The sequence below is a fragment of the Perna viridis genome, chromosome 6 (assembly GCF_037379345.1).
Source record: "Perna viridis isolate PV_CMFRI_1.1 ecotype Kerala chromosome 6, ASM3737934v1, whole genome shotgun sequence".
Lineage (NCBI taxonomy): Eukaryota > Metazoa > Mollusca > Bivalvia > Mytilida > Mytilidae > Perna > Perna viridis.
In genome coordinates, this window is record NC_142450.1 from 14,228,077 (window position 1) to 14,372,255 (window position 144,179).

General features: G+C 32.6%; 1 protein-coding gene and 5 long non-coding RNA genes across 9 annotated transcripts; 2 read left to right on the forward strand and 4 right to left on the reverse strand.

Annotated features, from left to right (window-relative positions):
• Positions 1–7,873: 7,873 nt before the first annotated feature.
• LOC148613756 (uncharacterized) lies at positions 7,874–9,507 on the reverse strand. Its single transcript, XR_015923156.1, has 2 exons — positions 9,339–9,507; positions 7,874–8,142 (listed from the first exon to the last, which is right to left on the reverse strand). It is a non-coding gene; the product is annotated as an uncharacterized LOC148613756 (long non-coding RNA).
• A 91-nt stretch (positions 9,508–9,598) lies between these two features.
• On the forward strand, positions 9,599–12,488 carry LOC148613757 (uncharacterized). The gene is made up of 3 exons (XR_015923438.1): positions 9,599–9,716; positions 10,901–11,060; positions 12,185–12,488. It is a non-coding gene; the product is annotated as an uncharacterized LOC148613757 (long non-coding RNA).
• A 2,550-nt stretch (positions 12,489–15,038) lies between these two features.
• Positions 15,039–18,906, reverse strand: LOC148613758 (uncharacterized). Its single transcript, XR_015923439.1, has 2 exons — positions 17,114–18,906; positions 15,039–15,175 (listed from the first exon to the last, which is right to left on the reverse strand). It is a non-coding gene; the product is annotated as an uncharacterized LOC148613758 (long non-coding RNA).
• Positions 18,907–26,520: 7,614 nt separating this feature from the next.
• On the forward strand, positions 26,521–28,183 carry LOC148613759 (uncharacterized). The gene is made up of 3 exons (XR_015923157.1): positions 26,521–26,755; positions 27,365–27,514; positions 28,034–28,183. It is a non-coding gene; the product is annotated as an uncharacterized LOC148613759 (long non-coding RNA).
• An 11,342-nt stretch (positions 28,184–39,525) lies between these two features.
• LOC148613760 (uncharacterized) lies at positions 39,526–45,341 on the reverse strand. The gene is made up of 3 exons (XR_015923440.1): positions 42,319–45,341; positions 40,419–40,599; positions 39,526–39,690 (listed from the first exon to the last, which is right to left on the reverse strand). It is a non-coding gene; the product is annotated as an uncharacterized LOC148613760 (long non-coding RNA).
• Positions 45,342–45,466: 125 nt separating this feature from the next.
• Positions 45,467–103,274, reverse strand: LOC148613761 (protein mono-ADP-ribosyltransferase PARP14-like). Of its 4 annotated transcripts, XM_088587333.1 has the most exons (27): positions 102,996–103,257; positions 100,477–100,506; positions 99,891–99,994; positions 97,955–98,516; positions 96,134–96,313; positions 93,153–93,422; positions 91,938–92,204; positions 91,238–91,516; positions 90,495–90,734; positions 87,892–88,128; positions 83,952–85,676; positions 82,268–82,717; positions 81,133–81,212; positions 80,289–80,519; positions 77,397–77,618; positions 75,609–75,693; positions 66,347–66,391; positions 62,990–63,181; positions 62,525–62,590; positions 62,020–62,199; positions 57,407–57,637; positions 55,314–55,531; positions 54,398–54,641; positions 52,102–52,278; positions 50,954–51,105; positions 49,186–49,363; positions 45,467–47,711 (listed from the first exon to the last, which is right to left on the reverse strand). In XM_088587333.1, the coding sequence occupies exons 1-27, from the start codon at positions 103,162–103,164 to the stop codon at positions 47,416–47,418; spliced, it is 7,110 nt and encodes a 2,369-aa protein (XP_088443459.1). In that variant the 5' UTR covers positions 103,165–103,257; the 3' UTR covers positions 45,467–47,415. The 4 variants fall into 4 exon arrangements, with proteins under 4 accessions (XP_088443459.1, XP_088443460.1, XP_088443461.1 ...); XM_088587334.1 differs by lacking the exon at positions 100,477–100,506 and having other exon boundaries at positions 102,996–103,274; XM_088587335.1 differs by lacking the exon at positions 66,347–66,391.
• Between the last annotated feature and the right edge of the window lie 40,905 nt (positions 103,275–144,179).

Here is a 144,179-nt window from a genome sequence, read left to right on the forward strand (position 1 = left end):
TTCACAGTTCTAACATCGTTGGGAATTTTTCAGACCTTTCTATAAGTTTACATTATCTTCCCTGTATCAATATGATCTGATGGGGCAGTGTAACGAATAGAGTTGTCACATTCTGAAACCTTTGTATAATATCGGTTTGTTGTGACATGAATAATTTGATTCTCTATCCTACATAATAATAGCCAGATGAGCTGTCCCGTGCTACCATACATCGTGTACTAAGTTAGAGCCCTAGATAAATTGCACATTTCTGACATCGTTGGGAATTTTTCAGACCCTTATATATATATATTAAAGCATTTATAAAAGATAAGACTGATTACTTCCAGAATATCTAAGCCCAACTTGACTTGAGGCGAGAGTCGCCCCTGTGGTGACAAAAGGTGCAAATGTTGAAACCAAATGCACCACTCGTCATCATTGACCAGCACATTCACAAGGAATTGCTACAAAATATTTTGTAACGTGCACTGCAAGAGTGCTTATGTAAGATATTTGGTCCACTGTCCCATCTGTGGCTTTCAATATGTTGATGAATCTAAACAGCCTTTTCACAAGCGCTTGGACGGACACAGGAGTGACCTAACAAAAACAAGCCTTTACTCCCAGAGAGTCAACACTTGTGTTCACAAACCATTTACTTTGATACTCACTCAGTTTATTTAAGGCACTGGAGAAGGTCATTAGTTGACTGAAAAATGTGCACACTATACATTTAATTATAGTGTATGAACATCTTTATCGGTATCGTACAATCCTTAAGACTTATATAATTTTTGTTTGTTTGTGCTGCATCGTCATGACTCGACGATTCGATACCCATCAAGTTTGCTGGTTGGCAGATATATATACAATAATTTGATAAATATTATTACTTTTTGTATTAAAAAATTCTGATATGCCTGTTAGACTCAGTAATACTATTTTTAACATATATTTAATACGACTTCAGAACACGTACAGAAAGATAATCGTTTAATTTTTCTTTCAAAATTCAAAATTAGTCAGTTAGGGAAAATGTGTAAAGAGAAAAACGGTTTACATATTACAACATTTACAGTATAAGACATGCATTAATATATGGTAGTAAAGGGGAAGTACACATATTATGATCAATGAAGGGATGTTTTTTTATACAAATAACCTGTACTATCTTATCTAAAGTATTGACGTTTAGTCAATGGATTTTAATAAATATTACAGGAAATTTTCTAGGATATCTAAAAATTAGTTAATCAGAGAAAATGGTGAATTTAATCAAAAGAATTTAAAAAAAACAATTTTATTTCCTGTAATTTGTTTTCTGTAGATGTTTTTTAAAAGATCCACTTATAAATTACTTAATGGTCATTTAGAAATTAAAAAAAAAAACATTTTTGTAAATTTTGAGACCTTTTTCATTGCATTTTATTGTTACCATAACAACACATTTTAGAGAAATTGAATTACAAAAAATGTACTTAATATATTAACATGACGGTACTGTGTATCATTGTCTATAATTATTTTGTTGTTATTTGAGTGGTCAACATGACTAATTGCGGTTAAAAGCATGTCAGTTCCTTAAAAAAAATCAAGTATTTTCTGGACATTACCATGGCAGCATTTTTTTAAGGAATTATTTCAGTTTTATTTTTATTTTTTTTCAAAATCATCATGAAAATTCGTTTTATAGGTTATTTGAACTAACCTTATACAACATACTGAGGATTCTTCCATATGCTTGATGCTTACTGATATACTATCTTAAACACTTTTCAGAATCGTCTGAAGTAAATCTCCTTCATTCACTTTCCTGAGGTCATGTTGAACAGTTAAATGGGCAATTTAGTTACATTCTCACAAATGATATACAAATGTACTTTGAAGACGTTTACTCATTGACCATGTATATCAATTATGAATAAATTTCTGCAATAGATTTGCATTTGCACTCATTATTGGTTCTAAAAACTAATATAAACTCAGGTTGTAAGTAACATAATACAATGAAATAAGAATCGAAGATCGTGATTTGTTTACTTTTTGAGAATAATAAAAGGAACATAATCATTAAGAAATTAATTCAAATGAGTAATCATGAAAACCACGATTATAGCGGAAAGTAAACAAGTCATCCAAGGAAGAAAGTCTCATACAACAAAGAATATAAACTAACCAAAATATTACGCACAAAGCAACACAAGTAATTGAGCATTTTGGACTCCACTAAAAATTTGGAGCATTAGCCAGGTACACCTGTAAGGTAAGCGTTCTCTGCTTTTTAGAAACAGAAACGAAACAGAAACTTTATTCAAGAAAACACTCAGGCGCTTGATAAGCGCTACAGGAGCGAAAATGAAATAATGAATTCACACATATTTACAATACAATAAAGTACATGATTGATTAGTATGATATATATATCAGATTAGAAGTCCTATAGTATTTTAGTCAAGGAAGCGAAATGAGTACAACACGCCGATTACAAAAAATAAAAAAAAGTAAAAAAAAATTTAACTACTTTTTAATTTATCAATTACTGATCCATCAGTCATGCAACCTAGAGGGTTATGATGGGCGGTACCACACCTTTTATGGATGAATTAATCAATGAGCTTTATTACCGTACGTTATACAGGTACATGCGTACGTACCACAGAAAGAAGTGTAGAACAGTGAAATTAACGGAATTCATGAAATTTAATATTATGATGTGCATTGTATATATATGTATGGGTTTACATAAAAAAGGATAATATTCTCGAAAATTTATTTGTGTAACATTTTGTCAGTGTTTTGGAACAAACAGTGTATTCATGAAAATTACCTGGATGTGGACAATATCTTTTCAACCTTTCGCAAAAAGATAGAAAGGTGAGTCAAAACTTTAATGTTACAATACTTCAACATACCGTAGAACTTATGTGGGGTAGGATTCGTTCTGTAATGGGGGGTATATACTCATTTCGTATTTCAGTGACTGAGTTGTTTGAGCAATGAGCAATGTAATGGAGTTCATTTCCAATATCAGAGCCACAGAGTGTACATATTCGTTCATTTTCTGGAATTCTATTCCATCTCCCTGTCTCAAAAGGGATTTTTAAATTACAAGTTCTTGCCTTACACATATATAATCTACTTGCTTCTTTAAGACGTATAAGGTATGGCTCAAAACAAAATTCCGTCTTGAAATTGGAATAATATTTTCCTCTCGAGGAATTATCAGTATCAGAGAACCACTTCTGAATAAACTGGTCTTGAAGACGCTGTTTTACAATATCTTTTAAAGCATTCAATGTATAAAAGATTACATTATCCCATATCTCACTCATGCCAATATTGTCAAAAATAGATTTTACGAAGCTAATCCACTTCAAAGAACGATTATTGTTTGCGTATAAACTATATAATAGGTCACATAATTTTCCAGAAAGCTTATTTTTATTGATCATAAGCTTATACCAAAAACAAACCATCGCACCTTGATATTAGTTTCTGGAGGGTATCTTCCAAGTTCTCCATATATCATAATATTTGGCGTTGAAGACCGCACGCCAAGTATCTTTTTGCAAAATTGCAAATGGATTTTCTCAATGCTTGAAAGATTTTCGAAGCCCCATACTTCCGAAGAATACGTAAGAATAGGGGTAACTAGAGCATCAAATAATCTAAGTTGAAGGTCTATTGGAATGTGCAAGTTGCGTATTTTATGGTATAAAGCATACATCGCCTTTTGAGCTTGATTAATAAGTTTATCCCGGGCTTTACAAAAACGACCATTAAAATTGAATAATAGCCCAAGATAAGTGTACGAATCACACTTTTCTACATTATCATTAAATAAGGTAAAATGAAAATTACATTGACATCTTCTATTACAAAAAATTACAATTTTAGTTTTATTAGTATTAACCTTAAGTTTCCAGGAAGTACAATAGGATTCAAACACTCGAAGTGAGTTTTGTAATTCTTCTTCCGTATCAGCAAAAATAACTGTATCGTCTGCATAAAGTAAAATGAAAAGTTTCAAATATTCACCAAGTCTATCAAAAAATACAGAATCTATGAATTGTAAATTGAACAAAAATTTTCATCTAGATAACTTTCTAAGTCGTTGAGATAAACGGAAAAAAGAAAGGGAGATAATTTCTCCCCTTGCCGTACACCAATTTCACATGTAAAATAATCAGTTTTTGATTCTCCATAGTGAACACATGACTTAATATCTGAGTACATATTATATATCAATCTGAACATCTTCCCATCTATACCCGATTTTAATAGTTTTTGATATAACCCTACCCTCCAAACTGTATCAAAAGCCTTCTTGAAATCTATGAAGGCACAAAAAAGTTTTCTGCCAGAAGAAAGATATAAGAGAGTGTAAAACAAAAGTGTTGTCTTGAACAGAGAATCCCTTTCGAAATCCACCTTGTGCTTGAGTTATAAGTTCTAACTCATCAGCAAATGTATTAAGTCTAGTGTTCATAATAGAGGTAAAAACTTTACCAAGGTTTGACGTTAAACAAATTGCTCTATAATTATCTAGGTCATTCTTATCACCCTTGTTTTTATAGACAGGTTTAATAATTCCTGTGAGCCAGGCATCAGGAATTGTACCACTATCAAATACATAGTTAAAAAGCTTTTTGTAAGTCGGTAACATCAAATTTAACGTACTCTTAATGTATTCATTAACAATGCCATCTTTAGCAGCTGCTTTAGAATTTTTCAAACTTTTTACAGCAGAAATAATCTCGTCATCAGTTATATCAAAATCTAACATATTTACAATACTTGGATCGATCATTTGATCAATGTCAAACTCATCATCATCATTTGGATTTTCATTTAACGATTTAAAATAATTGTACAAAATATCAACTGAAATATTAGCCTCGTCTGATGTTTTGTTATGCTTTAATTTATTCAATATTTTCCACAGACCTTTAGGATTTGTTTTGGAGGTTTTTCTAAGTTCAGCCTCCATTTTATGTTTGTAGTTATTGTATGCTTTATTCATGTTTTGCTTGTATTCCTTGCTCGCTTTTTTAAGCTCATTTCTGTTGTGTAGGTTTTTGATGAAGCTGTAGCGATTGCGAGCCTTGTGAAATTTTTGACGTGATTCATGACATTCTCCATTGAACCAAACCTGAAATGTTTTGTGTGGTGCATATTTTTTGTGGTTGTGTTTCTTGCTAAATGCATGAGTCGCTGCCTTTTTGAACAGGCCACCAATGGAGTTAACAATATCATTGACTATGTTTTTCCATCTTGACCAGCGTTATTCAGGTCATTTATTTTTTTATTGATTTCGTTGATTGTCTCAATGTCATCTTGCACTACTTCAACAAACCGGTTCTCTTTGTTTGTGTTCCACCTAGGAATTCGTGTAGCTTGTTCGTGGTGTGTATCGTTGGAATGTGTAGTAAAATTATTCATTGTTGCGTGGAAAGTAAATTGTAAAGCATTGTGTACATCAGAGAAAAGGGGGTTGAACTCTAATACATTAAACATTTTTACAATTGGAATAGCACTTGAGGACAATAAAATATAATCAATTAAAGACACATTTTTACATGTTTTTTGACCAATCATATAGTCATTACCCATTAATCTACCATTACCAATATAGAGGTTGTTTCTCTTACAAAAATCAATTAGCTTGCAACCATAATTATTAGCAGGTGAAATATCCTCTGAGAATCTCGAAAGAGGAAAATATAATTTTTTCAATTCTTCAAAATCATAGATATATGATCTAAAATCATCATCATCTCCTATGTCATCCAAAATATCAAAGAGAGAATCATCAGGAATTACTACTTCATTCAAATGTCTAGTTTTTGCATTAAAATCACCAACCGTACAAACACAGCAACTATTTTTGCTTAAGATGTCAAGCATCTCATCCTCAATTTCATTAAATGCTTCACTAGATGCATATTTGGAATTTTCCGGTGGTAAATATATACAACCAAGAAGAAGATCTTTATCTAACTTGATAATATCAGATGAAAAAATTACCCATTGAACAAAATTAGAACTAGTCTTAATGAATTTCAAAAAATGTTTGAGATATTCTCGATAAATCACCACAATTCCACCTAATTTTCTTTTACAATTTGTTCTTATTTTTGAATTACATAAATAGCCATTTGGCAAATTTAAAACATCAAGTTCGTCTGTTTTTGACTCTACAAAAATGTTTACATCATGAGACTTAACTAGTTCGATAAACTCTGGACAATTGAGTTTGGACTTCAGTCCACATACGTTCAGGAACAAAATATTAATATCATTCTTTTCTTCAGAGGGGGGAACAGCTCGTCTCCTGTGAGCGCCATCCTATCTACCATTTTGAGGACGCAGAGGCCGGTTATTTGGTCCGTTAGGAGTGTTAAATTGTGGTACGAATTTCGGCGGTCCACGGAAAGGTGGAATATTTTGCTGTCCGTTGTTGACAGGCCCATGATATCTTGGGGGATCAAAGCGTGATGGTGGAGGTCCAGCGAACCGAGGCCCATTACCCGACCCAAAGAACTGTTGATCATTAGGATTTGCAAAGTCGGACGGTTCAGCTAATCGGTTACCAACGTACAGTTTGTCAAGCACAATTCGAGCATTCTTGTGACCAGATCTTTTTAGACTCGCTAACTTTGGGATTAATTCTTTCCTGCGATCATTTATTTCAGTCGGATATTGCTGATAGACTGAAACATCACGTCGCTCTTTGAGCTTTTCGATAGCTGCTGATCTGACCTTTTCATGATCCTCATATTTGACAAATTTTGCTATAATATTGCGAGGCTTTCCATTGTTTCTTGGTCTTAGCCTATGAACATTACAGAATTGCAGTTCTTGAGTGTCAATGTTCAGCTCTTTGGAAATGAAACCTTTAACCATATGCTCAGTATTTTCAACTGGGTTATCAGGATCCTCTGCAATGCCACTAAAGATCAGGTTGTACTTCATTGATTGGGCTTGCATTTCTAAAAGTTTTTGTTTCAATTGATCATTCTCAAAAAGTAACTTGTCTTTTTCAGACTCAACATTTGTAACTCTCTCATCAATAATATTGTATTGGAATTCTTCTATTGATAATTCTCTGATTGTTGTTTAAGATCATGTCTTATTTCTTTTATTTCATCTGTTATTTCAGTGAAATTATTTTCTATAGTCGACATTCTACCATTCAGTTCATCCAACATATCTAGTTTGTTCAACCTTGTATTCATATTGTTTATTGTTTCTAGTATTATTTGAAGGGTACCACTATCACAAACTGCTTGAGGTCTAATTTGCATTGGTTGAGGCAGCTGTGGGGGTTTATCTGGTAGAATTACACCATTATGTTGAGGTTGGACTGGTGTCATATGTATGGATGGTTGACCATTTAACATTAGAGAGTTCATTGTCATTGGAGTACTTTGATGAAATTGTTGAGGATTTTGATATTGAGGGTTTAAGAATTTAGGTTGTGTTTGGCTTCCATAAATGGAATCATTGGTATTTGCTCAAACTTGTGAAAGTTCATTTGAGCTGTTGTTTACATCAAGTATCATGGGGGCGGCCATATTGGGTGGTGTCTGTGTTGTTATTGATTTTCGTTTTCGTTTCCTTCTTGCCATTCAAAACACATTTTTTACAGTTCTGTCTCACACTTTAGGTTCAATGTATTTTTCCGAGCTCCAGTAACAATCTAGAGTTCTGGACTCCATTTAAAAACACATCTATTTACATTTTTTCTTCAGAGCTCTTACGTGTGTGCGTACTCAATCCGCCTCCATTACCTCCCTCATACAGAGTATTAGGAAACACCCGAAACTTTCAACATAAAAATCAATTACGGGGTTAGCAAAAGGGGAATGTAATTAATGTAAATGAGTGATAAGAATTTATTTTTTATTTGATTGTTAAACAAATCAAGGTAGACATGAAACAAGCAAACAATAAAATCAAATTAAACAAACATAAAGAAAAACAAAATATAAAAAACAAAAAACAAAAAAACTGTTGTAAGATTTTTAGTGCTTATTCTGCTTCACTTGAAAATGGTTCCAAATCAGTGAAGTCAATATAAATGTCAGCTATGATTTGTTTAAAGTTCACGTCGGCTTGATTTAAGCATCAAACACATCGAAGTAGGAAAGGCGTTGCCTAAAAGAAAAACATAAATATACTTGTAAATATTGATAAAAACATGGTAATAAATATCAATAATAATAATATTAATAATAATATTATTTGGTCATTCTACTAACTGAATAGATAACATTTTCAGGAATCAAACAACTGTTTTAAATGTCCAGACATGGATATAAAATATGCAATATTAACACGAATATGCAAAATATATCGAACGTACGATTTTCTCCGACGATTGAAAATTGCAAAATGCCAATGATTACAAAATGAAAACCATGATTTGTCGAACCACAATTGCATGGTCTGCAAATATAACAGGTCATTTGCTGTTTGTTTTCTATGACGATATTTCAGATGTTTTTAGAATTGAAAAGAAATGTTGGTTTAAAATTAAACAAAATCCTATTTAAACATTCAATTGAATACATATATACATTCATTCATACATACATGCAAACACACATACATATAAGCAATTCTATTTATGTCTATAAACTAATGTTCTGGCAGTACGATGGCAGACTTCCCACATCACATTTGAACTTTTAATATATATTACTTTACCACGTGGCTTTTGTTCGTTTTGGTCACCAATTCCTTAACTCACATGGACTTGAGGTCATTAGATCGATCTATCAAGTGCTAAATGCTAAAGTAATGTACTAAAACCATCTTTTATATTTTACTATTCATTGTAATACAATAAAAACCACAAGGGAAACAGGCTGCCATCATGGATTTCACAACCTATGGATCTATCGTATGACCTCAATTCCCTGTGCGTTAACTCCCTTCTCAAATTGATGTATTTATTTGAACTTTGATTCGTTAATGCAATTGCTTTTTGTGATATCCTTCATCTGACTACATTGTATTTATCAAATGTCTTTGTCATTTTTCATTACACAGATATATTGATATGGCAAAGCAAGTCATGGACACTTACAAACATGAACTTTATTATGATATGGATGGGTATTCTATGTTGTATTATGACATGCTACTGGAAACAAAACACTCTACATCTACTTCATATGGATCAAATTTCTTAATTGACATTGAAGATGAGAATGATGTAATTATTATACTTATATGAAACTGCATTTGACAAGATCCAAAGAATTGTAACAATGATAAAAGTCCTTGATATTAAGATAATTATAAGTACTCGTTCATCATCAACTAAAGTGCAAATACTTTATAATTACCACATTGTTCCTCGTCTCTTTTATAAAATCAGGACTCAAAATGAAAGAAATATCCAAGATAAAAAAATCATAGTTATAGTTCAAGCACGCGTTGTTCACATCATAAATCTGTATTTGATTTGAAGAAAGAATAACTATTGAAATATTTACTTTTGCTTTGTTTATACGTTTCTTTGTTTTCGGAAATCCATATTGTTTACCTGCGTGGTGTCATATACTTGCATGATGCAATCATCCTTTTAAGTAATGGATATCAAGGATATGCCTTAATGATAAAGGCTACGGTTTCGAAATACACACGAAATAATGAATATAAAATGAAATTCCACTGTTGTAGGTATTACTTTTTCTATATTCTGCTCAACGGAAAACACCTTGGTACGTAACATATATTGATAAGTATTTTGTGTTTTGTTTTTGTTTTGTTTTTAATTCTTTTTACGTTCGTTCATTTGGTTATGTTTTCAAATATAAGTAAATATCAATTTTATTTTAAAATAACTCATCAATATAGAGAAAGCAATAAATTGAAATTCAACCCTTTTAAATCAGTATGTTTCTTCTCTAAGCAGGAACACTTACAAAATAAGCGTTAGGAGAGTCAGTTCATACAGATTCTTTAGAAACATGAATCATGATATAAACGTTCTTATATTAGTAGTAACAAAGTGTTTAGTGTCATAAAATCATACTTCTAAAATAAATGAAATAGAAAAAAAAAAAAAAAAAAAAAAAACGAAAAGAAACTCAGAAGTTAATTTTTATTTAAAAAAAATGTGATTTTTTCCAACATTTTTCTAAAAACAAACAAAGACGCTTTCAAATATCTGTAGAGAAAAAGTTCCGGTGTTAAAGTGATTTTATACAAACTATTGTTAAAAGGTTGCAAGTTAAACTTTTCATGTGGTTTCAATTGTAAGTTATGTGTCCGTTTGTAAACAGAGATGCAGGGTCCATTTTGTCCACGATAAAAATTTTAATTTACGTTCATTTTGACTAGTACGATTGCTACAACAGGGTTTTACCTACCCTACTCTGTTATTTTATTAAGCCACTTCCAAAGGCAAAGTGTCAGGCACTGTATTTGTTGTTTGCATGCTAACTTTCTTTTGTTCTTAATTGATTTTACATTTTAATTATTTCGCTGGGTCGATGCAGCTGCCCAAAGGGTATTCACTAACCCAATGTTCAGAGTAGTCTGACCTCGAACTATATCAGATTTTATTTATTTGTATAAATATTGTTTTTCAGTATTACAAATCTAAAATTGTTAAAACACTACGGCCTCTGGTTATGTTTTTGTGATAAATGTTGAAGTCCTGGTATTTTTGTTTCACTTCCGATAAGTGTACTCTAGTGTATTATTATAATTTTATTGTCCTTTCGTGAAAGATCTTGTAAACACAATTTAGATCAATGTATTGTAATAATACTTTATATTTCTATTGTCAAATACCAAAAAATATATACAAAATCCTAAGTTAAAATCAGAATGAAATCCACTTAAGGTACTATACGAATCAAGAAGATTTATTTTTTTATTTGTGTTATTTTTTTTTCAGAACTTAACACCATGCAGTTGTTTACTGTTTTAAAGATTATGTTACTTGTAATGATGGTTCTAGTTATCGGACAAACGTTGGGTTACGAATACAACAGGAAATTTTTGAACAGCATTGAAACCGGATCCACAAAAGTGCCATATTTTTGTAATCATAGATCGTAAGTTTGTTTCTTACTAAAAGAAGATTTTAATGTTTGGTTTACCATTTTGTTTATATGATATATGATAAAGAAAACAAAATATTTGTACTGAATATTGTTCATAGGAAACTTAATAACCCTGTAGATGCGAAATTACTTTGAAAATAAAATTGGCGGGGAAAATAGAAGGAAAAAAATATGTTTTTTTTAATTACCTTTAATATCAATTAAGTCTACATTTGTTTTATGTCATATGATAAAGCTGCAACATTACAACATAAATATAATCATTATGATAATAAAATTGGCGAGGAAAATAGAAGGAAAAATTATTTTTTTTTATTACCATTAATATCAATTTAGTCTACATTTGTTTTATGTCATATGATAAAGCTGCAACATTACAACATAAATATGAATGAGTAATCAAGGGAACCAATGTTATAGCGGTAATCAAAGGAATGCAATCCAGCGACAAAGACCAGACATGGAAAACAGACATACACAACAAAGAACATGAAGTAACTAAAATCATACATACAAAGTAATAAAAGCAAAGGACTCAAAGACTGGGAGCATGGACCAGGTGCACCGGTAGGGTAAGCGTTCTCTGCTTTTATAGAAACAGAAATATTAGGATATGTATGTTTTCCTATACGTGTTTGTTTTGTTTTCACCTTTACTGTTTTTTTCTGTATGTAACGTGAGTACATAGGGGCAACTATTTTGCTGCACTTTAGTATATGATGTTTTGGGGCCGACTGCAGCCTGACCCGCTGACTAGGGGTTTACTCGACGTTCATTGAAGACCAATGGGTGGTCATGGGCTGACATTTTTACCCCCGGTTGTTGTCTTTTTTACATTAACATCATACCTGTTCTAGTAATACGGTATAGATATGATCAATCCCAACAAATGTATATGAAGATTAAAGGTTGCTTACATAAGGGCTGATTTGATTCATTTTTTTTTGAATATCTATTTCACTGGCAATAGTAATTCTCTTTGAATAATATACTTTGTATTTGCTATGTATTTATGTGCTTACCAGTCCTTTATTTCACCTTTGCATATTACATGTATATTTGGTTTTCAACATTTTACATTTAAAATTTTGTATAATTGACGTTTCTAATTTCAGGTGCTAAATGTTACATGCCGTGACACCAGAGATACACAAGTTTTGGTTGATTTTCATGTAAAATGTGGTCAAATTTTTTACAAAACTATATTGATGCATGAATATTTAATTCAAAATTAAAATATTTTTACTTTCACTGAAAATATTTGTATGATTATTGTAAAAATTAATATGTTGCCAGTTTAAATATCTGTACACGTTTAGCTAAAATTAAATATGAAAGAGATGCATCAAAAATCTAAGTAAATAAAATCCTAAAATTGATTATAATTATAACAGGGCATTCAATATCATATTAAATTAATAGTATGTCTTATGATACTCAACGACGTAAGAATTCTTTACAAACTTACAAAGCAAACTCTGCGTGAAATTGATAAAAACACTGTCTGTACTAAGCCCAAAACCGAAGACCAGTCGGTCAGTTCTCCCTTTACAATGTAGCTTTAGGTAATTGGCTAAAACGATCTTTTTGTTATAATCCAAGGTATATTGTAATCCATGACGGCGCATTTTTTCTTGGATCTTATTCACGTTAGGCATATTGTGCTCCAATTATGCGACGCAATTGTTGTATTTTTTTGCATGTTAAAAGTGAATGTCAACCATTTAGTGGTGTGCAAACCGTGCACGCTACATGTTTTTTTTTTTTTTTTTTTTTTTTTTTTGGGGGGGGAATCTTTTGATTTCTTTCTTTACCAATCATTAGTATCTAACCCTTAAACAGAGAAAAATTTGCTGAATTTATGGGAATTTGCAAATTTCGAGGAAAAAACAAAAAGTTACAATACCCATTTAAATAAAGCTAAGCTGTATGCTTTGTTTTGTTTTGTTTCGTTTCGTTTGTTTGATTTGTTTTGTTTTGTTTTGATTTTTTTTTTTGGGTTATTCTGTTTTCTATTGTTTGTTTTTTTTACATTAGAGAAAATGAAACCAATAGTGTGCCACATTTAAGAAAACATCTTGAAGGGAACACTATGTACCAAAATCGCGTATGTTCCTTTCAATCCTTATGCCAAATCATGATCATTGTTATTCAGAAATGAAATCGCACAGCATTAATTTTATTTGGGTTTCTATGCATATTTATTGATACAAAACAGTGCATTGTCATTTTAAGATTGGTTGGTATAATTATCGTGAAATGTGGTCAACTGTACTTGACACGATTACTTTTCAACACGGTCATTTCTCATTTAAAATATAGCTGAGAATGTGTGCTTTAAAATCATATTTGTAATTTACTACAAAAGGGTATGAATATTGTTGACATGTATGAGTAATTTCCCACCATGATGTCAGTAAGCAGAAAAGGTAAAAATGAGGATTTTCATTATTATTTATTCAAGTCATTTTTGTGAAGAATTTCTACGATCATCGTACTTTAGCATAAAAATGAGTTTGAAAGGCTCATATTCCAAGTATCACAACTTTAAGATGTCATTTGTTCTGGGAATTCAGTGAAACTATGAAAAGTACTTTTTTAACATGTAGAGTAATGGAAACGTTAGACGTTTTGGTGAGACAGTAAAACAAATCATGGCATATTCCAGAGGAATACATAATTTGGTGCCTTTCCTGCAACTAGTCATTTTTTTCTATTTCCACATATTATCTGGATAGTGGCGTTGGTGATATAGCTTTAGTATCAGAGGTGTATTGTGCAAGACATTGTTAAAAATAACAAAAACAAAAAAAAAACAACATAAACAAAACAAAAACAAAACAAAAAACAAAAAAACATAACAAAACATAGCAACAATTATTCGAGATGCAAAATACATTTTTCCAACATTCCAAAGCGAGATTAAAATCATTGTAAACAGAGATATATTTGTACCTCAATGTGGCAAAATCGTAGATATTTGATGTAAATAAACAGGTTGATTCTTTCTTAAACTTAATCAAAATTGTTAATATTTCATTTAATTTTCACTTTTGTTCCAAAATGCATACTATACTGTTTATTTCATATTCATTTTTGTGTATGTTCTCTTTTCCTATACTCGTTGTCACATACAGCACATTTTAAAATTAAAGCTCCACTTTTTAAAACGTCGGGACTTACCGCTAGAGTTGTCCCTCTTTCATTTAATCTAAAGATAGTTCGCATATATGCATGACGTGTTAGTACCAACGAGTCGCTTATTGGCTTAAATCGTGCGTAACAAATCCTTACGGGAAAATCCCATACTAATATCCGCCATGTTGGTTTCTACGGGACGATTTGTTTACAAACGAAGTTCGTAAGTTCCCGTCGAACTCTGGTGACAATCGTCTGCTGGATCAACTTCTCAATATTGTACGTTGTTCGCGCAAAATAAATCCGAGATATCCGAACTTACGCCGAAACGCATTTTGGGTTCTTCGGTTTTTGGACAAACCAATTAAACGTAAACAACATCTCATAGCAACCCGATCACTGTAAACATGGCCGACTTTTAACAATGAAATTGGCTAAACGAATGAGCAAATCATTTAATGCAATTTAAACGAAGATAATTTAAACTAGGTGTCAATAAAGTCGTAGAAAATATTTTTATTCAAATTTTAACAGTATCTTATTTATGTGACGCCGAGTACAGTAGTTATCCTTGCGTTATTTACTTTTTTTGATTACCGTTTGAAAGAGTATTTACTTTATTTCCATTAAACTCTCAAATTGTTTTCAATGTACATGTATATTAGTTTGAACATTTTGATCTTTTAGTTTTTTTTTTTAGAAAAAAAATTGTTAACGATACTGTTCTTTTCTTGATTCAAAGCTTTAAAATATTTGCTTGCGTTCTTTCTTTTTTTAATATTCATGCTTTGTCACCTTTGTGTTTTATTTAGAAATAAGATAAATAAAAAATGCTATTGGATTGGTTTATTTAAAACAAATGCCATTTGATGAAGACGATACTAAATAAGTGCTGTTAAATTTAAGCCAATGTAGGGTAACAGCACATACTAGTCTCTCTCCAAATGATCAGTGTCTACGTGTAAGTTCTGTAAAAAAACAATCAATTCCTTTTATTCATCAAGATACATGCACACATACTTAAACATATCTGTGTTCTCATGGGAAACAACATATTTGTCAAAAAAAAAAAAAAAATATGGTTATGTTTTTAAGAATTAAGTTGAAACCAAAATATAGTTTATCACCTTTTTCTCGTAGTTAAAATATATATATATATATATATATATAACGTATCAGAATGTGACGACTCTATTCGCTACACTGCTCCATCGGATCAAATTGATACAGGGAAGATACGTAAACGTATAGAAAGGTCTGAAAAATTCACAACGATGTTAGAAAGAGTAATCAAGGGAACCAAGGCCATAGAGGCAATCAAAAGAATGCAATCCAGGGACAAAGACCAGACATGGAAAACAGACATAAACAACAAAGAACATAAAGCAACCAAAATCATACATACAAAGCAACAAAATTAAATGAGCAACTCGGACTCCACTAAAAACTGGGAGTATGGACCAGGTGCACCGGTAGGACAAGCGTCCTCTGTTTTTCTAGAAACACCCGAGTTGCTCATAAAAAGTCAAGTCCAGGATAGACAAACGAGGGAAGGAAAACTATGACCCGTTGAATAAATCAGTTCTCAAGGTGCTAATGGATACGCCATAACGATCCACGAGTTCATGATAACGACCATAAAACTTCTGTAGTGATGACGTCAATCTTGTAGCAACATAACCTTGTTCCAGAAGTCTATTTGTTAGAGTTCTAGCACGATACAAAAAGTCTGCGTAGTTTCGGCAAGATCTGGCATAACGTTTGAGTTGTGATATGAACACTCCATACGCAGGAGCCGGAGGAATGTTGCCACAGATGAAAGGAAATTTGACAATTCTGAATGAAAAGTCATCACGTTTGTCGTAAAGTTTGGTCAATAGTTTTCCTTTCCCATCGATTTCTAAGTGTTTAGAAATGTTGAATTTGCGATGCAAATTTTAGTCGTTTCCTCCGCGGGGCTCAAACTTGTACCGCTGTGACATCTATGGAACACCGCCTGCACAAAGTCCAGATTGTGGTCTAGAGCGCTGGACTTTGTGTAGCGAATAGAGTCGTCACATTCTGCGACGTTGTATAATATTGATTTGTTGTGACATGCATCATTAATTTGATCCTATATCCTACATAATAACATCTAAATGAACTGTCCCGTACTTCCATACATCGTGTACTAAGTTACAGCCCTAGATTATTCCTACGAGGAGGAATGATCTGGCCAGCGAAGGCTATATTTTATGGGCTAGCTGGCCGAGTTGTCTAGGGCTATGGACTTTGTGCAGGCAGTGTTGCCACAGATGTCACAGGTACAAGTTCGAGTCCCGCAGAGGGAACGACCAAAAATTTACATCGCAAATTCGACAGTTCTAACATCGTTGGAAATTTTTCAGATCTTTCTATACGTTTACATGTCTTCCCTGTATCAATTTGATCCGATGGAGCAGTGTAGCGAATAGAGTCGTCACATTCTGAGACGTTGTATAATATTGATTTGTTGTGACATGCATCATTAATTTGATTCTCTATCCTACATAATAACACCTAAATGAACTGTCTCGTACTACCATACATCGTGTACCAAGTTACAGCCCTAGATTAATCCTACGAGGAGGAATGACTCGGCCATCGAAAGCTATATTTTTATATAGCCGAGCTGGCCGAGTGGTCCAGGGCGCTGGACTTTGTGCAGGCGGTGTTGCCACAGATGTCACAGCGGTACGAGTTCGAGTCCTGCGGAGGGAACGACCAAAAATTTGCATTGCAAATTTGAAAAGTTCTAATATCGTTGGGAATTTTTCAGACCTTTCTGAAATATATATATTTGCGTGTGTGTGCTTACTTTATTGATTGTATAGTTTAATTTTTTGTTAAAACTATATATTAGTTATTGAAATACATTAGAAACATACTAAACCACTGAGCTGGGAATTCCATAAAACGATTTCCTTTCGACATCCTCCTGTTATAACTTTCTCCATTCGTTTTTCCGACAATTAGTACCATGGCAACCACTATAACAATCTGTATTATTTTGAACATCTCCATTGATTTGATTTCTGAAAATATCGATTCGTCCCTGAATGACCTTTTACGAACATTTTTGAAATTGATACAATACTAATTAAGTAATATTTATCACAAAATAAAAACATTTTGCCAATGGCAAAACTGAGTTATACAAATGTGGAAAATTATATTAGAGCACCCCTCAAAAATAATCCAAAACAGTCATACATACCCAACAGTGAACAGCCAATCGAACTACCAAACACCAGCCATTAAATTAATCAATAATACATTGCTTAATTTTACACAATGTAAGAAATTCCTGTAATACTAGGCTCTCATTACACTCTTTTATCAGTGCTGTATTTGTCGTTTACCGCTTCTAATAATAAGCGTCGAGTCGTTTGAAAAAAAAAGACATGATATATTAGTTCACCTTTTGCTTTTGAAAAGCGACTAGAATTAGCAATATATTTAACGAAGTGTTAGCATGGAACAGTTTACAATACATATTCCTAAGCTGCTCCGAGTGAAATATAACCTCAAAACAATTTTCAAAACAAGTGTATTACAAGTTTTAGCTTTTGATATACAATAAAAGAGTAATCAAATGAACCAAGATACAAGCAGAAGTCAAAACGAGATAATTAATTGACAACAAGCAAAACTTACACCACAAAGAACGTAGAATAACATGGAATAACGTAGAAACAAAAGTAAATGAGCAACCAACTCGAATCATTGACCTGGTTGCGTAAGTAGGGTAAGGGTAGTTTGTTTGCTTTTCTAGAGAAACTTGCTGAGGTTTTCATAGAATGTTTAACCCCGTGTAGACGAGAGACGAAGGAAAACGTATACACAATACACAATATATGAATCGGTTTTTATGTTGTAGATGAATTTACCGTAACGATTGACGAGTTCACTATGTCAACAATAATACTTTTGTACTGATGACTTCAATCTTATAGTATATAACCCTGTTCCAGAAGCCTGAAGGAATGCATGTTGAACAGATCAACGGAATGTTGGCGATACGGAAGAGAAGTCGTCGCTCTTGTAGTATAATTGATTACCATCAATATCTAATTTTATTGTCTTATATAAAACAAATTGTAAAATTTGATAAATACAATTTGTACTCCACAACCTCATATTTTAAGCTTTATATTGCAGAATGTTCATGCAAAAACTTTGCATTAATGACGACTTTTAATACATTACTGGTCAGAAAGTAGATCTTGTAATTTTCGAGACCAAAACAATTCTGTTTACCAGAAATGTTATTCCTGAATGGAATTGTTTGATAGCTCATTTCTGTAAATAAAATATCAGCATTCTATTTGACATTTTTCCTTAAATTTTGGACATCAACTTGTTTCACAGGAGGGGTAAAAAAATTTGTTAGCCAAAAATTACTTGCCGGCGAGAACTATTCTTGATCAGTAATCATATAAACAATAAGAAATAGATTCACAATGATTATATGTAAACTCACAAACATTCAATAGAGCTAACAGTGTCTTAAGTAACTTCTCACATGTGTACCAGCTATAGCTAAATAATGTGATTAAATATTTTTGGTGTTTGACTTATTGCTGCCTGTATAATACACACCAACAAACAACAAACAAACAAACAAAAAGTCATCTTCATACTCAAATGAAGAAATAATTAAGCAACAGCAAACGTAGAATAAATTTTCAATGTTGCTTTAATGTTTACATTTTGAATATATACCATAAACAGGTCTAGATTATAAAAATAGGATATGTGATGTGAACGCAAGATAGACAGTTATCCAATGACAAAATTCGACCTAATCTAAAGAGAAGATAAAACAAACAGGGACGGACGAAGGATTTTAGATGGGGGGGGGGAGGGGTTCGCATAGTTAAAATTTGGCTAGCAGAGCGTGGCAAAATATATATTTTAGCTTAAATTTTTGAAATGTTCTTCTAGAATGGATGCAATGTAGATATATATTGTGGTAAAATTTGAGAGAAATTAATGTCTCTACCCAAAACCATCTAAATCTATTCCTGACAACTCATGCTTTGCGAATTTTAGAGGGGCGCACGCCCACCTCACCCTCGCCTGAATCCACTCCTGACAAACAACATTAAAGATAAAGAAACAACGTCTAACAGGTTCCAAGTTGTATTTGTACATGTAATAAAATACTATAAAAATTGTAAAGGGCCTACCGAAATGGTCGGGGAAAAGTTCCACTAACTAAGCAGCTTGTTTGGCGTTTGAGAATAAATATTTTCATATTTATTCGAAATTGTTTTTGTCAGATTAATACATTATTTAAAAAAAATAAATAAATAAAAATAAACGATACTGTAGATGAAATTGCCAGATTAAAACTATTTATTTACCATTCTGAAACGTAATGCAAGAGTGACACGTGTAATTCTATACAATATTGATTCAAATTTTCCGTGTAACCAGGGTATATGTACAATATTGGCATTTTACAAATAAAAAAAAAGCATATTCTATTATATTTTTAATCCAATAAAAAGGTATTGCATCAACCCAAAATGTTATATTAGAAAACCATACCAACACCTGTTGAAATTTTGATATATTGATTCTCCTGAAACAAGGAAAATGTGTTCCCAATAATCCATAGACAATAGCATATGGACATTTGCAACATAAAAATTACATACGTTTCATATCTAGGCTATTAGCAATAAGATGGTCACGCCCTAGCCATAAATACTTGGTTATCTAAATATTTGAGTATATTTTACTAAAAGTTTATAAAATTGCAATAATTTTATACTTTCTCAGACCAATGAAAATGTTTTTGCAATGTACCATGTATGATAATTTATATTTTTCATCACAAAAATGCAATATTTTCTTTTTTAGACAAAGAAGATGGTATCGCATAAGTTACAAGAGCTATATTATTTCAAAGTAGAGTACTTTTAGCACTAGTTTATGAAATTTTGTATTTTTATTCACCTGGAACAAAAGAAATGTAATTCCATTAATTCATATACAACAAATATGGATTTTACACGAATAGAACTTTCTTTTTACATTCAGAGTAATTATATGGTATAGCATCAGTACAAATACTTTGTTATATAAAAATATAGTATATTGTACCCCAATATTATAAAATTTTAATATTATTATACTCCTAGACCACAAAATGTTTCTGCATTTTACTATATAAAGTAAATATGGATTTTTTTTTCATATCAAAATGCAACGCTTACATTTTTTAAGAAATAAGTTGGTATTGCTTTGGAGAGAAATAGCTTATTTACTTCAAAATAGAGTATTTTTTACCATATTCAGAGTAATTAGATGGTATGGCATAAATCAAAGTACTTTATTAATTAAAACGTATGTATATTTTAACCCAGTTTGATTAAATTTCAATATTTGTATTCTCCAAGACCAATAGAAATGGTTTTGCAATGTATCAAGTATAATAAAATGGACATTTATCGTATCAAAAAAGCAACTTTTACTTTTTTAGAGCTAAACTACTTCAAAATTTAGTATCTTTTACCAATACCTTATGAAAGTTTGATATTTTATTTTCCTGGAACAAGGAAGCTATTTCCTAATGTTCCATATACTTCAAATTGGACATTTTTCACACGAAAATAACACTTTTTTCATATTACAAGCAATATGATATCGGAATGGGAAAAGTTTCCAGCATCATGCAAGACGACATGAGATCCTCATCTTTCCAAGTAACAGATACACTTGACATGTCCATGACATGTTTTGCTTGAAACAAATTAGCACTAAATTTGTTCTTGTTTTCATTTAACTACTCTGTAGAAAGATCTGGGATATCATTCAGTCGACTGCACGAAAAGGTTTAGTATATAGTAGTCCAAAATTGATACTAAATAACATTGTTCAATAATGGGGATTAAAAGTATCATACAATTGTGTTTTAAGTAATATAAGGGAGCACCGTGAGCTGCAGCTTGCTTTCAATTATAATGTTTACCTCAAGTGCAACTCCAGAAAATACTTTTTAGTTAAGCGGGTCCGTTTTATGGATTGTCAGGGGATTATAAAGGTGTACACACAGCTCTTTAATGTATTAACTTCCAAGTTATACCCTATACCATCCCCCATTCGTCATGGAAAAAGCCCCATCCTTAATACAATTCACATTACATTTTTATTGAATAACTAAATCATGAAATTAAATTTTATATTTTTATTTTTTTTCTACATTTTAGCTGTAACTTTTAATTAATTTAATACATTTTTTTCATATGAATAAATATTTTAAAAGTAATCCGCTTCCTCTGTATTCAAATTCGCAATCTGCCATTACCCATTCTCCATCCCCTATTTACCATAGAATGTGAAGCTTTCCCCATACAAGTATTGTTTAAGTGCCGATGATGTTTGGCAGCCTGGCCGAATGCGATTCATTCACACATAACAAGGAAATCTTACTGTAAATAAAAACAAAATGTGTAAATTATGTGAAATCAGGGGAAACATTGATTTGGTAACAGAATTCCTTGACATTGTCTTCCAAATCTTCAATTCCAACAAAACAAGCCTATTGTAATAAGACAACTCTCACATTATGTTTGACATGTCGCCACATGTGGCCCAAATCTCAGGTTGAAAATTATTTGCAAAACTCCTAGTTTCTAATAAATTAATCAACGTTTCATAGAAACGATATGTTGTGATGTAAATTTGATCAGTTAATGTTGTAAGATCACATTTCATTTGGATAACCGGAAGTGCTTGTTTGGCCCAAGTGTGCTCCACTTTAAACAGGGACATTCGACGACGTCGGAAATATTATATCTCCTATACTGACCAGAAAAAAGGACATGAGAAAACACCGTGTTGAAAAGTGGAAAAAATTACCAAATTGCACGATAATTTTACTACCCAATTTTAAAATTACAATGCATTGTTTAATATATATATATATATATATATATATATATATATATATATGCATTCATACAATATCGAATTGAAACAAACACATATGAACATACACACAAACACAAAAAATACTTAAACAAACTCATTCCCATACCAAGAAATCCGTTATCTTTGTAAACGTTATGTAAAATGAATCAATTGAAAACAATTTTAACATTTACATACGTTTTTAATCTATAATTAGTTATTTTACCAAAAAAAGTCCGAAAGAAATCCAAAAAAAAGTTAAATTTGACAGAGCACCTTATAACCAGTTATTCATACCGATCAATCACATATCGACATTTTCAGTGGCATACCGTCACCATTCGACACAGACAATGTTCCTTTGGATCAAATATCAATTATACAAGTAATACATAAACCATATATAAAATTTATAAAATTTAGCCTGTTTAAAGTTCATTCCGTATGTAAAGGCTGCAATCTACACATTTCTCAAGTAATGAGAGAGACGTTTAAGGCAGTAGTCTATTGAAAAATTTTGATATCTCTATTGCATCAGTTAAGGTCTTAAGGTTGTGTGAAATGATGACCAACATTATTATTTTTAAAACTTTTAATTTGCATGTATGAGACAGTTAATTTCTTTCACTATAATATCCACGATCCCAATCTTGCATACAAAATATTTTGTAAACTTGAAAGTCGTTGCCTTTGGCGTATATGACATACAGTCGGAGTAGGAAAAATATCTTTGAGCGGAGACACTTTATTGTTGGATTAATATTTCGGACCTATATAAACATGGTTTCTTCAATTGACACAAATTTTCGACCTGGAATTCATGAATTATATGTGATCGGACTTAACACTATAATCAATCACTGTTCGTACGATAAAATGATTACTAGAGTCTCTCCTTTCAGAAATTTAGATCTTAATTCAAGGTCTCATTCATATGCATTGGTATTTCACAATTTGAATGGGTTAACGAGAGATCCGCCCTTGGCATCTGTGATGTACATAAATAGTTGTCAGTATATTAAAAATATAATTGTGTTCGTTTGATCACCATTGTTCTAAATAAAACTGGTTTGTGGTGATTCAATGAACCTTCACGATATAGTATAATGTCATGTTCTATATTGAACCATCAGTTAAACCTTTTTGAAGTATTATAAACCCCAACAGAGTTGCATAAACATATACATTTGGTTATGTATGACTAATTGTGTAGAATTTGAAACAATGGAGATGATCAGGACTATCCTACTTGTAATAATTACACTTAATGCGGGAAGACGAAAAGAGAACAATTTTAACCATTGTAACCGTTATGATTGAATTCAGATGAAAAATATCAGATTAAAGCCAGTCTTGCTCGACAAAATCCGTTACAATTAAACTGTTGAATAGTTTTATGTGTTACATAAAAGTTATGGCATATGGAGTTTACATATCACAACTCATACGTTGTGCCAGAGCTTTCCGTAACCACGCACACTTTTTGAATCGCGCTAGACTTCTTACAATAAGGCTTCTGGAACAAGGTTATGTTGCTACGAGATTGAAGTAATCAATTGGTCATTATTAAAAAATCCTACGTTATTAATACACGGAGACGTAACATTTGTTATTATTATTTATCCCTTTCAGATTGAAGTCATCACTACAGACGTTTTATGGTCGTCATCATGAACTCGTGGATCTTTACGGTGTATCCATCTCAGGGGTCGCGCTGGGCTTCGCGAATGTCGCAATTTGCGGTTTTTAATTTTATTTGGCGACTTAAAAATAAACAGTTGGCGATTTTCTTGGCGCCCAGGTTTTGTATATTAAAATTGAAGATATTCTCTCTAATTAAACAATTGTGTTGACACCTGGTCAGAGTAAATTGATCACGACCAATTTACGACAGAAGGCAATTAAAGGTAATTAGACTAGGCGACCGTGTCTCACAATATCATCATGGGAAATGTCAATCAAATGTAAATATATTATTGAAACTCTCATCATCTGGTCAAAGGTAAACACAATGAAGGCCGTATGCACGTGGCTACATACATGCTTTACAGCCCTGTGATACAGTCAGAAACAGACTTATCTAATAACTTAACTTAAATTAAATCCATTTAACTATGATTATTCCACCAGGAAGTGTCTAAACATTTCGAAATGAAGGAATTGATAACAAAAATGGATGACATTTGTTTATACTTTTGTCATGTGAAAATCGGTAAACAAATAGAATGGGGATTTCCCAAATCTAATTCAGAGATCAAGACAATTGAACAGGGACACAATAAATGGTCCATGGTACAAAATGTAGTTTACCAGAAATTTTATCAATTGAGAGAAAAAAAAGAAACAAGTTTGTTAAAAATAACTAAAAAACTAAATTATATTGTAAGATATGTAAGACCATAAAGGACGAAGGTTAACATGTTTAAAATCAGGGATTATATGAGAATAGTATAGAATATATAAAGTCTTTGATAGAAATAAAGTACCTCATTCTGGAGTAGTATTTACTGTTTTATGCATATGACAGAGTAATCAAGGGAACCAAGATTATAGCGGTAACCAAAAGAATGTAATCCAGGAACAAAGACCAGACAAATGAAAGTGACAGCCTAGAGCTAAAAACCTGCCTTATACATGCATCAAGAGTGAATCTTGGGTACATGTATGTCATAAATGGAGAGCTAATTTTGATGAATTGGCAAAGATAATTCATCAGTGGACTTTATACTGTCATATTTTCTTTTTTCAAAAAGTACATTTTTTTGGTACCCTTTTGCTCTAACTTCTGAAAATTGGAGACAAAAAAAAATGCAGCTGGCGATTTTTCTGGCGACAGAATTTTTAGAAGCCAGGGCAGCCCCTGCATCTGCACTTTGAAAACTGATTTGTTCGACGTGTCATACGTCTACCTTGGATTGGACGTTTTATGGGCAACTCGGCGGGTATTTCTAGAAAAGCAGAGGACGCTTACACTACTGGTGCACCTGGTCCCTGCTCCCAGTTTTTAGTGGGGTCCGAGTTGCTTATTTACTTTTGTTACTCTGTACATGCTGTATGTATCATGTCGGTTACTTTATGTACTTAGTTGTGTTTATTAGTTTTCAGTGTCTGGTCTTTGTCCCTGGATTATATTATTTTGATTTCCGCCAGAATTGTGGTTCTCTTGAATACTCTTCCATGAAAATGGAGGGTACTCATGTTTTCAAGCTTGTTTTATTTTTTTTCGATTTTCTTGTTATACAAAATATATCGAATTAAGTCTTTATTATTGTAACAGTGATTTGGAATATAGTCATACAGACTTAACACCCAGCAATGATGCTTAATCATTAAAACTTAAAAACAACTGCCGAAATGTCGCCACATTTATTTATATACCTTATTCAGCACACGTAAAAACAATATGAATAGGATGTGAACACACACACACAGAAAACAAAAACCTTGCACCTTTTGAGCAATAGTAATATTATGTTAGTATTTATTTTCATATATAAGAAAATAATAGGAGAAAAGTTTAAATAGATAATGATAAAAAAGACATACATTACATGATTATTTTTCTTTATCTTTGTCACATTAATTTAAAGCACTTCACTTATTCACCATAAAACGTCAGGTATTGTGTTCATTTTTCAAATGTTAAAATGAATTTCATTTTTGTTAACACATACTTTTGTTTGAAAGATTATATTTTTCCTATTTTTTAAACTTCAATCATCATCCTCGACAAATCATAACATTAAAACATGTAGGATGCAAAAATAAAATAAAAAATGGATTAATATATAAACACTCTATATGAATATATGAATTTTATTTTTTAAGTGCAACAGCCAATTGAAAACACTACCTGGTTATGTGTCCAGTAAGTCTTTCTGACCAGGAAATAAGAGGAGTTCGGTGTGTTTTAAAAATGAATGACTCACTTCTTGTCTGACGTTTATAAAGACTGATACTTTGAATCATTTATATTCTTTTTCCTTTTTACACAACATTCTGTATGGCAGTGCATTTTAACCAGATAATATAATGATATGATATATTTGACATTTTCATGGCTTCCTTTGCTACATGAATTTTTTCGCGTTGTCTCAGGTCACACATATCATTTCCTGTTCCATCTCATGTTGTTTTCATTTCTTGCAACATACGTAGGTGATACATTGTAGATATCACGGAGGACGTTTGGTTGCACGAAAGTGCCAAGGTGATACATTGTAGATATCACGGAACACGTTTGGTTGCACGAAAGTGTCAAGGTGATACATTGTAGATATCATGGAGCACGTTTGATTGCACGAAAATGTCAAGGTGATGCATTGCAGATATCACGGAGGACGTTTGATTGCACGAAAGCGTCAAGGTGATACCTTGTAGATATCACGGAGGTTGTTTGATTGCACGAAAGTGTCAAAGTTAATGTGACCCTTATATGTAAAAGTATTCAAGGACAGTATTAAGGAATTAATCCTCAAATAACTAACGCTGTAAATCAAATACTTAAAGAGAGTGCGGCACGGATATTTTTAAATATAAAGGATGAGAAACATTCAGAGAACAATCAATTTTAGATTGTTTCCGTAATTGAACGAGGAATTTGAGAGGTAAGATATTCAAATACTTATAGTACTTTTATATGGATTTTTTTTCTTTATCGTATTAAGCTTTTCATCTAATTATGAAACGTAAAATTTTCCCCACAAGTTTAATTAATCTCTGCCACAAGAATTATGTGGACTGCCTTCAACACGTATACATTTGCAAATATTAGACACCAAATTCATTATTACACAATTTGTTTTCCTATTTTATTGCTTCAAATTCAACGAGTTTGTAATTGACAATATTTATTCATGTTTTTGGTGTTAAGAAGTTGTAACTTTTTCTTTACAGAAAATCAGTTATGTCTTACAATCAAAAACATATACCGATAGCATATATGTTTGTTTTTGATATCTGTTTTCGCTTATTTGTTTTAATTTGCTTTTGTTTTGCATTGCAATACTTCAGCACAAAATTTAATATGGATTGCAAAAAGCTCACGAATACCTATGATTTCTATTTGTAATGGCTAATATATACAATGTTCTTTTTCTTCTGTTTTTTGTATATAACATAGAGGTCATAAATAGAAGAGGTCTTAATCCTATCAAATAAGCATATCAAAGTTAGATAAACGTTTACATTTAGCTAGGTATTAATCAATCTTACAGGGATTGAAACGATGGAGATGTTCAAGATGGTAAGGATAATGTTACTTCTTGTCATGGCATTTGCTGTAGGACAAACTAGTGCAGGACGGTTTAATAGAAGAATGTCAGAAAGAAGTCACTTTGTGGAAAGGCCTCCATTCCGCCCATTTAGTATGTCTTAATGATAAATACATTAATAGTAATTGTAAAAATGCGTTTTTCGGTGAACGCACACATGTTAACATTTTAACCACCTACGCCAATTTCGGAAGTTAAAAATATTCTCTGTATCATTTTTAGTCGAGTATTATACAGTCGCTCATTCAAGGACACTTACATAATGTTTATAAAATATTTCTATACACTCTATTTCTTTTTTTTTTCCTTTTATTAGGAAAAAAACAATATTTTTTTTTTATTTCTACCGTAATGACCGAGTTCAGGAGAACTTTCTGTGTATTATTAATTTTGAAGTCAGCTGCTAAAGACGTGTCAATGTTATTAACGGCAACATGATCAAACATGCATCATATCATTATTATCGTAACACAGACATTGACATCGTTAATAAACATAATAAGGTACGTTGATGTACTGATTTTTGATCTTTTATTTTTATTATATTTTGTGTGCACATATCTATTTATCTAAAGAAATTCAAATAATAATTGTTCACTATTCTAATTTCAGATACGAGATTGTAAAAAGAGATTTGACTGAAAATCTTCTGCTTAAAAACAACTAATAATGATTTCTAAAGATTAAAACAGGACTGTTCGGTATACAATATGGCTAAAATTATGGATATTTAATTTTTATCTTAATAAATCTGATATAAAGCTAAAATAGCTGTTTTTGGTCGTTTGGTTCCATAGAATTTGATACTACTTTCATATTTAAGACAAATGGGGGGGGGATGTCATGTGGTATATTTCAAGTGGACATGTTCATGAAATCTGCTAAACTTACAAAGATAGAAATCAAGTTAGAGTTTAATGTTAATAACATATATAAAAACATTCAAAAATACAAACAAAAACACATGAGCATACACAAACATACAAAAATACCCAAACAATCTCATGCACACATAAAAAAAAATCCCTTATCCATGTAAACATTATGTAAAATGACTTTTTTAAGAATTTCAAGACTTTTAACATTACAATTTGGTTACCAACCCTACCTACATTCAATGTGTATAGCTAGTCACTAGGTATTTTTGCCAATTATTTGTTTTTGACCATCTTGCTTTACATTGCAAAATATTGCGCCCTTTTCAGTGGCAAAACAATATCGTTTGACCCAGATATTTGAATCGATTATCAATACTACACCTTATGTAAAACATGTACAAGATTTATAAAATTTAGCCTGTTTAAATTAATTCCATGTCGTATACAAAAGCTTCAAGCCACACAATCATGAGTTAACGAGAGGGACTTTTGAGATAGTTGACTCTTTTCTGTGTCTGAGATTTTCTTACGGAATGCTTATGCCTTCATCGACTTTGCTTTTTGGTAAGCCAAATCAGTTGGTTTGCGTTAGCATGCTTGTCTCGTGAACTATCTGTTTTCAAACACATATTTCAATAAATCAATCTTCGAGCCAATACGCAAAGGGTAATATCAGTGCGATTGTATCTGCTTTCAGTAATTAAGTTTTAAATTTGAAGTTTATTCCGATGCAACGGTGTTGCACTATCCAAATTGGCTGAAGAGCGTTCAGGTTTGTGAAATATTACAAAGCCCAAACAAAGCTGAATAAACATATACATTTGGTTATATGTATGAATCAATTTAGCAGATATTAAAAAAAGATATGACAAAGATAATGTTACGAAACTTTCATGTAAATAGCATTTGTAAACTTAATTTCTATACTCTTTGTCACTCACTAATAACATTTCATAACCGCATTGAAAAAAAATATATACAATTGCAACCGTTATGATTGAGCGCAGATGGAAATATCAAACAACACGTTGAAGTTCAATAATTGAATAGTATTATATGTTATCTGTTTTAAAAACCACCTATTTTGATTTTGGTCCAGGACAGCGCTTGCATTAGTTTATGCAATCGTGTATTTATTTTCCTTATTTCGTGTAAAATTCAAATTAGCATATCTGTCGTGCAATTAAATTACTGGTCAGTCATTTGAAAAGCAAGACGGGTTCAAATGAATTTAATAATCAATTTCACATGTCCTTGAATATTATTGAATGGAAAACAATATTTGCATTCCTGATTAGATAGTCTGTTTAAAAGAAGTATTTACAAGTTGATTAAAACTAATAAAAGAAGATCATGTACACAGACATTTGCTAGTATCAATTTTTCAAATTTGCTATTGGGTTGTGATATATTTATCATTTCATACACATTTCGCCAGATGAAGATTTCTGAAACTCTGATCGTGACAGTTGCTCGATGTATGTTAGTAGGTCAGTGATGAATGAACCCCGGCCCAGCCGGTCCCGCATATAGTTACATCTGTCTTTTACCAAAAAAGCGAATTTAAGGTACAACTTACCCAAACTTAGAGCATTGTTTTACTGGTAACATGTATGACTTCAGAATTCATCGATGATTGTAGTGTTAGGTCTCGGTAAATGCAAACATGACGTCTCATTTGTTTATCACAGGTGCTCTGACGTTTCAAGCTTCTCTGTGACGTCAAAATCGATGAAAAAAAAATGCTACCAGTTTTGTTATGTTGTGTTTCTTTATTAAGATGAGGGTTTATTCAATCGTTAATTGCATAGCTTAAAACAACCTAGGACTTCATTTGACACTAAAAATATTCTTATGTGTTATTTACAAAAAGTTTGGTTACTTCCGGAAAAAAATTCTTCCAACATAAAACGTCACTTATTGTGTGACAACAACAAAACAACAACTTCATCTTTCATTTTTCTAGGGCAACGACTCTAACATGGAGCCGTCTGATAGCTTGGTTATAAGTCATATAATAAGGATAATATCGATTATAACTGAAAAAATAAGCCAAAAGCCTAACGGTTTTGGAGATTTCCGAAAACAACTTTTGTTCTGACCCCTTTGATTTATTCTTAGCGGTCATAGTTTTCAACAGATCAAAAATCTTCACATCAGTTTTATGCAGAATAAGCTAAATAATTTTCAACAAAATGTGATCCAGAGAAATGGACCAGACATTGGAAACATACAGCAAAGAACATAAAATGGTTAAAAGTGGAACAAAACATGCATTTCTCGAAATGTACGGATGGACACGCAATTGTCCGCAAAATATTTCTGAGGGTATCACATAATACATACCTCGTCACTACGTGTGATGGGATATAAAAACAGAAGATAAGGAAAGCACAATATTAAAAAAAGGTCATGAACCCTTGATACATGTATTTGAACTCCCACAACAAATCGGGAGTGGTCCTTGTTGTGGTTTTATGGTTGATACAAACAGCGTACGATCCAATTACATCTACATAATTGTCTATATACAGACTGTTCTGTATACATGCAGTATATGTAAACTTAAAATTGTCTGTAGGGTTCAAATTGCATTACCCAAATAAGCGAGTTTAACTCAGTAATTGTATGAGGGTCGGTGTATTTGCTTTTTTCTTCTTCTCATTTTAAATAAATCTTCCAACGTAGAAGATGTCACATAAGCTATTACATGTATAAGTTCTCAAATATTAATTTATGTCTGTTTTGGCTCTTTCATAATGGATAATTTATTCTATTTAATGCAAACTTAGTGCAAATAGGCATTTGATAGGAAACAAAAAACAATCTGCTTCTACGGTATGACTTCTTTGGATATGTTTTATGGACTTGATTACGCTTGATTGGGCTTGCAATGAGCGCCCCTTCCTGGGATTTGGGGTAAAAGATGTTGGCGGAGTCAAGCCTCTGTGATATCTGACAGAAGAACTCAGACTAATTATTTTCTACTACATGTTGTGACTAAGCTGCTGTGTTGACGCCCTGGCCTACTCCCATACCCCAATTCGGTCTGAGAACATTTTCACACGCTGTGTTGATGTAAGTCAACCAAAGAGTGAAATAAATCAGTATTGAGCTCCTTTTTAATGTCATATGACAATCACCAGATTTTGCATTGCTTTAAATAAATTATATAATTCACAAATATGACCAATTTATTATGTAGACATTTCTTTCCAATAATTTTGTGAAATTGTTCTTCATTTCAGGCTTTTGTTTAGAAAAATGTTAAGAATTTACATGATGGCTAATTATAAACCATGTACTTTGGTTCTGCATGCTCGCCAAGGGAACACCTTTCTTACAACTTTAAATGTGTTTTATAGTACGTGAAACATGTGAGTGCAAAGAATAAGCAAAGCCGATGTATTAATACGCTATTGATAAATTAATTGAAATTGATAGTTTAGTCAACGTCTTGTTTCGATAGGGTTCGATTGGTGTGGTAGCACCTGCGGCTTCTTTTATTTTTTTAACGGTGCCGGATAGCGACTTTCATAATCTGCAAACACGTTTTGCAGTTTGCAATCTTTTATATGATGATTTTTTTTTATAAAATATTCCAACAACAGCAAGTACACAACATCATAGAATATGGACATTGTTAATGAGTGTTTACGGAAGCTTTTAATTCTACGGCAAATTTCTTTTGCAATGATTTGAAATATAACCTTTTAAATATTTAGAATGCAAATGAACAATAAACGTAAGACAGAGGTAGTTTAGCAAATATGGTAACGTTGACGTTTTATTACAATTACCCGATAAATTGACCACATGTATTCAAAATCATCTGTATGAGAAATACATTCGTTATTTAAAATCAAACAGGGGGATTTTGAATAAACTCATAATAGATAAAAAATTTAAAATAATAAAATTATTTTTAATCAATGTTTTTCATATATATGTAAATGATATTCATAATCAAAATGAACCATTAATTACATTTATAAAGAATTGTAACAGCTTATTATGAACGTGTTCTCTCTAAGGGCATAATTCAAATTAAAAAATGTCTGGACTTTACAAGTCTAGACGCGATCTTACAATATCTTAACACAGAATTTTAATACAATCTCAAATGATCCAAGAAAGTCTGAACTAGTCTAAACAGAAAACAAAACAGTCAATCTTGTTTATTTAAACAAAAGCTCATGTGTCAAACTGAAAACAATCTTACAGTCTTAAACGGTCTGAACATTTCCATCTGGAATCGGTCTTTCTCTTATTGAATGTCTTGACGGTTTTTTTGTTAAGATTTCAGTATATTTTAAGACGATCTAAGATTGAGTTAAGGTCAATATGGCTGTTGAATACTTCAATCTGGTCAGATTTTTGCCTGATTTAACGGTTAGGAGATCAATGCAAAAAACTGCTGTCTTACTCCTTTGTTCTATATTAAGCAATTCCCTTAGGAATGTTAATACCAAATGTATTCCTATTGGTCAAGTAGTGTCCATTTGAAAATCGAAATGGGGCAATAATTTCTGCATGTCTCAACAGATTAAAACAAAAACAAAAAAGACTTTTGGCAACTTGTTCTATTCCACGTAGTTTTTGCGATTATTATGGAGCTCTTTTACAAAATGGCGTTTTGGTAGCTATTCCGAGAAAAGCGCACTAATGATAAGACAACATTACTCTAAGCTAGAATCATCATTTAAAAAAATATATTTAACAATTTTATTATGATTTTAATGATGTGTTACTAAGAAATTGAAACAATACAAAAACATAACTTTTTGTAGGTTTAAACTGGTCTGGAACTGGCATGTCAGTTAACTGCTAGAAGTCATTTGTTTGTGTATATGTGCAACGTATAATCAATTTCTTTATGTATCTTTTTTACAAATGGCTTCAACTTTTTTAACTGATTTTAGGTATGTTTAATTGCGTAATATTTTTTTTCAAAGTTGCCAGATTTAAAAGTGAGATGGAGGCATTCACGCCATAGTACTTTAACACCGACTCATTTTTTACACTTGTCCTAAGTAAGGATTTCTGGCCTCTGTATGTCTTGTCTTATTTTCACTTTCAGTTCACGTTTTGTTGCAGGAGTATAAAGAGGCAAACGATACGTTGTAACTACTACAAAACTATTTTCGGGCTAGCTGCAACTTGCCTAGGTGTTTGATGGCTTCCTTGTCGTTAATTGAAGACCTTGGGGACCTTGAGCTTACATTTTTCATCCCGGTGGGGTTGTTGTCTCTTTGAAATATACACCATATCTATTCTCCTTATAAGTATGTGCACTTTTGGTAGGCTATGAATGATCATATTCTTTGAGACAACAGAATGAAGTACATGATTTTCAGACGTAGGTTTTTTTTTTCTTCGACACATTTACCATATCCATTCGCCTAACATATAAGCTTAAATAAACGTATAGTACATAAACAAACGCCAATTTATAATAATAAAAAAAAATTCCCAATTGCCAATTTATGTCTCTATTTACCTTCTGTCTTCTCAGGGTAGATAATACAGTATCTATCATCCTTATTCATTCCAATGCCCTTCACATCTTCTCCCGATTTCCTCTTGTTGTCAAAGTAACGTTCCTGAGTAGTGCTGGACGTTTCTTTACTGTATCCCGTCACAATAATACCATTGGTGATCTTCACAGATTGGATGAACAGGTGACTACCATCAAGTGATCTTTTCTTATAAATTGATTGTACAGTTTATATGTCTGGTGAATAAGGACACGATTGGTATTACAAATGAAGCAGGCAATTTTCATGACAGCATGATATTAGTTGAGAACTACGTGTATATGAAAAAAATCCATCGCATCCCGTACATTAATACGACAAGAAAAACTTGGAATTAATTTTCTTGTCTGAAAATAGGAGTATTTGACCAGTGTTTATCGTCCAATATATGATAATACTTTTGCTAATAGTTCTTTTGTCACTAATCCGTGAATGAAATATATTTTTAGAATTATTATTAAATGTTTAAGGGAACCAAGGTTCTGGCGGAAATCAAAAGAAAGTATTTTTTTCTAAAATTGTGCAATTCTAAAAGATCTCAAATAAGAGACTCCTGGGAGCCAAATTGCTCACCCAGTTTATTTGTTTTGCCTTTAAAAGCAAATAACTGTAACAATGATTCACCTTACAACTACACCCGGTAGTGATATATCTTTATGATCATTTCATTAACTGAAAATATCTTTTCGATCTGTTAAGGTTTTCAATATATTGGTTTTAAAACTGCATTTATAAATCATTGTGTGTCTTTCAAGGGCAACATCGTAGAATTAAATGACCCTTCCAAAAGCCTTATCACAAATATGATTTAAACGATGAAAAAATATTTTGCAATTCATTATGGTTTTCAGAGATTTGAAAACTGTAAAAACGTCATGCACAATGATAATAACTCCAACATGGAGTCTAATAACTTCGACCAAAGTGACAAAAAAATGTTTATCTTGTCATCTACATTTGTAGCGTGCGTTCAAATTCTCTTCAATTTTTTAAGACATAATCGAAGTAAAAAATCAAATTATCCCCATGCCTTATTTAGTGCTATTTTAATCGGATTATGATAATGTCGAATACAATGTTGAAACTACATACAATAAGAAAGATAATGGCAAAAAAAATCATCTTCATCAAAATTGTTGTTTAACAGGAATGTTTTTAAGTTCTTTTAAAAATAAACACACACCAGACGCCAAGCGGAGACGGATACCATGTAATAGTATAAGCTCAATTAGACCTGTGTTTCAAATGAGCTAATATAGAATTGAAAGAAATCATGTAAAAGGGATTGATTACACCCATCTAATAACAGTTTGGTAGAGAAGGGAAATGTATTTATCCTGGGGATAGATTAGTGCAATGTTTGTGGGATAAACGTTTCATTTTTCACATTCCCAGTTGCCAAATTTACCCATACCACATTGCCCTATAACTAATCACATAATGCCTAATTTTTTATGTCCAATTCCACATTCGTATCCAACGTTATGAACACGAATTGTGAATTTAACGAAATTATTTGATTCTAACTATTTATTATATGCAATATTTTATGCCAGAGCTTGCCAAAACTACGCAGACTTTTTGTATCGCGCTAGAACTCTAACAAATAGGCTTCTGGAACAGGGTTATGTTGCTACAAGATTGAAGTCATCACTACAGAAGTCATCATGAACTCGTGGATCGTTATGGTGTATCCATCTGCACCATGAAAACTGATTTATTCAACGGGTCATAGTTTTCCCTTTCCTCGTTTGTCTACCCCGGACTTGACTTTTTATGAGAAACTCGGTCGGTGTTTTAGAAAAGCAGAGGACGTTTACCATACCGGTGCACCTGGTCCATGCTCCCAGTTTTAGTGGAGTTCTAGTTGTTCATTTGTTTTTGTTGCTTTGTATGTATGATTTTAGTTACTTTATGTTCTTTGTTGTGTGTGTCTGTTTTCCATGTCTGGTCTTTGTCCCTGGATTACATTCTTTTGATTACCGCTATAACCTTGATTCCCTTGCTTACTCTTACAATAATTATTAAGTAGCAGTCTTTCTAAAAATCAGAGAGGAGGCGATTTCATACATGTCAAAAATCAAGTAAAAATTCAGTAATATTTCTGGATCAGAAACAATTACTGATCACATTTGATTGTTGCACTTTTTAGATAAAAGATATATAGATTGAACATGAAACAGGCATTTTGCCAGAGTTATTTTTCTTGATTTGGTATTCTTTGGTTGATTTAAATGGGAGATGAATGTTGATTTTCTTAAAAAAAGGGCGGACCTGGATATAGAAATGATTATCGTTATGTTAAAGTATAACAAATGTAGCCTGAAAAAGCATCGTTTGTTTGGTGGGTTTATCTCTAGAGAGTTAATAAGTATGTCTTTAGATATTGAAGGGCTAGGACCATCAACTAAAGCTTTGTTTCGGTACTTCTTTGGTGAAATGTGTTTCCGTACTTGAAGTTCAGCACCATCTAGTGTATGTGATGCTTTACTGAATATTGTTTCTGCAGCTGTAAGTACGATATTAAAACTCATTTTTAACATCTCTAGCATTCATTAATTAGTCTTTAGCCTTGCTGTTTTTTTTAATCTATGGCTTATGCCGCCATATCGAATCGACTCACGTTGCAGATACGGGAATGAAAGCACGTTTTAACGACTTAATATCGGACTTGCTGTGTCTCGAAGTTATTCCGTATATCACTTTAGTTAGGTTTTGATTTAAACGGATAATACATATACATATATACGATTTCAATTTATCTTATTCAGGTTGCAAGGTTTTGTTTGTTTGTTTGTTTGTTTGTCGGGGTTTAACGTCCGAGCAGCAATATTTCAGCTAAAAATTGATGATAAAATGAACATGAAATGATGATGAAATGAAAAAGGGATGGGACATAAGGACAATGAGGTCGACAAATTTTGATTGCCACTGGAAATAGGGAGAGGTGGGTAGGGTCGGGCAATTTAGCCTCCTCTGGCGGAGCCTTATGGTTCCTACTCCGGGAGATTACCACAGTAGGGTTCTTTAACGTGCGAGGAACGTGGCATCTTTCCCAACACGGTGTACTACTATGGTTTGCGGTCAGGTTCTCCGTATTATATCCTGACAACCCCAGCATGTAATACGCCAGGGGTACCCCATTCAACCACCTAGGGCATGCATTCCAGTTGCTCTGTGGGCAAAGCTCCCTAGCCCCCGACAAGGGTTCTGAGCACTATTTAGTCGCCTTTTACGACAAGCTTAGCGCTGCTACAGGCCTATTCTTTTAACATCCGGACCTGCACGGGGCGCAAAGTTTTGTAGAGTGGAAAAGCTTGTAAAATTAAGACTTCCCTCTTTTAAATAGTGATTTTTTTTTTGTTTTACTTTTATCATCTAAGTTATTACTCATTTCAGTTAAAACATTAAGTTCAGTACGATAGTGGATAATAAGGTTCCTGGAAAAAAAACTTGGCAATACGCTTACTCGTACATTGATTTCTTTTAATCATAAACAAGCTATAATTTAATGATTGACTTAGTTTCATACAAGGACTAAATATGCTTCAAGTATAACATGTATAATGGAAATCATTTCTGGCTTAAATAATTTAGTCAGCATTCCAATCACGTGTACGATTCGAGATGTACAAGTGTTTGTGTATCTTGCAACTTATAGGTTTCGTTAGACTTTGTGATTAATACACCGCCGTCTTATCTTATCACGGCCGTTCATATAAGCTTTTTCTCATACATTAGTTTAGATATTAGATATCACTTATCGTCCGATTTTTAAATTAATTATCCAATATTAGAAAGAAACCTTTTGTCATAGGTGTTTAACATTTTCACCAGACATAGCCTTTAACAAGCTGCACAAAGATATTTTTTGCAAGACGAAAAATATTCCTTACCCTTCATCATGTTCATTGCACACCCAAAGTAATTTTCTTTGTTTGAAACAGTATGTCTACTTATTGTCATAAAGAATTATTATATAACTATAATAATAACGATTGATTGGTTCAAATGGTACTTTGCAAATTATGGCGAAGTATTCCACCATTTCCGAAAGTTTCAGTATGTTCCCAAATATAGTATCAGTTTATTTTAAATCGTTATTTATGATTGATTGATATATTAACACGGCTTTTTTGCTGATTTATCCTTAATGTATCTGGTCGTTCAACAGTGATGGCTGAGCCAGCTTGTCCAAGCGGTAGCAACGGACAGAAAAGGTTTGTTACCTTATACGACGATGACATACAATGCATCTTGACGCAAAAAGTACCAACCAAGCCACTTACTCCCCTGGACAAACTTTAAAAGAATATATGAGTTCTAACATTGTAAATCATGGGAAACACCGAACGCAAAACGAAAACAAACACGAACACACAACAAGAAAAGAACGAATAACTTTTCGGGCTTATCATTAATAAGGAATGAAGCGAATTCTTGTATTTTATTCTCATCTTTGTGCATGTCAGTTTTCTTCAGGAAATGTGGATGAGATCGATGTTGGATAAATTATTATTGGAATTATAATGATTATGGAGATCTATAACCTATATCTTACAAGTGTCATAATGATATGTTTGAAATTCATAAAGGTCGGACAGTGGGCCATAGTTCAGAAAGAAAAGTAGGTATTACCAAACCATTTTTCTTACAATACTTAAAAAAAATATTTCAAATTTTCATTGAAGTGTTACAGAACAAGTTCTCGCCAATTATTTCCCATTAAAAGAGGCTTTATACAATTAATGTTTGAAATTTTGCCATACAATTTTTTATGTTAAAATTTCTTCTCAAATGATTTAAACATATAAATTTAACATCATTTTAAACATACGTAATCCATTGAAAAAAAACCACACACACACACACACATATATATATATACAACGTCTCAGAATGTGACAACTGTTCGCTACACTGTTCCATCGGATCAAATTGAAACATGGAAGACAACTAAACTCACACCCAGGAGGATTTCCACAATATTGTTGTATGTATAATGAAGTCTAAACTACACCCAAACTCTAGAATTGATGCGAAGTTGCAAATGTGGTCGCTCCCTCAGCAGGATTCGAATCCCTTCTCTTCTCTGACATCTATGGCAACACAGCCTGTCCTAAGTCCAACATTACAGACCACTCGGCCAACTAGGCTATAAAACAATAGCTTTCTTTAACCAAGTGATACTTATCCGTAAGTAAATCTAGAACCCAAACATAAGTAGATGATGTAACTGAATAGGACAACCTCTGATGGTATCGAATAAGACAATAGATGATCTGTAACAGTATACAAATACAGCCACACCAAGTATCTAATACATATAACAAGTCTAATGGAGTGAGGCAACACATATATTTATTTATCTAATCGTCTAAGTAATAGTCAACAATCACTCTTACGGGGTGATGGGTCGTTGAAAATGATGCGGAACATAACAATAAATTAAATAAACGTCAACATATGTTTAACATCTCCAAATGATGATAAAATTTACATTTAATATATCGGATTACCGACATTCTTCTGCAACATAAAAACTAATCACTCTTCACCATTAAATGTGACAATGTATATATTTGTTTCATATCTGGTATATTCAATATTTTTAACATCTGCCTTTGCACCTTACTGAGATTCGAAAAAGACAATTATGGTATTTTCAGATATATAATTTTATTCATACCCGTGACTACGATGGTACAGCCAGATGTTTTAGACGACTCAATCGACTTCAAGGTGGCTTCTTCGTGTTGAGCATCCGTATCATTCTTGCATGGGCTATAAACACTAACTTCAATTAAGTTCTGATGAAAGACTACTGGTATTTTGCTCAAACAAACGCCAAGACCTAAAACAATAGGTAACAATATGAACTTAAAATTTAAAGTATCAAAAGAATAACAAAAACTTCGAACCTAATCCAAAATTTGAATATCGTTCACTATGCACACAATTAAAAAATCGGTTACAATGAGAAAAAAAATGATATGTCGGATAAATTTAAAAGCATTACATTGAAATGTGATTTTACTAAACAAATACATCATTTTCAAGTCCCTCAAACATGTAATCCTTGAAAATACAATGACCATGTTTCTATTCAGATAAAAAAAATAGGAAAGGAGATCAAATGTGATATATTCAAAAGGGGCGATAAGCTCGATAATTGCAACATGAAATGAAGTACCGTTTATGTTCGCGAAATCAGAGATGCATGCGGTTGATTTATATTCATACATATACTCAGGCTGATGCTGAGGTTTGTAGAAATAAAGACGTTCTATTTTAATATGAGTCATGTATAACTTGTAAGAGGACGAAGTAAGAGATATTTTAAATAATATTGTCTTTTTCAGTTAAATATTAACTAGGATTTATTTTATCTTGTATTTTAGCAAAACATTAAGACGCGAGCATTATGCATTTAATTTTGTTAAAGATAGGAAACTAAAGATCCTAGCTATATATTACATTTGGTATTACACGTAAATTACTGTTAGACTGAAATCAGACTGCAGCTGCAGTAATATTTGTATGTGTTTATATAATGTGTATTTAAAACATTGAAATGAATACCTTCAACATCAGCAAAAACGATGATTATTGAATTAGTTTTTTTCGTCTACTTCGACGTCTTTTAATTCTACACCGCAAAAACATTCTGTGTTTTCAAGGAAAAAGAATAAATCATCCTCTGATGTCCCTGCTGGAAGATTTGTTAATGTTAACTTGTTTGATGTAGCCGATGGAGGCTGTCCTGTAATTAAACTGAATAATTTGATTGGGAAAATCTTCAATCCGAACACTAAACCTCATAACTAAATTAATTATGAAAATTTATTCCTTATCTAATTCCGTGAAGTCTTCCTTACAGAAGACTTTCAATATAATTAAAAGAATGATTTATGAGATGCATTTACTTGTCTGTTTAAGGTTTTTTTACAATAAATAAAAATCATATTCATTTATAGATAAAGACAAATTTAACCTAAATATATTTTAAATAGTTCATCCTGCAATCGCTAATTTGTCTATTTGAGCTACTGATAGCATTATCAGTACTTTTATATGATGAAATACGGTCTCTAATACTTTATTTAAGGGATAACTGTTATATGTTTCCGGTCTATGAAGAAATAACCTCAATCATGTGTTATTTTTAAGTGTGCATCACGTGCATTGAAGTTATTTCATATAGACCGAAAACAATGTAACAGTCAACCCTTTTACTTTAATCTTAGTATCAAAATTTATGGAATAAATCAGCAAAATATGTTTATGATTTCACAGTCACGTTTCAAACTTGGGTTTATCATATAATGGAATTTTTTTTTATCCCATTAGAAAGCGTGTTACTTATGAAATTAAATTACAACAATTTGACTTCGTCTCCTCTTATATCGAAGAGTCACTAACAAGAACCACAAGTTCAAATGCAAATTACACATCGTACAAAAATTGAACTTGTTTTTAAAAATGCTAAACATTGCTGTATAAAGAAAATAACAGAACATTGGCTTGAATCAAATGCGATATACGAATTTGACACGAATGAAAGAAACACCGACAAAAAAAGTTTAGCAGACCCTTGTATTTTACCACAATGCTAATTTAAGCCTCAAATCTTTATCAACATTTTCTTTAAGTTCAGTTATTTCAGGACTGGTAAGTTTCGAAGGACTTTGAACAAACAACATATTGTGAAGAAGGGAAATCAGCTTGACAAATTGGTTGGTTCGGAATAAATCCATGTGGATAGCAACCATATGGAACATGGACAGTGTAAGGCCATTCCAATGATAAAGTTGGTGACTGGAGTGTCTCGTGTGGAGTGTCATCTTTTCCTTGCTGATTTTGAAAGTCCCAAGTTTGATATGATCTTTGTGGTGGTAAAAAGCCCTAGCTGGTCATGCTCTAGTGGACGTATACTACCGTATGGCAAAAGTGGATCTTGTAGACCAATGTACTGTTGATAGCACTCATTGTCAGAGACAGCAGTTCCGTTCCTTTTGCTCACTTAATTTTGTTACTTTGTATGTATTGGTTTGTTTTCTTTTATTTTTTTTTTGTTGTGTGTGTATTTTTTCCATGTCTGGTCTTGGTCCCTGGATTACATTCTTTTGATTTCCGTTTGAATTTTGGTTCTTTTGATTACTCTTACACAGTACCGCATTATTTTTATAGTAGCGCTGAATGGTTAGTATTGCTGAAAACAATGTACTACTATTCCTCTTATAACCCCTGTTATTGCAATCGTGGTGTCGTGTTGGTAACAATTTTACAGGGGTTTTTCAGTGTTTCAAATGAGAAATATTCGGAAAACTTAATAGAAAATACAATAGTAGAAAAGCTAAATATTCATACATGTATTATAAATCACTTGTGCATATATGTCAATCAATTAAAATTGTACAATACTTAAAGAATCAATACCTCAATCAAGTGCGTACCGTTTCCAAATATAGTCATATTTTACCTTGAGCATCGTCCATGCTAGGCCCTTCTCCAACATTGCCATTATTTAGATAATCCATTTTAATTTCTGCTTGTGTAACGTGAAACGAGAGTTTGTCTGAAAAAATGTTCTTATTCTTATGAATTTTGAACAAATTAAGATATCAATTAGTTAAACGTACTGATCACAGATATGTAAATATTTTCAATAAATGAGGGAGCGAAATATTAATAAATAGCAATTCTATATGAAAAGTACACTTAAAAATAAAAATAAATTTGATTGTGTTGAGTAGTTGAGTAGGGAAAACTGCACCAGGTACTTTATGAGTATTTGAAACATTTTAGTAATGTATCTGTTAAGGTTTCTTTCTTTTTATTCTGATTTTTGTTGTGCTAGTTTGGATTCATTTTTATCATAGATAAATCCTGATGTCTCCGGTTTATTGAACCATTATGTATTATTAGAACTAAAGTGTATTATCTCATTTTTTATGATGGAGAACAAGTAATGAACTACAAATGGTTTTAAGTTGTTAATTATCATATGTCACAACCAACAAGAATTTTTCATATCACAAAATTATTCGAACGTATTCTCCCTGGGCATCCTGCTGACGAGACCAATAAAAAACCCTCTCGCTCAAAATATGTACTCCGAATCCGGAGTCGTACCCGATTGCACGTAGAAATGATTATCTAGTACCGGAAACCAAATGTTAAAAAAATAGGTATATAACAGTTTATTGACTTACCGACTTTTATTCCAATATCCCGAAGAGCTTTTGTCACATTCTGCTTTCAGAAATTAAGAAAATAAATGCCCACAATGCAATAGCAAGACATTTGTATAATATGTAAAGGCAAACTCAGCGAAACACAACAAAAACAAATCAGTAGATAAAGCGTATCTTCATTACAAAAATGTAAGGAGCCTGAATCACCAGGATAATACAAAAAGTATTTTATCGTATCATTTGGAAAACAAGTTCATCAAAAAAGTTCTCTTTACTTCCATCACTCTTGCTATATGTAACAGCTGAGTCAAAGAGCGTGTTGACCAACACACATTTATGTTTTCAAAGTCAGAATTTGTCTGTTTTTTGAAAATTTGCAATACTAAAAAGATTGTGAATGGATACAAAATTTTCATAAATCATGTTATTTATTTCGCTAAGTCAATGTTTAGTTTATCTTTGGAAAATAAAATAATAATAATAATAAATAAATAACAAACACCAATGATAAATAAACCCAAACTAAATATGTTAACGGTTCCCCGGAAGAGTAATCAAGGGACCCAAAATTCTAGCGGAAATCAAAAGAATTTAATCCAAGGACACGAAAAACAGATATGCACAACTAAAAACTTCAAATAACCAAAATAATTCATACAAATTTAAAAAAAGTAAATGAGCAACCCGGACTCCACAAAAAAATGGGAGCATGGACCAGGTGCACCGGTAGGGTAAGTGTCGTCTACTTTTCTAGAAAACACCCGCCGAGTTGCTCATAAAAAGGCAAGTCCGGGTAGACGAAAAAGGAAATGAAAGGAAAACTTCTGTAATGGTGACTTCAATCTTGAAGCTACATAACTCTGCTCTAGAAGCTTAATTGTAAGAAGTCTAGCGCGATACAACAAGAGGCTTCCAGGAGCCTCAATCGCTCACCTGTTTAAAGTTTGTCTTTCAAGGGCAATAAATTTAAAAAGGAGGTGTCCATCAATCTTGACCCAAGAAGACTTTGGTAGGACTATGACAAGGATCATTTCATCGATAGAAAGTTTTTTTCTATCTATTATAGTTTTCAAGATATTGGCTGAAAACTGTAAAATTTCACTTTTCAGGAGTAATAACTCTTACAAGGAGTCACCTGACAACTTTGATCCCTGAAGACTTTGAAAGACCTTATAATAAGGGTAATTTCAGCTACAGAAATAATTTTGCTAAACTTATGGTTTTGGAGATATATGTGAAAAAACTACTGTCTGACACCTATGTTCTAGTTTTAGTAACGCAGCCAATTTGATACCCCAAGGAACATTCATACCCAGTTTGGTTCCTATTGGTCACGTAGTGTCAGAGGAGAAGATTTGTGAAAGAAATAACATTAAAAATAGAAAAATAAAGTAGAAAAAAAGGCAATAACTACAACATGGCTTAACAAACTGAAATGAAAATTTGACCACAGATAGATAGATCTCATCATACTGAACACTTGTATCACAGGTCAGAAATTGGCTGAACCTAACGGTTTTTTGAGATATATGTTAAAAACTACTGCCTGACTCCTATGTTCTATTTTTAGTAACGGCGGCCATGTTTTACGACGGATCAAAAATTCCCAAATCGGTTCTATGCACAATACCCCAAGAAACATTCATACCAAGTTTGGTTCCAATTGGTCAAGTAGTGTCAGAGGAGAAGAGATCTGAAAAAAAAATTGTGAACGACGACGGGCGACGACCACGGACGCCAAGTAATGGATATAGCTCACAGGTGAGCTAGAAAGTTTGCGTTATTACGGCAAGCCCTGGCATAACGTATTAAATGTGATCTGAAAACTCCATACTCAGGTACTGAAGGGATATTGCGACAGATGAAAGGTATGTTGACAAAACGGAATGAAAAGTCATCGCATTTGTCGTATAGTTTGGTCACTAGTTTTCCTTTACTATCGATCTCGAAGTGTAGGTCAAGATATAAGGCTAACTTAACAGTGTCTGTAGTATCCTTTATCTCCAGTTATTCGGAGTAGATGCTATGTAACACATCCCCAAAAGTAGGATTGTTTAATGATAATTCGTCATGTATATAGCGGAAACTGATATTAAAGGATCTAGCTAAACGATGTTCCTTCCTCTGGATCAGATCAGCTATAAAGTCAGCCTCATAAGAGTGAAGAAATAGGTCAGCAAGGAGATGGGCACAGTTTGGTCTCATTGGAATGCCGAGCATTTCTTCGGTATATTTGGAAGATGATTTGGAATTAGATATTATGATGAATCGTTCGGTTCAAAACAACATAAAAACAAGTAAGCTCAATAATGCATTTTCAGGGTTTAGTTAAAACACAACAAGGGTATTTTATTATCCACTAAGTGTTTAGTATAAATTGTAAAATTAAAAAGAGAGTCAAACGATTAAAGAAAATATAACGTAACAAAAAAACTTTGTTAATTTTTAATCTAAAATTATCCAATATTCGACATCAAAAAAAGTTTTTGACCCTCTGACGAGGGTGTGTATTTATCACTGATTGAAATAAACAAAGGATGCTCTGATTACCTGGTCACTAAAAACACTATCAGTGTTCAAGAGTTGTTAAATACAATAAAAAAACAGGCAATAGCTAGGTCAACAAATAGCCAAATATTTTAATGGTTGAATAACGTGAAGTTAGATTGATTGGTACAAATTGTCTGGCTACGGTTTCCCTCTAAATAAAACGATTTCTGCAATAGAGTTTGAAGTTTGATAGAAATCAGATAACATTACATAAGAAGCAATAACAAAGTGTTCATTGTGTTAAAGAGTAATCAAGGGAACCAAGATTATTGCAGTAATCAAAGAGTAATCAACGGAACCAAGGTTATAGCAGTAATCAAAAGAATGTAATCCAGGGACAAAGGCCAGACATGGAAAACGGACATGCACAACAAAGAAAATAAAATAACTAAAATCATACATACAACGTAACAAAAGCAAATGAGCAACTCGGACTCCACTAAAACTGGGAGCATGAACCAGGTGCACCGGTAGGATAAACGTCCTCTGCTTTTCTAGAAACACCGGCCGAGTTGCTCATAAAAAGTCAAGTCCGGGGTAGACAAACGAGGAAAGGGAAAAACTATGACCAAAAATAAAGGGAAAATCATTTTTTACACAATAAGGGCTATAAATTCTACGATAAATCCTATCAGACCCATTAATTTATAAAAGCCATTATTTTGGCTAAACCAAACACCTATCAGACTTCAACAATGGTTTGGTTTCGAGAGGTGTTTGGATTACCAAGGTTCAAAATACATTCAAATTGATGTAAAGGGACCTTTAAGGGTATCTGATTTAAATAGATTTTCTGATTATTAAAGGTTCGACTAAAGTTTCAGCATCTACATGTTAACAATTTCCTTCTACCTTTAATAAGCCAAGTGTGGAAATAAACTTTTGCAATGAGCTAACATACCAAATCAACTAAATAAGAACAATCGTACCTAATGAAACAATGCATGAGCAAAAACATGCATTTTTATAAATATTGTATGTGTAGCAATGTGTACCATTTAGTTTCAACTACAATTTATACATAAAGCTGCACATGCCAATGATGATTGCAACAAAAATTTGAATTCCACTGGACATGACAAAATCACTGCAACATGTGTAAAAGACAAAAATAACAATATGAGGACTGACATGACAAAATCACTGCAACGTGTGTAAAAGACAAAGATAACAATATGAGGACTATGGACGCCAACAGATGACATCAGCCCTAAGTTAATTTGAGATAAACATTTGCACTAAACAAATAGAGTAAAATGAATTGAAATAAAGCCATACAAACACACACACATACATAACTGGAATTCAAATAAAAAAGACATTGTTATAAATACTCAATCCATATGGTGAACTTACAAAACTTTCAAAAGAACAAAAATAACTCAATAAATGAATAACATGACAACAGAACCTTTCAGCACATTTGGATTACATTGAATATGCATTAAATGCATAACACTGTAAACACATCAGCTTCTTTAAAAAGAAAATGCACTTCAAATTAAATATGTCAATCAATATTATGGAGTGGTAAATAACAATCAGGCTAAGTTTATATTATTCATTAGCTTGACTGTACAATACATACAATGCCAGAATGCTGAATTGTTATTTTCATAATTGATGCAAGAACATCATATGATTGTACATACATATGTTTGCTTAGGGTATCATTCTTTCCATTTTCATATTTACAATGCATTTATTTCAAATATCATTATTTTATATTTTTCAAAATGTAATAATGTACACAGGATGACGATCATGTAACTTGAAATGTCAAATAATCTTGTACAAATTTGTGTCCATTTCCACTCCATTGCATTATGTTATTATTTGCGCTTAAATGTAATCATATACTCTGGATATGCTTGTGAATCATGAAATATAATAAACATTATTGGATTGTTAGAATCATTTGTAACAGTGTCATACAAGATGTGACTTCCAGCTGCTGAAGGCTTTTGCGGAGGTACTCTCATGTTTCCATTCCCATTACAAAATTCTCCAGTGAGGACTCTACAGAGAAACATTCTCTTAATCCCTAAACTATCTGGTCTTGAGTAAGTATCCTGAATGGAATAAGCTACATTCACAGCAAAATAAACTCCTTTTCCAAAAGCAGTAGCTGAAAATACATTTAATATTCACCAGGTCATGTGCGTCATAAAAATCTTCATAAAAATAATTTTCCTCGAATGACTGATTTTTCTGTTCAATCTCTATCATGTGTAAAGAAATCATACAGATTGGCAGATCAGTAATAAGAATGAAATCCTAACATAAAAAATGAACTTATAGGAAAATATCATCTAAATTAGGTTCAATTATTTCCTCTTGTTATTAAGGATTATTTTACATGATAGATATATGCAGAAAATAAAATGATATTGAGAAAGAGATTGTCACCCAATCTTTTCTATTTAAATATCTTTCCACAATAAAATTCTTCTCTTTTTGGGGTAGGTTTTCTCTCCTAGCACAATTTTATGGAGGCCCATTAGTGCCAGGTGTTCACTTATTTCTAAGTCATTCTAACGACTTTGTATCTTGTTATAATGACTCAGTATTTCATTTAAAGGACTTAGCAAACTCGTTTAAACTACTTAGTAAACTCTTTTAAACGACTTCATATCTCGTTTAAACAACATAGCTAACTTGTTTTAACAACATAGCGAACTTGTTTAAACGAATTGGCATTTCGTTATAACGAAATAGCTAACTCATTTAACTACTTAATATCTCGTTTTAATGAAATAGCTAACAATGCCAGTTATGTCGTTATAACGAGATACTAAGTCGTTAAAACGAGATACAAAGTCATTTAAACAAGATAGCTATGTCACTACATCGAAATACTGTGATGTTTAAACAAGCAAGATACTAAGTTGCTTAAATGAGTTAGCTATGTTGATAAAACGAGATATCAAGTCCTTTAAACAACATGTTAAGTCATTTACAAGAGTTAGCAATGTTGTTTAAACAAGATACAAAGTTATTTAAAGAGTTAGGTATGTCGTTAAAATGAGATACTATGTTGTTTAAACGAGATACTAAGCCATTTAAACAAGTTAGCTATATTGTTAAAACAAGATACTAAGTCGTTTAAACGAGATACTAAGCCGTTTAAATGAGATACGAAGTTGTTACAACTTGTAAGTAGGTAAGTATATTTTTAATTTACAAGTTGCAACCATAATTAAGCTATTTACTAATGTTAACATGGCCATGATTACCAAATTGATTCATGGAAGTTCAAAGTGTATATGTGTAAAGTGGGTTATTTTGGGGAGGAGGGGGTGTAAAATTTTGGGATTTTGAGAAAAAAAAATGTTGGCATTTTTAATTTTAGAGGACGCCTAGTGGTGCAATAAATACCTTAGCCCAAAGTAAATATTTCGTAGGCCTTATATTTTTGTGTGTTCAGACAGATTGCTAGAAAGAACTTAATAAGCACCCTGGAAATTTACCTGATTTGCAGTATAGCAATCAATAGTCTAGCTGAGCTAATCAGGTTTCAAACTTATCTATATGAGTTGACATGGATGTTCAACTGCTAATGCACTACAGAAAATACAATGAATGTATGATTTAATTCTTACCATTTTTTCCACAATAACTTCGATTAAAGCCATATGAACAAATACTATTTTTTGCATCTTCTGAAAATCCATGCCACAATGGTCTTTCATTTTTCATTCCAGGAGGATTAGTATCATCCATTAATTTCTTCTTAGCAATAAACTGCTGGTACAATGTTTTGTTCTGCACCCTTTCTATCTGCAAGTTAAAACAAATAAAAAAAAAAAAAAAAAAAGACATTATTATACTATTCTATAACCATTATATCATGTTTGAGGAGATGGTGTTTTATGACTTATAATGATACAAGCAGATTTTTAACCACTAAAAGTTTTCAATTACATGTAAAGTGTTAAAATTGGACAGTACAACACATTTCACTTCATTTAAAAACCTGAAAATTTAGATTCTTTATATTGAATCATTTTTCGCATGGTTTATTGACAGATGATTTGTCAAGATCAACAGTTCAAGAGTTAAGTAAAAGATGAATCTGGAACTTCATTTGAATAGTTCTTTCATATATTATTTTTTACCATGTTCATACAGAATGAAATTTGATCAATTGAATGATATTGCCCATGTAAAAATCACACATGGAGTGGCCCCTTTTTTGTTGGTTTGACCTCTCTGCGACTGTGCATTGACAGAGTGTGTCAGGAAGCTATATCATTGTAGCTAGACACTTATGAAATTATACTAACTTGAAATGAGATGAGTGCCACTAGCAGAGTAGAACATGCATACACTTCAAGAGAACTTGTGGACATTCTTGGTTTTTTTGTGCGAGTTCAACTGCTAGTGCTTTAGATTTATGTGATGTCTTGTTTTCCATTTTCACTTATTTTCAGTCTCTATACAAAATTGTATTTTATTCTGTTCCCTACATTGTATATGAAGATCGTCTCCGTTTCCCCTTTTCACATTTAGTGCATCTACTTGAATTTCGATGTATATGAATTTGTTATTTCTTTGTCGATATTATACACTTTACTGACTGTAGTAGAGGGTGTTACGCTGTAGTATCACATGAGATGAAGTAGAGGGTGATATATTTACAGAGTGTGATACGATGTCTAACACACTCTACTACACAAATGCTACAGGCAGTATGTGTTATATTATACTGAATACGAGAGTGTGATATATTATGACGTCGGGTGATATATCCTAGAAGAGGGTGATATAGTGTGACATCAGAGGGTGATATATCATGTGATATATTATTGACATTGGGGCGATATATCGATCCACCAATCACTGTTCAATGGGGGCGGGGCAAGTAAAGATGATCAGGGAATTAGACTAAAATAACTCATTACTCAGTACCCAATCAGAATTTAAGATTTTTGTATAAAGTATAATCACATGATTCTTGGTTGTTATAAATGTAATGTTATGTTTTCTACTTTTAGACTTTACTGTTAAAGAAATATATAATTTTTTTTTTTTTTAAATAACAAATTTTAATTCATATTAATTTTAAAAAAGCTTTTGTAAGTGAAATGATAAACCTGAGCAATAATTTTTATTTAAGTATAGGTTAAATTAAATGACTAAATATTTAACAGACTTTCTGTTGAAATGTCTGAATTCTTAAAAAAATGGATACTTAGTCTTTTTACATAACAAAGTCAAAATTAGATGTCGGTTAACCATTTGGTACTGATTAATCAGTTACCTGTCATCCATCATTCAATTGGTTGCCCTGATGGATTCCAGGACTTTATGTCGTGGATAAGAAGCCTAAGCAGAGAATGATAATCATGAAATTTTAGCTGATTTTACCTTAAGAAAGTCCACCTTTGCTCCACCTATAGTAGATTGAAATTTACTTGTAACATCAGTAAATTCATTATCAGTAGGTTTTAATTCAACAATTTTGAGGTTTTCAGCTTCATCCATTGAGTCCCATGTTACAGGAGGTACAAATGTTTGATCTATAACCAAAAAAAATTTGGTAAAAAGACATGCATTTGTTAATTTCAATGTTTATGTTTCATCAAAAATTTCACTAGTATGTAATAAGTTTTTACATCCATTGATTTCATTATCAGTTTTCAACAAAATTTGAAATCTTGTTACAAATAAGATTTTGTAGATTGACAAAACCACAAAAACAAAAGGCTCCCAGGAGCCTTAATTGCTCACCTGGTTGAATTTTCCCTTTCAAAGGCAATACTAAGTTTAACAAGAAGATGTCCAACAATTTTGACTCAAGAAGACTATGGGAAGACTTTTCATAAGGTTCATTTCAGCAATTGAAAGTTTCTTTCTATCTATCATAGTTTTCAAGATACTGAACTTTTATCCCTGAAGATTTTTGTAGGTATAATCAGGATCATTTCAGCTATAGAAAGAATTTGGCCAATCCTAACAGTTTTTGAAATAATTGCAAAAAAAACTACTGTCTGACCCCTATGTTCTATTTTTAGTAATGGCAGCCATGATTTTAAACATATAAAAAATCCCCATATCAGTTCTATGCAGGATACCGCAATGAACAATCATGCTAAGTTTTGTTCCAATTGGTCAAATAATGTCAGAGAAGAAGAGTTTTGAAAAACTGTTAACAACAGATGATGACCATGGACGACAAGTGATGGCAATTGCTCACATGGCCTTTGGCAAGGTGAGCTAGCAGAACCCCCTAAAAAATAATTTGTCCACCAATACATGTTTATAAATTTGCATTTAGTTATGAAAACTTTAACTTGTTACTTGCGCTAGTTAGGAAGCTGTAAAACTCCCCTGTTAAACATATATATATAAAAAAAAAACCTGTCATTCTTCATCTTAACATTTGCATGTCCTCATCATTTTTACAAAGGGTATAATCATATTGCTACAGTCAATAAACTTCATTTCTCCTGAATAAAATTGCCAACATGTTTACAAATAAAAAAATAATACTTCTATCCATTTAAGATACAAACCAACAAGTTTGGATTTCCTGAGTACTTTAACTTTATCTGTTGGATCATCAGCAGGGAATTCAACATAGTCGTCTAGATCTATGATATATTCAAAGCCATCTGCATCATTGAAAGACACATTTTTCTTTTGATCTTTCACAGCTGATTCCAAGATTAAATTAACATCACTAGGATACTCTACAAAATAGGAGAGAGAATATACATGCAATTGTACTCAAAAGATTCAATAGATATAGCCAGAAAAGTAGTTGGATGGATTCAATATTGATAAAAAAGACTGATAATATGTCTAAATTGAATAAACCATTAGATATTGGTCTAAAAAGTAAAAAGACTTTGTCTAAGCAAAGCATTTATGTTCAACACTGTTCACTTGGACGATTGTGGACACAATATTAGTTTTTAGCATATTTAACTATAGTAACCTACAATTTTTTTTTTGATATCACAACTGGTTTGGACACATTACTGCACAAAATTTGAATTTCAATTAAAGATACAAAACATATAATACTCTGCTTTAAGGAGGTAGACCTAGGGTATGGGACCAATCAGAACATCTCAGCCTTTCCAGTTACACAACAGAAAAACCTCCGAGGCACTAGGTGGATGGATCTGTCCAGATTTTGACCGATCCGATTCTAAAACTATAGTTAATCTGGATGAATTTTTTACCATTACTTTTTTTTTCTTAGCTCCTAACTTTGTTTCAAAATTCTTGGAAGATTTGTTCTTCATTTCTAGTGTATTAAACTAAAAATTTTTGTCACCTGGTGAATAGAACTACTTTGATTCGCATTTGACTGCAATTTTTTCAATAAGAAATTCTCCATTCTGCATCCGAGGTTATTTTTTAGGGTAGCAGAAATGGCCAAGTAGTTCTGACTGGGTATGGGAAATAACTCTTAAAAATCAGCGATAAATTTGTATTATATTTAATTTCACCAAAGCATATCAAGCTTCCATTTGAAACGGAATGAAATCATTCCAAGTTACTTAAATGCTTACATAACTGCATAAGATTGATGTAAAATGCTGAATACAAACATTCCAATGATTTGAAAGAATTGTGTCCCTTACCCTAGATCTACCTCCTTAAACATGTTCATTAGAAGCTTTTGCGACTGAAGGCGGAAATTTCCCTAAGAAATCTAATATAAGAATCAAAATTGGACCAATAGTTTTTCAAAAGTTTGAAATTCGTTTTTTTTTTTTTTTTTTTTTTTTTGAAGGGAGGTTGCACATTATTATTTCATGAAAACAATAATAGACTACCAAAATTTAATTGAAGAAAACAGCAGGAATTCATTTATAAATCTTATGACTAAAATTTCGAAATTTTACCCCAAAAAATAGTTTTTTTTTACAAAAGGTCCAATTTTGAACCCTTTCACAAAGATAAGTACATTCTGTAAACAAAATTAAAAACAGAATTTCAAAAGGAGCATTGGCAAAGGAATCAACCATAAACAATATTGTAACATTTTCCCCCTTACTTTAAATGGAGTGGGGCCAATATCAGCAAATACTGTAGGGCCTCCTGTCATGTCCCTAGGAACAATAATGAAATTTCCGAAAGATTTGATTAATTCTACTCAAGTTATTGTAAATAAATGAAAATTAATGGATCCCAATGAAAACAACAACTACAGAATGATTCCATTACACATCAGCAAAATTTGTTGAAGTCATATTAGTGTAGCATGATGTATAAACTATGGCAAGTACGGTGCAATTAACAAATTAAGTATTACAATATATGATATCATATACTGCAAAATTTGGCTTAGTTCAACAGCTAAACATTCACATCAAATATTTGTCAAATTTAACAATAATACATGAAAAAATGTGAGCAATGCTCACTTACTTGGTACCCCCACTCCCCCATTTATTAACTTGCCCCTTTTGACCTCCATATTGATTTGGATCCAAATATAAAATAGAAGTTGCACAATGGGAACATGTAATAAAGATTCTGTGAAAGTGTCAGTAAATTCCATTTAGTGGTGTAGTAGGTGTAATAGACAAGAGATTGGTCCCTTTTCCCCATATGCACAAATGCCAAAGTCCATGAATGAATGAAGGATGGAGGGACCCCTGTCAATATACATCCCATTGCAAGTGAGGCGTGTAAAAACGTGTACATCTTCAATTAGTGCTATAAATAAAAAATATGCAAAATTTGAATTAAATTGATACAGATTACACAAAGTACGTAACTCAGAGTGAGACGGACAAGTGGATAGACCAATTTATAACATAAATTTTAAAGACAAGACTTTAAAACACTCACCTACAAGTTTGTCATTTCCTTTATCATCCTTATCCATGTAATACCACTGGACTATATCAGTAACAAGTTTTGCCCTCTGTCTCATCTGCTTCTCACGTTCTACATCACTGATAATTTCATTGACTAATCCTACAGCATCTGACACATAATGTTTCATACCTTTTACTCTGATTTCACCTACATTAGTGTCAACTTGGAACTCTACTCTACCACCCTCATTCAACTTCTTCTGAACGTCTTTCAACTAGAAAGTCAAAACTAGCTCATTAACTTGTTAAATAATAAAAGGTATAGCACATAAACGTTCATTTTCTGACTTTTTTTTCTCCTTGTAAGATTTGGACATTGTTGGTTATTCAAACCCTGTACATTTAGATCCAGACATCAAATATGTTCAAATACACTGTGCATTACACATCTGCCTTAACTTGACAATTTCCAATGTATTATCTTGGTTATTTTATGTTCTTTGTTGTGTATGTCTGATTTCAATGTCTGGTCTTTGTCCCAGGATTAAATTCTTTTGATTTCTGCTACCAATCTTGGTTCCCTTGATTACACCTTCAGTCATAAACAGGGTTAATGGTTAACATTGGAATCAGCTATACTTTAATACTATTTCCATAGTTTTGGTTAGGTGAACTTCTGGATTTAGATTTGTAGTTGATTCTAATGCTGCTATAGAGAACAACTGTGTACAGTATATTGAAATTCGCAAAAAAAATGATTAGTATATTGGTATACATGCAGTGAGGTTTTAGTGCGCTAGTAAGGCTTGTTAATGTGTGTTCTTTTTTGTTTTGCTGCATGACTTATGCCTCATCTCCTTAAATTTTGTTGTAACTGGAAATGTTCTGCAAATGTCCCTTGTTTGAACCATGATATATCTTCTTATTTTTCCAATATTATAATGTACCTGGTCAACATTAAACTCCTTTATAATCTTTGCACCCACAGTCTTCTCAATGAATACATCATCAACCATTTTATCCAGCAATACAATAGCCTGATCAGCAGCTTGTTTATCAGACGCATAAATAGTAAAATCTACCCTGAATGAGGGTTTCTTGTCTACTGGTACCTGAGCTTTGCTTAAAGAACGGTTCTTCCTTGATGCCTTAACAGACTTTCCATCTAAAAGTAAAAAAAAAGGTAACTGTTTCACTCTAACACAAGAATTACTCATTTGCTACTATATTCTAAAGACTAAATACTGTGAAAGTACTTTTATTCGTGGATACCAATTTTGGTGGATTGGGGAAGAAACACATGTTTGTGGATTCTTGATTTCATGGTTTTTAGGTTTTTAGTATATACGTCAATAGAAATTTTCTTTTCGTTAGTAACCAAACTTCGCTGTTTGGCCTACCCACGAAAACCACGAAAAATTGGTACCCCACGAACAACCAAAATCTAAATGTTCCTTCAATGTTTATAAATAATTATTTCAAAACTAGATGTGTCGTCATAACACAAACGCCAATGTCTGCTGTAAATTCAAATGAAGGTAATCCATTAAACAGAGCATTGAAGATTTTTTAGAAGTTATAGAAGTTATAATCAACAAACCGCAACAGAACTCGTGCACAAAAAATGTTACAGATCAATATAAACCTGCATATTATAAGTTCAACATTTCAAGGCATTTAAAACAAAGTTCTGGGAAACAAAAATAAACAGGTTCTTTTTAAGTTCATGGGGCATTTCTGCATGTTGTCTGAATATAGCTGAAATATTGCTGCTCGGACGTTAAACTCCAACAAACAAACAAACAAACATTTCTGCATGAAAAATCAACGAATTGTAACAAAACTCAAACTTTATCTGTAGCTCAATATACAACTGCATTCAAGAAATCAAAGTCCTGAAAACTAGTTGTTGTCAAAATGACAAACAAGGTTAAAATTATATTCCCTGATCATTTTGCTGCAGGGGTGTAAAACTACAAGGTTTTTGACCATTTTATTATCATGAATATGCACCTTCAGTTTGGACAATATTATCTTTGCCAAACAAAAAGGAATCTTACTTTTGGAATTTAATCAGAAGACAATTCTTTAGTTCAGATTAATTGTAGGACCATGTGACAAGGTGAAAACGACAATATAGAAGGCAAAGTTGATTATTTGCTACGAAAAAAGTTACAGAATGAGCCATTTTACAGTCACTACATGTTGTATTTTTTTTTCTTTTAAAGGTAATTTGCCAACATGATCAATTAAGTTCTTCGTTCCAAATAGTGGAAGTACCAAAATTATATAGCAGGGAAATTGATTTAGCATCGTTTTAACATATATAATGTAAAGTTAAAGGTCTCAAACCAACATTAAACAAAAGTTCTATAAAAAACCTTAACAAAACAAAACCTACTAGTCTTAACAAAAAAGTGTTTTTATTATACACTTAAGGCAACTTTAAAATTAAAACAATATCTCTCATTATTTTAGTAACTTTTTAACATTATTTAAGTACTAAGCTTATATATATAAATAATCTGAACTTTAACAATCAAGAATAGAAAAACCGTCCACATACAGTTCCTTAACAGATCTGCGCAACGATTTTGATCGATAACCAATGACCGGTAACCAATCTGATTGCAGTTTTGCTATGTAAAATGATGGATAATCGGTTCATGTAAATTTAGGAATTTCCACTGGAACAAATCCAATATACTACCATATTGAATTTACCTTAAATCTAAGAAATTAAATCCACATACATATTGTATTTTATTAAAAATAAACCAAATGTGGAATAAAAAAAATAAATGATGACTAAATCTATTATGTAATAATGTAAATATATGGAAAAATTTACAAAAGAAACAATGGATCTGTAAAATACATTGACCGGTCTGTGGTCATGTGATTTGATCACCAGTTGAATGGATCAGTTTGAAGGATCGATGTCCGATCGGTGATTGATGACCGATCACAATTTTAGTTGTGGATTGGTTCAGGTACTGTACCTAACAGCAAATGTATATACATATAATTAAAACCTTACCTGTTGCCCCACTAAGACCAGCAGCCCATCCTAAAAATTGTTGAAAATAACTTTTCTCCATTTTGGTACAATCCTGAATTGCCCCTACAAAATTCTTTAACATATCGTTCTGAAATATAACTACATGGACTTCTTTTAAGTTGCCTGTTTTGTTCTTGTTAAATTTCTCAACCTCTTTGAACATTTCCTCAGCTGACCGTTTAACTGGAATATTGGCAGCTGCTGATGTTCCTAAAAAAATTGATTACAAAAGAAAGTTGAACTATAAACCAATATGTATGATCACAAATGACGATTTAAAATTCTGTACGTATAAAAGGGTTTCAATCTCCAGAATGGTAGTTAGGTAATGCCAATTAGACTTGACCTGAACAGATATCAAACTATATCTTAAAGCCAGTAAAACAGAAAACAATAGTTAAGGTATTACCTTCACTGAATGACCTTTATCTGACCTTATGTACTGTTGTAGGTAGTTAACAATTGAGAAACAGATTTAAACCTTAAGTGGCAGTCCCTGTAAGAATCAGGCAACAGGTGAAACATGGTATGGAAAAAACCCATCATTTTGATAGTGTAATTTGACTATTTGCACCATCAGAATCAAGGAAAACAGACAAGATTTTCCATATCATGCTGGATCACTGAGGTGCAATTTCACTAAAATGCATTAAAAATGAACATTTCAAGGGCAGATAACTCTGCCAAAAACCTCATATTTCTAAGATTCTATTGAAAAATATTTGAGCAAAGACAGTGATACTGAGATCAAATACTGATCTTTTCAAATAGAGAAAGCATCCTTGAGTGATATTTTATTGTCATATCAGTGGGGTTTTGACATGCATGTTTCTGATTTTTCATTTTGCCTGATTCTTACAAAAGTCAACACTTAAAAGATTCAAATATGTGTATCTGTGGCACACTAAAAATATAAATCTTTTTGTAGATTGATTGTCCAGTTACAAATTTTTAGTTACAGTGGATATATCACAGAAGAGGTAACAACTTGCCTGGGCTAAAGAACACTGACAGCCCTAAACACTAGTCCTAAGGAAAAGAAGACATCACACAACAAAACTAAAGCACTAGCAATATTAATTGTTAAAATAAAATGCTTCACAGGGTGGAGCTTGATACAACCCCAAAAGTTGAATCCTGAATCAGTGCTCCAGCTAGAAATTGAAAGGGGCAGGGTGCTGTTGAGCAGAGGGGCACCTTTGTAGTCAGAGAAGGGCACTTTTTTTTGGTTCGCATGTTTACCATGTCAAGTTGATTGTTTCATTTTCTATGTATGCAATTTTCTTTGTTTCTTTGTTTGTTTTTTTTATCTGAATTCTTCTTTCTGACAACTAGCTGCTGAACCCCACATCTTATGGTTTATATGAAAATTTTTTGATAGTTACTATATGCAAATATCAAAAAATTGTCATATTTACAATAAGAGCTACAGTTCTACAGCTATGACATTATGTTTTTTATTATTCGTCCACATTTTTGTAACTGTATATATGGTAGCAATAAAGATGTAAACATGTTTTGATTATTTATTACAATATGAAAACTATATCAAATAAAACATTTATATAATTTCCAAATTCATAGCATCACACACTACATTCATACTTCACATTCATTGCTTACAGGCTCAAAAAACACATATACACATTCACCCATACAAACAGCAGTTCATGAAAGTTACCAATATTGCTTACAACAAAATCTATCTCACATTCTTCAGAGAACAAACTTCTGAAACACTCACACACTTTCACAATACAAACTGCAGAAATGTACTACCTCTCAAATACACACCAAAATATACAAAAAAAGTACAAAAATAAGTTAAGGCTATTACATGTTTTTGATAACAACAATAAATTCATTACATCTATCTATGAAAATTTGAATGTAGCACACAAGAAAATGTTCATTTGAATAAATGTTTTAGTACAATGAGTTGATTCTTCTGTCTCTAACTGTGAAACTCTGGTGACTGTTGGCTGAATGATGTCTGCAAACATAGTCTTATCACAGTTCAGTTTGATATTCAGGAGATGGTTTAGAGTGCTGGTCTTTAGACTATTTCTGTGGCTGGTCATGATGAGTTTGACTTGAGAGAATACCCTTTCTACTTCTGCTGTAGAGGAAGAGTGGTGGCAATCAGTCTATAAACCAACGGGTAGATGTCCTTCAACCCTGTGGTTGGGTTATGCAGTAGTAGTTGAGTCAGTGACTTGTCTTGTAGGTTCATGGCATTGGGTAGCTGTATGAAGTCTTGCCATTGGGTCTACAGTTCTTCTGCGTCCACTGAAAAGTGGTCTGCAAGGCTGAACATCTCACTGAACCCATTAAGTGATAGAAGGTCTTCTGGTATACCACTAAGATCCAGGACTGAAAGCTGGTCAATGATGTCTGTGTCAACAAACCAGTCTTGGATATTGGTAATCAGTTTGGTGAGGAATGGTTCTTTGACTTTTGTGTTGAAGTCAGAACTTGGAGTAGTTGTCAATTGTAGATCAGATGACATCTGGGAGTATTTCAGCTGCCAGGGTCCATCTTGGGTTTGTCTGGTTTCTAACATTGTGATGGTTTTGTCTATTGTTGATTTTATCATGCTGAGGTTAACATCTCTATGTTGGAAGACCAGTGATAAAGTGGATATGTGTGGTAGTGTATCTGCCAGCAACAAGAGTGATCTAAGTGTAGTTGGGTCTTTAAGACTCTTCAGGATACCATTACCAACTGGGTCACTGCTCATACCTGATGTCTCTAGGTCAAATCGGCTTCCAATCTCCGAATGAATACACGTTATTCGTCTATCTTGTAATTAATTTTGTTTGCACCATGTTCGAAACTTTTTCATAAATATTTAATCCAATAAATAATAACTAAATCTTTTAAAATCTCACGAGCAGCGAGTTTTTATAAGTTATTTTAAGAAATCTATTTTTAGTCATGTCATAGGTCACGATAAAATCATGTTTGCTGCCGTACTGGTTCATACAAGCAATCAAATTTTTAAAATTATGTATTTTTTAAAACTTCTGTTCAACAATTTAATGTCATCAGTACATGTATGTCATAACATAAATATTCTATTTGAAAAAAAAAAATAAAATGACTTGAGTTGAGTCTGTGTTGAAGAACGATCTGATAGAGGCGTTCGTCTTTGCAACTTTCTGCTTGTCGCTGGCAAGTTGAGCTAAACATCGTTTCTGCGAAGGTATAGTGGTTTATGAATAACTAAAAATTGACTCAAAATGCATGTTATATACATTTATCAGCTGTGAAATTGAGTAGTCTTGTTGAGATCAATCATACCGCCCAAGCGGTGGGCATGCTCTGAGGTTTTCATTACCGACTTCAAACTAATTATGTAAATCCATTACACAAAACAAAGGGTAAATTGTAACTGATATCTGGTAATTAACACCTTTGAAGTTTAATCTACACTAATTGATTTTAATGACATGATTGTATTCTCCAGGTAAACTTCAGGTACGTGTCATGACTGTAGCTGTAATATTTATGACAGGAAAACGATCGATCATGCAAAAAACCACCTGTTCAGAACTTACCATTGCAAAAAAAAAGGCACAAGGGCGTATCAGAAAAGTCGTAAGGGCAGAAGGGCGCATGTAAGGGCACCAAGGGTGTGGTGCCCTTCTATTTCGGGCTATTATTCAGAATAGCCAGGGCAAGTATGGACACACTATTCAAACTTAACACAGATTTGAATTTTGATAACAATTAAATATTTGACATAAGATAAATATTTGACCAGAATTAAAGTGGTCATTTTTTACCCTTATTCCTACATGGTTCCAGTCAAAACCCCAAATCAATCCTAACCTTCCTTTAGGGATATGGCCTTTCTGGCTCCTTATTCTTACTTAGCTCTACTCACAACCTAACATAATATTTCCAGTTTTCGTTTAGTCCTATGGCACCTTGTAGTAAAATTTATATGAAATCCATTCACTTTTACTCAATTTATTGTCCAAATATAAGGAAAATGCTTGTTTTAAGCCCCTTTTTGGTCCCTAATTCAAAAAGGTTTAATTAAGTCTTCACCCTCAAAGCCAACCTCAGTCTTCTTTTGGTGGTATGGTACCTTGTATTAAAATTTTAAGATAATAAATTCACTTCTAGTAAAGTTATTGTCTAGACATCAGGTTTGTTTCAGTTCTCCCCAAAGTTTGAATTCCAGACCATTATGGTTCAGAATATTGTGAGACAATATCGTAGACATTCCTATGATATAACTGGAGTTATATAGTCAGATTCTATGAAATACTTGTTTTTGATCCCTTTTGATTCAAAAATGGTTGGGACACAAGCCTCACAAGTCAATACAACCTTACTTTTGAGGTTTTGAACCATGTCATAACATTCCATAAAGATCATCCAACCAATATGCAAGTGTCTGCAGGCCGCAATGGCAACAGAGCTATATCATTATACTACCTCCAGAAAGGTAAGCATGTCATGCTCAGCCAAGGGCACAAGTAACAGTGCAAGTGAGTAAATTCTAGTAGATAACAACCTCTTACTTAAAGAATGAAAGAATGATTTGCCTTCTAAATGTTGGATTGCCTAAAGAAAATTACCTAAAGCAGGGAATGCAACAGAAGGTATCTTTAATTCTTCAGCTTTATCTAGGACCAGTTTAACTTTATCCTTGACTTTATTGGCATCAGCTCCCTCCATATTGATATGGAAGACAGTCTTACACAATAGTCCAGTCTTATGTGTGGTCACTGCTATACCATTCTTCTTAATTTCTGCCTCTAGGAAAACACAGATAAATATATTATAAACATCTTATCCATGCATGCCAACCTTAAAATATGCTGAGGTGGGTCATTACCGTATGTAAAGAAAAAATAAGTGAATAATGATGCTTGACATGGCTGTCTCTAACAAAATTATGCATTCTACACATTACATTTACATTGTCATATTGCTCAACAAATTGTGTTGATCTCCATCTCTACCTTACACTTGCACAAACACAGACACACACATACATGGTAATGTCAACTTTAATTCTTGTTTTTCTTGTCTCTGGTTTATGTTTCAATCCTATATCATAAAGAAAAAGGGTCCACCTACTTTCTTTTGATAGTTGTGCTTCCAGCTCTTTCCCACCTTTTCTTTGTATAGCTCTGGCAACTGCTCCTGGATGGTAAAATAAAGATTAGGTCACCACATGTTTTTTTTTTTTTTATTATTATTATTATTATTTTTCACACTGTATTTTGCCAGTTAAAATCTGCCATGCAAATTTTTTTTAAAGAAGTTAAGTATGTAAGGATTCAATTTGCACTAAAATGACATGCCAGTATGAGTCTTCAAAATAAGGTACTACAAGGAAACTGCAAATTAAAAAACAACAAGTTACATTACTTAGAGAAGTAATGCTCTATGCACGAAACAAATTCAACCATCTTTTGAAAGCTTAACCCTTCTGCCTAATGTGCATTATACTTAGAAAACATGCCTCCTTTCAAAGACTAAGGCAGTAATGGTATACAGATACAGTACAATATAATAAATTAAGCTTTTTATATATTCTACCCCTAGAAAAGTCAAGGTCTTCATTAGTGCCATTGACAATTGCATCAACTTTGATTGCAGTTAGGTCCCCTTGATAAACTTTGAACTCCAGATGGCCTAAGTTTACACTGTATTCATTTTTGTCATATGAAGCATCAGCTGCTGGTTTCTTGTCTAAGTTAACTGCCTGATTTGCTTTTTTGTTTTCCTTGCCTAAAATATAGAATCAAAAATGCAATCATCAATAAAAATACATTTTTGCAATTTACTGCACTTTTAACAGTGAATTATCAGCATTAGAGATAGGCAAATAATCTTTAAAATTCAATAAACAAATCTGTTTCTCAATTATAGCCTTCAATAATGATTTTATCCATTTTCAACATGATAAGTGTGTGGCTTGATTTGATATTAATTGAAAATATACAAACCCACTACAAGTATGAACCACCTTTACTTTACAACAAATTATGTGAAAAATCCACCTCAAACTTGAGAAGGTTGATACGGTCATCACTAACATGTTCTGATGCAGCATTTATTGTAACCGGGAATTTCTTTGGATAACCTTATAAATTTCAGAGAATCAATTCCACAATAGTTTGAATATTCAACTTCTTCAAGTACACATAAGTTTGGTTTTTGTTTTTATAAGATTCTTAATTGTTAGTTTCACAGATATGTTTGATAGTTGAATTAGAAAAGAGATCAATGTATAATGTATTCGAAGATTTAGTGGCCAAGATCTAGAAAAAGACAAGGACAGATACCCATTTATTATTTTCCCTGTCACATGACCAGTAGACTGAATCAAAGTCATGATTAATGTCTTAGATCTATAAAAGCAATACACAAGATACAGTTACAGTCCTCGAACCGATTCGTGCAACGATTTGACGGATCGATGACCACTGACTGATTGATCGCTGACAGATCGATGACCGATGGCCAGTGACCGATCTGATCACAGTTTTGTTATGTAAAATGAGGTAAGATCTGTTTTAAATTAAAGATATGTAATAAAAAAAGTATTAATTGATGATTAAATATATTACATTATGTAAATATGTGTAAAATTAATATAGAAAACAACAAAAACCATAAAATACATTGACCGCTCTGTGGTCATGTGATGTGATCACCAGTTAAATGGATCGGTTTGATGGATTGATGACCGATCGGAAACTGATCGGTGATCGATGACCGATCACAATTTTTGTTGCATGGATCGGTTCAGGTACTGTATCTCTTAAGTGTTCCTGACACCATGTCGCCATTAACAATCTTTGCCTTTTATTATGGTCCAAAAGTATTGTGGCCAGTTTGAAAAAATCTTAATAATCATCTTGACACAGCCATTCATGTATAGACATTCAGACAGACAGACAACCGCACTAAAATGCAAATTGAGAGGCCTACAGCAAGACCACTATATACTTCTGCACAACTTATTGAGAAGGGGATTGAAAAACATTTTACTTTCTAAATATGAACTTGACATTATTACCAAAGATCTCGGCCTTGCATATGAATCTAATTCCTTAGTTGTTCTTGGATAATTATAAACTAAGTGTCCATGACTCTATCTACATTTTCAAGCAAATTTACTTTTTATAATTTCTTTTTTATATAAACCCATAGTACAAAAGAAAGGGTCATTGTAAACTTTGAAACCAATCAATTTGGTTAAAACAAATGAAGGGGTACACATGAGGACTGCTACATATTAAGCAAGACATGTTGGAAAGCATTGCGTGTGTGAAGTCATGCTTGCGCTACATTTTTCGTGAATTGATGTCCCTCTTTAAGGAGTCAGATAGAGTAATACCAGTTACATGTTATCTGAAGGCATTATACAACAAATTCTTGTATTAAAATGAATACATTGAATTTGGTTTTAACTGAATCCTGAATAAACCAGACTTCTTCTTTGGTTCTTTTAACATGTTAAATGCACTTCCAAACTGTGTAACATGACCACCATTTGATACTGAAGGGGGAAATATTTTTTTGCACCATGATAACAGCTAAAATATTTATTATATTTCCACCAAACAAAGTTTGGGGGTATATAGTCTATCTGTATGTCTGTGTATCTCTCTGCTTCTGTCTGTCTGTTTGACTGTCTGTCCATCTGTCCACATTCCTTGTAAACACGACTCATCCTAAATGCCTCAAGTCATTTTGATTGAATTTAATTATTTTATGTAGACATGCATGAAAAAATATACAGACACCAAAGTGAGATAATCCAAATTAAAGGTAATACATGTTGAAACCTTGTAAACGTAACACCAACCAAACTGCAAAAGGGATTTTGATGGAATGTGTTTGGAAGGTTGGATATGACATGTGCATGAGATGTGCATGAACGAATATAATTACTGTTGAAGGATTTCTAAGGGAGATTATTCAAATTATGGATTTTACTTGTTACAACCTTGAAAGCACAACTCCTCCTAAACCACTTAAGGGATTGTGATGAAATTTAAAAGGAACGTTGAATATATCATGTAGAAGTGCATGAAGTCATATAAAAACTGTCAGCGGACTCAAAAAGGAGATAATCAAAATTATAGGCTTTAAATGTAAAAACCTTGTAAGTGCAACTCCTCCTAAACCGCTCAAGGGATTGTGATGAAATTTCATAGGAAGGTTGGATATTATATCATGTATATGTAGATGTACATCAAGGAGTATAATTACTATTGGGTCCAAAGGGAAATAATCTAAATCATGGGTCTAAAAGCAGAGGATGCTTACCCTACCGGTGCACCTGGTCCATGCTCCCAATTTTTAGTGGAGTCCGTGTTGCTCATTTGCTTTTGGTACTTTGTATGTATGATTTTAGTTACTTTATGTTCTTTGTTGTGTATGTCCGTTTTTCATGTCTGGTCTTTGTCCCTGGATTACATTCTATAACCTTGGTTTCCTTGATAACTCTTTTATATATTAAAACCTTTCATAAGCAACTGTTCCTTCAACACACAAGGAGTTTTTATGTAATTTTATATAACATGTATAATATAGGTTTGACATCATATGAAGATGTGCATGAATGAACACAAATATTACCAGAAGACTCCAAAGGGAGATAATTCATATTAATGGCTATACATGTTTAAACTTAATAAACACAACTGCTCCTAAAATGCTCAATAAATGCTCATGCTATTTTTTTAAGGTTGGGTATCATATGTAGATGTGCATGAAGAAATATAATAACTGTTGGATGACTCCAAAGAGAGATAATCCAAATTAAAGGTTTAACAATCACTTCCATTTGAAGCAAGGGTGTTATTTTTGTGAGCTTGCTCAGGTGTAGAACATAAAGGAAAAAAATGCAGTGGTTTTAATGCATAAACAAACTAATTATACCTGATAACCACCAGCCATAACTATTGGAGTGTCTGTAAGTTTTGCCTTTTTAAGATATTGATAGGTAAAATTTAGTTGTGATGAACTACAGAAAAAATGGCTGGAAAAGTTTGCTCATAGTATTTCTAGTTTTCCACATCAATCAGATCGAAGAATTTCATTTTCATATATGGAAAGCTGAATGTCAGGGTGATTTGAAAGGATTTAAATATGTTTTTTTTCCCTTTTCAAAATTAAGATATTTATTTTCAAGAAAAAAAAAGTATTCAATATATTTGTTTTAAATTTTTTCCAAGCCCCCCCCTCCCCTACCCTCAAAGTCAGAAGGTCCTCCTCCAAACCAAATACATTTCTAAATTGAATATATCATTCAAGCAGTAAGATATTTGGTTTAGACAGGTATTATCATGTATCGGAAAAACTTCTCCGTCTAAGAATTGGGCAAAATGTATATTAAGGTGTAGCACGTGAAGGAAAAAATTCAGAGGTTTTATTGCATTAACCAACTAATTATACCCGATAACCATCAGAAATAAGCACCAGAGTGTTTGTAAAATCTGCCTTTTTAAGATACTGATAGGTCAAATTTAGTTGTAATGAACTACAGAAAAAAATGGCTGGAAAAGTTTCCTGTACTCTTTCCCTATATAAGCAGTAAAAAAATACCTACAACACAGATGCTTCAGAATAAACTTAAATAGCTTTTTGTTTTTTTTCTAAATGTACTGAATATATTTTAAGCAAAAATGACTAAATTGGAGAAAATGATGTGCCACCCATTGCCTGATTCTTTTACAGAATGGTACTTAAATCTACTTTTACCAAGAAGACCCTATAATTTGATATCAATTTATTGGTCACCTTAAATACACATTAATAATAACAACAGTAATCGCAGATTGAAAATAAATAGCACTTCAATCAAGATATGAGTATTTAAAGCTTGACAATGCACCACAGAATTATGATAATCATTCTCTATAAACATTAAAGGGCAGATAGAAAAAGAAAAATAGTAATGTATGGCACTTCATGAAAAATTGTCTTCTCAATCACAGACCAACTAAACATAAAATCTCAGTTCTAAGAGCCCATCAAATTTCATAATAATTTTATAAAAAATCTCAAATGAATTTCAGCCTACTATGAGCTAGCTTGAAATTAAAAGTCCAAGTCTTAAGATACTCTATTTGAGATTTGTTTATGAAACTGGACCCCATAATCAATATTAATTCTCAATATCAAAGTCATATAAAGAAAATATCAAAATAATCCATATGGCACAGCCAGGCTGGTATAACTGTCATTGTTTAATACTAAATAATTGGAGCAAACATATAAACTATATAAAAGATAAACTATAACATGTTTAACACTTCTGAATACTCAAAAGTCCTTAACTAAGTCACCTCGACAAAATAAAGAACCTTAGTGAGCATGCCTACAATATCCTTACATGCAAACTTTTGCACTCTGTAGAAAAAACTTCACACCATATACACTGTTCCCAAATAAAAAGTGGTCCCTTTAACTAATATATGTAATAAACAATCCCATTCAAAATTTTATTAAAACTAACCATTCATCAAAGCTTGGATAAATCCATAAAAAACAGAGGAGCTATTTAGGTGACAATCTGAACCTAAGATTGTTCTCCCCATGAAATAATCCCCTTGACCATTTTTTTGGGTTAAATCCATCACAGCCAGGAATTAAATACATTGTATATACTTGCAAAAAAATTCACCCAAGTTAAAATGATATTGATTAAAAAATGATTGATAGATTGATTATTATTGATTAACAACCCATGGTATAATATATTACATGCATTTAATGACAAGAATGGCTGACTAATCAAACTGACCCTGCTTTGTACTTGACCATCACAGTTAGCAAGATTTTTGTTGTGCTACTTGTAGCAGAGAGTAATCAAGGGAACCAAGATTATAGCGGTAATCAAAAGAATGTAATCCAGGGAGCATGGACCAGGTGCACCGGTAGGGTAAAAGTCCTCTGCTTTTCTAGAAACACCCGCCCAGTTGCTCATAAAAAGTCAAGTCCGTGGTAGACAAACGAGGAAAGGAAAACTATGACCAGTTGAATAATAGAACACATGCCACCGCACTCACACACATTTTTGTGACTCCAAGCCAATCAGTTGTCCCTCTGTCCCCTTAAATACCCTGTGCTTGGGGGTAGAGCAAAGACTACCAAATTTTAAGTACTTCTTCCTCTAAGAATCAGGCAAAATGTGAATAAAGTGTGGCACATGAAGGAAAAAAACACGAAGATTTTATTGCATTAACCAAGTATTTATACCAGATAACCTCCAGAAATAACCATCAATGTGTTTGTATAATTTGCCTTTTTGAGATACTGATAGGTCAAATTTAGTTGAAATGCACTACAGAAAAATAGCCGGAAAATTTTCCTAGAGTTTTTCCTTATATAAGCAGTCAAAAAATATCTACATCACAGATGCTTCAGGATAAATCTCAAAAACTTTTCAACTGTTTTCTAGATGTACTGAATATATTTGAGGAAAAAAAGACCAAATTGAGAAATATGATGTGCCACCTATTGCCTGATTCTTACACAGAATGGTACTTAAGTATTTGGTGTGAATCAACCATGGATTGAACCTAAAATCTCCAGCACTCGAGGCGAGCATGCTATCATGAGAAGATTAAGGTGGTTGCTAAAAAAGCAGAGAACTGGTTATTTGAGAAACAAATATGAAAACAGACAACCAGACAAACAACATAAAGAAATAATAAAGAATGCCCTTTAATATTTTGGTGAAGCAAAATGTGAGTTTGAATGTTTAGGTACAAAAGCATAAAAGTAGAGGCTCTACAGGGTCCAAATGGCTCAACTGGCCCAAAAAGCAACATTCTATTTTTGTGTAAGTTATTTTCATACCTAAGAAACAATCATATCAATTTTCATGAAATTATGTCCAGTGATATCTGCGGAAAAAAATTGTAAAGTAAAAACATTAAAAAAAGCAAAAAGATGTCAAAAGAGGACAATAACTTCATGATGGCTAAACACATATGCATGCAAATTTCACTACAGATAAATCTCATCATGCTGAACATTTTACCCCTTGTTAATTTGGCTAAACCTAAGGGTTTTAAAAATAAACTTGAAAAAAAAACTTCTGTCTGACCCCTTTGTTCTATTTTTATGTAATGTCAGTCATGTTTTTTGATGGATCAAATATCCACACATCAGTTCCATGCTAAACTTACCAAGTTAATCTATTATGCCATTTTGGAAATGCCCTTTTTTAACTTTTTTTGTTATTTTTAATTTCATTTCTTTCAAAAAATCTTCTCCTCTGATGCTACCAGATCAATTAGAACCAAACTAAATATGAATGTTGATTTTAACCTGTCAGAGCTGGGCTAAACCTAATGGTTTTGGAGATACATATATATGTGAAATATTTCAGTCTGACACTTGTTCTATTTAAAAAAAAATCATACCAAGTTTGGTTCTAACTGGTCAACTAGTGTCATAGAAGAAGAGTATTTAAAAATTGTCAACAATGACAACAGCAGCAATGACAACTGACGCCAAGTGATGGCAATATCTCACTTGGGCCTTTAGGATAGATCAAGTAAAAAAATGAAATTCAAAATATGTGTAAAATGCCCATAATGATAAACAAGCCATACTCAAAATTTGAAACAAAACAACAATGCAGTTTTTTAAACTATGTGTATAAATAACAATATAACAAAAAAAAAGCACCTCTTCTTAAACATGTTGTAACGTGTATACAATCAAACCTAAATATGTATCTATATACAATTAAAATACTCATAAGTTAGAAAAGACCATGCCCAAAACAAAGTGTTTACAAAATGTCATTAAACTAAAGTTACTAATGCACATCTTTCAAGTATAATTACTTTACAAAAAAACTTAATTTAACTGCTATGTGCAGTTTAAAATGTTTTTGGCCTAAAAAATCATATTCTCAAAATTTGTATTTTTTGCACAAAAAAAAAAAACAAAAAAAAAACAAAAATACATTTTTAACATGAAACATTTACTACATTTAGACAAAATATAATATGCACATCTTCAAATGGCAAAAAATACATCAAGTACAATTTATCAGTTCAATTACTGCTATGTACAATTCCATGTTCAAATAATCGGATACTGAAAGTCTGTGATTCATTTGCATTAAAAGTAGAGTTTTTTTTTTAAATAAAAATCAAATTTTTGCGTAATTGCACGTAATTATTGAAAGTTTAGCATTACAAGTCTGCATTATTTAGATGCAACATACATAAAAAATCTTGACAGACAGAAAAACAAATTTTAAAATATTGGGCACCTCAATAAACACAGTGATCAGAGAACTTTAAAAATTGTAAGTCCGTAAAGGCAAAATTTCACAAAATTAAAGTCTACCAGATGAAAGCTGTATGATATTTCACAAACTTTTTAATGAATACTTCAGTCAATAAAATTGGTTTAGGCTAGAAACCACTAATTCCACTTCCCATAGGCTTCTATGCTAATTTCACAATATTCAATGGCTTCTCTGGACTTTACCTTAACTTTAACCTGCAGAGGACTATATATCAGCATGATTCTACATATGTCAGCTCACAATCCTCAGAATGGCATGTGGGGTTAGCAGACTTGCAGTGCAGTACTGGTCACTGGAAGTGAAGGGTCTATAAATAGCATGGGAAATCCCATTGTTTTCACAAGATAGGGGTATATTTAAAAACCATTTTGGAGATTAGGCTTCACATCACAAGAAGCAAAATGCACCTATAAAATGTACAGAAATGTTTTTCCTTTAGAAACTGTTTACATTTTTTAAATAAGATGAGAACTTTTTTCACAGCACTATGAGGAACAGGGGTAATTTCTGTGTAGGACTATTTTTGCGTACGTTCCAAATGCTCATTGGTTGAATTGGTGGTCTGTAACCTTTATGGTAATAATTCTAAACATAAACCGTCATATTAAAGCCCTTCATAGTTGGCAAAAACTAAAGAAATCTATGAAATATGCTGAAAAATGCCAAACTTAGCAGTTTTTGGCAATTTCTGGCTGCATAAGAACTAACTAGTTCAATTTCATACAAATCCATTGCTTTCACTCAAGTAATTGGAGAGAGCCTTTTTGGGCCCTAATTTCCAAATAAACTGAGTAATCAATCAACTGAAATTATAAGTTGAAGAAAGACTTTTATGACTTTGATGGCATGAAACTTTGTGAAGCAATATCATAGACTGGTTGATTGGTCTATCCACTTAAATCAATCATTAGTAAAGTATATTTAAACACAAGCAGTACAGATGTTCTGGCCAATATCCAAGAATACTGAGAGCAAAATGTAAAGCCAAAAAAAAAATAAATAAATAAATAAATAAAAAACTATAAATAAATAAAAATATTGAAAAAAGAAACAACTTTACAAGTATATGCCAATAACCAAAACCAATAATCAAGTATTTGGCAATGAACACAGAAATATTAGTTTCGAAATTTAGAACCAAAATTATTATCAATATATTGTACAAAATAATAGAGGGCAATGTAATGCAGGTTGCACATTAAGAAGGCTAAAACAGCTAACATGACAACAAGGTGTTGTTGCAAAAAAAAAAACAGAAATGAAATCTGATATGGCACTCCTATAAAAAGCTTACGTCGAAAAATGGATTAGTTTTGAGAAGTAATTTTAGAAAAGACTGCTATAAAAATAGTTTCACAGACAGACAGACAGACAGACAGACAGATGGAAAACAAGGGTAAAACAGCATAGAAATAACAAATAAATGACAATTTACATAATGATGTGTTCTGTTCTAAAGATCACAAATGTTAACCAGAACATTTCTTGCAGATATTATCACTATCATCTTTGTCGCAAAATGTTTGTTTACAAGTTCTGCACAGAGTAAGTGTAAATGATTTTCTATGAAGAATATTTGTGGAAGTATCTTGGTAGATAGGAAATGGCATTAACTTTGTTTGGTTGAGACAGTGAACAAAGTGGGCCCGTATCGTCATCCTATCCCAAATAATACTTGATGGATCCATCCCATTGGCTATCGCCACCATTGAGGCAACAGCAAACAAGCCACAATCATGTTCATTTGTTTGACGTTGAAATTGGCAAAGATCCACCATAATCTGATTACTGATATTGGGAGTGACCAAAGCCATAATGGCCAATTTTGTGTCCATTTGAAGGTGTCTTTTCCAACTATCGAAAACCTTGACACAAGATGGCTGACAACCTATATTTGACAATGTGATCCAATGTTGACCTCTGACATTAATAATTTGAATAAATGGTTTTGTTGGCTTTTTATATCCTTCTGCCAAAGCAACAGTAACTGGTTGAAGGCCATCTATGTTGGGATAGTTATTTTTGATGATCTTCATTGCCAGTTCAATCTCAATATCTTCCAAGGAGTAGCCTTCATCAAGAATTTTCTCCCAACCTTTAACATTAGGCAATGACCTTGATGTTGGGATGGTTTTTGGTTGTGGATGTTTTACAGCTGGAGCTGATATCATACGATTTAAACGTGGTTTCATACTGAATCCACGGAGTGCTTGCTCCATTTTTTGTTGTTGGTCTGATGCAACCCTATTCAGTACCTGTTTACTTCTATTTGGTCTTTGATATGGTGCATAATCAATTTCATCTTCATCCCTTCCGTGGCCAAAATTGGACAATGTCCTTTGGTTTTGTCGGGCAGGAACCCTTCTCACTTTTCCTAATGAAAACATTACATCATCATCATCATCATCATCATCATCATCATCATCATCTGTATCTGTATCCAGCTGAACAATTTTGCATTCTTCATCACTACTGTTCTCTTCTTCGAGATACCAGTCTATCAAAATACAAAACAAATGCTCCGAAATTAAAAAAAGTAAATGGGGAAGGAGTTATTTTAAAATGATTCTGATCAAAGAAATTATTTCAAAAGTATGTGAGTCAATGAAACATAGTTACCATCACAGGAGCATTTGTTTGGTATAATTGTTTATGTATTTTGATAGATTAGTAGAGGAGAAAGTAGCCCACTACTTCACTCTGACAAATTAATGTTCAAATAAAAATAGGAAATTTATAGGGTCAATGGAAATTCATATTATGGCAACAAAGTAATTGTCATAAAAAGTCTCCAGTCTTAATTTTGTATTACTAAGTAAAGGAGCTATAAAAAAATAATTTGAGGGACACAAGCACCTTATTTCAGAACAATTTATACAGAATGCTGATATTGTTCACTATAAGGCATATCATTATAATTTTTATATGAGCTAGAATCAAGTATCATTATCCTAGGTTTCAAATGGAGATCCTTGTCAAATGTAAATCATTAATGTAATAATTATCCTAAGCTTCAAATGGAAATCCTTGTCAAATGTAAATCTTTTATGTAATAATGATCCTAGGCTTCAAACATGTCAAATGGAGATATTTGTCAAATGTAAATAATTATCCTAGGCTTCAAATGTAAATCTGTTATGTATTATTACTTTCCATTATATTTCTTTATGTGTATTTACAGACAAAGTCCACCCTTCAAAGATTTCTTCAAATCTCTTAAGATGTTAATGAGAAGTTCTGCTTAAGTTGGATTATCTCCCTTTGGAGTCCCCCAGAAAAAACTTGTATTATTTTATGGTAATTTACAAAAGTCCATCAGAACCCAGTATTAAAGTAGTGTACGACTTATAAGGTCCCTTAAGTAGGAATATCTCTTTTAGGAGTCTTCAGACAATGATTATATTCCTTCATGTACATCTATGGTACATATGTTGCCCAACCTTCCAAATACAGGGTACATAGGGCATATAATGTCACATTCATGGTTTATTATTTATATTCCATTCGCTTCGGCCCATGGAATATGAATCATAAGCAGTTAATGTGACATTATATACCCTATTTAATACTGGAATAACATATAATGTATGACACTCAGTAATGATATAAATGATGGCACCAGGAAAGAGCAGGCTAGATTTCAACCATGTGTAGGCTGTATTGATCATATATTCACCTTACGAAACATCATAGAACAGTGCATTGAGTGGAATAGCAGAGTCCATATAAATCAAATCAACTCTGAAAATAGCATCCACAGAGAAAGCCTATGGAAAATTCTCAAAGTGTATGGATGTCCATATCAATTTATTGACATTATTAAAAGCTTCAACAACAACTTTTCATGTAGTGTCATACATGATAACTCAAGACAAACTGGTTCAACATAACAAGTGGGGTACGACAGGGATGCATTTTGTCACCCATATTATTCTTAGTCACAATATACAGGGTTATGAGAAGAACTGTTGGAAACAAACGCAGAACAATAAGATGGACTTTAATATTTATGCTGGAAGACATATATTTTGCTGATGACATCCCATTACTATCCCCTACTGCAGACCATCTACAAAAGAAAACAGATGACCTGAATAGAAATGCCAAACAGTTCGGCCTTACCATCAATAAATAAAAACAAAAACTATGCAGTCTGTTCCTGCACCAGCACAAATAAAGCTAGAGCATGAGAATTTAGGAAAAGTTAAGAATGTTATACACTTTGGAAGCACAGTATCAGCAAAATAAATGCAACAGAAAAAGATATCAGTAACAGATTACAAAAGGTGAAAAATTGCTTTCATCAACTTAACATCTAGTAAAATCAGTAAAAAGACAAAGATCAGACTATTACAAAGTAATGTCCTGTCAGTTTTGCTATGTGGTGCAGAATGTTGGAAAATAACACAAAAGGATAACCAATGGTTGTCTGGCTTCCATTCAAAATGCCTCAGAAAAATATGTAAAATCTATTTACCTAGGAAAACACCAAACAAAGATTTAGATGACTGGGCTGCGTCACCTGGAAAGAAAATTAGTCCATCACAAACACAGCCCTGATATGGACACCAGCAGAAGGAAATAGAAGCAGGAGACGACCAAGAGACAATTGGAGAAGGGCTACAGAGGGAAACATATAGAAGATGGGACAGACCTGGAAAGAAGTGGAGAAAAGATAGCTATGGACAGACACAAATGAAGGGATCTGGTATCAGCCTTATGTGCTACTGAGCACGAAGAGGATAAACAGGTAGGTAGGTAATGTCTGCCTGTTAAAAATAAGTGTTTCTACACCAATTTGCAAGGTGGAACTACCTCAGGGTGGGGACAAATAATCAGCCTATAGCTAAAACTGAGAAGACTTACCACTTTTTCTGCCTGTATACTCAGTAGGTAATCCTTTTGGTTCACTTTTAGTACTATGTAGTCTACTCTCTTCTTCTTCAAAGGCCTAAAATAGATTCATCACATAAAATTTTTTTTCTTAAACATGTAGGTAGAACCAAGGGCATAAAAGATGATTTCAGATTGTAATTAACATCTTTTAAGTAGAATATTGTTTTTTAAAGAAGTGATTATTATTCTGTTATTATGTAAATAGGAGTGATTTACCAAATGTTCCCAGTCTAAAAGAATCAATAATTCACACTGTGAAATAAATTCATTTATTTCACTCTCTGACTTGCTCCAACCAAAATGGCACAAAACGTCACAACACGAATATTAATCTGCCATTCACAATATTCAAAATTCATGTAGAAAATATGAATGAATAATGAAGGAAATCCATATAATAAATAGGATAATCAATTGGTTATTCTGAACAACCAGAAAAGAGTCAGTCTTGCCATTAAGAAGGCATAAAGATTTAACTTGAGCACTCTTGATCTTATTATGGTTATTCATTCTTTCCAATTGATCCTATCAATATTCCTTGAAAAAAATATCCTATTATTGGATAAACTTGTCAAAAAAACACACAAACAGATAATCTAAATCCTCTAACTTTGATAAAAGCATGTAATTAGAGGTTTTTACTGCTTGTTTCTGCGTGTACATACAGTACAGAACGAGACATTCCCTGACTGATCACTAACAGAGTGGTTTATCACTCTTAGAGTGGCAGTAAATACCATTTTTGTTTTTTAAGATATTATCATATTTTGTACGGTATTGAGAGGGTATGGCTTACCAATTGTGATACAAAAAAAAAATGTAACCATACATTTCCTGCTGAAAAAAAAAAGACATTTGGTACCACTGTAGGAATGGTACACCACTATGTCAGTGTTCAGTCATGATATGTCTCTTTCTGTACTGTATTAATTCCTTCTGATTACAGTACCTGAACCGATCCCTGCAACAAAATTGCAATAGGTCATCGATCACCGATCAGTTTCCGGTCAGTCATGGATCTGTCAAACCGATCCATTAAACTGCTGATCGCTTCACGTGCCCACAGCATGTTCAATGTATTTTACAGTTTTTGTTGTTTTCTTTGTAAATTTGACACATATTTACATAATGTAATAGATTGAAACATCAATTTATACTTTTATTTTACATTTCTTTTATTCTAAACAGATCTTATGTCATTTTACATAACAAAACTGTGATCAGATTGGTCATCGGTCATAGATCAGTCAGTGATCAATCAGTCAACGGTCATCGACCTGTCAAATCATTGCGTGGATCAGTTCAAGGACTGTATATGTGACTTGTTCTCTGTTGTCCTTTGGAATTCATAGGCTCTGATTTCTCACAAAAAAGGAGATAAAATCTACCTTAATGAATTCCAGAAAGCATAGTATTTTAGTCTGTTTTATGGCTAATCATACATGTAACATGTGATATTTAAAAAAGAACTAGGATTCTAGCAGAAATCAAAAGAATGTAATCCTAGGATAAAGACCAGACATGAAAAACAGATATAAACACAACAAAGAATATAAGGCAACTAAAGCAATACATATAAAGCAACAAAAGTAAATGAGCAACTCCAACTCCAGTAAAAATTGGGTAAGTGCCCTCTGATTTTCTAGAAACAACTGCCAAGATGCTCATAAAAAAGTCAAGTCCGGCGAACACAAAAGAAGAAAGGAAAACTATGGAAAACAAAACTACATAATCAGTCCTAAATTTTTTAAAAGCTACCTTGACAGTGCCATAATCCTTATTATACAGCACAAACTGAACTTCTGTGATACCAGATGTTGGATTCTGACTGGCAAACTGTTTCACAGCAATATACATATGCTTAGCTACCAAATCTTTTGGGTAATTAAGTTTGCCTGTCCCCATGGCAGGGAAGGCAATACTTTTGCATTTCTTGCTACTAGCTGTTGACAAGCACTCCTGGGTAAACTTTTCAAGGTTCTGAAAAATATACAATAGTATTTATCATTCTATTAAAAATAACAAGAAGATTGTTCTTATACAATGTAAGGCCTCTGTGACTAGTTTTTTTTTTTCCATAACTCTATGGTTTTCTGATCCACTACTAGTAGCTAACTATTATGACTGGAATTCAAAGAATGATCAACTAAAAAAGCTTCACATTAATTAGGCTAGATTATATGGCAAGCCAAAGTGGACAAAAATGTCCATTTATTAATATTTATAAATAGACATTTTTGTCCACTTTGGCTTGCCATCAGATTCATGTTTTGAAAGGTTCATTTATCCTGTTTAAAAAAAAATGATCTTGTATAGGTTGCAAGTACATTCAACTTTCACAAATTTGTGTTTATCTAATCTGAATCATGAACATATTCATAATTCAGGATAATTTTTTTAGACAATTAAATAGCATTTTGTTAACAAAAACATATCCATGGAAAGAAAAATGAAAACAGTAGCAATGTTAAAAGCAGATTGAATCATGACAACTAAAAGTGATGGTGGAGATTTATACAAATGCTATAGGGTATGTAAGTCTTGGCACGTGACTCCCTGATTTCATGAGAATGGGTCCTCGTCTACCATTCAAATGCAACGAGATTCGTCATTAACACATAAATGAATTAATATTAAAAAGCAAAATATCTTTTTGTGTAAAAATACTTATAAAAAATGACTAATATTCTAGTTCTACAGAAAAAAAAATGTTAAGAAAAGCCTAAAATAGAAGATTTAGCATAGTGATGCGTTTTGATTACCCGTAAGTAAACACTAAAATGCAGATCGGTCTTTGGATTTCAATATGTTTTACAACGGAAATTCTAGAAGGAAAAGTGAACCTAGAACAAGACTAACAAACCCTTTAACTCACTAAGATTGATATTGGTACATTAACTTTAAAATTGTGTCCTCTTGATTTGTTTTGGTTTACTGCAAACAAACTTTACTGCTAGTTGAAATTAATAAACCAGTTCCAATTCCAATACAAATCTAGCTCAAGTAGTGACTACTTTAAATAGCTCTCTAAGTAGAAATCTGCCTTACATTATACTAATGTGCCCTACTTAACTACCACAAAACACCTGTGTGATTTTTTGGACAATGTCTTTATTTTGAATGGCTGTCATTCATAATGAATTTAACCTTTAAGTTTGCCATCTACCATCATAATTGACTATTCAACTATTCAAACTTAAAAAACTGAGTCATAAAAACCACACAGATGGTTCTGTGGTAGTAGAACACATTGGTATAATGTAGGGCAGATTTCTACCTAAAAGGCTATTTAAATTACTCAGTAGCCTACCTAAATTTGTTTTGAAATTGGAACCAGCCCATTTCAACTAGCTATAACTTGCTGATCAAAGTTAATTTTACTACATCTATACTCATATAATGTCTGTATTGTACAGTTCCATCATACTCACTGGCAAAATTCCTTCTTTTATTTATATTTTTCCAAATGAGGAAGAAAATTGTAAATTCAACATAATACATGTACTATGAAAGTATCTGTGCAACATTTTATATAATTATTCTCTGACAGTTTTTTTTTTCTCTAGCTGAAACATGAACATTTGACAGGTCTTAACCTTAATTTTAATGAAAATAGTTTTGTTAGCAACATTGTGTAATATAGAGATAACTTCAATATCGACTACATAGTTCTTTACTTTTAACAAAGACATAGCCTCTACTTTACAGAGTTGTAAGTATTAAATAAGGCCTAATTTCTGTAGTTAAAATAGAGAAGAGCATTGTGACATCATAACTTATGATCAATTTTACACTTATGACTTTTGTGAAATTGACTGCAGATTGGTATCATTCTTTAATTTACTATGTAACTGAATTCATCATGATATGAGGCCAGGAATATTCTAAATTTACGAAGTCCTATGCTTAGGTTTGTATTTTTAACAGATGATGAATGAATACCTTGTTTGTTATTTATTCAGTCAACTACAATGTAATTAAGATTATTATAGAGACAGCAGTGATTTTTTGGATGTTTTCAGTGCAAAAGAATCAATAATTCAGACTGTAAAATAAATTTGGTATTTTCTCCTGTAAACTGTTGCAATAAACTGTATATCAAACCACCGATCACAAAATATAAAATTCATGCTGAAAATAGCAAAAAAAGATGTTGCATGCTACCGTGTGCTAAGGGTCGCCCCCACTAAACCTTTTCAGTTAAAGCTTGGAAAGAAAGACAAAGTACAAGACATTATGCAAAAGCAATATACCAAATATCTAAGCTTTTCTTGCCATGAAAGCTGAGTAATCTGTAACAAAAATGTTCATTATGAAGCACCTTAAAAACAACAAAGTTGATCAGTAAACAAGAAATAGATAAGCACTCCCTCCAGTAGAAGCTGAGAAATCTGTTATGAAAAAAATGTAACAGATGGATGGACTAGGTGATTGCAGTATTGCCCCAATTTTGGTGAAAATCTACATAATATAATCAATTGATTGTGGTGAATAACCGAAATATTACTTGTGCCAGGAACACTTGAAGACTTAACTTGTGTACGAAACAAGCTAAGCAGGCTCGTTAAATATAGGCATCCTTGAGTACCTGTGATCATATTTTGGTTATTCACTCTTTCCAATTAATTATCCTATTAGTAATTAACACACCTTACTAGATGACCCATCAGGTTTCCAAGATTCCAAGTATCCATGGCAGACATATTTACACATCAAGTTGTATGCTGATGTCACAGCTACCTCACCACACTGAACACCTCTAGGGTAGTTCTTTGTACATTCATCCTGAATAGCATTACCAGCGGCTCTTAGTAAAGAGGCTGATACAGCTCCATTTTGTAACTTAAGGTCTTGAGATGTTGTGTTGACAATAACATCAACCTAAAAACCAAAATCACATGAAGAAAAAATATTGATACTGACAATCTTTACTGTCCTACGTTTATATTCAACTTTCTCAATACATGCAATACACAGTTGACAATCCTGTATATATCATTAAAGGTCCTGATTTTATAGTCCACATTTTCAAACATTAGACTATCCTGCATCAAGTAATAATTTAACATTCTCAATAATCATTTTACTATCCTTAATCAGTAAATCAGTCAACAATTGCAATAAAAAATCGACATTCCTGAGTCAAATAATCAGACAACATTCCCAATAAACAATAGACATTCCTGAGTCATTCAGAGTCAAATAATCAGTCAACATTCTCAACTTACATTTGACTACCCTGAATCAAGTCCTAAATTAACATTCTCAATACAACTTAAACACTTCTCTATATCATTGAAATAATCAATATTTTCAGTACCAATTTAGAACCTTCCTGTAACTAAGATTGCTGTCACTGAACCATTCAATGTTTTAATAACATAGACTCAGCATGCTTAGGTAGCCTTTTTTCTTTCTCCAGGAGATATCTAGAAAACTATCAGATTTTTTTAAATCAACACAATACTGAAATAGCACTGATCAATGGTACTACCTTCATTTTAGAGAGTTCTCCTTTAATGATTTTAATTGTTATATTCCCTTCAGCAATTGATCCATGTTTGGAGTTATCACCTGTAAAAATAATATACATGTATCATAAAAGATCATTTCCTGGAAAATGCCTACATCTATATATCTTCCTATTGTCAACAACAGATGATTGGCACATACTGAAGTACATCATTCTTCTCTATAAGGTAACAGATGATAAAAAAAAATCAATGATTCATGGATGTCAAAATCCCAGAAAATGAACCTTAATTTTATTCAGAAACAGTTACAGACCACATAACCAGTTTTAGTTTGTCATTTTGTTGTCACACTTTTGAAATAAAAATGATATACACTGTACCATGATATTGGCACTTTACAAGAGTTATTGTCCTTGACTTGGTTGATTTAATGAGAGATGAATGTATGCAGGTTTTATTTCTGAATTATTACTTTGTATGCAGAAATAACTTTAATGTCCCATAACTCCATCTTAATTTGCTGCATCAAAAATGGTGGTTAAATATGATCAACTACGTATGGTGACTAACAACCATTAAAAATTTTAACAAAATCGGTTCAGTGGTCTCTGAGGACTTGCATTAACAAGGTTCCAACAGACAGACAGATATTCAGTCTCAGAAGCATGAACACTAGTATTTCTAAGCCCCCTTCAGCGTTGCAGTGGGAGACAAAAATATAGCATAAACACATTGTTCATTTAGGGGTTTTTATTTCTGCATCACGAATCACCCTAGAATTATTGGCATTGCCTGAATTTTATGAGGATTGGTACTTAAACATTGTTAACACATAATGATTGTTTTGTCATTAAAGAAGAAACATTTTACATGTACATGTACATAGCCCTATTTCACACAAAACATTAACCACATTACATACAGTGAAACCTGTCTTAAACAGACAATTTTTTTATCAGTTTAAATACATTTTGAACCTTGGAAAACCAAACACTTGACTAACCAAAGTCAGAAAGAGATTTTGTTTAGACAGGTCTTATTGTAATTGTTATTATATTCTAATTCATTGAGAATTTCATTTCCCAGATTTTATTAAAAATATTTACTAACTTGACCGTTCAATTGAAAATTAAATTTGGATAGTTGAGTACTTACCGCTTGCTTGCCTTATATCAAATGATGTTACAGCTGCACCACCAAAAAACTTATTACCAGCCTTCTCAAAGCCAGTCACTGCCTTTGGGTTAACATCACACAGGTAAACCATCTTAACACAGCTGGAGGGATTGGACTGAAAATAATCCCTTACAGTTCTCACGATGGCTGATGTTGCTTTTTCAGCTGGATAACTAAATATTCCTGTGCAGAGTGCTGGAATAGCCATGCTGATTAGACCAGAATTTTCAGCCTCATCTAAAGCATTCTCAACACAGAGGCACAACTCATTTTCCTCGCCACTGCTTCCACCTTGCCAAACTGGCCCAACAGTATGGACAATAATCTGACATTTAAGGTTGCCTGGTCCTGAACAGTAACACTCCCCAACACTAAGCTTCCCATGAGACTTAGTGTACTGATTACACTCATCTTGTATGGAGCTCCCACCTGTAAAAAAGAACCTTAAGTCAGTTTGAAATAAACAAAATTGTAACACTGGAGGGGTTCTGAATAATTTATTTAACAGCAAACTTACTAAATGGTCATTTCTAAATGCAGTTTCAACCCGGCTGATCAATTACCTTCCCCATGTCAATTCACGAGCAAATACTTACATGTATATGCTGGTTTCATTATAATGCCTTCCTGAAAAATTGGCAATTAAAACTTGTTCAGGCAAATTTGTTGTAGGCCTAAGTAATTTTATAGTTATTTATACATGTTTTTTCCAAAGCTGAAAAATGATAGTTTTGATGACTAGAAAAAAGTATGGGGAAAATGCACTTACGAAATAAATATCGTAATCTAACAAATTCAAAAACAGTAAAATGGAAAAATTGTTATTTCTAATCACAATCTTGAATGCGTCTGCATCAGCGAAAATTGTGCAGCAAGATATTCCTCCATGGTTAAATCTTCATCCATGGAGGACTCTTAGTCTATTTTATCTCATAAAATGGAATGTCTTAAGACCAGTCTACTACTTACAGAGAGAAATGTTTTAAGACCAGTCTACTACTGGCTGAGAGTAATGTCTTAAAACCAGTCTACTATTGGCTGAGAGTAATGTCTTAAGACCAGTCTGAGAATATGCACAGATGTGAGGTACTTATTTATACTTCAATATTGTTCACGTCAAGAGGTTTAAAGTCATACTTTACAAAATTAATTAAATAACCCATGTTTTCTTTTTCTACAAGTGCAGATAAAAAATATAATATAATATGGGGCCAAAAAAACAAAATCAAAATTGAAACTATACTTTAGACATAATGTAAAACCATACTTGAAATTCAAAAAAAAAAAAAATTTATATAAGGTTTTGAATTTAATTGACAATCAAAAGTACAGCCAGTGGTATTTAGTAAATCCTAAAATTTATCGTGGATCCATTTTTAATATAAACAGATACAAATGAGATAAGTGCGTAGGGGTAATTTCACAACAGAAAAAGTTTATTTTTATCTCGTAGGTTATTTTAATAACTTTAAGACATATTGACAGTGGGTAAGAAGAGGACACATTGAAAAGGGGTAGGATAAGATTTATAAACTACTTTTTGCCTCCTCAAAATGAGGAACAATCTAATCAAAATTTGATCTGGCACTTGCTCTCCGTTAAGTGATATGTAACGGGGAGCAAGCGAGATCTAATTTTAATCTTCCCTATCAATCTTATTCACCTTTAGAGATCAATGCTTTAGCAAGTCCACCACTATGGATTAAACCTTCATTGGCAGCATTCACAATGACATCAACATCTAGTGAAGTAATGTCGACCTTGACCACAGTGACCTTTTGACCTCCAGCTGCTGTGAAGGTCTTACCTCCATCAATATCAGCAGGCAACCTATTTTTAAATCCAGGCTTTGAACCTTCTCTTGCTAAGCTTACTACCACGCCTGCCTTCTGGTTAACTTGTTTCAGTTGGGATTTCCCATCAGGGCTCTCTACAAGATCTTTCAAGCCTGGTTTATCCATGGAGTACTTGGTTTTATAAATGTTGGAGACAAGCTGGTCAACTTCTGCTTCAGCATCTTTAATACCCTGTGCATTTCCTTTGACAACTATACAGTCACTTTTTACAACCATTGTAATATGCCTCTGTTTCAGGTCTTTCTGTAAATTGTCTAATTCATGACTCATTTGTTCCTGTAGAAATTTCAGCTCATCCACAGGCAGATCAATAGTTGTATCTGTTTCTGTGTTGTATAAGAAGAAGTCATTGATTTTTTCTTTGAGGACTCCTTCTGCACCTTTAGATGTACAATACACAGTGATCTCCCCTTGTTTATTAGTTTCAATATCAACCATAATTGATTGCTTCTCATATTCATTCTTGAGAGAATCTACATGCTGTTTCCATTTAGAAGTCATTAAAACTGATTTTTGAAACTTATCAATATGAACAGGGCTTTCTATTATGTGAGACTTCAAGATACCAGCAACGGAAACTGCTTCTTCATCAGACAGTGAATACATTGTAATGAAATTATTCTGGATGTCCCATACTCCAACAATACCACTTTTTTTAATTTCATTACTAATAATAGTCTTAACTTCACTTCTCTTTAAAAATTGGATGAAGCCCGGAGACTTTTTACCAATAGGCGCAGAGGCTATTTGGTGAATAGTCTCATACATTGTGACCTTAGCATCATTGACATTTTTTGAAAGTCCAGTGAACTTTATGACAAGTTTTTTCAATTCAATTTTTATCTCCATTTTGTCAAATGTTTGACGAATCTTGTCAGGGAAGCGAGAGAATGAGAGAATCAGAAGTTGGAAATGCTTCAGATGTACCTCTTCATTGACTGTTTTCTTCTGTCTATCCAAATCCTCAGTAATGTTGTCAATAATTTGTTTGACTCTTTTAGAAAGATCTCTAACAGGGATGTCGTATCCAACAATAACTATTTCACACCGTGGCGGCTTTTCAATACTTACACTGACCCCATCAGGATTTTCGATATTTATTTGACGAAGATGATCCATAACAAGTTTCCAGGCTTCTTGTAAAGTGGAATATTTTTCAGTTCTTAACTGGTTTAAGAAATAATTAATCTCTTTTTTAACATCAACTTCCCATGTTTTTGCCAATTTGCTAAATTGAGGTACATTTTTCGTGAGGATACATTCTGCAATGATATTACTCTCTGTTTTGGATAATGGAAATGAAATTTTACAGTAAAGTTTAAGCAACTGCTTCTCAAGTGCCTCTTTGCTTGTTTTGGAGTTAGCTACAAAGTTGACCTTGTATTTCTCCTTATCTTTGAGGACTAATTGTGGAAGTGGTTTGAATTTTGGACCATCACTATCAGCTGGTACTCCTAAACAGTCGTAGAAAACTTGTACCTTCAGTTTACAGCCTCCAAGTGTATGAGTCTTCTGACAAGCTTTTAAAGCATCTGAAAACATGGAACAGGCATTCAATCACTAACATCAAAATTTATGAAAAAGCTATCAAGCGCGGATCCGAGGACAGGCGTACCGGGCATACACCCCCCTAAATCGGTAAGAAAAAAAAGTTTCACCCAATAATATTGTTTGCCTTGCTCTGCACGGCATTAAATTCAATTTACGCCCCCCCCCTAAACCTAAATTCTGGATCCTCCCCTGGCTATCCTCATGTAATTAGCACAAATTTGATGATCATGATTATATTTAAGAGTAATCAAGGGAACCAAGATTCTAGTGGAAATCAAAAGAATGTAATCCAGAGACAAAGACCAGACATGGTCAACAGACAAACACAACAAAGAACATAAAGTAACTAAAACAATGCATACAAAGTTACAAAAGTAAATGAGCAACTCAGACTCCACTAAAAACTGGGAGCTTGGACCAGGTGCACTGGTAGAGTGAGCGTCCTCTGCTTTAAAAAAATAACAAATTTAATTTCTCCATAATATGATGTTGGTGCTAAGTTTCAATGATAATGATACAATACATTACGAGAAAAGATTATACAAAGAAGGTACCCTTGACAACATAAAGTGATGAAAAATGTTCAACATGCTAAAAAGTATTGAAAACAATTGTCAAATTTCTTCAATACACAAATGCTATAGGAGTTGCACATGATATGTATGAAATACAATGTGCAAAGTGCATATAAAATTGGTTTGATATTTTTTCAGTTACAAATTACACTAAGTAGGTACAGTCCTTGAACAAATCCGCACAACGATTTGACAGATCGATGACTGTTGACTGATTGATTGCTGACCAATGATCGATGATTGATTTGATCACAGTTTTGTTATGTAAACTGACGTAAGATCTGTTTGAAAGAAAGGAAATGTCAATTGAAGTATAAATTGATGTTTAAATCTATCAAATTATGTAAATATGTGTAAAATTGACAAAGAAAACAATAAAACCGTAAAATACAGTGACCGCTGTGTTGTCACGTGATGTGATCACCGGTTTAATGGATTGGTTTGACAGATCGATGACTGACCGGAAACTGATTGGTGACCCATGACCGATCGCAATTTTTGTCGCACGGATCGGTTCAGGTACTGTAAACTTGACAACTACATGAACTATAGTCATGAAAAATGACAAATTTCAAAATTCTAAAATTGTAGAAGACATTTGTTTAATACTCCATAATAACACAATTCAATTCTTCTGTCAAACAACGAACTTAAATCCATATGAAATTATCAATAAAAATTTTAAATTTTGCATTACACAAACTTAGAAAATTTGACAAACGACATGATTTTCTCCTTTAATTTTTTTCACAAACTACAATGATTTTTTTGGCAAAAAAAATGCATGTATATACTATTGATCATTTAAATTTAAAGTAAATATCCATAAAACTGATATTCTACAGGCCCCCTGTTTCCTGTTTGTGCCTCCTTCCGTATTGCTACTTTATATTTCATATTACCTTTTAAAGATCCTATCTACTATATAAAGAGTAATCAAGGGAACCAAGGTTATAGCGGTAATCAAAAGAATGTAATCCAGGGACAAAGACCAGACATGGAAAAAAGTAAAATAAGGTAAGACTATTTAATCTAAATGCAGGCTTTATAGTTGAAGAAATCTATAGGAATTTAACCTGTGACCTTAAAATCACTAAATGTCTGATTTCAGTTGGACAGGAAGTAATTCAGTGTGCAAAAACTGAAGTTAAAGGATGGGACTTCAGCCCACATATTTATTCTCTTACAGTTGTATGCTTCATAAACATTTCAAGTAAGGCCATTAACTTTAAAACTACAGAAATTTAAAATGAAATTTGAATTAAAGTTGTTTTTTTTTGGTTATTTTTAGGTTTTTTTATTTGTTTGTTTGTCTTTTTTTTTTGTATTTAAAACAAATATGTCTCGCCATTTCCTAAGTTTAAAAGGGCATAACTCCAACAATTCCAATCTATCATAAAATCCTACATACCATTTTTTAAATTTTCTAAATCATTACATACAAAGTTTCATTAAACATTGTTAAAAGTAGTGAAATAGTGTTAGTGACAGACAGAGTGAAAACAATACGGAGACGTGACTACAAAATTGGTCTGCAAAATTACCATGATACATCCAATATCATGTTATCTATAGAGACCATTAATTGAAAAAAAAAAACAAGTAAAGGGTCCATACATACTTTCTGCTTCCTCAAAGTAGATAACACAGTACTCCTCATCCTCATTCATTTCAATTTTTTCAATGCCTTCTACTCCAGACTTCCTCTTATTGTCAAAGTAAAACTCTAAAGCACTTTGCTGAGTATCTTCACTGTATCCCCTCACCACTATACAATTAGTGACATATACTGGTTGAAAACGCATGTTGCAATTTTCAAGTTGTTTCTTCTGGCAGGCAGATTGTATAGTTCCAATGTCTGAAAAGAAAAGGCATAATTGTATGGTAAATTGATTGATTGTGGTTTAATGTCAAATGGCAGTTTTTCAAGCATTTCAGGAAAGGCATCAAACAGAACTTATGCTTTGAAGTAATAAAACATAAAAGTGTGATATCTATCATGTGCTCTTTCATGGAAGGAACAACCTAGAGAATAGTCATGTCAGCCGACTTGGACACAATATTGTGACTCCATGCCAAACAATCACCGCTCTACACTGCTAGGGCAAAAGTTGCGGTTGGCATGGTATCAATTGTACCATTTGTTTTAACAGTTATGGAAATCTGTACTAAAAAATGCAGATTATATATCTTAATTTTTATTTAAATTGTTGCACACAATGCAGCTAAATACGACTACAAAAATATACCCCTGAACATAATGGCCAAGTATAGACACAACATTCATGCTTGATAAAGCTCATGTGCTCACTCACAGAAGGAAAAACCTACAGACAGTCATGTCAACCCACCTAGACACAATATTGAGACTCCATGCAAAATAAATTGCCACTCAAAACTGCCAAAGCACATGTTGCAATCGGTTTGGTTTTAATTTGCCACCCTATAGTGCCTTGCACATGTTGCAGTTGGTACAGTATTAGTTGTACTATCTGATTCCATTGATATGGAAACCAGTACCAAAAATTGCGGATTTTATATTTTGTTTAAAAAAACAAGAAGCTCACAGGAAAATTTGTCTTACATGGGTAATAAATTTAACAAGGAGATGTCCAACAATTTTCACTCAAAAAGACTTTGGTAAGACTTATCATAAGGATCATTTCAGCAATTGAAAGAGTTTAGCCAAACCTAACAGTTTAGAGATATATGCGAAAAACTACTGTCTGACCCCTATGTTCTATTTTTAGTAACGGCAGCCATGTTTTTTCGATGAAAAATCCCACATCAGTCTTCCTTTGATGGAATGGCAACTTGTAATAAAAATTCAGAGTGATCCATTCACTAGAAGTCTAGTAATTTTCTGGACATCAGGAAAATGCATGTTTCTGACCCCCCCACTTTTTGGCTACTAGTTTCTAAAATGTTCAATTCTTAACCCCTTAAATAAATTTCAATCTGATCTTTTTTAGCATAGAGTATTGTGGAACAACATCATAGACATTTCTATGCCTTTACTGAAGTTATATAGATAAATTCTACAAAATGCTTTGTTTTTAATCAAATCAATACCAACCTTCCTTTTGTTATTTGGAACCTTTTTATTAAATTTTTTAATAATTTTAATCTTTAATATTGGGAATTTTTTTAGCCAAAAATGATAGCTAATAGCCTGAACACACTCTTTTCTATGTAACCCCTCTTTTTTAAGTGGCTATATCTGTTACTGAAATTCTAATTCATTTCTTTAAAACAGGAAAATGTACATTTAGAAGCAAAAGTTTTCATAACTTGCATTTACATTTTCTTTTGATGTGTAATGCACACTAAAAGTTTTCATCTTCACCAGGGGTTAATGTTGTTTGTATGTTTGTTTTTGCAAGAACTGCAAATATTCACACATCAAACACAAATAAAACCATTCATAAACAATGCACACTTGAGAACTGTTTCAAGCTGGAGATGGAGTGTAATATTTATAAATAGGATCTCTTTTAGTTTCATAAACATTGAACATATTTTGTATTTTCTCCATGAGATATACATGAAATAAGACAGTTATCAGATATCACAGTAAATTAAGAACTATAACTGCCAGATATATGTGAAAATCTTTTATTAGATTATCTCCCTTTCAATGTATTATAAAATGTCTAGTGAAATTTTATTTTTCCAATTTAATGTCATTTTTGAAAGTATCCTCTTCTTCTTCAAAAGTAATGATGGCTTAAAGCTTGTTTGTTCATCTACTTTAGCTTTTTCAACAACTTAACTCCACAAAATTTTCTGCTTTTTTCCCATACCTGTCAACCTAGTCAAACCTAACTGTGAGAGATCTCCTGCAATCGATCATAAAATTTGGTGGGAGATTTTGCATGATGACATTATCGACATATTTTATTATATTACTGAAGTTATAAATTAAATAAAACAGAGGATTTTAAATATGTTTTTTTTCAAAACCATAAATACATGATATATACATGTACAAAAGAATCAACATAATGAATTATGCATGTATTCACAGAAGTGATGCTTAGTATGGCATTAAATAGCCAAAAATAGGATCCCACTTTATGGGACCAAAGTCCTGGAGTTAGATTTTCAAGAGGCTGTGATTAGTAGTTGCTTGCAACCAAAATAATGTCGCTAGCCCGCCCCACCAACATTCATCATACTACAACATGATTTTTACAACGTCAAATTTTACAAAAAAAAACCTACCTATAGGATCAGTGAAAGTAACAATAGCTTTGGAACTGTCCTCGCTACCATATTCCACATCTTCAACATCTACTTTGGTCCTTGCCTCCAAGTAATTAATAATACTGTCTTTAGATATGGACGAGCTAAGTCCTTTCACTAATGTTTTGTTATGGTATCTCTTTGGTGGAATGTGTTTTTTTATTTGAAGTTCTGCACCATCCACTTTATGAGGTGTTTTACTCATTACTGTTTCCACAGCTGTAAAATTTAAAATGATACTGATAAAAAAAGTGTTACAACTTCTAGTAGGCAATACCTTCTCAAATTATATGTGCATTAACCTCTACAAAAAAACGCAATTCATAGTCTTATGACTCCCCTCCCCCTCATGCAAAGAAAATTGAAGTGTAAAAGTCCCATAACTCCTGTAGACTTTGTCTAATCAAAATGGCCACACAATATGATCAACTACAAATGTGACCAACAATCCTACAAAATTTGAACAATGAGGGTCAACTAGTGTGGACCCACTGCATGGAAGGATGGACTAATGAACACTGGTATTTTTATGACATTTTCTCTTCAGCAGTGGGGAACAAAGAGATACACTAATAAACACTTCAGCTGATGTCACAGTAAATTTGATGTAAGGTAGTAACTGAAAATTGCCCATTTTTTGCAAGGTGACAACTTGAGATAAAATATATCAGGCAAAAACTATGGAAAAGAAATAAATTTGTCAACAAAATACAATGATTTACCTTTCTCATCTTCAAATGTGACAAGATACATGTCCTTATCCTCGATAAACTCTATTTTTGTAACATCTGCCTTGGCACCTTTCTTAGATTCAAAATAGTACATGATTGTATCTTCTGAAGTAGTGTCATTCATACCCTTAACCTCTATGGTACAACAGGGCATCTCAGGGTCTTCTTTCAGGGGTTTTTCTTTTCTACGGTTCCTTGGGACATGTCTATCAACTTGAAGTACAGCCCCATCAACTTTATGGGTAGATTTACTCAAGACCGTATCCACAGCTGTTAAAACAAAAACAAAATGCAATGTTTCTTGTTTAATGTACATGAAAGAACAAAAACCTATTTGGCTTCAATATTTGAAATTGGTAATTAACTGCAATTCAATCAACAAGTAGAAGATAGAGTCATGTCTGGTTGCCTCGATGTAAGAATAATAAAAAGTCATGAAAGTCACCAAAATCTAAGTGAAAGTGACTCAAAGCCAAAATAAAATTTCAAAATATGGCACTGACAGACATGTAAATGATATATATATACAGTATGTATAAAGCTTGTGTCAACATTTGAAGAAGCTGCCGTAACTAATGTTTGCAGATTAAACTGTAATGAAAGAAGTACAATAGACACTCTAACTAGCAGGATAATAGTATTTTGCATAAGGGCAATTTAATAAAAACCTATGATACAAAGAATGACTTACCTTCTTCATTTTCAAATGAAAGAAGATACATGTTCTCCTCCTCAATAAACTCTATTTCTATTACATCTGCTTTGGCACCTTTTTTAGACTCAAAATAGTACATGATTGTATCTTCTGAAGTAGTGTCTTTCATACCCTTCACCTCTATGGTACAGCAGGGTATTTCAAGACCTTTTTCATTTTGATGGTTCCTTGGGACATATCTATCAACTTGAAGTTCAGCTCCATCAACTTTATGGGATGGTTTCCTCATTGCAGAATCCACAGCTGTTCATATGAAAAAAAAAAACACTTGAACAATGACAATAGAACACAATGTACTGGAAACCCAAACTTAAAATGTTTGCTAGGGGTATAAAAAACTTTAGGATTCTGAAAAGGTCATCTGAACAGAAAGTAAAATGGTGTGTTGTTAGATGTAAGTTGTTACATGTAGTGACTGAATGGAAGAATGATAGGTCTACCAGTGGTTTTAATAAAATTGAATAACAACAATGAAAGCATCATAACATTATACGACCACAAAAACTGTTGTAATAAAAAAATGATTGTAAAAAGGCAAGCGCAAAAGGAATAAGTCTATTTTAACCCTTGTTGTGCTACAACCCGACCTGTTCGGAATTTGACCTGGTTCTACTTTATTGTTTCTGGCAGCATAAATCTTAGTTTAGGAAAGCGCAATTTGTGTCCATCTGCAAGCAGCGTGACTGCGCTTTAAAATTTTTTCTGGGTAGAGTTCATTTCGCGGACCCTTGCCAGAGTAGAATTAATCTGTAGTACTCTATTCTGCCTGATAACTACATAAAAATGATTTCTGTCACCACCATTTCGATGTCAACACATAGTATTGACTACTTTCAGTTTTAGGGCGAACAGAGGCCAATAATTAGTGAAAAATCCTCATTCTTTCACATGACTGACCCTTCAGAGTCTCCTGAACTCCCACTTTGTGACTATAACACACTTAATTTGGCTTCAGTAGTCTTCATGGTGTACAGGCTGTAAAATGAATGTGCTTTGGTTCCTGATTGTTCCCACTGAACCACACATGTAGCAAATAATGACCAGAAATGGGGAAAAATGACAAATTTCAAGTCACAGACCATTTTTTACAGCTCAGAAAGGTAAGTTGTAAACGAAAAGTGTTACCCTCTTGAAATAAAGTATAATTATTATTATCATTAATACAAAGCTATGAAATAAACAATGACTTACCTTCTTCATCTTCAAATGTAACTAAATACATCTTTTCATCCTCAACAAACTCTATTTTTGTGACATCTGCATTTGTAACTTTTTTCGATTCAAAATAGAGCACAATGGTATCTTCTGATGTAGTCTCTTTCATGCCCTTGACCTCAATAGTACAGCAGGGAAGATCAGACATTTCATCACTGTAAGCGCCATCTTTAGGATAGTAAGCAGCTACTTCAACGACTTTCTTATTAAACATGATCGGCATTTTATTCAGCACAGTATTTACAGCTAACAAAAGAGACAAGAAAATATTAAACATTTACAACACTAACGATTATGCCTTAGATTGAGAAGCAGACAACCTAAGAATCTTCAAATTTAAATTCAAGGAGGTAGACCTAGATTATGCCTTAGATTGAGAAGCAGATAAACTAAGGATCTTTAAATTTAAATTCAAGGAGGTAGACCTAGAGTAAGGGATACACCTCTTACAAATCTTCGGAACATTTGTATTCAACATTTTACATCAATCTCATGTAAGCATCAAAGTACCAAGGACTGATTTCATTCTGTTTCAAATGAAAGCTTGAAAGGCTTTGACGAAATTGAATATGCTACAACCATATCAAGAGTTATGTCTCTTACCCTAGATCTACCTCCTTAACACAGTGATTCCACATATTCGTTACATGGATAATAGTGATTTACTAAATGTTCCCTGAGTGAAAACAAAATGATATTTCACACTATTAAATAATTCTGTAATTACTCTCTTTCTCAACCAAAATACAAAATGTCACAATAGGGTATGTAAGTCTCGTTCTAGTCTCATTTTCTTTACCGAAATTTCCGATGTAGAACGTATTGAAAACTGGAGAACAATCTGTATTTTATTGTTTACTTCCGGGTACTCGAAACACTGTATAACTATACAAAATCTTCTAGTTTATGTATTTTCTTACTTCATTTATTATATAGAAATAGTTATTCGTCATTTTTTATTGGTATTTTTTTCGCAGAAAGTTTTTTGCCCTTAACACTGAACTCAACGCTTTCTAAATGAAAAATCTCTATGCTTTTGAATGGCAGACTAGGACCCATTTTGTGAAATCACGGGGTCAAATGACGAGACTTACACACCCATACAAATATCAATCCACCGTTTACAAAATTTAAAATTCATGCTAAAAGTTGCAATGAATAATCGAGAAAATCTATATTCTAAAAAGGATAATTGATATTTAATTGTGAATTACCAAAATATGGCCACTGGCCTGCCAAGACACATTTAGCATTAACTCGTGCACAAAACAAGTTCTGCCCATTCCTTTTATCTGGGCATTCTTCAGCACTTGTGATCACATTTTATTTAATCACTCCTTTTAATAAATTGTCCTATTATTCTTTCAAAATGTTAATCAGATTGAAACTTAAAATTAACATAAAACAATGCCCTATCTAATCCATATCACAATTTGTATTGGAATACCAATTGGCCAAAAATGCCTTTCAATTGTAATATAAGTTTTTTCATAATGTCTTTTTTTTTAATAAAATGATAGTTTCTAGCACATCACAATCCAGTGAAATTCCTCAGTAATTGTCCGCAATATGTTTTTCATCTAGAGTAGCAGACTATAAAAAATATATATATTATAAATATATAATTTTTTTATAAAAATAAGACTGGAGGTAATTCATGCATATCAAGAACCCACCAAAATTCACTTTTATTTCTTCTTAATAAACATACATATGTATAGTAAAAAACGACATAACCCCATAATACAGAAAATGATATGGGACAGCAGTGTTTTACGAATTCACTTTCCTGTCAAACAGGTCAAGTGCAATTTTTGTGAAGGAAAGTTGTTTAGTTTGCTCCATTTTCCTTTCGACAAGTAAAAAAGTTGAATATTTGAGAGGATTTTAGGTTGGAATGTAAATTTCAAGAGTTGAAAAATAAATCTTTATTTCAAGTTTTCCAGTTGCTGCCTAAAACTTTGAAAAAAGCCCTAGAACACTGAGGCACTCCTTGGAACGTTTACATTTCACAATTTAGTATTCTTGCAAACGTGCGTTTACACAGCGGTCTTTCAAACGCCAATACAAGCATTCATTTAAATGCACAATACGAGCATTTCTCTAAATGCATGATAGAAGTGTTTGTTTAAACACACGAAAGAAGAGTTCGTTATTTTTTGTTCTTAGATTATTTTCTTGATTCAACTGTAATTTTTATATTATTTGCTATTTTTTATTTATATATTTTCATTAAATAAATTTTCTATTATACCTTTCATCATTAATCTATTGTACATTTAAACACACGCTGTAAGCGTTTGTCTATCGTGGAGTTAAATACATGCTAGGAGTATTCATTTATCATGCGTTTAAACTCACGCTGGGAGCATTCATTTATTGTGCTTTTAAACGCACGAAAGAAGCATTCATTTGTAGTGAGTTTGGTTAGCTTTTGGCGTGCGATTAGGTAACATGGGTGTGGGAAACCTAAACGCCTCAAGGAGTGTATACCAATTTACCCATATACCAAATTAAAAATCGTTCTGTCCAGTGAGAGCTGAGATTCATGCAACCAAATTTTTAATAAACAGATGGACAAAGTGATTTCAATATACATGTTCCACTTACTCATTGAGTGGAGGTATTATTATGATTATGGTGATAAGTTTTTTTCCAGCACATAAGGAGTTCTGTTTATACAACGTCTAATGCTTCATAATGACATAAATTTTACATTGTACTGTGAAACTACTATTGCACATTGAGTACTAATTTTTGTGGTTTTCATGTGTAGACCGAACCTTGAAATTTGGTTCCCAACAAAAAGGAGATTTCCATAGATGTGTAAACTTATAAAACCTCAAAACCACAAATTCAAGATTTCACAAACTTGAATTCCTTCCCTAATCCATGGAAGCTGGCATCCATGAATTAAAAAAAAACTGTCACAGTAATATATATAAGTGTCAAAATACCTTCATCTTCCAGAAAAGTGATAATGGCTGAGTTAGTTTGTTCATCTGCTTCAACTTTTTCCACTTCTCCTCCACCATATTTTCTTGTGTTTTCAAAGAACAATGACAAAGCATCTTCAGAGGTTCCTTTTGGAAGCTTGGTTACTTTCAGCATGTTGGTTGTTTTCATTGTGGTTTCATCTGGATATTAGTGAAAAATATCAAGATTATTTGAAGAGGTTTTTTTTACCTTAACAATGCCAGGCTTTCCTGCCAAAAGTTTTTTTTTTCCAAGAGCCTCTATTAATGTTGAGAAACTATTGCCTACACATTCAAGCATCAGTTGTTATGTAACCTATAATGTTTCTGCACTTAATTACATAAATATGAAAATGCACTATACAAATTCTGTGCATAGTTTTAATGTCCTGTTTCCTGACTTTTCTTTTGTGGTATGGCACCTTGTTCAACAATTCTAAATAGATCAATTCACTTTAACACAATTTATTGCCTGGACATCTGGAAAATTCTAGTTTCTGGCTCCCCTTTGACCCCCAAATTAAATCTCTAACTGTTCAAATCAATCCAAGTCTGGTATATTTGTCCACTGTGGTATAATTTCCTAAAGCATTACACTGTTATACTGTTATACTCATTTGTTTTTTTTTTTGTTTTTTGTTTTTTTGCGAAAAACCTTATATAGACATTCGATAACATTTGCAGCATATAACATTTCCATCAAAAAACAAAACAAAAAGACAAAACAAAACAAAAATATGAGCAAGGTATGATTTTGCTTGTAATATATTAAGTAGCACTCCAGCTAAGGATCATGCAAAATGTGATTCATGGGTAAAAGCCTACATATTTTTATTTTTGTCATTTTGTTTGAAATGTCATAGTAAACAGAAATAAACGTGGTTTTTCATATAACCTGTGCTCTTAGGAGATAAAAATTATATAGAATGCACTGTAGATTTCAAAATTAAGGGAGATAATGTTGATTATCTCCTAAGAGCAGGCAGATTTGAATGAATAATTACACATTTCATAATATACATCCATAAAACAACTTAAATTACAAAAATAAAAATATGTAGCCTATTTGGGGGTGTATCACATTTTTCAGATTTTGCATGATTCTTACAACGATAACTATTTAAGATTTATTTTCATTTCCATCTACATTTATTCATTTCCTGAATATAAGGTACAATTAAATCAGTCAACTTCAAACTTGAGCTTTACAATTACCCTAAAATGGTATTAGACTACATTTTTGTAAATAACAAAAGAGTTTAGCCCTAATTATTAGTATGGCTATACGAAAAGTTCTTGATGTTGAAGCTCATGACGCCTACTACACACCGTGAACCAATCTAGAAAATTATTAGACTGATGGATGACAGTTGACCAAATGATCGCTGACAGATCAATAACCAATGATTGGTGACCAATCTGATTGCAGTTTTGTTATGTATAATGACGGATGATTGGTTCATAATTCCAATTGTAACGAATTTAATAAAATACAATGTTAAATCCACATATTGTCTTTTGTTAAAACAGATATTAATAAGAGTAATTAATTTATTCTTGAATTTATTGTATTTAATAAACAAGTGATACATAAGTGTAAACAAAGACAAAGGCAACCAGGAATCATCAAAATGCGATCGCTGATTTTAATAATTGATTGGTTTGATGGATTAATGACTAGTTGGAAACCGATCAGTGATCTATGACAGATTGCAATTACAGTTGCATGGATTGGTTCAGGTACTATACATATAATTTTTAGCAGGAATAAAAAATTATACTACAATTCATACATTATTTTACCTTCCATGTCCTGTTTAACATTTTCTTCAAAGACATCATTTTTATCATTTGTAGAAGTTTGTGGCTCCTGGAGGCTTGGTTGAGAAGATGGTTGAAATGTTGTGTGACTAGTCTCTGGAAAGCCAGGACCTTGACCAGGAAAACTAGGACCCTGTGGCATATCTGGGTGTGGAAAACCAGAGTGACCTGGTGGCTGATTAGGGCCAAATCCATGTGGATAACCACCATACTGATGATGTGATGGATATGGATAGTATGGATGTTGTGCCCAGCCCCACTGGTCTGGTGGTGGCTGGGAATTCCCCGAGTTCTGCTGCCCCCCATCTTTTCCTTGTGGATTTTGAAAATTCCCATGAGCACCATATGGTCCTTGTGGAAACATGCCTTGCTGACCATGCACTGGATACTGCATGTACGGATGGTATTGATAATGATCCTGTGGATCAAAGTTCTGCTGTTGTGGATTACCAGGAAAAGCAGCTGTCTGTTGTCCTCCTGACATGTCTTTGTAAGGGGAGTAGGGTGGGGGTTGGTCTTTATTTAAAGACCCTTGTCCACCTTCCTGTAAAATAATTTAGTACAGAACTCAATACACACATGCACTCACAAGTCACTAGCTAATACATTTTCAGGGGCCATCATGAAATTTTAAAATCAAAGTGCTGATGGCATTGAACCTCAGAAGTCATGACATATTCATAGGTATTTTAAAAACTTTATAATCCAGTGATGGTAATTTGTTTTTTTTTCTGTATTTCCAAAGAGTAATCAAGGGAACCAAGGTTATAGCGGTAATTAAAAGAATGCAATCCAGGGACAAAGACCAGACATGGAAAACAGACATTCACAACAAAGAACATAAAGTAACTAAAATCATACATACAAAGTAACAAAAGTAAATGAGCAACTCAGACTCCACTAAAAACTGGGAGCATGGACCAGGTGCACCGGTAGGATAAGCGTCCTCTGCTTTTCTAGAAACATCCGCCGAGTTGCTCATAAAAAGTCAAGTCCGGGGTAGACAAACGAGGAAAGGAAAACTATGACCCGTTGAATACATCAGTTTTCATGGTGCTGATGGATACACAATAACGATAAAAAAAAGATTAATTATTTACAACGGGATCAGCACTTTCACCCCTACTAGTGCTACACATTCATACAATACTGATGATTCAAAATTTTAATTTTAAAAAATTTTGTTTTGTTTTGTTTTGTTTCATTTCTTTTTTATTTCGTTTCTCAATCTTGACAATCCATTTTAAGTCAATCACGTGGAATTCATACATGAATATCAAAGGCATTAAGAAAATATAGTTCAAACTGCTACATGTATGTTTGAATTTTTCTTTGACAATCAATCATGTAAAAGTATACTGTAAAAACGGGCAATGTATTTATACGAAATAATCAATTTGATATATTTTAATATTCATCCACTAGATCTTTCGCGGTGGGAGTCCTTTTAAGGCAGTTATCAACTGAAAGTCCTTTTGGTTGACATCAGATGGTTTTAAGACTCAGAAGTCATGTGACTTCCGAGTAAAAAGGGGATGTCAAGACAAAAAAGGGGGTTCCAGGCTATTATTTGTCCATTTTGCCAACATTTGCAAGCAATAAACAAAATAAAAGAACAAAGAGGGAGAGGTAGTCTGACTCCTGGAAACCCCCCTGGGATCCAATAATTGTTGAAATCCAAGCTGGAGACTTCAACTTACAGAGTTAACTAAACCACCAGCATTAACATGAATTGTTTAAATGGATATTTCCCGGGTCAAACATTGAGTGTGGATGTAAATTTTGTTAAGACGTCATAACATTTTCAACAAGGACATTTTTGGCTGGGGTTATTTTTGTGGTCATTTCATAGCCACAATCATTTCATGAAAGTATACTCCAATGCAAGCCTTTCAAGTTCAACAATATATTATCATACTTTTGACCATTCCTCAGGAATATCACGTGGTTGACAGGCACTGAAATAAAGTATTCCCTCACTACGTTTCCATACTCTCACATCATTGATAAATTTCTTGACATCTGTAGAGAAAAATAGTCAGGTTTAATAGTTGTTAATGGTAGATTGTACATAATTCTTTTTTCAACATTACTTCAATAGAACAAACATTAAAATTTTGAAATAAAAAAAAGATAGGTAGCAGGAGATTCAGGACTTCTGGGTTGGAAATTGAGTTTTCAAAATCAGACTTTTCCATCCTAAAAATATATCTTCTGCCCAAAATTAAGGGTTTGGTTGAAAATTCTGAACAGAATTTCGAAAAATATTCGGAATTCTGTTGTCTATTTGAAAAGTAATTTGGAACTCCAAGCTTCATTCGGAATATTTGAATAGAATTCTGAATAAGCTTGGAAAATTCATTAAGAAGAATCAGAATAATCCAAATTAGCTAAGAATTATAATTCGGAAAGGTTCAAATACCCCGAAGGAAGCTCAGAATATTGCATGGAGTTTCGAATGAATTTCGGAAGAGTCTGAATACTCCAAACTAGCTCAGACTTACCATTCGGAAGTTCGGAAGTACAAATGAATTCTGAAAAATGAACATGGAAAAACATTCTCAATGAGTTGGAATCAAATGAGCTTGGAAAAGGTTTCTGAATACAAGAATACTTATTAAATAAAAGGCAATTTTTTGCACCATTTTATATAGATGCTGTGGGGAATTTTCATCGTTTCACAATCTAGTATTAAAAAACTGGTATATAAAATTTCTTGAAAATTTGTGTTAAGAACACTTATTGGGCACTAATTAATCGTTCAAAAGGAAAATTGGGGGTCACCAAGATTTTTATTGTAATATAAAAAAAAAACTTTAATTCCTGTTACATTTCTATATATAAAACATGCTCTTACCAATTATCTCCACCTTGAAAGAGGGTTTTTGAAATAAATAAGTGTTATTTTACCATATTAAATGTATATGTTCATGCCAAGAAATATTTTTGAACAGTTCAAAGACAATTGTTGTGCTTCATTTCAAACATTACTTGCTCATTGAAAGTACAGACACTACTATCAACACAAATTTTAATTTCTCCACTCTCCACAGTGGAAATATTATGAGTGGAGTCAAATTTAAAAAATTGTCTGTAGTTTATTACTCCTATCTTTCTACCAAGGTATTTTTAATGGTTCTGGCAGTTTAACAACATTTCTCAGTTATGGACAGAAAAAAAATATTGAAAAGTAATGAAATGGAGTAATTTTATCCTTGTTTTCAGTTTGGTGGACTCAGTCACAGTGGAGGATTTGAGTGACTCCACTATGAAGATCGAGTGGAGAAATTAAAATTTTGGTTCACAGTAGTGTACTACTGCATGATTTTGCAAAATGACAGAAAAGAATGCTCCATGTAATAGATTTGATAGATCTACGTTGAAAATAACGTTTTAACAATTTGTAGATTAAATGATTTTTAGGGGTACACATATAATAATAGTATCCCAGTTGTCAAATGCTGTTTTCTGTTTATATATCATGTATGTATATAGAATGAATAAAGTGTTATTTTAATAACCACTTTATTTTTGCAGATTGTTTGAGCAAAAAAAAATGAAAAATTGCTATGAATTATCTCAATATAATAAAATGCATACAAAAGAGAGCACTTTTAAACGGTAAGACGTAAAAGTAAATAGTGACAATATAAATGACATCCAAAACAGTGAAAATTAGTACCTGAAAATAAATTGATAAACAACATTTGAGACATGTATTTAAGGTTGAAACAAATCTCTGAACTTGAACTGCGATGAAATATAATTTGACACCATGGTCACAGCTAGCATGAGGCTTCTGATACAGTCATACCTGAACTTAAACTGCAATGAAATATAATTTGACACCATGGACACAGCTAGCATAAGGCTTCTGATACAGTCATACCTGATTAAACTATTGAAGTTTATGATTAGTTAATGAAAATATCTGCAGCCAATATTACAACCTTTGTACATACTCTTACTGGGAAGGAGTAGAAGTCACCTGCGTTAAGTGGGCTTGTCACATCTGTTGTATAGGGTTTGCAAGTCTCATTCTAGTTTCAGTTTTCCTTCCGGAATTTCAGATGTAGAATGTATTGAAATCTGAAGGTCCGTCTGCATTTTATTGTTCACTTTCGGGAAATGAAAATGCTGTATCACTTTGCAAAATCTTCTATTTCTATGCTGTTCTTATTATTTTTACTCAGTAGAACTAGATATTTGTCATTTTTTATCAGTATTTTTTCACAAAAATATATTTTGCTTTTAACATATTGGACTCAATGCTATGTTAATGACGAATCTCTATGCATTTGAATGGGAGATGAGGACCCATTCTCATGAAATCACAGAGTCATGTGACGAGACTTACATACCCTATTGAATACATAATTTCTGAATCTAATGTACTTATTAAACCAGGAAACTAAACTTATTGTGTTGAACATTGAGCATTCACAAGTATAATGTCGGACCTTACTGATAAATAATTAATCGGACATTTGGTCTGGTGCAACCATGGAATTTATTTGGACCTATCCAAATAGTGTTGGTCAGGACAGACAGATTGGGAGTTTTTCAAAATGTCTGATCCTGTACTGAGGATACCTTTTTATTTAAAAAAAAATATCACCATCAGTTTTTATCTTCCTGACTGAAATGACAATTTTTTTTAAGAAAAAAGAAGGATATGGCTTTATTAGACATACATTTATGAAGCAATGACAGGCAAAAAGTTTGGTTGATTAAAAAAATAAATGGAGCCCCCTTTTTTTGAATTTCTGGATCCCCAACAGCAGATAATGTTGATATTTCTTTTTTTCAAGCTCCATCCCTTTTACATGTGTGTAGATATAATTCCAAAGGGCTGTTGCACAACATTTTTTTCTCAGAAATTACTGAGACAAGTTCGTAAACTTTGGGAATTGGGTTGTCAAAAACGAAAGTGCAATAAAATTATATTGGCTTGTTCGCTAATAAAGTGTTGTAACTTGAACCCAGACATGTCAAAATAAAGAAACAGCATCTTGTGTTTTACCTTGGACATTTTGAAGCATAATAAGCCATTCTCTGTCGCGGGGAACTTGCGAAGTCGTGCTGCCAACAGGTTCGAATCTAATGGCCTCCGGAAAAATTTGTCGCAAGGTTTGAGAATCAACGTCTGCATTGAAACCTTTAACTAAAATACATTGTTCACAAATATTCATCTTTTGATTGACATGTCACTTTTCCTTCCGATCAAAATTGTCTACTTGATACACCCAGAAAATTTCCAAGATAAACTCTACTTTCGGTTTTGTTTCTACGATAACGTGTTGATGTCATACTTGAGTACGTTTTGCTGTGTTGGAAGACCTGAATTGATGGTCACTGTGAAATCTTGGGTGTTAATGATCTTCAAACTGACATTTGTAATAAAGAATCAGTTTGCAAAAGATTACTCAAAGAAAACATTTGGCACTAGGGATATCGATATCACAAACTTCTGAAAACATTTTTTTTTCACCGTTACAAAATGTTATAGGGGACACTTGCAGGTTCTTAATTAAAAATGTTGTTGCTCGCCCAGTCTTTTTTTTTTAAATAAAATATATTAAGCACTTTCTTTCAAACAAAATCTATTGGATTTATCAACTTATTTGAAATGATACGATTTTCTAATCGTTTTCTTTACTTTAATTGAACCTTGTATACAAATACAAATACAAACGCTTTATTTAACGTCGATATTTTAAAACAATACACCATAAGCTCCTGGGCGCTTTTAAAATCGACATACATACACAACAATAAATAACATTTATACCACAAGTACAATATATATGCATGGCATCTATTTATTACATTTCATGCAAACATTCATAAATCATCAGTCAACAAATAAGACAAATAGTAGCAGATGCAAATAAGATTAAAATGAAAGAGCAACACTATAAATAGTCAACAATGTAAAAGCTTATAAAGTCCAGCTGTTAGAATAGCAAGCAGGTAAAACAATGTCATGACCTGCCGTTCCACGAGTGCAGAAGATTCTTAAATTGAGTAAAAGTGGATTCTCTTCGAAAATGGTCTGGCAGGTCATTCCAGGTTTTGCAGCAAAATATTTAGAGAGTAATCAAGGGAACCAAGATTCTAGCGAAAATCAAAAGATTGTAATCAAGGGACAAAGACCAGACATGGAAAACAGACAAACACAACGTAGAACATTAAGTAACTAAAATAATACATACAAAGAAGCAAAAGTAAATGAGCAACTCAGACTCGACTGAAAACTGGGAGCATGGACCAGGTGCACCGGTATGGTCAGCGTACTCTGCTTTCTAGAAGCACACACCGAGTTGCTCATAAAAAGTCAAGTCCGGGGTAGACGAAAAGGGAAAGGAAAACTATGACACATTGAACAAATCAGTTGTCATGGTATTGTCCTCTTGTAGTGATGACTTCAATCTTGTAGCAACATTACCCTGTTCCAGAAGCCTAATTGTAAAGTCTAGCGCGACGCATACATAATTTCTGTGTAGTTACGGTAAGTTTTGACATAACGTAAAGGAATTTAACCCATACCTTGATGTTCTGACCCTTGGTAGTTTCACTGTGTTCAGATATTTGAAATTATATTTATTTTCCTTTATTTCAATTACATGTAGGTCATGTATATATATATATATATATATATATATATATATATATATATATATATATATATATATATATATATATATGTTGGGGTCTGTCTATTTATTATCTTGAAAGTTTCAGCTTCAAAATTTCTGATTCTTCTTACTTTCAGTGATGACATTTTCGATTTTTACCAAAGCTCCACAGAAGTGCTAGTATAGTCGTTATAAATGAATTTGAGGGCGCTTTCTTGATTTTTTCCGCATTTTATCAGTATAACCTCATTACAAAAGTGCCAAATCACAGGACAATAATTTAAATTGGACAAAATAAATGATAGTAAAGTGATAACTTTCCCAGTTTATTTAAGTGATTTCCTACCCATTTTTAAAACATTTAACTGTTAAGATGTTTTTTTTTGCAAATGTTGGCTACATAAGTATCAAATTTTAACTGGTAACCTATTGTTACTCCTAAAATTTTTACTTCATCCTCACACGTTATTATATTATCACCAAGATCGAAAGAAATATTTTCATCATAATTAAGCTGTTTGGCCAAAGGCAAGTGCCCGAAATTTATCAGGGTTTGCTTTCGTCTGATTCACTACAAACCAATCTATCAATTTTAAGCTATATGACTGCAACTTCGTTATTACGTCATCGAGATTGTGTCCAGCATAAGAAAGAGTACTGTCATCAGCGTAGTTGTAGAGAGAAGAATCCTGAATGAAATAGAAAACATCATTTAGAAAAAAATATTGAATACATGTACATGTAATACCGGGCACAGAGTTGACCGTTGTGGCACCCCGTTATATATACATTTTCTCCCACTTTCTAAATGAAGATCCTATTTTGACACACTGCTCTCTGTACGTTTGACAGATAATCTCGGAGAAGATTAGGAGCTATGTATCTGAAACACTATACGATTTTATTTATCTAACAGAAGATTATTTGAAAGGCAATCAAATGCTTTGCTTAAATCCATTGAAAATTTTAGCTGTAAATTTATTATCATCTAATGCTTTTTTCCAGTCTTTCACTATTTTTAATAATGCGGTTTGACAACCATAGCTAGCCCGAAAAGTTGAAAGATATGGATGGAAAATATGGTTAAAAAATTAAGTGCACATCTATGGCCTTTTCAAAAAATGAAACTATAGGGAAGAATAATTACGGATCTATCATTAGACTTATCTAGAGCATTAGTTTTCTTATAGCATTGCACAACTTGGGCTTCTTTCAGTTTTCTGGAAATTTCAAAGTCGTTTTCACAAATTCAGAAATTCCATACCTAATTGCAGCCCTAGGTAAAAACTATTCATTTTTAGCTTACCTGGCCGAACAAGTGAGCTGTAGTCATCATTTGGCGCCCATCTTTTCCGTCGTCGTCGTTGACAATTTTTCAAAACGTTTCCCCTCTGACAATACTTGAAAAATTATAACCAAACTTGGTATGAATTTTCTTTGGTGTATCCTGCATAGAACAGATGTTGGGATTTCTTATCCATCAAAAGACACGACTGTCGTTACTAAAATAGAACACTGGGGTCAGACAGTAGTTTTTTTTTCGCATATATCTCCAAAACCTTTAGATTTAGCCAAATTCTGACCTGTGTAAAATTGTTAAGCATGATGAGAACTATTTGAGGTCTAATTTTAAGCCATGTTAGAGTCATTCAACGCTTTTTTTTTTGCTATTTTTAATGTTGGTTCTTTCAAAATCTTCTTTTCTGACACTACTTGACCAATTTGAACCAAACTTGGTATGAATATGGCTTGAGGTATCTTGCATAGCACTGATGTAGGGACTTTAGATCCGTCAAAAAAACATGGCGCTGTTACAAAAACATAAAACATGGTGGCCAGACAGCAGTTTTTCGCTTATTATATCTCCAAAACCGACAGGTGTAGCCAAATTCTTTCAATTGCTGAAATGATCCTAATTATAAGGTCCACAAACGTCTCCGGACCAAAGTTGTCAGACGACTACTTGTAAGAGTTATTGCCCTTGGAAGGTGAAAAATGACGATTTTTTTTTTGTTTGTTTGTTTTTTTTTTTCAGTCAATATCTCGAAAACTATAAAAGATTGGAAGTAATTTTCAATTGCTGAAATGTACCTATATGATACGTCCTACCAAAGTCTTCTTGAATCGAAATTTTTGGACAACGCTTTGTTAAATTTATTGCCCTTGAAAGACAAAATTTAACCAGATGAGCGATTCGGGCTCCTTTGGAGCCTTTTGTTTAGTATTGCACTTCATTGACCAATCAATTATAATTCTCACCAGTATATAATGTTGATGGTATTGATTTGGCCCAACGTAAATGACTCCGTTGAACCAACGTTGGACCAACGTAAAAATGCTGTCTGGGAAATTCATTCTTTAATATGTTCAGAGCTAGCTTTCAGTAAATGCGAGCGTTTTCATTTGGTCTTACCGATAGAATTTTATATTTGTTTTGACCTTACATTAAAGGAGGGTGACACTAGTTTAACCCCCACCGAAGACTTGCGCCGGTCCACACTTCCGTCTGGAGATGTCGGTCATTCAGCGATGTGCCTCCGTGTCGATACATGTACTTGACTTTTTAGTTTGATATTTTGAAGAAGTTACCGTGGATTTTATTGCTTTAGTTGTCGGTACCTTTCTGAGCTTACTCAAAGGTGTGTTACACTCGTTGAAGACCTTTTTTTGTGATATCTGTACGTAATTACTATTTTCGATAATAAAAGGTTTACGGTGGTGCTTTTGTTGTGTTACGTCTGTCACTTTTTCCGATGTCCCTTCTTCAGAAGATATTATGTAATGTACGTGAACATCTTTTGTTTCCAAAATATATTTACATCTTGCATACTGATATTATTTTTGTTTGTTTTGGTTTTAGTTTTTGTCGTATTCGTTTGTTTGTTTGTTTTTGTTTTTGTTTTGTTTTGTTTTTGTTTTTGTTTTTTTTTGTTTTTGGAGGGGGTAGGGGGTTGATTTCTTTTCTCAAAGATCTCTATAACGGGGTATGTGAATACAATTTACACAAGTAACACAATAATACAAAGTGAAACGTTTTAAAGCAACAAACAGCAATAGAACAACAAATGTACATGTCAAGGTGCGTAAGGGGTACTTGTATAATACACAGGAAAACAAGCAAGAAAAATATCATTTCACAACAGACATTAAATGATTTTACAGAATTTAGCTGCTTTAAACATTGAAGTACCATTCTGTGTAAGAATCAGGCATTGGTTGGCACATCATATTTCTCAATTTTGTCTTTTTTGCCTCAAATATATTCAATAAATCTAGAAAACAACTGAAAAGTTATTTAACTACTATCCTGAAGCATCTGTGACGTAGATATTATTTGACTGCTTATATAAGGAAGAAGTGCGGGAAAATTTTCCCGCCATTTTTTCCATTGTGTATTTCAACTAAATTTGACCATAAATAACATTTTGCCCGGTTTTTAGACGGAGAAGTACTTAAGTTACTGTATTATTGTTTGTATTTAACATATTATAAAATTTATTAGTGTAAGGATTAGTATACAAGTTTATAGGAAGTCGCTTTTTTCCTTCCGCTGTTGAAAAAGCAACAGTTATACGAACTAATTGCCTTAAGATTCATTCTCACAAAGGTCACATGTTCTGTTACACTCCTTGAGACATTAAGGTTTCCTACACGCACGATACCTAAACGCACGCTACATGTAAACGCGCATCAAACGCATGAGAAACGAACGCTCTTATCGTGCGTTTAAACGAATGCTATATAGTTGTGTTTATACGAACACTTCTATCGTGCGTTTAAACTAACGCAAAACGATGTGTAAACGCACGATAAACAATGGACGAACGCTAAAATGGAAAATGTGACCGTTTCAAGGAGCGTATCGTGTGTAATACCCCAAAATCTGCTTCATACAATGGGCAGTTTATTATTAAATATTTATAGTCGTCAGATCAGGAAGAAGTTCAGACTATTAAATACCTTTCAAAACAGTGTTCTGTCTTAAAAATTCTATTAGACATTTACGCGATGCAAAATTTGTTGTACACCATTACTGCTAAACCTGATCACAAAGCCTTTGTTTTATAATATTCTGAACGTTAACAGATTTTAATTAGATAAATTTTATGTTAACCAATATTCCGAACAACCACTAATATTAAGAGGATGTTAAACAGATTCAATCCTGCCTGAATGAAAAAAATCTTTCTCATTCACAGTATACAGTTATTTATATAGAACATGTGCTATTTTGTCTTGTTTACTACATAAAATTATGTAATATTTGGAACAATTATTCTACACTTAGTAGATATATTGTATATGAATAGGGTATCTACCAAGTTCACAATACGATACACAAATAGGTGAGGATTATTTAACATGAAGTATATTTTTTTTTTTTTTAAAAAAACTGAACATAGAGTGATTCAATTGCATAATTTTTACAATAACCCCATTAATTACAAGTATACAATAAGTGATGCCATAGAATCAAAGTTAACATTAGTAATTGCAAGTCATTAGGCAAACCTAAACTTCTACATTTTCTTAGCATGCTTAACATAGCTTTTTTACCATCTTTTAAAAGTTTACTCTGATTTATTTTAAAGAGGCCATATTGCACATGAAAATAACAGCCAAAAAGGCACCAACTACATTTAATGGTTCGAAGTACAGAGTAAAAGCAGGTTTTTGTGTACATTTGCGTTTGTTGAAGACTACAATCTTGGTTTTAGAGGCATTAATCTCTAAATTCTAGGTTTGACAGTATAAGTACATAGCGTTTATGACAGATTGTAACTCAGCCTGACTGTCTGCTAAACAGACCGTGTCGTCAGCATACAACACGTGATATAACTTCAAATATACAAATATTTCTTCAACATCACGAAAAAAGTATGAAAACATTAGATAGACCATTAAAAGCCTTTGATAGAAATTGTACATAGTCATTTAAGAATATCGAAAAAAGAAAAGGGGGCAAATTTTATCCCTGTATTACACCAACACTGCTTTTGAAATATTCTGACAAATTACTACCTAGGCGAATACCATACATACCTGGCATATATGGTATTAAACATATTAATATCAACACAATCTTGTATAAGTTTATACCATAATGCTGATCTATTCATAGAAACAAACGCTTTTCTACATGTATAATAAAAAGGCACAGTATAGTGATTTCCCCCTATGTAAATATAAATATATATCAAGCATTTAAAATAAAAGGTATAATCATATCGGTACCATATTTTTTTTCCTAAAACTTGTCTGCTCTTCTCAGAGAACATTCATATACGTGTATTATCAAGGTAATGATTAAGTCTGTTATTCAATACAGCTGTAATGTTTTTGTTTTTGTTATTTTTCTCTTTCAAAACAGCTTGAAATAGTAATTCTCCTGTATTTATCAGGGGTAGAATTATTAACTGTACTTTTATAAATATATATATATGTAACCTTTTCAAATGCAAATCATCTTAAAAAAGCTCATACGTTGGTCGCCGCTTTGGTTTCGGTGAATAAATATGATAGAGAAAATTGGAAAATAATAGTAGAATAATTAACTGGAAGGAGTGAATAACCAAAATATAATCACGAGTGCCGACGTACACCTAGATTTAACGAGTGTCCGGAACTTGTTCCACGCGCGAGTTAAATCTTACTGCGTTCTTGGCATGAACAATCATATTTTGGTTATTCACGATAGCCAATTGATTATCCTATTTATTATATAGATGTCCTTTATTATTCGTTGATATTTTCAACATAAATTTCAAATTTTGTGAACAGTGGATTGATTTCAAAGTTGTGACGTTTTAGTGGGAGAAAGTCTGAGAGTGAATTTACCGAATTTATCTCACAGTGTGAAAATCGAAATTTATTTCACTTGGAACATTAGATAAAACACTGCTATCTATATAATAAATAACACAATCAAACAAAAGTTAAAAAAAAACACAAAGAGAATGTTTATAGATGGCTATAAAATAGTTGACGTACATATTTTTTTAATCCCGACTTGGTGCAGAAATGAAGGGCTTCAAAAAGTAGAACGGAATATCAAGATGTTCTTTGAACAAAAACTGTCTTCATTTGAGAGTTTTAATGCGCTTGGCAATATCGATCAAATTTCATTAAAATGGATTAAAATTTCAAACTTTTAGTAATTTTTTAAAAAGAAAAAAAAAAGGAATAAAAACTTAGTGTTTTATGAATATTAAAGTGTAATACATTTATATGATATTTTATTTAAAAAAAAATGCATTATTTGTTACCAAGATCACAGCATTGGAGTTCCTGAACAAATTTAAAATAATACAACTTTTCTATAAAATGAATATACAACTTAATATTTTCATACAAAATTATTACTCACATGTATTAAAAGTACCAACAAATCTTAGGAAAGAGCAAAAATCACACTCGATGGTTACTTCATGTATTTAAAAAGTTAAAAAAATATCTTGAAAAATATCCACGCTTTATTTAGGAGTAGTCATATTTCAAGAGTCACCTAACCTATTTTGTTATAAAAAATCCCTTGTTTTTTATTACCTTTGATCTCATTTATCCAACTTTTATTTTCAAAAAGTTGGATAAATGGGAAGAAATCGCCATGTGCATAGCGATAATGAAAAAAAACGTAAAGCATTGCGCAAATGAACGAACATTTTGTCCATGAAATTCGTCTTTTATTCTGATACCAACTGACGAATAGCTGGAAAAATTATCTTTCCATTGTTAATATCATCTGTTGAATACTATAGCATACAATTGTTGACAATCCAAAATAAAGTTGCAATTATACAATCATCAATATTGACAACGGCGTAATTACAACTTCACATCTTTCCTGTTCTGTTATGAGTTGAAATTCTGCCTTGAGACTCTACAGGCATACTGCCTAGTGTATGTTCGAAAGATCAGACCATGAAAAACGGCTTAAAAATGTAATAGAAATTGCGAACATGAAAGACAGACCTACCTGTTATATCGACCATAATAGCGTCTGCGTCAAGTTGCCAGTAATAGGGTGTAAATTTTTCTCAATATGATTCGTTATCACTGAAAGTATAATTCAAAGGCCTTATAAATAATTATAAGAACATGCTTAACCATTTGTACAGTGTAAACCTATAGAAGAAGTAATCAAGGGAACAAAGGTTATAGCGGTAATCAAAATAATGTAATCCAGGGACAAAGACCAGCCAAGGAAAACAGACATAAACAACTAAGAACATAAAGTAACTAAAATCATACGTACAAAGTAACAAAAGCAAATGAGCAACTCGGACTCCACTAAAAACTGGGAGCATGGACCAGGTGCACCGGTAAGGTAAGCGTCCGCTGCTTTTTAAAAAACACCGGCCGAGTTGTTCATAAAAAATCACGTCCGGGGTAGACAAAAGAGGAAAGGAAAACTTTGGCACATTGAACAAATCAGTTTTCATGGTGCTGATGGATACACGTAGCGATCGACGAGTTCATGATGACGACCATAAAACTTCTGTTGTGATGATTACAATATTGTAGCAACATAACCCTGTTCCAAAAGCCTATTTGTTAGAAGTCTAGCGCGATACAAAAAGTCTGCGTAGTTTCGGCAAGCTCTGGCATAACGTATGAGTTGTGATATAAACACTCTATACGCAGGTGCTGACGGGATGTTGCCACAGATGAAAGGAAAGTTGATAATTCTGAATAAAAAGTCTTCACTTGTGTCGTAAAGTTCGTCAATAGTTTTCCTTTACCATCGATTTCTAAGTGTATGTCAAGAACTGACCTCACAGTGTCTGTAGTATCCTTTATCTCGAGTTCTTTGGGGTAGATGCGATGTATCAAATCCCCAAAATTAGGATTGTTTAAAGATGATACGTCATCTAAACGACCTTGTTAAACAATATTCTTTCTTTCGCATCAGATCAGCTGTAAAGTCAGCCTAATAAGAGTGATGGAATAGATCAGCAAGTAGAGGAGCACAATTTGTTCCCATTGGAATGCCGACATTTGTTAAAAAACACGTCCACCACACTGGACAAATATGTTGTGGATTAAAAATTCCAGCATTTTGTCAACATTTTCTTCTATATATTTGGAAGAGGATTTAGAATTATTTTTCACAATTAAAGTAAATCTCTACCAAGAACTGTATATGGGTAGTGTATGGGGTATGGGGAATAGAAGTATACAGTGTTGAAAAATCATAGGTTTTAATGCTATTTTATTATGATAATAAACTTGAACTGATTGTCTCCAAAAGATATTTCGAATTTTTCAGGATCCACATTAAATTAATACCACTACGGGAGTATCAAGTGTTGTGGTAGAACTGCAGACCTTCTTGAACAACTGTGAGTATAGAAGTAAAAAGTTTTGAAAGAAGTTTGGTGGTACATTTTGCAGATTCAGCAATGTAATGTTGTTTGTATGGATTCTTGTGGAGTTTAGGAATCCAGTGCATAGACGGTAAATCACAATCATCGTCCTTGGTAGAGAGACTAAAAAAGGATAGCGCAGATTTATGGTTTTCCACAATCTCTTCTTTTGAGTGTGTGGTAGCAGTATAGAACTCATCACGTCTACCTCTGATAATAAACAATGGATGTAAAGCGTTTTGCAGACAAAAACAATGTTGTTTTGGGCTTTGTTCGCTGGTACAACATATTTGTCATGTAAAGTAGACAATAATTTTGCTACATCGGGGTCTTTAAAAACTGATGTAGCATTGGCACTCATTGACCTACTTAAAACTTTCATTCGTTTCAAAATTAAAGACCCCACGGCCTTTAATCACTCTGACAGAGAATCAAAGTCTTCATGTTCTCGTTTTATCAATTTTGTAGGGCATCCATAAGAACTTTAAATTTATAATTCGAATTTATGGAGCGTGGTTCACGGTACTTAGGGCAATTAGAAAGGATATAACGCAAAAATTTGTTTTCGATGATGGTTAAATCTCCCGTAACGACGTGACTGGATGAACCATATTTGAATGACGAGTTTTGCAAGAACAGTCATGTGGTTTAGCCTTGAAGTCCCCGATCTCGTGGTTTTGCAATAGCCTTTTATAATTGAAAATTCTGGAAGCAATGGGTGAAGTATAGGAATATGAAATAGTTGGTATGGATGTCTTTGAAATATGGGGGAATTTTGTTGGTAACATTTTTGTGATGAAAGATGTTAACATACATTATACTTGGCTTTTTATCATTTAAATAAATGGCGAAAACCATTAAAGAAAATCAGTACGCTGATTTGCTACGTTGCGTATAGACATACGTAAATTGATTATATACACAACAACAATGTACATTGTATAAATTAATTACCCCGAGCGCCGAATTACGCCAAGATTTATCGAGTGAATAGAACTTATTCCGCGCACGAGTTAAATCGTCAAGCATTCTCCGCACGAGTGATTATATTATGTATATTCACGAGAACCAATAGATTATCCTATTTATCATATTAGATAAATTTTCTGTGGTCGGCGGCGTGGATTGATATTCGTGTTGTGACGTTTTTGCGAGTTGAAGTCTGAGAGTGAAATTACCAACCTTATTTCACTGTGAAATATGGAAATATATTACACAGGGAATTTTTCGATAAAACACTGCTATTTATATAATATTTGTTCAAAAATCTGTTTTCAAGAAATCTACTGGTGTTTATGTAATCCTATTACTTAAATCAGTCACTGTTCCAACAGATTTTCACTTTTTTCGTAACAGTTCATGTACATGTACGAATAATGTAATACCTTTCTATTTATAATGAATGCATTGAATTTGCTACTCTTTTTAAAAAAAAACTTCTCCTGTTGAATTTTGGAAGATATCAAATTAGTTTGGAAGCAAACAAAAACAAATAAAAACTTCTGTATGCGTAGTTTTTGCAACATATGAATATTATAATGAAAAAACAAAACAGAAAAGCTACTAAAATGGAAGAAAGAAGTGGAATAACTAAACCAAATAAATCGAATATAAAACAAACGGACTCAAAATCACAGGAGAAACATATAAACAGAAGGAAAGGCAAAACTGAATTTAAACAAATGGCTAAAAAATTTTGACTCCTAACGATGCAGCAAGTTCAGAGGTAAAAAAACTATTTCTATCACCAGAACCGGAGAAGCAAAAGGTCAACAGATGACCCCTGCTACAATTTTGGAACTTGTAACTTTGTTTCCGCACTTCCTGCGCATAAACGGCATTGTCACTGTGACGATGAATGTCAACTGTACCAGGACTGCTGACCTGAAAAAAACTACAGAGAACAAGAGAGTAACCACTAATGTAAATACGACGGGAAGAATAAAGTTTAGGTGTTTAAGTCATTCAGTGTCAAAGATTATGGGGACTTTTGTAGTCACGACGTGCTTACCACTTGCCGTAGAATCAGAAACTTACAAATTGTGCAACATGATAAATATTTTTAAATATGGAAGTTGGGTGGTTGGTGATACTGGTCGCGTTTATTTTAATAAATTTTGTGCCTGATGTAATAACATAACAAGATTCAGATATTTTTCAATACAAGTACACCAGATTGAACACCTTGATATTACAGATGAAGTTAACAAAACTCAAAAACAAAAATTGCATTTGATAAAGAGGTCAAAGGTCAAATTGGAATACATTCCTCCAGCTGGAGTTATTCCTAGAACTTGCATTAAAGCAGATAACGTGATTACTTATTCGGAACGATGCTTTAACTATGGTCTAAACCCAGTGATAGAAAAGTCAATACTGTACAGAAACTATCATTGTTCGCGCCAAACTGCCAATGATACAAGATGTGTAGAAGAAATTAAAAACACAGAAAATTTGTATGGTTTGTTTCCGATGGCTGTTTTATTTCAATTTACCGGAGAAGACAGTATATCTAGTTGCCATGAAAAGGTAAGCTTTAAAATGAAACTGTTAATTTCAAATTACAGCACTGAAGTCTCGAGTGGTATTCATCAATGTGTTTTCCATAATTGACCATTTATACATATCCAAAAATGGTCCAAGGAAGACTTATGGTCCAAGGCAATGCCGAGACCTATTGCAGTCTTCTAAGGGTCATTATTACTGATAGAGTTCATATTACTGGTCTTTTATGATGAAATATACTAATGCATTTATTAATCAGTTTTAAAAATGGTTAATTGGCTTATAAGTCAACATATACATGAAATTTTACTAACAATACGATTCCTTAATACCTGTACTCAATTCAAAATTAAAAGAGACAAAATAATTATTAGTTTTCTTTATCGTGTTAACAGGGAATTATATTTATAAACTGAAATTGACACCCCTACACTTGCACCTGTTTTTGTTCACCAAATGATGTAACATGGTTTATTGGACCGGTCTGAAAAACCCTAATAAGTCAAAAAGCCTGGTCCGATAAGCCATAATAACTCTTAATAACTTGTTTACCCTATTATGGCCTGGCAAGGAAGGAAATACACAGTATTTTTTTTTTATTAACCAGGCAAAAGCATCCGTAATGTAAGCCACTGGTTAATAATTTGTTCCTATAAGTATAATACTATTTCCGAAATACCAGTATATTTAAAGAAGCTGCGTGAAGATAATTCAAAATATGCCAAGTTCAATTAAAATGACCATTATCACACATGTAAATGCTTAAGAATAAAAAAACTATTAAATTCATATATTTATTTCAGAATTAGTAGATTTTTGGACCGAAACCAGGTCTTTGTGGCTCTACTGTATTAAGGAGGTAGACCTAGGGTAAGGGACATAACTCATGAAATCAGTGATTTGTCGGTATCATATTCAATTTCCGTAAAGTCTTTCAAGTTTTCATTTGATACCGAATGAAATCAGTCCAAGTTACTTTGTTGCTTACATGAGATTAATATAAAATGCTGAATACAAACGTTCCAATGATTTGCAAGAGTTGTATCCCTTACCTTATGTCTACCTCCTAAACATTAAATTTATTTTCAGGCAAGTGAACTTTGTTTTGGAAAAGAGGTATACACCAACTACATAGTGAATGCAAACCACAGAGCAATTTTAGATGGAGCAAAGAATGTATCTGATCACTGAATTAAAACTGCGTTAATGATGTTCAGCTGGTCACTTAATATACGAGGCTTTTCCTCTATTGCCAGTATATATTTCCAAACATCACACAGGAACAGATCCATAGATTTCACAATTCTATCAAAAATGTCTTTAACTAATGATCTCTGCATGCCGGATGTTTTATAGTACGAACACATTATTCGAAATGCTAGGAGAAAGATTATAAAGATTGTGGTTACCTACCTCGGGTTTTCAACGTCACTCATATCCCTAATGTGTTTAATTATTATAAATTGAAGATTGGGTAACTGTAACTCAGAGGCAGGGGCGAATTTAGAGAATGTTTGTCTTGCATTGTTTACATCAACTGGTCTATTTCTGTTCGGTATTGGCCTTAATGACAATCCAATCGCATGTAAAGCGATGGCAGTCTTACTACATTTCTCATGGTTATCTGTATATTCCTTCCAGTCGATAGCCGTACTTTGTATCATTTTAAAGATTAAAAAGACGGAATCTACACCTGAAAATGTTTCTGACGAGATGAAAACTACAAGAATGATTCTGCGTCTTGTTGGTTTAGGTATTCCGGCCTTGTTTGTTGTTCCTCTCACTGTATTCGCTCAAATTGATCTTATTCCTTACTTTAGTCAAAATCAGGGAGGCATTTGCTTTCCGATGGCATTTCCAGCCAATATCATCTTTGTTACTGAACCAATTCTTCTCTCAATTTGTGTTAATACAATTTGTCTATTATTGCTTATTCATCATATTAGACGAAACAACACCACGTCGGTTCATTTGTCAGGGACGAAATCTATCAACGAGACTACTGTTTATCTTCGATTTTCTATTCTGTCTGGGACACCATGGTTACTTGGAATATTTGCAACAATATTTAAGAATGATGTTTTTGACTTCATTTTCGTCTTGGTTTGTAGTTTACAGAGTGTTTTCATTGTAGTTGCTAATATCACAACAGAGAGTTTCAGACGCCAATTAAAAGTCAAACTGATGAAAACGAACAAAAATAGAGATCAAAATCAGAAAACTAAACACACTTACTAATCTTCTACAGGATTTATGTTGAGTTTAATTTTTTGACCGATGGCTCACAAATGACAATGTAATAATACTTGATTTATGTACGAACCTTGATAACATGATACTTTTTTCTATATCAAATTGAGCTCAGTGAGGAAAAATGTCTTTTATTGAGAGTCGTTCTCTCATTTAAAAGCTGGACGATGGGTCATATAATTATAGTTGTTTCAAAAAATTGATAATTTTTGTTGTGTCATAAAAATTTTGCCTGATCATTATTGCACTGAAACTATCCTAGAAAGAGTAGAATGGATGGCCATTGTTTCTTATACTTACGTCTTGCCCAGTATATTGCTTCCTAGGGTAAGGTGATTCATGTTGTATAAAAACCCACGGAACAAATAATTTTTGTATGGTCTACATATGCTATATTTATATGTGAGAATCGTCTTTTCAGTTTTTATGTTCGATCTTTTAAAAACCTACGCTTTAAACTTCCACTAAAATAAAAAACAAACTAAGTCAAGAACGATAACTCTTGAAAGTGCTAATTGCAGGTACCTATGACTGGTTATGTGGGCTACAGCTGTTTCTGAAAATCTGATGGTAAAACACAGACAGGAATTTCATTAGGAATGTAATGAAAAGAGTTCAAAAACCGACATAAAATCTGTGTGTGTGTGTGTGACACCCACTCCGGCCCATGATAACAAGAAAGAGTAAGAAATATCTGAAATCTAATTGAAAATCACGGGCATGTATTGTTAGTGGGACTCTTATAAACTAATTTAAATTTAAATCGGACCAAACAAAAATTAAATTTCATACAGTTTTTTTTTTGCTTGTCCACTGCGCTCAATCGGTCAAAACATGTGTATGGGAATATTTTTCTTGTATATATTGATTCTACACGGTGTATGTACTGACGAATTTGTTTTATGTAAGTTGTAAACTGTACAATAAATATTGTTTATTTGTTTGTTATTTGTGACCAAATTACTTCGCAAATTTGTTTGATGCTTAATAAATAAAATTGACAAAAACTTATTTTTTGTTTTATGGAATAATGAGTAAGCTACTATATATTCATTGTTTTAGTCCATTTACATTTAAAGTTCTTACAACAATTAAAACATGAAAATAAATCAGTTTGTTACTCTTCTACCTTGCCCTTATGGGGTTATATTTTACATTCTAAATTGTCTAAATCAATATGGTTTGAAAATAAAAAAGCATAATATAGTGTTTTATGAACTTCTTAACCTCTAACGTGATCTGGATATCCACCAATCAAGAAAAAAGCCCCCTATGCTTTGATAATGGTATCTGAAAGTGATTCAATATACATGGGTACGCCAAAATACTCCCTCGACCCCTCCCGCATTTTTTCCCAAGTCGGGAATTTCTGGCCTCTGTTTGTATTGTTTCGTTTTCGGCTTAACCTTCAGCTTTCTTTTATTTTCCTCGAGTATATAGGGGCAACTATTTCGCTGTACCTGTGATAAGTGTTCTGTCTGGGCCAGTTGCGGCCTGCCTTGTGGTGTGAGGGTTTCCCATTGTTTATTAAAGGCCAATGGGTGACCTTAACCTGTCTTTTTTATCCTGTTTGGGTTGTTGTTTCATTGACATATTCACCACACACATTTTTGTTATACATGCAGATCTTTGTTAACTAAGTTAAGGTTTGTTTTATTGTCTAATATGTTTTCACAGGGACCAGATTTTAAAGCGGGAGGGTTGTGATCCTTAACCAAGCCGCATTTTTTGTAACTGTTTAAAGTAAGCATCTGGCAGTGGATGAAACGTGTATGAAAAGAACACAACAAAAAATAAAACACACACTCACACACACAAAACAAACAAAAACATTCTTTCTTATTTCGTAACTGTTTTTATACCTTACGAATTTTGTCTGTACACCCAATTAAATGATTAACAAATCTTTTAAGTGTAATAAATGATCGTTCTTTATATGTAATATGTACACTAATAACACATGGCACGACCTCCAAGTGTAGACTAGATGAACATAGTAAATACAAATGTACTAAATGCTTTTGATCAATTGTTTAAAACAAACATTGCTGTACAATATATTAGTAAAGAAATATAATCGTTTTGATTCCAAACTATAATCTTTTTTACCAACTGAAAAATCAGTCATTATATTTAGAAATAAATGCAAATATACACAAATAAAAATATAATTTATTAATAATTTCAATACACTATAATGTGAAACATTTTGAATAGTTTATTACGTTTGATACTTTATAATGCATTCTTAACTTTTCTAGAATATATGTGTGATTTCTTGTGCACATACTTTATTAGTAATATAGGAATTTTAAGAAAAATAGCCACAGGCAAAGGCAATAGGTTATTTCCTAAAAAAATATTTGTAAACTGTCCCTCTGATGTCTTGAAGAGGTCCTGTCAATCTTTTCTTATAGGAGACTTTAAAGTGCAATACATGACTATGAACTAGGGTGCACATATCCTAGACACGGAAGTTCATAGAAAACTCAAAATATTTTCCTATTTATGGAATCCAACATTAACGAAATTTAACATGATGACAAGGGGACGTTTACATCAGTTTTGCCGTAATACATGGATTTGCCTAAAATGTGCATTTTAGGGTAAAAACTCTCTAATCACATAAAACAATGTACCCACAAAATCATATTTTCATATATTCGGTGTACCAAAAAAATTTTTTGAGGAGTATGTATTGGATACAAACGCTTTGTAATATATTGTACACATTTAGACAAAGGCTTTGTCGATCGATTCATTTGTAAAATCGTATACATAACGAGTAATATCAAAAATGAAGTAAACTGAAAATAAAAAAAAAAAAACGACAACAAACGAGAAAAAGACATTAAGCAACAAAGTGTGGTAGAAGACTACCACAAAGCACATTTCTGACTTTGGACACGTAAATAGAAATTCAGTAGAATTATAAGACATTATTCAATTACATCAACCATCTCTTTATATTTCAAGTGGTATCCAATGAACATTATTGATTGTTAAGACAAAGAGTAAAAATGTTATTCTACAAATCACACCAAAATAAACAGATATTGACGAATAACAACGAGTAATATTGATTTCTGATTTAAAAGAAATGTGGGGTGGGTAAGTATTTCACACACTGAGGCTGTATTGAAGACAGCTTACAACGTTGTTTTACAGATGAAAAAGGATGAACTGATATGGTAAAATGCAACAAATGCACTGGCGTATAACCTTAATAAAAAATAATGAATAATTTAAGAGGCCACGAAAAAGTCTCCCAAAAAAACTTTTACGTAAGCTCTGAATGGCTACAACAATAAAAGTGATGTAATCCGCGGTAACAAAACGATGATACCTCTTCAAAATACAACAAGAACAAAAAAAAATAAAATAAAAAAAATAAAAAAAACAACACAAATTCACAAAGACTTATTCATGACTGTGGACATGTTAAACTATTATTATAAGGGCTTAACCCTCATCTTTTAATATTAGTGAAAGATTAATTGAAACCAGAATCAAATATACCATAACTTCAATTCTCTCCATAGGATACCTCACCACCTACCGTGTAGACACAACAAGATATTCATTTAAAGATCGGTCACAGTTACTGAAAAATAGTTTAGAAAATATTGATGAATGACAATACCATAAAACGTATCAGCATTAGAAAGAAACGGTTCTGTAATTAAAGTTTTAATTTTAATTAGATTTAGTCAATACAATTCCAATATTCTGTACTGTAATGTACTACATTAACAGGATTTGATGTAGTACTAAACATCGAATATTATTATTGTATATAAAAAACTTCAGAGCATTGAAAATGTTTATAGACGTCAAATAAATGTTACCTCGTCTTAAATCACTGAAAAATGTATGCAGTAAATAAAACAGGAATTGGGAGCCAGATTTATCGACGAGCCATGTTAAATTAAATTTTCTTTAATAAGTTTTTATGGTAGTACAATGTATAAACGATCCACGAGTGCATGATGACGACCAAAAAAAAAAAAAAAACTTATGTAGTGATGACGTCATTCTTGTAGCAACATGACCCAGTTCCAGAACCTTAATTGTAAGATGTATTGCGTAATACAAAAAGACAGACAATTCTGAATGAAAATTTACCAATGTTGTCCTAAAATTTGGTTAATAGCTTTTCTTTACTATCGACATCTAGGTATAAGTCACTTTATGAGGCTGATTTTACAGTGTCTTCACTATCCTTTTATTGCAGTGTCTTTCGTGTAGATACGATGTATTAAATCCCAAAACTAGGATTTTTTCACGATAATACGTCATCAATATAGCAGAAACAAACTAAGGTTAAATAATCTAGCTGAACCTTAGCATTTCATTCGGATCAAATCAGCTATAAAGTCAGCCTCATAAGAGTAAAGGAATAGGTCAGCAAATAGAGGAGCACAATTTGTTGCCATTGGAATGCCGACTGTTTATTGAAAAACGCGTCCACCACATTTGACAAATATGGTGTCGATATAAAAAATCAAACATTGTGAAAGTATCTTCTTCTGTAAATTTGGAAGATGATTTGAAATTATTTTTTACGAAGTATGAGGTATCTCTACAAAGAACTATATATGTGTATCTAGGTGTATCATCTTGCTTTGAGAAACAACGATATATAATGTTGTTGAGTCAGGAGCATGTGGAATAGAAATATAAATGTTGAAAAATCATAGGTTTTAATGCTATTATATTCTGATAAAAGTTTTAAATTGAGGGTCTCCAGAAAAAAAAAAAAGAATTGAGGATCCACAATAAATTAATACCTTAAAGGTAGTAACAAGCCTTGTTGTATGACTGGTGATCCCCTTAGATAGCTGGGAGTAAAGAAGTCAAAAATTAAAAAAGGCTTAGTGGTACATTTTGCAGATCCGGCTAATTGAATATAGCGTTCTTTGTGTGGAGTTTTGGAACCCAGTACATAAGCGTTAAACCGAAATCATCGTCTTTGGTTTAGAGACCAAAGAGGATAGCACAAATGTATGGATTTCCACTATCTCTTCCTTGGAGAGTGTAGTGGCGGTATAAGCCTTACGTGTATCACTGCTATTTATTTCTATGTCTACCTCTGATAATAAACATTGGATGTAAAACGTTGTGCACAAACACAATGTTTTTTGGGAGGGTCTGCTGGTACTACAACTTGTCATGTATAGTATATATATATCTACATCGGGGTCCTAAATATGATTAAAGGGCTTCATGTGAAGTTTTGGTATCGAGTATAAGGTTGGAATGAACATGTGATTGGTGTTAGTACACAAATATGCAGTTGAATCATGGTGTTCTTTAGTTATTCTTCCCTATTCTGTTCACTTTTATTTTCTAGAAATTGGAAGATGAATTCTGAATTATAAATAGTTCTTTTTGTGATGATCATTTAATATATCTATGTCATTTATTTATGGAATTGTGTGACCCTAATGTTTTTAACTTTTGTTACAGTACATAACATATACTATATAACATATTATCAATTTCAAACTATGGCTTACAATAGAAACGGCAGCTAAAAGTTCCCTATACAATTTTTATTATATAATACGATTGTATCATTATCGGAGAACTATTTATCGTTAAAAACTTAACAAATTATCAAGTTAAAAAAAGGCCTAAATATCATCGTCAGACAAAACACCATCAATAATTTATTCAATGCTAATTGCAAAGAATGGATAGGAAGAGAAAGGGCAGCTAAAGGTTCCCTATACAATACCTAGGTGAAGGCTATCAAGAACGTGTGATTGCATGATAGAATCAATACTAATGTGACCCTAATTTGCAAAAGCGCTAAAGGTCAGAAGTTTTAGGATTACTCTTATAATACATAAAAAAAAATTACACAATATATTAATAAGTCACCCGAGTATACATATAAAGGATGATTAACATTTAGAGATCGATCCATTTTCGGTTCGTTTGGAAAGCTAAGATTAAAGCAGGTAAGATGTTAAAGAAGTTCTTACACGTTTATTTGTTTTTATTAATGTTGTAAATCAACATCTTTATTGTAACTGAAATGCAATACATTATGCTAAAATAGTTTTTCTTTCCTGCTGGAAAACTCTTTCCGCGTACTTGTTAAATCTTGAATGTTCTTTGCACGAGAAAATCTATTTAACCAACTGATCAGCCTATTTGTAATATAAATTTTTTCCATGATTTATTGTTGTTTTGAACATGAATTTTAAATTTATGGATATGCGTATTTATTTTCGTATATTGACAAGTCCTAAATTGAGATTATCGAATTTATCTTACATGCGACTTATCGAAATTCTTTACACGTAAAAATATTCAATAAACTACTGCTATCTATTTACTTGTTGAAATTCATTTCTCTCACATACTGATACATGTATGCGATGTCTTTGTTTTGGTTTGGTGTTGTTTATGGTATCAGACGTGGTGGTTGACTTTACAAATCTACATTTTAGTATTTTTCTTTCGATAGATTCGGTCTCCTGTAATGCAATGAACCTTCCATATTGTATGTTCTATTCTCTAAACAATTAATCGAGTGGGTTTAATCTTGTCGGCTCTCAATAAAAAATCACATTAACGTGTGAATTATTTTGGCGGAAATTGTTACTATGGAGATGTTCAAGATTATAAGCATAATTTTACTTCTTGTTATGGCACCGACTTTCGGACAGATGGCTGGGTGGTTTGGGAAGTCAGGCATAAATAAGAGAAATCTTTCTCTGAAAAAGCTTTACAGAACATTCGGTATACATATTTTCTAATAATATATCGTGATAATAGTACAAAATTGAAGTGTGTAATTAAGTATAAGTCTTTGTAAGTATCAGGAAAAATGTGAATAATCAGAAACATGCATGTCAAAAACCAACTAATCTGACGAGATAATTTTACTCGTGGTTGATTTCTCAAATCAAAGAAACTACTGTCTGATCTCTGAATGACTGGATTAGTAAAGAATAAAATCGATAGAATATTAGAAAAGTGTCGTTTTTGACAGAGATACCCAGGTGGCTAGAAACCTGAAATTTGGTATGGTGGTGTAGTTTAAAGAGCCTAATAAAATAAAGCAAAAAAAAAAGTGAATCTCAAAATCCATTTTTTTCTATACACTGAAGACATTTAATGAAACTATGTAATATAATGCATATCAGTCAGACCTCGGAATTTAAGTAAAAATTCTGACGAAAAGTCGCCATTTTCAAAATGACTGCCTTATGTCATAATCTGGGACATTGCATTATCTCAACAACATGAATAGCTACAAATTTGAAAATAGGTCTGCCAAAGGAGTTGAATAGGCATAACAATACAAAATTAAAAGTGGGAGCTTAAACGGTTGCCGGGGGTCGACATTTCGTTATTGCTCGCGATGGCAATTCTAGTTCTTATTATTATTTTAATTCTCCCGTCATAAACAATTTTGAAAGTGTCCGCCCTTTTTCTCGAAAGTGGCAGGTCCGATTGAGATGAAACTTTTCGAGAAGTTAGAACTACTCTTCGAAGGATGCAGAACTTCGGAAAACAATTCCAGCTGCCACCATTGTTTTCAAAATGGCCACCGTACTAAAGATACTTATTTTTTTACACCGGAAATTGGAACATCAAATATCTCAGAAACTGCTGATCAGAATTTGACCAGACTAGGTATATGTATTCAGCTCAATGGACAAAAAAATATGAAAAAGAATTGCGTGCGTCTCCACGCAATTTTCAAAATGGCTGCCAACGCGGTCGAAAATTCAAATTTGTCCAATTTTGATAAAAAATTAATATCTAGGTTCTTGAAGTTGCTCCGGTAAAGAATCTGCGGCTCAATCGATAGTTTGAACTACGTACCGTACGCCTTTTTCAAAATGGCCGCCACCGCGGTAAAAAATTCAAAGTTGTTCGGTTTTGTTGATATCCAAGTTTTTTACGCTGCCTCGATTAGTAATAAAACGATCAATTGACGATATGTTTCTAAAAAGACAAACAAGGAAACGGGAGGCGACTTCTACATGATTCGTGAAAACGTAAATTTTAATTCCATATGTAATTTTATTTTGTTTCAAATTTCAAATTACAATTCTTGAAGTTTGATGGTATGTCAAGTAGATTGGTAATTGTGAATTTATTTATTTATTTTCAGATGTCAAAGTGTGACAAAACGAAAAAAGGCACTGCGTTAAAACTCGACCATGAATCCTTAAAATTGGCAATTGTTTTCACATACCGTACTTCAAACAAGATTTTGTATATTCAAATATAATTATAGAGTGTCTTAGCTTTCTAATGAGCCCAAGTAATAATTATTTGAACGTTTCCAAGTCCAATTGGGTAAACAATACCTAGCCCTACCCATGAAAAAAATACCTCAACACGAATCCAAATGTTAATTTTTTAACATTAAATGGAAGTGAAAAAAGCAAGTTGGGTACTAGTGTTTTAATTATCGATGCATTCAACATACCTATTTTTTGAAAATTCTTTCATGAAATTTAGTTTTTGTTGTTTGTTTATGTCCATCTATCGAATGATACCAAACTTGAGACGTTTTAGTGGAACAATAGCTTGTAGAGTCGAATTTATGAGACTTTTTACGAAAAAATCGAACATCCCAGTTTTTGCTTTTATTGATAAAATTGAACTATGAAAATCGCCAAAATACATAAAAAAAAGCCTCAAAAGTATTGATTGTGATCATACTAAACAGAAAATACCAAATAAGCCATTTTTTTTACTAAAGCATTAATACTCTAGGAGGTTTGACATGGAAAAATATGTCAATTTAAGCGATTTGTCGCTGGTGTAGGGGTATATATTTTTTTATTTAACCCCTAAACCCTAAGTGTTGTTGCATTTTGTTTGGTACTACTGTAAAGCTGCGATATTGGGCTAGCAACATAATGATTTCTGCATATGTTTAGTTTGTTCACACATGCCGTCCTAGGAAGGCTTGAACTCTCAAACAATTGAGTCACAAAAATCTTGGCTTTTTGACCCAGTGGGGTACAAATATAGGCTTGTACTGAAAAGAATCCGCGAATATTCTTTGGCGACAAATTGATTCGGTAATGGGAGGTACATGTATAAATGTACCTAGAAATCACCATGAAGTTTATGAGTGGGCGGGGTGCACGATGGACCCTCCCAACCCACGGACACAATTTATTAGTATGGAAAAAGGGAATATAATAGTTTTAATAACATAATATAAATCTTGATTAACACATTGAAGATCAGTTTTTTATATTTAAAACTTAATGCAGGGATTCAAATTATAGTTCAGTCCATTCATTTTCACAGTTTAAAACCTAAAACAAACAATTTACTGTTGTTACGTCTTCCTCACATACCAATAAAATACAAAATAAATATATTCGTTCCACCGAATTCATAGAGGTGTTTTTTTTAATTCAAGGTGATACAAAATCAAAGCAGGGGCAATCAAATAACTTACAGAATAATGCATTAATTGAACCGACTTATAAGTCTGCTCATTCTCAATTTATATAATGTGTTAGTGTTGTTCATTTTTTTTCTATTAGATATTCGGTTCAGATAAAAAAAAAAAATGCTGACAAAAAACTTTACACGTATTTGCTGAAGTTTCCTTATTTCATGACATTTAAGGTCCTACAAAGTCACGATCTATGACGCGAACATAATATGTACACATATAAGAATATTTAATTTATTGATTGTTTCAATACACCATAATCTGAAACGCTTTTGAAAACATCTAACGTTTAATACGTAATAGTACGCTCTTTACCTTCTAAAATGTGTGATTTCTTATGGACATACGTTATTGGTAATACTGGAATTTTAAAAGAAAAAAAGGGTACAGACAAGGGAAATAGGTTATATCCTCAAAAATGTTTGTATACTGTTCTTTTGACATCTTGCAGAGGTTCTCCCAATCTTTTCGTATAGGAAACTTTATAGTGCAATCATGACTTTAAAGCAGGGCGTACATGCCCCCAACCCGGTAGTACATAGAAAACTCAAAATGCTTTTCTATTTATGCAATCCAACATTGCTAGAACCTCAACACGATATCAAGATGTACGCTTACATGTATTTTGTCATGATACATGGATTTGCCTTATATGTGCATTTTTGGGAAAAAACTCTCAAATCACATAAAATGATAAGCCCCGAAAACCATATTTTCATATTTCGGGTACAAATCAGAAATATTTTGAGTCGTATGTATCGGATACAAGCATTTTAGGATCTGAATGTATATTTGCATCTGAATGTATTACGATAATTGAAATTGCAACTAAATCGTAACATCTTGGAAAAATATACTTATTTTGTATATGACCATCACTAGAAAATATTACTAAAGTATGGGATGATTGTAATAGTTCACTTACTAGAAAATTAGAGCAAATCTAAACGGAGGAGTTAGAGGTGTAACGTGGTTACTGGTCTGTACAAAAATGGAAAACATAAATTAAGTGGGAAACCCTAGAAGAAAGTCAAAATCGTCAACAAACACAAAAGCTGTATAATATTGAACAAAAGCATGCCATTTTGCATTAATGTGAAAAAAATGACAATGTTCATCTGTATTTATATACGTCTTAGATCTTGACATAGGAAGAACCTTGAACACATATTTGTGTGTTTACTTCAATCGACATTTCAAAATTGTATTATCACTCCGATATATTATCATAAAAACTACTGAATGGTCTGTACGGCCTTTCCACATAATCATTCCTCTCTAACATCCTCCTGGTAAATATCTTCCCACTCGTTTGCCAGTTGATGCTATGACAACCTTGAAAACAATCCGTATCAACTTGAACATCTCCATTGTATTGATTTTTTTTTAACAAACATAATTGATACATTCAATTCACAACGGTTAGATTTGTAGCCCAAAAAGAATTTAATCTGGAAAAGGCAATAACGATAAAAAAAACCCCTTAAAATGGCATACAAATTGCTTCACAGGAGACCGCATTTATTCAAAGGAACTGTGAAACTAACATTTGAATAACCGACTCGGCAGTCATATATAAGAAACAAAACAAATAATAAATCGACATCGTAGAGCAAACACGAGGATGATTTAGCCAAAAGCATTGTCTATGCAAAGCAAGTCATATCAAATGAAAGTAAAACGACAACAAAAACAAGCTAGGAAAATATTAAGTAGCAGACTTTATAAAAGGCAGACAGAAGGGGGTTCCTGCATGTCTAATACCCACCGAATTCAGTTTTATTTCTTGTTCAGGAACAGGTACTGATCATATGACCAGTCATAGTTTTTCATTTGGTTGTTGCGCTATTGCGATAAAAATTATATAGATTATACATGAAATTGGTTTTCTGGTAGAGTTATCGTTCTGGATTTTGTTTCATTTGGTTGAATTTAGTGGTTGATAAATTATAATTTTCTAAAAAGTGCAGTTCTGAAAGCAGAAATGATTATCATTATGGGAATGTATTACATAAGTACAATGAAAATGCATTGTTTAATAGGTTTTTCTACATCATGAATCACTTTATCATTGGTAATGTCTGAATTTTATGTGGACTGGTACTTAAAACAACAAAGTGTGAAGAATACTAACACAAAGAACATTCGGTGTATAAGAATTTAGTGCGAATATAAGACATCATTCAATTGCATCAACTATCTCTTTATATTTCAAGTGGTGTCTAATCAACATTTATGATAGTTATGACACAGAGTAAAATGTTTTTTCTACTAATCATACAAAAAATAAACAGATTGTGTCTAATATCAACAAGTAACATTGATTTCGGTTTTAAAAAAAAAAAATATTAGTAAGTATTTCACACAATGAGGCTGTATTGAAGACAGCTTACAACGTTGTTTTACAGATGAAAAAGAATGAACTGATATGGTCGAGTGCAACAAATGCACTAGCGTATAACCTTAAAACAAATTAGTGAATTATTTAAGAGACCACCAAAAAGTCTCCAACAAGTGTAAACAACCTTTACGTAAGCCCCGAAAGGTTACAACAATAAAAGTAATGAAATCCACGGTAACAAAACGATGATACCTCTTCAAAATGAAACAAGAAAAAAAAAAAATACACAAAGACTTATTTATGACCGACATTTCATGACTGTGGACAGGCGCATGTTTATGATGAAGTTAAACTAGTTTATAAGGGCTCAACTCTCATCCTTTAATGTTAGTCATGAATTAATCGAAACTACAAACAAACACGCGATAACTTTCAATTTTCTTCATAGGATACCTCAACATACAAAACGAGATATACATTTGAAGATCAGCAAGAGTTACTGAGAGAAAATATTATTGAATGACAATACAATAAAACTTACCAGCATTAGAAATAATCGGTAGTGTAATAAAAGCTTTAATTTTAATTAGATACTATTCCAATGACCTATACTGTGGTATAGTGTAGTATGATGACGACCAAAAAACTTCTGTAGTGATGACTTCAATTTTGTAACAGCATAATCCTGTTCCGGTAGATTATTTTGGAGAAAGTCTAGCGTAATACAAAACAAAAATGATAATTTTGAAAGAAAAAATTATCACGTTTGTCGTAAAGTTTGGTCATTAGTTTTTATCTACAACCGATATCTAAGTGTAGGTCAGTATTTGAGGATGAATTCACGGTGTTTAAATATTCTTTTATTTCAAGTTCTTTCGGGTAGATATGATATATCAACTCCCAAAAACTAGAATTGTTTAACGATACTACGTCATCTATATTGCAGAAAGTAAGATTAAAGGATCTAGCTAAACGATGTTCTTTCTTTCGGATCAAATCAGGTATATAGTATATATATATATATATATATATATATATATATATATATATATATATATATATATATTCACGAGAAGAAATGAATAGGTAAGTTAAAAGAGGAGCACAATTTGTTGCCTTTGGAATGCCGATCGTTTGTTGAAAAACGCGCCTACCACACTGGACAAATATGGTTTTGACAAAATATCCCAGCGTTGTGAAAACGTCTTCTTCTGTATATTGGGAAGATGATTTGGAATTATTTTTTACAAAATATGATGAATCTCTACAAAAACATATATTTGTATCTAGATGTGCCATTTTGTTTTGAGAAAAAACAATGTATAATGTTTCGTGTCGGGATTTTAAATGAGTATGGTAAATGAAAACATCATATGTATTAATGATATTATATTCTGATAAAAAATTCGAATTGAGGGTCTCCAGAAAAACTTCAGAATTTTTGAGGATCCATATGGAATTAATAGCTAAACAGGAGTAACAAGTGTTGTGGAAGGACTGGAGACTCTTTTTGACAGCTGTAATTATAGAAGTTTAAAGTTTTGAAAAAGGTTTATTGGTACATTTGCAGATTCAGTTACATGTATGTAGTGTTGTTTGTATGGACTCTTGGAGAGTTTTGGAACCCAGTGCAAGGACAGTAAATCACAATCATCGTCTTTGGTTGGTAGACCTAAAGAGGATAGCACAGATTTATGGTTTTCCACAATCTCTTCTTTGGAGAGTGTGGTGGCAGTATAGGTCTTGTCACTGCTATTTATGTCTACTTCTACCTCTGATAATAAACATTGGATGTAATACGTTTTGCAGGTACAAACAAATGTTTTATTTGGTGGGGGGGAGGGTCGGTTTGCTATTTGTCATGTATTGTAGACAATGTTTTTGCTACAAGGGGTCTTAAACATGATGAAACGGCTTTATGTGAAGATTTGATATCAAGTATAAGGTTGGAATGGTCATGTGATTGGTCTTAGTACACAAATATGCAGTTGAATCATGTTGATCTTAGTTATTTCTTTCCCTGAAGATTTAATGAATTGTAAAGTACTTGAATTGATTAATTGATTACGTAGTAATTCGGCATGATATTTACCTCATATAATGACCATGTTGTTTTTCGCTTCATCCGAAGGTAAAAAACATTCTTTTCTAGTTCTGTTATTCTGGAAATTGAAAGATGAGTTCAGAATTATAAATAGTTCTTTATCTGATGATCAATAATCATATCTGAGTCATGCATTTATAAAATCGTATAGGGAACTTTTAGCTCTCTCTTAATTTCACTCTTAATCCGTTATTTGCGATTAGCATTGAATAAATTATTGATGGAGTTGCGACATTCCTTCCAATCAAATTTAGTTTGACGATGAAATATAGGTCTTTTTTTTAACTTTATAATTGTTCGGTTTTCAACAATAAATAAATGATAAAATCGTATTATATAAAGCATATGACAGAGTGTATCACATCAATCTAAAGTTAATGAACTTTTCAAGTCACGCTTGATTAAGTTCCCACATGTATGATCAATTCAGATGCCCCTGTAGTAAAACGTTACAAGTAGAAGTGTGAAGATGACTTCGTGTATGACAGGAACAGTTTCCGAAAAAGTATATTAGGTTGATGATAAACTGAAAATATGCATACTGTTATTGTTAGTTCTCAAACTTTGTAAGAAATAATTTGTAGTCATCTTCCAAATATACAAAGGAAAATGTTTACAAAATGCTGGAATTTTTAATTGACAAAATATTTGTCCAGTGTGGTTTACGCGTTTTTCAACAAACGGTCGGCATTCCAATGGCAACATATTGTGCTCCACTGCTTGCTGACCTATTCCTTCAATCTTATGAGGCTGACTTTATGGCTGATCTGATCCGAAAGACCAAGCATCGTTTAGCTAGATTCTTAAATTTCAGTTATAGATGTCGTATTATCGTTAAACAATCCTAGTTTTGGGGATTTGATACATCGCATCTATCCCAAAGAAATTGAGATAAAGGATACTACAAAACACTGTAAAGAAAGCCTCATTTCTTTACCTACACTTATAAATCGATGGTTCAGGAAATTTATCGACAAAACTTTACGACAAACGTGATGACTTTTCATTCAGAGTTGTCAACTTTCCTTTCATCTGTGGCAACGTCCCTTCAGCACATGCGTAAGAAGTGTTCATAAAACAATTCATTCGTTATGCCGAAACTACGCAGACTTTTTATATCGTATTAGATTTCTAAAATATAGGCTTCTGCAACAGGGTTATGTTACAACAAGATTGAAGTCATCACTACAGAAGTTTTATGGTCGTCATCATGAATTCGTGGATCGTTATGGTGTATCAATCTGCGCCATGAAAACTGATTTATTCAACGTGCCATGATTTTCATTTCCTCTTTCGTATACCCCGGACTTGACTTTTTATGAGCAACTCAGCAGGTGTTTCTAGAAAAGCAGAGGACGCTTACCCTACCGGTGCATCTGATGCATGCTCTTAGTTTTTAGTGAAGTCCGAGTTGCCCGTTTGCTTTTTTTACTTTATATGTATGATTTTAGTTACTTTCTGTTCTTTGTGGGGTATGTCTGTTTTCCATGTCTGGTCTTTGTCCCTGGATTACATTCTTTTGATTACCGAAATAATCTTGGTAACCTTGACGGTTAATGAACGGAACATGATTCGATCACAAGATGTTTCTCGTCTTTTATTTGGGAAATTAGCGTGCGTACCTTACCAACGTAGCGTGTTTATTTTAAGCTTAATAATACAATTAATAATCAACTTCTGTCCTATAGCCTTTAATTCTAGAGGTCGTTTTAATCCTGAATTTTTCATGAAATCAAACGTTCATAATATCTTTCACCTAAGCATAATGTAAATGAATGGAAATATTAATGGTTGCAAAGCCGGCTACATTTGTCAATTGGGACAACACAAAAAAATACTAAACTGGCAAAGAGTGTCTGAAAGTTTCACTACAAGTTCTTAAAAGGTGACTGTTATAAAAAGTATTATATTACCTATACATTTTGTTTATATAATTGCTCCGTTTACTTAATATATATACTCCTGACCATAAACGTTCTTTGCGTCTATATGTATCATGCCTACATTTAGACCTTAACAGTAGTTTATACACTGTTAAAAATTTAAAAAGATAAGAATCACGTAAACCGTATTCTAACTCAAACACTCTTTGTCGTATACATCATGCTTAATGACAGACAATTTTCAACCGACTGTAATGAAATACTTGAAATGTTCAAAGTATTCTCTACCAGGTTCATAGGTGTCTGTTGTCTCAAGTGTCAAATGTAAATGTCCTTACTTCTTTTGTTGTCATCATTGTGTAGCACGATACTTAAGTGAAGGCTATCACGAAGGAGTGCTTGCATGAAAGACTCTAATATGTGAAACGGCTAATGGTGAGAAGTCAAAGGAATAATCTAATGATACAAAAACTTGTACACGACGTATTAATAAGACATGCAAGCAAAGTTCACATATGAAGGATGCGAAACATCCAGATTTCGATCCATTTTCAGTTCGTTTTTACAGATAACGAAGACTAAGGCATGTAAGGTGTTTGATCAGATTCTACACGTTTGGGGTTTTTTTTGTAATATATAAATGTTTGATAATATATTTATCTACTGGAGACCAACATCTTTATTGTTATTAAAATACATTAAATTATGCTTATGTGGTTTCTCGTTCAGATTACATTCAACACGAACACATGTTTGCAAACTGTAGACAATATTATGGACGATATATATTGTTAATAGTTTTTTTTCTTTGTAAATTATGTTTACATAGAATATCACTTAAGATATTTACACAGGATAAACTGTTTCTCATTGTCTACTGAACTACCATTTACCTGTCCAAAGTCAGAAATTTGTTTAGTATCTTTAAGTTCATTCCGTTCAATTCAGCTTCCTTTTTGCTTTTTACCAACTTCTTCTAAAGGATCAATAAAAGCATAATAAAAAAAATGGATAATGCCAGGGAAAAAATGATTAAACAAAACATGAAAACGAGCATCGGAAACCCTTTCTGTGCACTCGTTTAATCTTGAAGCGATGTGATTACGGGTAAATACATTTTGGATTAGTTTATCTATGATATAGATTTTATAGATTAACCATGACTTATTGTATTTTTAACATGAATTTTTATTTGGGATCGGAAATTAATTTTTGAGTTTTGGCGTTTTTAAGGGGAGAAAATCCGAAAGTGAAATAATTTATTACGCGTAAAAACATTCAATAATATACTGCTATCAATCTACATATTACAATTCATACTCCCAAGTGTTGATGCATCGTTTTGTGTTGTTTATTGTGTAAGACTTGATGGTTGCATTTATTGGTCAGCTTTTACCTTCCTTATAATATGTTCTTTTTTTTTTCTAAACAATTAATTCGAGTGAGTTAAGTATTTAAGTTTTAATTTACCTGTAAATTAATTTTGCAATACAATGGATATTTTCAAAATGATCAGGAGTATTTTACTTTCCGTCATGGCACTGACTGTCGGACAGACAAGTGGAGGATGGTTGACGAGGAGGATGTCAGAGAGAAATCGTTTTGTGGAAAAGCCTTACACACCATTCGGTATACATGTGTTCTAATAATATATCATGGTGATAGTGCAATATTAAAATATGTAAATCTTTGTAAGTATCAGGCAAAATGTGAAAAATCAAAAACATGCATGTCAAAAATCCACCAATGTGACAATGTTAATTTCCTGGAGGTTGATTTCTCAATTTGAAAATGACACTTTTTGATATCCGAACTACTGGATTAGTTCCAAACATTTTCGATAGATTATTTAAAAAAAAACTAGGGTTTATTTCTTAATTATGATGGTGCGAGCAGTCACATTCCGCTTTTGGAATCAATTTTATATATACCATGTTTTCCCAACTGCCTGATTCTTACAAAGACGGACACTTAAATGAACATACAAATTAAATTTTAACCACCGCCAGATATGGAAAGCTTAATTAATTTTGCTTTGTCAGGAATTTTATTTTCAAAACGAATACTATTTGCTACAAAAACAACATTTACACAATATGTGTAAGATGAATAACGATATTCTACATGAGTATTTCGTTTTCGTTTTTGTTTTTGAAGTCAGCCTCATATCTTGACCTACACTTAGAAATCGATGGTAAGGGAAAACTGTTGACCAAACTATACGACAAACGTGATAACTTTCTATTCAGAATTGTCAACTTTCCTTTTATCTGTGGCAATATCCCTTCGGCTCCCGCGTATGGAGTGTTCATATCACAACTCATCCGTTATGCCAGAGCTTGCCGAAACTACGCAGACTTTTTGTATCAGGCTAGAACTCTAACAAATAGGCTTCTGGAACAGGGTTCTGTTGTTACAAGATTGAAGTCATCACTACAGAAGTTTTATGGTCGTCATCATAAACTCGTGGATCGTTATGGTGTATCCATCAACACCATGAAAACTGATTTATTCAATGGGTCATAGTTTTCCTTTCCTCGTTTGTCTACCCCGGACTTGACTTTTTATGAGCAACTCGGCGGGTGTTTCTAGAAAAGCAGAAAATGCTCACCCTACAGGTGCACCTGGTCCATGCTCCCAGTTTTTAGTGGAGTCCGAGTTGCACATTTACTTTTGTTACTTTGTATGTATGATTTTAGTTACTTTATGTGCAGTGGTCTAGGGCGCTGGAATTAGTGCAGGCGGTGTTGCCTTAGATGTCACAGCGGTACGAGTTCGAGTCCCGCGGAGGGAACGACCAAAAATTTGCATCGCAAATTTGACAGTTCTAAGATCGTTGGGAATTTTTCAGACCCTTCTATATTTCTATTGGTGATGTCTCCCTGTATTTGTAGTACCGGTGAATTATTTAAACACCATTTATCGAATGATGATTTGAGTGCAAAATTCAAAAATTGAAAGTTCAGTTTTAAAACACATATCTATTGTTTTTCAGCTTGCAAAATTCAGAGAAAGCATGTTATACGGTTAAAAAATACCCTCATAACTGCTTGTGAAAGGTCAATATCTGTGTGGAGGAGGCACATGTAAGGTAACTGATTGTTTTCAAAATTGACACGCTATACTGGACAATCAGATATTAGCGTGAACCGTAATATTTGTAATACGTTATTCTGTTTAAATAAGTTCTAGTATCTACAATCTTTTTCCAAGATTTGTTGGTTGAGCTAAGCAACGAAAAGAATATTTGATATTCGGAGAAATCGAATCGTAGTGTTTTACATAATCCGATTATAATAAATTTATTTTATTATCTTATGTTTTATATGAACCGAAAGAGACGACCAACAAAATAACGACAAAAAACTCTTGGTGTTCCAGGCGAAAAGTACCGATTAACAATTGAAACAAGAGGACGTAATGCAACTAACATGTTAATTATAAAGTTTTTTATGTCTATTTTATGTTTTTGGTGTTTTATCATATTGATCCACAATAGTTTAGGCAACCTTTCTTGACTACTGGGTACCACTGAAAGTTCCGACACTTTGTGTATTTGATTTACTTTTAGAAACATAGTCTTTACAAGAAGGTAATGTGGAGGGCTTCTGTTATTCTTTAGCGTCCATGGCACCAACTTTTTTTTGGTTTTACAATCAATTGCCTGCAGATAGGTGCCTAGCTTTCTACATTGTTTAATTTGGTATCTTGACTATCCTTGGAGATCTCGCACGACCGCCTCTTACAGGGATTCTGCTAGTGAATGTTTGTTGGTAGTTGGAGGTAGCGGAGCCCAGCCTTCGGAATCACAGACTAAAGAACTCATGTAGTACAATACGGTTATGTCATTTCTGAAATTTGGTTTAATTTTGTTGAAATAAAGATGAAATGTCAAGTGTTTTGCCATAACAAGTCCTTTTCTTTTAAATCATTGGTGTGTGGAGGTTCAAGTCATTTATAGGTAACATCGATTATAAAACCGTGCGACACATTTTACAAGGACAGTTTGATTTAAACATATTCATATCAAGTCCCGATGGTCTAGCCTTGCTTATACTGCGTCATATTAACATTCACGGTACTAATATATTTTTAATGTAGCCCTGCCGCACTGGTTACAATAAGGTTTAAAACTAATAGATTATTTCTATTGTACCTTGGAAATATGAGAAAGCGAAACTTTTAACTCTCCTGAAGAAACAAATGAATTAAAACACCTTAGTCCTTTCATACTTTTTGTCAGCGCTATACTTATTATCTTTCAAATTTGTTAAATTTGTCATGATATACGGTTTTTATTTTCCGTATGCATTCTCCGATTGTCAATGTCTGAACTGTTGGTTTCCATGGTCCGAAATGTCTTGGGTCGAATTGTCTGGTATTAATAAGCTTATTACGTCATTTTCGTAACAATTTACGTGCCATGTTTTGACACTCCCTGTCTTAGAAAAAGCTTGGACTCGATTTGCATTAACATCAAAGCTAGCTAATGTTTCCTAGACTGGTGTAGTCCTCAATCACATTTACCAAGTATCTGAAAATAAAGTTGCCATTATACTGTTTTTAAGCTCCTGATTTTACATGCATAATCCGGATTTTGATGCTTTTTCGACATCATAACTATGCACTATCAGATGGTAATATAGCCGTCGGGAGCGTATAAAGATAAATGTATAAAAACACCCAACAATACTTTTGACAAAGGCGTTTCATTATCTCATATCCTGTTCTAAAAATAACCGTAGAATTTTTTGAAATTATTTTTATTGATGTAAATACCACTTTTGATTGTCCGTTCATCAGTTAAAGGCAAACGTAATTGTTTTATGTAATTTTATGTAAGCCATGATGAAAGCATGCTACATGTATTTCTTTCAAAGCACTTTTATGCAATTATATGTACATAATGTGGCAGCAAGCATCTACGTATTTAAAAAAAAAGGAAATTTCAAAAAGGATGGTAATGTATTGTGCGGTGGGATTTTGGGTCTGTCTATGTATGTGCAAATTGAATTATTTTGAACTTAAAATTAAAACCGATACAGTTTGCGGAAAATGACGAGAATAGATTGTAACAATAAAGCGAGAATTTACAAAAATAAAGATTTTTGTTATGGTGATACATACTAAAATATCTTATTCTATTTGTTTTAATTATCTTGTCGAGATGAAATGTCATGAACATAAGTTTTTTTTCTAACCTCAAATATAAACTGAAAAGAAAACATGTAGGCAAATATTATGTCTCAAATATTATATTGCTAAGCCTGCAATTAGATATACCTATTATTGGAACATGATGATTTGCCTATCACACCTGATATTTAATCAACCATTAAGTCAGTTGATGCACTGTGTGGTAAGCGTAAAACTGACAGGTTGAGTTTTTTTTTTCTCTTTTGCCAAAAAGTGACAAAACATTACAGTAAAATACAGCAAATGCCATTTTGTTTTTATTTTTTTCGTCATTGTTTTAGCCGTTGTATATAACACACTTTTAATTCTATCGAATATGAAGGTATGAGGAATGGTTCCGTACTTTTATGTAGTAAATTTTCCATTTTATTGGTTAATTTGTATATTGGGGATTTGGAATTTGAGTTTTAAAGGGGACTAGGGACTTACAATAGCGGGAAATAGAAAAAAATCAGTTAATAATTGTTCTTTTTATACAATGATACATATAGTTTTGATAAAAACAAAATTTCAAATGATCACAGTCTTTTTGTCTCATAAATATTGTCAAATTGGTGCAAGAATTATTTCATTAAAACTTTCAACGGACGATTACGTATGTATTGTCGCCTACATAGACGAACTAAAATGTCTATTGTCGACATAGTTACCTTCTATTTAGTTATGGAAGCGGGACTGACATGTTAGACCTTCCGAACACAGGGGTTGAATATTTGTTTTATAACTGAGGCATAAAGTGGTATAACTAAGCTTGGTGTACTCCAACAAAAATGAATGTAAAGAAAAATGATGATATAGCAAATAGTCATTGAATTGAGTAAGAATGAATAACAAATTTCAATAGAATTCATCAATGCAAGTAGATGCATGAGAATTTTCAATTTTGCGTGAGAGTTCTGAATTTGTGCTTTTAATCATTATAATTTAGCGACCAATGCGCCAATACTCCAAAAGTTAATTTATTTAGATATTTTTTCCCTTTGCGGCCAATAGGTATTTTCGACTGGAAAAAAGAATAAAAAATATCAAAAAAAAAATAATGCAATTTTAAATTTTGTGATATAGCTTTAACATGAAGAGAGGAAAGACAAAATACTTACCTTCGATTCGAGATGATACATTTGTGGCTATCATCATTCACGGCAATGATAATTGAATTTGATAATTTATTCTTTCCGTCGGAGAACCTGTATCAATATAGGGATATAGTGAGAGAGTCACTAATTCATCAATTACGCATATATGCAATACAGAACAATTTCGAATGTCATGTTAGCTAAATGACAAAATAGCAAAAATGGAAAAAAAAACATATACGAAAAGTCGCCATTTTCAAAATGACTGCCTTATGTCATAATCTGGGACATTGCATTATCTCAACAACCTGAATAGCTACAAATTTGAAAATAGGTCTGCCAAAGGAGTTGAATAGGCATAACAATACAAAATTAAAAGTGGGAGCTTAAACGGTTGCCGGGGGTCGACATTTCGTTATTGCTCGCGATGGCAATTCTAGTTCTTATTATTATTTTAATTCTACCGTCATAAAAAATTTTGAAAGTGTCCGCCCTTTTTCTCGAAAGTGGCAGGTCCGATTGAGATGAAACTTTTCGAGAAGTTAGAACTACTCTTCGAAGGATGCAGAACTTCGGAAAAACAATTCCAGCTGCCACCATTGTTTTCAAAATGGCCACCGGACTAAAGATACTTATTTTTTACACCGGAAATTGGAACATCAAATATCTCAGAAACTGCTGATCAGAATTTGACCAGACTAGGTATATGTATTCAGCTCAATGGACAAAAAAATATGAAAAAGAATTACGTGCGTCTCTACGCAATTTTCAAAATGGCTGCCAACGCGGTCGAAAATTCAAATTTGTCCAATTTTGATAAAAAATTAATATCTAGGTTCTTGAAGTTGCTCCGGTAAAGAATCTGCGGCTCAATCGATAGTTTGAACTACGTACCGTACGCCTTTTTCAAAATGGCCGCCACCGCGGTAAAAAATTCAAAGTTGTTCGGTTTTGTTGATATCCAATTTTTTTTACGCTGCCTCGATTAGTAATAAAACGATCAATTGACGATATGTTTCTAAAAAGACAGACAAGGAAACGGGAAGCAACTTCTACATGTTTCGTGAAAACGTAAATTTTAATTCCATATGTTATTTTATTTTGTTTCAAATTTCAAATTACAATTCTTGAAGTTTGATGGTATGTCAAGTAGATTGGTAATTGTGAATTTATTTATTTATTTTCAGATATCAAAGTGTGACAAAACGAAAAAAGGCACTGCGTTAAAACTCGACCATGAATCCTTAAAATTGGCAATTGTTTTCACATACCGTACTTCAAACAAGATTTTGTATATTCAAATATAATTATAGAGTGTCTTAGCTTTCTAATGAGCCCAAGTAATAATTATTTGAACGTTTTCAAGTCCAATTGGGTAAACAATACCTACCCCTACCCATGAAAAAAATACCTCAACACGAATCCAAATGTTAATTTTTTAACATTAAATGGAAGTGAAAAAAGCAAGTTGGGTACTAGTGTTTTAATTATCGATGCATTCAACATACCAATTTTTTGAAAATTCTTTCATGAAATTTAGTTTTTGTGGTTTGTTTATGTCCATCTATCGAATGATACCAAACTTGAGACGTTTTAGTGGAACAATAGCTTGTAGAGTCGAATTTATGAGACTTTTTACGAAAAAATCGAACATCCCAGTTTTTGCTTTTATTGATAAAATTGAACTATGAAAATCGCCAAAATACATAAAAAAAGCCTCAAAAGTATTGATTGTGATCATACTAAACAGAAAATACCAAATAAGCCATTTTTTTTACTAAAGCATTAATACTCTAGGAGGTTTGACATGGAAAAATATGTCAATTTAAGCGATTTGTCGCTGGTGTAGGGGTATATATTTTTTTATTTAACCCCTAAACCCTAAGTGTTGTTGCATTTTGTTTGGTACTACTGTAAAGCTGCGATATTGGGCTAGCAACATAATGATTTCTGCATATGTTTAGTTTGTTCACACATGCCGTCCTAGGAAGGCTTGAACTCTCAAACAATTGAGTCACAAAAATCTTGGCTTTTTGACCCAGTGGGGTACAAATATAGGCTTGTACTGAAAAGAATCCGCGAATATTCTTTGGCGACAAATTGATTCGGTAATGGGAGGTACATGTATAAATGTACCTAGAAATCACCATGAAGTTTATGAGTGGGCGGGGTGCACGATGGACCCTCCCAACCCACGGACACAATTTATTAGTATGGAAAAAGGGAATATAATAGTTTTAATAACATAATATAAATCTTGATTAACACATTGAAGATCAGTTTTTTATATTTAAAACTTAATGCAGGGATTCAAATTATAGTTCAGTCCATTCATTTTCACAGTTTAAAACCTAAAACAAACAATTTACTGTTGTTACGTCTTCTTCACATACCAATAAAATACAAAATAAATATATTTGTTCCACCGAATTCATAGAGGTGTTTTTTTTTAATTCAAGGTGATACAAAATCAAAGCAGGGGCAATCAAATAACTTACAGAATAATGCATTAATTGAACCGACTTACAAGTCTGCTCATTCTCAATTTATATAATGTGTTAGTGTTGTTCATCTTTTTCTATTAGATATTCGGTTCAGATAAAAAAAAATGCCGACAAAAAACTTTACACGTATTTGCTGAAGTTTCCTTATTTCATGACATTTAAGGTCCTCCAAAGTCACGATCTATGACGCGAACATAAAATGTACACATATAAGAATATTTAATTTATTGATTGTTTCAATACACCATAATCTGAAACGCTTTTGAAAACATCTAACGTTTAATACGTAATAGTACGCTCTTTACCTTCTAAAATGTGTGATTTCTTATGGACATACGTTATTGGTAAAACTGGAATTTTAAAAGAAAAAAAGGGTACAGACAAGGGAAATAGGTTATATCCTCAAAAATGTTTGTATACTGTTCTTTTGACATCTTACAGAGGTTCTCCCAGTCTTTTCGTATAGGAAACTTTATAGTGCAATCATGACTTTAAAGCAGGGCGTACATGCCCCCAACCCGGTAGTACATAGAAAACTCAAAATGCTTTTCTATTTATGCAATCCAACATTGCTAGAACCTCAACACGATATCAAGATGTACGCTTACATGTATTTTGTCATGATACATGGATTTGCCTTATATGTGCATTTTTGGGAAAAAACTCTCAAATCACATAAAATGATAAGCCCTGAAAACCATATTTTCATATTTCGGGTACAAATCAGAAATATTTTGAGTCGTATGAATCGGATACAAGCATTTTAGGATCTAAATGTATTACGATAATTGAAATTGCAACTACATCGTAACATCTTGGAAAAATATACTTATTTTGTATATGACCATCACTAGAAAATATTACTAAAGTATGGGATGATTGTAATAGTTCACTTACTAGAAAATTAGAGCAAATCTAAACGGAGGAGTTAGAGGTGTAACGTGGTTACTGGTCTGTACAAAAATGGAAAACATAAATTAAGTGGGAAACCCTAGAAGAAAGTCAAAATCGTCAACAAACACAAAAGCTGTATAATATTGAACAAAAGCATGCCATTTTGCATTAATGTGAAAAAAATGACAATGTTCATCTGTATTTATATACGTCTTAGATCTTGACATAGGAAGAACCTTGAACACATATTTGTGTGTTTACTTCAATCGACATTTCAAAATTGTATTATCACTCCGATATATTATCATAAAAACTACTGAATGGTCTGTACGGCCTTTCCACATAATCATTCCTCTCTAACATCCTCCTGGTAAATATCTTCCCACTCGTTTGCCAGTTGATGCTATGACAACCTTGAAAACAATCCGTATCAACTTGAACATCTCCATTGTATTGATTTTTTTTTTAACAAACATAATTGATACATAGTAAACATTCAATTCACAACGGTTAGATTTGTAACCCAAAAAGAATTTAATCTGGAAAAGGCAATAACGATAAAAAAAAAACCCATTAAAATGGCATACAAATTGCTTCACAGGAGACCGCATTTATTCAAAGGAACTGTGAAACTAACATTTGAATAACCGACTCGGCAGTCATATATAAGAAACAAAACAAATAATAAATCGACATCGTAGAGCAAACACGAGGATGATTTAGCCAAAAGCATTGTCTATGCAAAGCAAGTCATATCAAATGAAAGTAAAATGACAACAAAAACAAGCGAGGAAAATATTAAGTAGCAGACTTTATAAAAATCAGACAGAAGGGGGTTCCTGCATGTCTAATACCCACCGAATTCAGTTTTATTTCTTGTTCAGGAACAGGTACTGATCATATGACCAGTCATAGTTTTTCATTTGGTTGTTGCGCTATTGCGATAAAAATTATATAGATTATACATGAAATTGGTTTTCTGGTAGAGTTATCGTTCTGGAT

Bases quoted from the DNA above. Each gene is read 5' to 3' on its own strand.
- LOC148613761 (XM_088587333.1), bottom strand. From the start codon at position 103,164: ATGAATATTTGTGAACAATGTATTTTAGTTAAAGGTTTCAATGCAGAC. The intron at 99,995-100,476 runs GTAAGTCTGAGC...TTTTCTCTACAG, and splicing joins TACTTCCGAACTTCCGAATG to ATGTCAAGAAATTTATCAAT. The intron at 55,532-57,406 runs GTAAGGTTTTAA...TTTTACTTTTAG, and splicing joins TGGTCTTAGTGGGGCAACAG to ATGGAAAGTCTGTTAAGGCA.